The 144,179-nt window shown below is 37.4% G+C and overlaps 1 protein-coding gene and 1 pseudogene across 1 annotated transcript; both read right to left on the bottom strand.

Moving 5' to 3' along the window:
• Window positions 1–1,521: 1,521 nt before the first annotated feature.
• Window positions 1,522–6,146, bottom strand: LOC129361406 (uncharacterized; annotated as a pseudogene).
• A 48,747-nt stretch (window positions 6,147–54,893) lies between these two features.
• Window positions 54,894–139,148, bottom strand: LOC129361431 (NALCN channel auxiliary factor 1). The gene is made up of 3 exons (XM_055032271.1): window positions 137,802–139,148; window positions 62,124–62,295; window positions 54,894–60,464 (listed from the first exon to the last, which is right to left on the bottom strand). The coding sequence occupies exons 1-3, from the start codon at window positions 138,534–138,536 to the stop codon at window positions 60,163–60,165; spliced, it is 1,209 nt and encodes a 402-aa protein (XP_054888246.1). The 5' UTR covers window positions 138,537–139,148; the 3' UTR covers window positions 54,894–60,162.
• Between the last annotated feature and the right edge of the window lie 5,031 nt (window positions 139,149–144,179).

Genomic DNA, 144,179 nt, shown 5'->3' with positions numbered 1-144,179 from the left:
ATTAATTGCCTTTCAAGTACATTCAATTCCGCAAGCTCTATGGGAACAGGAGCCAAGTGGAGGTTATTGGCAGCCGCAATGGATGGCATCTTTCCTCTACTTAGATGGGTGTCACATGTGTAGCAGATCCACTCCCCCATCCTCTCTTCAGGTACAGAACAAGGGGTTGAGCACACAGCTCCACATGAACATACGTACCTGTTAGACAATCAGCTACTACACGCATATTCTTGGTATATTTATCTCTTTTACATTGCTTTACTTGATTGGGGAAAAGAGCTCTGTGACACACGGTGCAAACATATGTCGGTCCGTTTTGTATGTTCTTATAAAAGTTTTGTATTGCAGCTTTCATTTCGTCACTCATTAAAGGCTGTGGAGTTTCAAAGTGAAAGCCTACATTTCTTCTGTACTTCCTTCTGATTCGTAAAGCATGCTGTAGTGCCAAATTTGTGGAAAGTGCTTTTCTTGATAGTTTGCCTCTTCTATTGGCAGCACAGTTTTCATTATGTTTGACCCGATAACCAGGTTCACTATGATATTTCATCTTCATATATTTACGCATAATTTTTTTGTGTTGGCTTCTGAAGACTGGATTGTTTTTGAATCGATTCCTGATGTATAATTTTTTTCTGCTTCTAAAGACCGGATCATCTCTGAATCGATTCCTAATGTATGATTTTTTTCTGCTTCTAAAGGCAGGTTCATCTCTGAAACGTTTACTCATATACTCAGCCATGTGGGCTTTATGACTGGCTCTGAAGCTGTGGACAAAGTTGAATCTGTACTTAATGTAATTTATGCGTTGCTTCCGGAAAGATTCATCAGTCCTATATCTAGCTTTTAACTGATCCTTCCTCTCTGCTTGATGAAGAATGTATGTTTCTTTTAAGGCCTGTAGCTTTTTAGTCCTAAATTTTGGAGATTTGAAATATCTTTCTTTTTCAGATGAACTTTGTTTCATTTTATTTAATACATTCTCTCCTTGTTGTGTTTTGATCCTGTTCCTAATTTTTTTTCTATTGGCTTTTGGAACTTTTGACACATTTGGAACAGTTGGAATCGTTTCCTCTAATACGTTTGCAACTTTCCTAAGCCAAGGAGGCATTTTTCTTCAGAGGTGCTCTCTGGTTTGAAAATAGGTGAATTTACTTTTGTGGCTCCAGGTGAAATATTCTGAAAGGCCAGATCCTCAGAATGGTCTTCATTGTCCTGACAAAACCTACTGGCACAAACTCATAGGTGGCATTGGGGCCGCGGTTTCTAAAAAGCTTCAGCAGATGGTTGACCATGTCAGACAGGTTGCAGAAAGTCATCATCACTGCAGTTCCACTGGGGTGGGGCAGACCTGCGGAATTTCTTGAGTGTGAGTCGAAAACTCCAAATCGACCGCTTCTGTCCCTGAAAACTGCAATGCACTCAGGAGTCACCAAAAGAAAAGCATGGGTGACATTTTCCGACAGACATTCCAGTTGCAGAGCAAGAGGCAAACCCAAATGTTGAGATCCTTGAGGGCTCCCGTTACCAGCAAAAACATGACCTACCCTTAAACCAGTTGTGTACTGCATAGATGTTCCCATCTGTCAGCACATGTTCAGGCATCTCTTCAAACGTTAAGTGATTGTCACGAAATGATCCATCACGGATCAGTTGCTGTTTAACACCGACATAAAGTTGGTCTCCTTTTTCAATCACTCTGTCAAGCAACACTGTGTCAAACTGCAACCCCTCATTGTGGTACGCCAAAAATGTGAGTGCCATGCATGTGCACTGGTGATTACGGGAAAATGCAGCATACCTGTTGTCAGCCTGGGAATGTGTAGCACTTACCAACAGGACAGGTGGACTGCAGATCCCGGGTTCCAGCGCAGCAGCCTGTAACATTAAGAAAAAATAAAAGTAGATTATATTTATACAAATATTTACCTGATGATTACCTACCACCAATTATGCCTATTGTAAACATATTTTATAATTGAGTAATCAATTATAAACACATGGAACATGGAAATATTCTGTATTTTACAAAATTAATATGTAACATCAGATCACTTTTTTAGCCAGTCTGAAAAAAGTAAGAACCAAAAATTTTGAAATTATATTCAATTTAATAAATCTAAAAAGGTACAAATAAAAAAAAAACAGCATGCTCACAAAGTAAAAAACTTGAAAACACACATTTTAAATATATAAATTCACTTTGAATAGCCATTTGTAGCTTTTGTGCTCATGTGAGTCATACACAGAACCACATATGCCAACGTTCGCCACAACACATTGCACTGTTCCACCCATTTGTTGTGACTGAGACGGTAGGAAGGAGTTACCTGGCAGCTTCCATCCCGGACATGGTCCTCCAGTGGCACGGAAGAGGACTCGGGGGACGTCCATCGGGGGACCGGTCTCCGTGCCTGGCGACGAGCTGGCGTGGTGGTCTCTCTCGGTGCTCCCTCCATCTATAAATCGACAGAAGCTATTAATTTGGTGCAAAGTGAACATATACGTTTCATTAACTGAAAGTCTTTGATATATTAAAAGGTGTCACACCTGCAGCTCCACCGGATTCAGCTGGGAGGGATCAGAAATTGGACGACGCCTCGGACTCGTCTTCTAATCATAAAATAGAAGAATAATTGTTAAAACCAACTGTGGCACATTAAAATTCAAATCATAATTTTTTTTAAATTAAATAAAATACCTTCTTCCTCGTGGGAGAACATGTAGGTAACGGAGCGTCACGGCCAGACGCAGGAACGATCCGGTCCATCTCCTCCAGCAACGTTGGGCTGAACCACCGGATTCGGGGGGATGGAAGAATCCAGCAGGTCTCCTGTAAAATAACAAAAATAGCTTAAAACAGATTCATTTGTACTGAAAACACAAGATGTTTTGCTTTGAGTTGAAGAAAATCATACCTGTTGGTCAACCACCCTCCCAGTGGCGTGTGGACAGCCATCACCAACCTGGACACCGCGCGATGTCTGTAAACAAAGAAAAAGTATTTTCAGTAGCAGCAAACCCCCTGGTTCCAGGGTATACATGTATAGTCATTTCCAACAAATATTGATTTTACCTTTGTATTTCCTCAACAGAAAACATATCAATGCTATATGTGGCATTTTCTTCAGCACAACCTAAACTGTGTGAAATGACACTTTTTTCCCTTTTGGATATATTATTACACATACATGAGTTACACAAAATTCAAGTTTTGAAAAACATTTTTTCCAGTGAAACTCACAAAGGGTTTCTACCTTAACTCCTGGAGTTTACAATGGCTGGAAGCTGCTTGGGGAGTCGCTCTACCTCATCCCCTGGTGATCGGCTTCTTCCAGCTGCGCAGTGCCACCATTCCTCTCCTTGGACCACTGAGTACCTGCCTCTACCCTACCAAGGCGCCCTCTTACCTTTATTACTCAAATTAACTAAATTTCTAATAAAACTGCCATCAACATCGTCTTAATCTTTACTGCCTCTGATTGTGGCTGCAAGTTTCCCTCCTTATCTTCAAGTTAAAAAGACCAAACCTGTTTTCTTGCACATTTATTAGTACATAATGTTTCATATACAATGACCACACAGTGAGTTTCTTTACTGAAAGTTTTTTCTGGACTCATTCTATTTGACCTCCGTCCTGTCAGCGGTCAAGTTTTCATTCATAGATTAACATATCAGTGCACATTTGTTATTTTGACGAGGTATTTATATTTAGTCACATTTTTAAACTACTTACAATATCACAGTTATGTATACATTTCCATAAATTTTATATTCCTTATGGTTTCAATTGTGTTAACTAATATTTGGACGAACCAGCTTTTCGGCAAAAGTAAGCAATTTTTCCTTAGGCACCAATAAAATATATGCAATTCTAAAAAATACGTATTAATTATGAAATGTGTGTCACAGATTTCTGTCAAACCTATCAATATCTTACCGTTTTTGCCATTACGCTGGTCCCGCTTGTCACAGTTGCTCTTTTCACCATTTCTTGCACAACTTTCTCCCATTTTTTAGCAACAAAATAAAGCCCATACTTATTGTTTGGAGATTTCAAATAACAAAGGGATGTCATATTGCATTTCATATTTTACATTTGTAAGCCAATTCCCTTTCATATTCTCAAAATAGGTGGTTTTTAACATTTACATGATTTATTTTTTCTTATTTTTATTTTTTTACAAACAGACTTAATTATTTTAGCATAACTCCAGTTTTAATTTCCTCAACACAATTGAAAAACTGTTTATAATCTGCACTTTAAAGAAAAGTTCAAATGTAGACTGAGGGCGGACAAAACAGACATGTTAAAAAGTGATACACATTCATGGACTGAGTTAAACATGCTAAATTTTTGCTTAAATCAACTAAGCATGTATCTAGTACCTTTCGGCGAACCACAGTCCAGTCGAAGGGGTCCGAACGACGCGGAGCAGCCACCTCGCCAACCACAACCAGCCGGGCAGGGGACGTCTCACCGCGGGGGGAAGCCGTCCCAGGGGGGGGAGGAGCCAACATCGCAGGAGCTGGGGATTTCGGTGCACTTAACTCAAGTTGCGAGCAGACAGCAGCCTGAAGCAACTGAGAAAGGACTTCCATCCCCGGACGGTCGCTCAGGTGAACCTACGAGTTATACATTTTTATAAAATACAGTACGCCTAAACAACACTTTTACAATTATAAAAATCAATTCAACTTACGCCATCCTGCTCCACAAGGCTAGGCTGCTCAGCGGGAAGTGTTCAGTGACAGGGATGTACCGAACACCTAGAGAGAAATAAAGGAAAATTTCATTCTTAATGTCAGTCACACTAACAACGCAGTAATTTGAAATAAAGTAGATTCAAAAGGATAAGTAAGTTAATTTTTAGTCTGAACACAAATTGTACGTCACTTACTTCTCTGAGCAGCCACACGTTGAAACTCCTGCCGCAGCAGCTGTTGCACACTTTCCTCCACGCAAAGGCGTGGTGGAAAGTCCACAACAACCACCTGTAATTTCAATCCAAAAACATGAAGCAAATTAACACATGCCAAGTTTTCAGATATATTTCAACATGAATAAATGCAGTGGATTTTATACTTACATTAGCAGAGAGGTTGCAGACGGTACGCAACAAAGCCCCGAACGCCGCTCCGGCCTCGACGAAGGTCCTGCTGGCGGTCAAGTTGTTACTTGGGGCCAGAAGACAGATCACCTCGGGGGGCCGAGGCAGAACTGCATCCAGCACCTCAAGCCGCAACTCTTCCGCAGAGGCCCCGGGGGATGCAAGCACCCCTAAGGAGAAGTCGCCCTTTGGCATGGTAGAATACCCATCCACAATAGCACGCAGATGGGAATCACCAACCAAAAGAGCAAACTGAAAAAGAAAAACAAACATTTAAGTTTGCTTATAGAATTTTATCATTCAATCCAATATTTGTGTATGAGACGGACAGAAAAAGTACCTTCTTCTCCAGAGCCTCAGCAGTAGGCAGAACCAACTTGCAGCTCCGTCTGGTCACCCGGGAGGCTGGCCACGTCTGGACCCGATGGCGATGCCGTCCCACGGCCTGTTTAGAGACGTGCACTTATCAATATTAGGCTTTCATGCCTTTGAAAATGTAACAACAAAACAACAAAGATTTTATCTACGTACGTGACCCAGGAGAGGTCGATTGCACACGGGGCTCCTCCTGGCGCACCACGGGAGGCGACATCTGCAAAAGAATTAATACAAAATGTTTAGATGAATTACAAACATAACTGGATTGGGTTATTTTAATTAAATGATTCTGAACTTCTCATGAACATACCTGGTCGGGCAGGCCACCCTCCAGCAGTCGCGACGTCTAAAGACATACATAAAATTAGTAAAGCAAATGATGTTATTCAACAATAAGTTGCTAAAATGTAAAATGATAGCCATACCTTCTTCGGCGGGGACCGAGTCGGGTTCCAAGCGCTGGGTGCGAGCGGTGGTGTCCCAGGCTGTAAACACAGAAATGATTATAATCATGTTTAAAGTCAAAACTACAATAAGAACTACCGTTACACTAAAAAATTTCTGCGGTGTGTATTAATATACCTTGGCGACGACCGGCACACTCTCCAGCTTCCTCCATCTCACCTTCGCCGCCTCCGAGCGTCGTCCTCGACGTGGCATCCTGTAACACCACAGTAAAAAAGGACAACTGCGGGGGAAAGGTGTTTTTATTTACAAAGAAAAATTAAATGAAGTAATATATATGAAATTAAACAGTGTTGTAGCACTAGGTATATGTGTGTAGTGAATGTGTGAATGTTAAAATGTGATGAAACTTTTCTGAATATGTATTGATGGGTTAATAAGATGTTGTAGAGATGCAGCAGGTCGCAGTGGAAAATTTCCAAATCGCACAGTCTCGCACAATGAAAAGCTGTAATGAGAAGAAAAATACATAATTAAAAAGGTTTACAAAATAACTAATAGACATCGAACATTTTTTTTGTAAATACAAGAATTAATTTCAAACTCTTCTGAGGCATCTAAATATGATTAAGCTCTTTTCCACAAATGGTGCAAACATCATACATAATCCAACTTGTTCTAAAATCTAATAAAAAAACACAAATTAAACAAATTAATCTGTACATTTTCATATGTAAATGGAGAAAAATAAAGTTTAAATGAACCAAGTCTTTCACTGTATGAGCTCTTTAAAGTAAATTATAAAACTTGTCAAATATCAAAATTACAAACCTATGGATATACACAATATTAGCTTGGTGTGTTGTGAATTAGATTTTTCATTTGAATTTTAAAAAATTATAAAGTTATAAAGTGACTGCAGCAAGTGTTTTTTTTTCATCATTATGTAATACATTTATTTAAGGCAAAACAAAACATCTGACTTAATTTAGTCCATCAGAATCTTGAGGTTCTCCGTTGCCGAGTGACACTGCAAATCGCTGAGAAATGACAGCAACTGCTACGCTTCAGACCCTAATAAGGATAACGTTCCCAAATTGGACTAGAACCGAACAAAGTCACATATTAACCTTTTTTCGAGAACAACTAATAAATCAGGCAAAGCCTCGTGAGGGCTAGGAATAACGTGAATAAATTCAGAAAAATCTTATTCCATCAAGCTAGCAAGTACGCTATCAGAGCCACTACGAAATATTCTGCAGTAAACTTTTAAAATCAACCACCTTTGTCAACAAACACTACATCTAACAACTACAAACAGTTTATGATAATATTGTACTGGAATAAAAATTGTAAATACTATATATTATGGATAGATCACAAACACGTCTTACCTTGACCGAAGCAGACTCGGAAGCAGAAAGTTCCAGAAAGTTCCGGCGGCTTGGGAATACGTGTCAGCCAATCAGAAATTGACATTCACAGCGTGTATGACGTAAGCTTCTGCTGACCAGTCAGCTTACAAAATAACAATTTTAAAAGATGCAACACAATAACAATTGTAAACATGGCAGTCGGAATCTGCACCTTACGTCACAGGCATAGATACAAGATGTTACATGTCAACAAATCAGAGACTGACACTTTCCAGCGTGTATAGCTTATACTTCTGCTGACCACCAAGCTTCACAAAAATAAATAAATAAATAAATAAATTAATTAATTAATTAAATAAGATAAAAAAAACAATGTTTTAAGAGACATAGCCTAAAAATTACTTGTTTAGACAAAGGTAAGGTTCCCTATGATTATATTCAATCTACGTTACAGATGTAGACACAAGATATTACATATTACAGAAATCAGATATTGACATTTTCCAGCATTTATCAAATACTCTTCTTCTAACCTGGGAGAATAAATAGAAAAAATGCTTATCTTAAAAAAAGACTAATGCTAATTAAACAGCATTACCCTTGTTCTGCAAGGCAGTGCATTTGTGGGGGGACTAAAATGCTAATGTCTGTGTTGATATCTGTGCTTACCTATTTACCATATTTAAAGAAAAAGGCTAATGCTAATGCTCTACCAAGCCCTAACCTGAAAGAAAAAAACTAATTCAGAATAATGCAGGATAATCTTATTCCACTGCCTACAGCAGTGCACTACTGGGTAACAGGGAAATGCTAATGTTTGTGCTAATGTTAAAGCTCTGCCTTGCTATGCAAGGCAGAGACCTAACCTAAGAGAAAAAGATCATGCTGGATAATCTTATTGCACTGCCTACAGCAGTGCACTAGTGGGAACAGTGAAATGCTAATGTTTTTGCTAATGTTAGTGCACTGTTTTGCTGTGCAAGACAGTGCACTAACTTGAGAGGAAAAGATAATGCAAGCTAATATCATTGCAGCGACTGCGGCGCTGTATTAGCCACAGATGAATCTTAAGTCTTTTTTTTTTTTAATTTTCATTAATCTTAATTTAAAATTGTCACACTAATTCTGTGTGTAACAGTGGTTGCTTAAAATCAGTTATAAAAAGCCCAAACACAATGTCATTCTAAGGCCAGCTAAGTCCTCCTCAGTAGTAACTGACAGTTCCACCATGTTGTAGTTTTTATATTCACCTATGACCTCTTATGTAGGCACTGAGTGTTCAGCCATGTTGTAGTCATAACCTTCAGGAATTGTAGTTCTAAAGAGGAGGTCAACTGTCATGTCAGTGTGACACACAAGGAGAGACTTAATTCAAAATGCTTGAAGAAGTTAGTTTTTCTGACAGGCCTGAGAGAAATATTCAAGGTTTTATTTTGAAATTGTCATTAAGCTTAATTTAAAATTGCCATACTAATTCCATGTGTAACAATGGTTGGTTAAAATCAGTGATAAAATGCCCAAATACAATGTAATTCTAAAGGCCAGCTCATTCCTCCTCAGCAGTAACTGACAGTTCCGCCATGTTGTAGTTCTGACAATCAGCTCTGACTCTTTTGTAGGCACTGAGTTCCGCCATGTTGTAGTTCTAACCTTCAGAAATTGTAGTTCTAAAGAGGAGGTCAACTGTCATGTCAGTGTGACACACAAGGAGAGACTTAATTCTAAATGCTTGAAGAAGTTAGTTTTTCTGACAGGCCTGAGAGAAATATTCAAGGTTTTATTTTGAAATTTTCATTAAGCTTCATTTTAAATGTCCAAAATAATCCAAAGTTTAACAGTGGTTTTGTTAAAAAAAAGTCACATAATGCCCAAGAGAGCAATTACATGATATAAAAGAATCTCAGGGCTTTTATTTTGAAATTTTCATTCAGCTTAATTTAAAATTGCCACACTAATCCTGTGTGTAACAATGGTTGCTTAAAATCAGTTATAAAAAGCCCAAACACAATGTAATTCTAAAGGCCAGCTCATTCCTCCTCAGTAGTAACTGACAGTTCCACCATGTTGTAGTTCTGACAATCAGCTCTGACCTCTTCTGTAGGCACTGAGTGTTCCGCCATGTTGTAGTTCTAACCTTCAGGAATTGTAGTTCTAAAGAGCAGCTCAGTCCTCCTCAGTAGTAACTGACAGTTCCACCATGTTGTAGTTTTTATATTCACCTATGACCTCTTCTGTAGGCACTGAGTGTTCTGCCATGTTGTAGTTCTAGCCTTCAGGAATTGTAGTTCTAAAAAGGAGGTCAACTGTCATGTCAGTGTGACACACAAGGAGAGACTTAATTCTAAATGCTTGAAGAAGTTAGTTTTTCTGACAGGCCAGAGAGAAATATTCAAGGTTTTATTTAAAAATTTTCATTAAGCTTCATTTTAAATGTCCACACAAATACTGTGTGTAACAATGGTTGCTTAAAATCAGTTATAAAAAGCCCAAATAATGTAATTCTAAAGGCCAGCTCATTCCTCCTCAGCATTAACTGATAGTTCCGCCATGTTGTAGTTCTGACAATCAGCTCTGACCTCTTCTGTAGGCACTGAGTGTTCCGCCATGTTGTAGTTCTAACCTGCAGTCATTGTAGTTCTAAAGAGGTCAACAGTCATGTGTGTGAGGCAGAGACAGATTTCTATCTTTGTGAGACAGCTCAGTCAGTTATAATGGAAAAAGCAGCCCGAACAACTCCTTGCCGTTCGGAAACCATGATACGTATCGGAAAACCGTTTGAAGCGTATGAGAGAGCTATTTGTCATCTCCTATAGTCCTGCAAATCATATCTGTAGCTCATTCACAGTAATTGCAGGGATGAGAGAAAAATGGTGTGCGCTGAGGTTTGAAATTTTCCGTAAAAGTATGAAAATATATGGTGGAGAGCGTCAGTTACCCTGGAACTTGATTTTGCTCTGAAGCACCTTGACAGAAAACCGTAAGCCCTAGAAAAATTTTGAAAACATTTTACCAGAGCAGGCATTCGTATCGATATCATGTCCGAGTTTCATACCGATAGCACGATATTTGTGGGCATGGCGGCGATTTCAAAATTTATTTGGGGTCAGAAATCCACTTCATTTTTCACTCTAGCGGAGCGGCAGTTGGTGGCAGTTATGCTCTGCGTTTCGGCAGTTAGAAATTTCGCTCGTTTTTCGCTTTTTACGTCGCCGTCGTAACGACGATTCCCCATAAAAGTAATAGCTCCAATGCCGGGAACGAGCCGCACGTTTTGATACCACTTTTGTGGGTGGGCTCGCAGCGGTGCGAGCCGCATTCCGGCTGACGGAAGAAAAATAAAGAATAACTAGAAAATTCCTGAAGAAATTTAACCGGGGCCTGCCAAAGTGTGCCCGTCGATTTTGACCCAGCGTTCTGATGCTAACATTAGCATCCATGCTAAAGAAAGCTGCAATGTCATCAATAGCACATGGAGCTTCACAAGCTTGATTTACTGCATTCAGGACACTAAATATGGGTAATAAGTAAGGGAAATAGCTAATGCAAGGTAAAAGGCTAATGCTCTGACTTGCTGCGCAAGGCAGAGCCCTAAGTTGAGTGGAAAAGATCATGCAGGATAATCTTATTGCACTGCCTACGGCAGTGCACTGGTGGGGAACAGAGAAATGCTAATGTTTGTGCTAATGCTAATGCACTGTCTTGCTGCGCAAGACAGTGCCCTAACTTGAGAGGAAAAGATAATGCAAGCTAATATCATTGCAGCGCCTGCGGCGCTGCATTAGCTACGGCCGAATCTTAAGGCTTTTATTTTGAAATGTTCAGAATGTTTCATTTTAAATGGTCAATGTAATCCCATGTATAACAGTGATTTGGTTAAATCAGACATATAATGGTCAAAAGAGCACTTATTTCATGTAAAAGTTGTCAACAATTTATTTTGAATGTTTTTTAAAGTTAATATAAAATTTCTAAACTAATTCCATGTGTAACAATGGTTGGTTAAAAATAGTTAAAAAAGGCCCAAAACACAAGCAGTTCTAAAGTCCAGCTTTTTTCTCTGAGTTCTGCCATAGTTAGAACTACAGTGATGCGTTTTTGTAGTCCTAATCAGCTGGCCCCTTTGTGTTCCTTTGCCATGATAATGGATCCTCTGCCAGCTGTGAGTCAGACTGGGGGAGACATAATTCTATCAGTTTGAGGCAGCCATTTTCCCTAAAATAGGCATGAGCCAGAAAGGAATCTTAAGGCTTTTATTTTGACATTTTCAGTAAGCTTCATTTTAACTGTCCAAAATAATCCGAAGAGTAACAGTGGGTTTGTTAAAAAAAGTCACATAATCTCCAAGAGAGCAATTCCCTAATATAAAAGTATGTCAGGGCTTTTATTTTGAAATTTTAATTCAACTTCATTTAAAATTACCACGCTAATCCTGTGTGTAACAAATGATTGTTACACAACCGTTTGAAATCAGTTATAAAAAGTCCAAACACAATGTAATTCTAAAGGCCAGCTCATTCCTCCTCAGCAGTAACTGACAGTTCCGCCATGTTGTAGTTCTGACAATCAGCTCTGACCTCTTTTGTAGGCACTGAGTGTTCCGCCATGTGTAGTTCTAACCTTCAGGAATTGTAGTTCTAAAGAGCAGCTCAGTCCTCCTCAGTGGTAACTGACAGTTCCACCATGTTGTAGTTCTAACCTTCAGGAATTGTAGTTCAAAAGAGGAGGTCAACTGTCATGTCGGTGTGACACACAAGGAGAGACTTAATTATAAATGCTTGAAGAAGTTTTTCTGACAGGCCTGAGAGAAATATTCAAGGTTTTATTTAGAAATTTTCATTCAGCTTAATTTTAAATGTCCAAAATAATCCAAAGTTTAACAGTGGTTTTGTTAAAAAAGTCACCTAATGCCCAAGAGAGCAATTACGTGATATAAAAGAATCTCAGGGCTTTTATTTTGAAATTTTCATTAAGCTTAATTTGAAATTGCCACACTAATCCTGTGTGTAACAATGGTTGCTTAAAATCAGTTATAAAAGCCCAAACAATGTAATTCTAAAGGCCAGCTCATTCCTCTTCAGTATTAACTGACAGTTCCACCATGTTGTAGTTCTGACAATCAGCTCTGACCTCTTTTGTAGGCACTGAGTGTTCTGCCATGTTGTAGTTCTAACCTTCAGGAATTGTAGTTCAAAAGAGCAGCTCAGTCCTCCTCAGTAGTAACTGACAATTCCACCATGTTGTAGTTTTTATATTCACCTATGACCTCTTCTGTAGGCACTGAGTGTTCCGCCATGTTGTAGTTCTAACCTTCAGGAATTGTAGTTCTAAAGAGGAGGTCAACTGTCATGTCAGTGTGACACACAAGGAGAGACTTAATTATAAATGCTTGAAGAAGTTAGTTTTTCTGACAGGCCTGAGAGAAATATTCAAGGTTTTATTTTGAAATTTTCATTCAGCTTAATTTAAAATTTCCACACAAATACTGTGTGTAACAATGGTTGGTTAAAATCAGTGATAAAAAGCTCAAACACAATGCAATTCTAGAGGCCAGCTCATTCCTCCTCAGCAGTAACTGACAGTTCCACCATGTTGTAGTTCTGACAATCAGCTCTGACCTCTTTTGTAGGCACTGAGTGTTCCGCCATGTTGTAGTTCTAACCTTCAGGAATTGTAGTTCTAAAGAGGTCAACTGTCATGTGTGTGAGGCAGAGACAGATTTCTATCTTTGTGAGACAGCTCAGTCAGTTATAATGGAAAAAGCAGCCCGAACAACTCCTTGCCGTTCGGAAACCGTGATACGTATCGGAAAACCGTTTGAAGCATATGAGAGCTATTTTTTGTCTCCGATAGTCCTGCAAATCAAATCTGTAGCTCATTCATAGTAATTACAGCGATGATATAAAAATGGTGTGTGCTGAGGTCTGAAATTTTCCATAAAAGTATGAAAATATATGGTGGAGAGCGTCAGTTAGGCTGGAACTTGATTTTGCTCTAAAGCACCTTGACAGAAAACCGTAAGCCCTAGAAAAATTTCGAAAACATTTTACCGGAGCAGACATACGTATCGATGTCATGTCCGAGTTTCATACCGATTGCACGATATTTGTGGGCGTGGCGGCGATTTCAAAATTTATTTGGGGTCAGAAATCCACTTCATTTTTCACTCTAGCGGAGCGGCAGTTGGTGGCAGTTATGCTCTGCGTTTCGGCAGTTGGAAATTTTGCTCGTTTTTCGCTTTTTACGTCGCCGTCGTAACGCCGATTCCCCATAAAAGTAATAGCTCCAATGCCGGGAACGAGCCGCACGTTTTGATACCACTTTTGTGGGTGGGCTCGCAGCGGTGCGAGCCGCATTAACGGTAGCGGAAGAAGAAGCTATAACTAGAAAATTCCTGAAGAAATTTAACCGGGGCCTGCCAAAGTGTGCCCGTCGATTTTGACCCAGCGTTCTGATGCTAAACATTAGCATCCATGCTAAAGAAAGCTGCAATGTCATTAATACAATGTGGAGAGTCACAAGCATGACTTACTGCATTGAGTATACTAAATATGGGTAATAAGTAAGGGAAATAGCTAATACCTCATGCAAGGTAAAAGGCTAATGCTAATGATCTGCCTTGCTGCACAAGGCAGAGCCCTAACCTGAGTGGAAAAGATCATACAGGATCATCTTATTGCACTACCTATGGCAGTGCACTGGTGGGAAACAGAGAAATGCTAATGTTTGTGCTAATGCTAATGCACTGTCTTGCTGCGCAAGACAGTGCCCTAACTTGAGAGGAAGAGATAATGCAAGCTTGTATCAATGCAGCGCCTGCGGCGCTGCATAGCCACAGCCGAATCTTAAGGCTTTTATTATAAAATGTTCAGAATGTTTAATTCTAAATGGTCAATGTAATCCCATGTATAACAGTGATTTGGTTAAATCAGACATATAATGGTATAAAGAGCACTTATTTAATATAAAAATTCTCAAGGCTTTTATTTTGAAATTTTTTAAAAGTATATTTAAAATTTCCACACTAATTCTATGTGTAACAATGGTTGGTTAAAAATAGTTATAAAAGGCCCAAAACACAAGCAGCTCTAAAGTCCAGCTTTTTTCTCCGAGTTTTGCCATACTTAGAACTACAGTGATGCGTTTTTGTAGTCCTAATCAGCTGGCCCCTTTGTGTTCCATTGCCATGGTAATGGATGTTCTGCCAGCTGTGAGTCAGACAGGGGGAGACTTAATTCTATCAGTTTGAGGCAGCCATTTTCCCTAAAATAGCCATGAGCCAGAAAGGAATCTTAAGGCTTTTATTTTGAAATTTTCACTGAGATTAATTTTAAATGGCCAATCTCATCCCATGTTTAACACTGATTGGGTTAAATCAGTGATATAGTGGTCAAAAGAGCAATTACTTGATGGAAAAATTGTCAAGGCTTTTATTTTGAAATTTACATTAATCTTAATTTTAATGGTAACATTAATCCCATGTGTAACTATGGAGTTTTGAAATTAGTTCTAAAATTCCCAAAAACCAAGTACTTGTCATGGCCAGCTCATTCCTCCTCAGTAGTAACTGACAGTTCCACCATGTTGTAGTTCTGACAATCAGCTCAGACCTCTTTTGTAGGCACTGAGTGTTCTGCCATGTTGTAGTTCTGACCTTCAGGAATTGTAGTTCTAAAGAGGAGGTCAACTGTCATGTCAGTGTGACACAAAAAGAGACTTAATTCTAAATGCTTGAAGAAGTTAGTTTTTCTGACAGGCCTGAGAGAAATATTCAAGGTTTTATTTTGACATTTTCATTAAACTTAATTTAAAATTTCCACACAAATACTGTGTGTAACAATGGTTGGTTAAAATCAGTTATAAAAAGCCCAAACACAATGTAATTCTAAAGGCCAGCTCATTCCTCCTCAGTAGTAACTGACAGTTCCACCATGTTGTAGTTCTGACAATCAGCTCTGACCTCTTTGTAGGCACTGAGTGTTCCGCCATGTTGTAGTTCTAACCTTCAGGAATTGTAGTTCTAAAGAGGTCAACTGTCATGTGTGTGAGGCAGAGACAGATTTCTATCTTTGTGAGACAGCTCAGTCAGTTATAATGGAAAAAGCAGCCCGAACAACTCCTTGCCGTTCGGGAACCATGATACGTATCGGAAAACCGTTTGAAGCGTATGAGAGAGCTATTTTTTGTCTCCGATAGTCCTGCAAATCAAATCTGTAGCTCATTCACAGTAATTGCAGCGATGATATAAAAATGGTGTGCACTGAGGTCTGAAATTTTCCATAAAAGTATTAAAATACATGGTGGAGAGCGTCAGTTAGGCTGGAACTTGATTTTGCTCTAAAGTACCTTGACAGAAAACCGTAAGCCCTAGAAAAAATTTGAAAACATTTTACCGGAGCAAACATTCGTATCTATGTCATGACCGAGTTTGAGACCGATTGCACGATATTTGTGGGAGTGGCGGCGATTTCAAAATTTATTTGGGGTCAGAATCGCACTGCTTCCCACACTCTAACGAAACGTCAGTTACACTCTAGGTTTTGGCAGTTGAGCTTTTCGGTTCGGCAGTTGGAAATTTTGCTCGTTTTTCGCTTTTTACGTCGCCGTCGTAACGCCGATTCCCCATAAAAGTAATAGCTCCAATGCCGGGAACAAGCCGCACGTTTTGATACCACTTTTGTGGGTGGGCTCGCAGCGGTGCGAGCCGCATTCCGGTCTACGGAAGAATAAGTTATACTAGAAAATTCCTGAAGAAATTTAACCGGGGCCTGCCAAAGTGTGCCCGTCGATTTTGACCCAGCGTTCTGATGCTAAACATTAGCATCCATGCTAAAGAAAGCTGCAATGTCATCAATACAATGTGGGGAGTCACAAGCATGACTTACTGCATTCAGTATACTAAATGCTAATGCACTGTCTTGTATGCAAGACAGGTGCCCTAACTTGAGAGGAAAAGATAATGTAATTAATGCAGCGCCTGCGGCGCTGCAGCACGCCGAATCTTAAGGCTTTTATTTTAAAATGTTCAGAATGTTTAATTTTAAATGGTCAATGTAATCCCATGTATAACAGTGATTTGGTTAAATCAGACATATAATGGTCAAAAGAGCACTTATTTAATATAAAAATTCTCAAGGCTTTTATTTGAATTTTTTTAAAGCTTAATTTAAAATTTCCACACTAATTCCATGTGTAACAATGGTTGGTTAAAAATAGTTATAAAAGGCCCAAAACACAAGCAGCTGAAAGTCCTTTTTTCTCTGAGTTGCCATAGTTAGAACTACAGTGATGCGTTTTTGTAGTCCTAATCAGCTGGCCCCTTTGTGTTCCGTTGCCATGGTAATGGATCCTCTGCCAGCTGTGAGTCAGACAGGGGAGACTTAATTCTATCAGTTTGAGGCAGCCATTTTCCCTAAAATAGGCATGAGCCAGAAAGGAATCTTAAGGCTTTTATTTGAAATTTTCATTGAGATTAATTTTGGCCAATCTCATCCCATGTTTAACACTGATTGGGTTAAATCAGTTATATAGTGGTCAAAAGAGCAATTACTTGATGGAAAAATTGTCAAGGCTTTTTTTGAAATTTACATTAAGCTTAATTTTAATGGTAACACTAATCCCATGTGTAACTATGGAGTTTTGAAATCAGTTCTAAAATTCCCAAAAATACTGTCATGGCCAGCTGATTACTCATCAGTAGTAACTGACAGTTCTGCCATGTTGTAGTTTTTATTCACCTATGACCTCTTCTGTAGGCACTGAGAGTTCCGCCATGTTGTAGTTCTAAAGAGCAGCTCATTTCTCCTCAGTAGTAACTGACAGTTCCACCATGTTGTAGTTGTTATATTCACCTATGACCTCTTTTGTAGGCACTGAGTGTTCCGCCATGTTGTAGTTCTAACCTTCAGGAATTGTAGTTCTAAAGAGGAGGTCAACTGTCATGTCAGTGTGACACAAAAGGAGAGACTTAATTCTAAGTGCTTGAAGAAGTTAGTTTTTCTGACAGGCCTGTGAGAAATATTCAAGGTTTTATTTCTAAATTTTTATTAAGCTTAATTTAAAATTGCCAAACTAATCCTGTCTGTAACAGTGGTTGCTTACAATCAGTTATAAAAGCCCAAACACAATGTAATTCTAAAGGCCAGCTCATTCCTCCTCAGTAGTAACTGACAGTTCCGCCATGTTGTAGTTCTGACAATCAGCTCTGACCTCTTTTGTAGGCACTGAGTGTTCCGCCATGTTGTAGTTCTAACCTTCAGAAATTGTAGTTCTAAAGAAGAGGTCAACTGTCATGTCAGTGTGACACACAAGGAGAGACTTAATTCTAAATGCTTGAAGCAGTTATTTTTTCTGAAAGGCCTGAGAGAAATATTCAAGCTTTCATATTGAAATTTTCTTTAAGCTTAATTTAAAATTGCCACACTAATCCTGTGTGTAACAATGGTTGGTTAAAATCAGTTATAAAAGCCCAAACAGAATGTAATTCTAAAGGCCAGCTCATTCCTCAGTAGTAACTGACAGTTCCACCATGTTGTAGTTCTGACAATCAGCTCTGACCTCTTTTGTAGGCACTGAGCGTTCCGCCATGTTGTAGTTCTAACCTTCAGGAATTGTAGTTCTAAAGAGGTCAACAGTCATGTGTGTGAGGCAGAGACAGATTTCTATCTTTGTGAGACAGCTCAGTCAGTTATAATGGAAAAAGCAGCCCGAACAACTCCTTGCCGTTCGGAAACCGTGATACGTATCGGAAAACCGTTTGAAGCATATGAGAGAGCTATTTTTTGTCTCCGATAGTCCTGCAAATCAAATCTGTAGCTCATTCACAGTAATTACAGCGATGAGAGAAAAATGGTGTGCACTGAGGTCTGAAATTTTCCATAAAAGTATTAAAATACATGGTGGAGAGCGTCAGTTAGGCTGGAACTTGATTTTGCTCTAAAGTACCTTGACAGAAAACCGTAAGCCCTAGAAAAAATTTGAAAACATTTTACCGGAGCAGACATTCGTATCTATGTCATGACCGAGTTTGAGACCGATTGCACGATATTTGTGGGCATGGCGGCGATTTCAAAATTTATTTGGGGTCAGAAATCCACTTCATTTTTCACTCTAGCGGAGCGGCAGTTGGTGGCAGTTATGCTCTGCGTTTCGGCAGTTGGAAATTTTGCTCGTTTTTCGCTTTTTACGTCGCCGTCGTAACGCCGATTCCCCATAAAAGTAATAGCTCCAATGCCGGGAACGAGCCGCACGTTTTGATACCACTTTTGTGGGTGGGCTCGCAGCGGTGCGAGCCGCATTCCGGTCTACGGAAGAATAAGTTATAATATATAAAGAGACATTCTATTGGGTGAAGATTAATAGGTGCCTGCCTAGCAATGCATAAGGAGAGCAGTGACTGACTTGCGAAGCAAGTCAGTCACTGCTCTCCTTATGCATTGCTATGGGCAGGCCCCAAATATACTAGAAAATTCCTGAAGAAATTTAACTGGGGCCTGCCAAAGTGTGCCCGTCGATTTGGACCCAGCGTTCTGATGCTAAACATTAGCATCCATGCTAAAGAAAGCTGCAATGTCATCAATACAATGTGGAGAGTCACAAGCATGTATAGTAAATATGGGTAATAAGTAAGGGAAATAGCTAATACCTCATGCAAGGTAAAAGGCTAATGCTAATGATCTGCCTTGCTGCGCAAGGCTGAGCCCTAACCTGAGTGGAAAGGATCATGCAGGATAATCTTATTGCACTGCCTATGGCAGTGCACTGGTGGGAAACAGAGAACTGCTAATGTTTGTGCTAATGCTCATGCACTGTCTTGCTGCGCAAGACAGTGCCCTGACTTGAGAGGAAAAGATAATGCAAGCTAATATCATTGCAGCGCCTGCGGCGCTGCATTAGCCATGGCCGAATCTTAAGGCTTTTATTTTGAAATGTTCAGAATGTTTAATTTTAAATGGTCAATGTAATCCCATGTATAACAGTGATTTGGTTAAATCAGACATATAATGGTCAAAAGAGCACTTATTTCATCTAAAAATTCCCAAGGCTTTTATTTTGAATTTTTTTAAAGCTTAATTTAAAATTTCCACACTAATTCCATGTGTAACAATGGTTGGTTAAAAATAGTTATAAAAGGCCCAAAACACAAGCAGTTCTAAAGTCCAGCTTTTTCTCTGAGTTCTGCCATAGTTAGAACTACAGTGATGCGTTTTTGTAGTCCTAATCATCTGGCTTCTTTGTGTTCCGTTGCCATGGTAATGGATCCTCTGCCAGCTGTGAGTCAGACAGGGGGAGACGTAATACTATCAGTTTGAGGCAGCCATTTTCACTAAAATAGGCATGAGCCAGAAAGGAATCTTAAGGCTTTTATTTTGAAATTTTCATTGAGATTAATTTTAAATGGCCAATCTCATCCCATGTTTAACACTGATTGGGTTAAATCAGTTATATAGTGGTCAAAAGAGCAATTACTTGATGGAAAAATTGTCAAGGCTTTTTTTTGAAATTTACATTAAGCTTAATTTTAATGGTAACACTAATCCCATGTGTAACTATGGAGTTTTGAAATCAGTTCTAAAATTCCCAAAAACCAAGTACTTGTCATGGCCAGCTGATTCCTCCTCAGTAGTAACTGACAGTTCTGCCATGTTGTAGTTTTTATATTCACCTATGACATCTTCTGTAGGCACTGAGTGTTCCGCCATGTTGTAGTTCTAACCTTCAGGAATTGTAGTTCTAAAGAGGAGGTCAACTGTCATGTCAGTGTGACACACAAGGAGAGGCTTAATTCTAAGTGCTTGAAGAAGTTAGTTTTTCTGACAGGCCTGAGAGAAATATTCAAGGTTTTATTTCGAAATTTTTATCAAGCTTAATTTAAAATTGCCAAACTAATCCTGTCTGTAACAGTGGTTGCTTACAATCAGTTATAAAAGCCCAAACACAATGTAATTCTAAAGGCCATCTCATTCCTCCTCAGTAATAACTGACAGTTCCACCATGTTGTAGTTCTGACAATCAGTTCTGACTCTTTTGTAGGCACTGAGTGTTCCGCCATGTTGTAGTTCTAACCTTCAGGAATTGTAGTTCTAAAGAGGTCAACTGTCATGTCAGTGTGACACACAAGGAGAGACTTAATTCTAAATGCTTGAAGAAGTTAGTTTTTCTGACAGGCCTGAGAGAAATATTCAAGGTTTTATTTTGAAATTTTCATTAAGCTTAATTTTAAATGTCCAAAATAATCCAAAGTTTAACAGTGGTTTGTTAAAAAAGTCACATAATGCCCAAGAGAGCAATTACGTGATATAAAAGAATCTCAGGGCTTTTATTTTGAAATTTTCATTAAGCTTAATTTGAAATTGCCACACTAATCCTGTGTGTAACAATGGTTGCTTAAAATCAGTGATAAAAAGCCCAAACACAATGTAATTCTAAAGGCCAGCTCATTCCTCCTCAGTAGTAACTGACAGTTCCACCATGTTGTAGTTCTGCCAATCAGCTCTGACCTCTTTTGTAGGCACTGAGTGTTCCGCCATGTTGTAGTTCTAACCTTCAGGAATTGTAGTTCTAAAGAGGTCAACTGTCATGTGTGTGAGGCAGAGACAGATTTCTATCTTTGTGAGACAGCTCAGTCAGTTATAATGGAAAAAGCAGCCCGAACAACTCCTTGCCGTTCGGGAACCGTGATACGTATCGGAAAACCGTTTGAAGCGTTTGAGAGAGCTATTTTTTGTCTCCGATTGTCCTGCAAGTCATATCTGTAGCTCATTCATAGTAATTACAGCGATGAGAGAAAAATGGTGTGCGCTGAGGTCTGAAATTTTCCAGAAAAGTATGAAAATACATGGTGGAGAGCGTCAGTTAGGCTGGAACTTGATTTTGCTCTAAAGCACCTTGACAGAAAACCGTAAGCCCTAGAAAAATTTTGAAAACATTTTACCGGAGCAGACATTCGTATCTATGTCATGACCGAGTTTGATACCGATAGCACGATATTTGTGGGCGTGACGGCGATTTCAAAATTTATTTGGGGTCAGAAATCCACTTCATTTTTCACTCTAGCGGAGCGGCAGTTGGTGGCAGTTATGCTCTGCGTTTCGGCAGTTGGAAATTTCGCTCGTTTTTCGCTTTTTACGTCGCCGTCGTAACGCCGATTCCCATAAAAGTAATAGCTCCAATGCCGGGAACGAGCCGCACGTTTTGATACCACTTTTGGGTGGGCTCGCAGCGGTGCGACCCGCATTCCGGTCTACGGAAGAATAAGTTATAAGAATAATAATAAAGAGACATTCTATTGGGTGTAGATTAATAGGTGCCTGCCATGCAATGCATGGAGGCAGTGACTGACTTGCTACGCAAGTCAGTCACTGCTCTCCTTATGCATTGCTATGGGCAGGCCCCAATAAGACATTCTATTGGGTGAAGATTAATAGGTGCCTGCCATGCAATGCATGGAGGCAGTGACTGACTTGCTTCGCAAGTCAGTCACTGCTCTCCTTATGCATTGCTATGGGCAGGGCCCCAATAATAATAAGAGGCGTTCTATGGGTGTAGATTAATAGGTGCCTGCCATGCAATGCATGGAGGCAGTGACTGACTTGCTTCGCAAGTCAGTCACTGCTCTCCTTATGCATTGCTATGGGCAGGCCCCAACTAGAAAATTCCTGAAGAAATTTAACCGGGCCTGCCAAAGTGTGCCCCTCGATTTTGACCCAGCGTTCTGATGCTAAACATTAGCATCCATGCTAAAGAAAGCTGCAATGTCATTAATACAATGTGGAGAGTCACAAGCATGACTTACTGCATTGAGTATACTAAATATGGGTAATAAGTAAGGGAAATAGCTAATACCTCATGCAAGGTAAAAGGCTAATGCTAATGATCTGCCTTGCTGCACAAGGCAGAGCCCTAACCTGAGTGGAAAAGATCATACAGGATCATCTTATTGCACTACCTATGGCAGTGCACTGGTGGGAAACAGAGAAATGCTAATGTTTGTGCTAATGCTAATGCACTGTCTTGCTGCGCAAGACAGTGCCCTAACTTGAGAGGAAGAGATAATGCAAGCTTGTATCATTGCAGCGCCTGCGGCGCTGCATAGCCACAGCCGAATCTTAAGGCTTTTATTATAAAATGTTCAGAATGTTTAATTCTAAATGGTCAATGTAATCCCATGTATAACAGTGATTTGGTTAAATCAGACATATAATGGTATAAAGAGCACTTATTTAATATAAAAATTCTCAAGGCTTTTATTCTGAAATTTTTAAAAGTATATTTAAAATTTCCACACTAATTCTATGTGTAACAATGGTTGGTTAAAAATAGTTATAAAAGGCCCAAACACAAGCAGCTCTAAAGTCCAGCTTTTTTCTCTGAGTTTTGCCATACTTAGAACTACAGTGATGCGTTTTTGTAGTCCTAATCAGCTGGCCCCTTTGTGTTCCATTGCCATGGTAATGGATGTTCTGCCAGCTGTGAGTCAGACAGGGGGAGACTTAATTCTATCAGTTTGAGGCAGCCATTTTCCCTAAAATAGCCATGAGCCAGAAAGGAATCTTAAGGCTTTTATTTTGAAATTTTCACTGAGATTAATTTTAAATGGCCAATCTCATCCCATGTTTAACACTGATTGGGTTAAATCAGTGATATAGTGGTCAAAAGAGCAATTACTTGATGGAAAAATTGTCAAGGCTTTTATTTTGAAATTTACATTAATCTTAATTTTAATGGTAACATTAATCCCATGTGTAACTATGGAGTTTTGAAATTAGTTCTAAAATTCCCAAAAACCAAGTACTTGTCATGGCCAGCTCATTCCTCCTCAGTAGTAACTGACAGTTCCACCATGTTGTAGTTCTGACAATCAGCTCTGACCTCTTCTGTAGGCACTGAGTGTTCTGCCATGTTGTAGTTCTGACCTTCGGGAATTGTAGTTCTAAAGAGGAGGTCAACTGTCATGTCAGTGTGACACAAAAGAGACTTAATTCTAAATGCTTGAAGAAGTAGTATTTCTGACAGGCATGAGAGAAATATTCAAGGTTTTATTTTGACATTTTCATTAAACTTAATTTAAAATTTCCACACAAATACTGTGTGTAACAATGGTTGGTTAAAATCAGTTATAAAAAGCCCAAACACAATGTAATTCTAAAGGCCAGCTCATTCCTCCTCAGTAGTAACTGACAGTTCCACCATGTTGTAGTTCTGACAATCAGCTCTGACCTCTTTTGTAGGCACTGAGTGTTCCCATGTTGTAGTTCTAACCTTCAGGAATTGTAGTTCTAAAGAGGTCAACTGTCATGTGTGTGAGGCAGAGACAGATTTCTATCTTTGTGAGACAGCTCAGTCAGTTATAATGGAAAAAGCAGCCCGAACAACTCCTTGCCGTTCGGGAACCATGATACGTATCGGAAAACCGTTTGAAGCGTATGAGAGAGCTATTTTTGTCTCCGATAGTCCTGCAAATCAAATCTGTAGCTCATTCACAGTAATTGCAGCGATGATATAAAAATGGTGTGCACTGAGGTCTGAAATTTTCCATAAAAGTATTAAAATACATGGTGGAGAGCGTCAGTTAGGCTGGAACTTGATTTTGCTCTAAAGTACCTTGACAGAAAACCGTAAGCCCTAGAAAAAATTTGAAAACATTTTACCGGAGCAAACATTCGTATCTATGTCATGACCGAGTTTGAGACCGATTGCACGATATTTGTGGGAGTGGCGGCGATTTTCAAAATTTATTTGGGGTCAGAATCGCACTGCTTCCCACACTCTAACGAAACGTCAGTTACACTCTAGGTTTTGGCAGTTGAGCTTTTCGGTTTGGCAGTTGGAAATTTTGCTCGTTTTTCGCTTTTTACGTCGCCATCGTAACGCCGATTCCCCATAAAAGTAATAGCCCAATGCCGGGAACAAGCCGCACGTTTTGATACCACTTTTGTGGGTGGGCTCGCAGCGGTACGAGCCGCATTCCGGTCTACGGAAGAATAAGTTATAATAATAATAAAGAGACATTCTATTAGGTGAAGAACAATAGGTGCCTGCCATGCAATGCATGGAGGCAGTTACTGACTTGCTTCGCAAGTCAGTCACTGCTCTCCTTATGCATTGCTATGGGCAGGCCCCAATAATAAAGAGGCATTCTATTGGGTGTAGATTAATAGGTGCCTGCCATGCAATGCATGGAGGCAGTGACTGACTTGCTTCGCAAGTCAGTCACTGCTCTCCTTATGCATTGCTATGGGCAGGCCCCAATAATAAAGAGGCATTCTATTGGGTGAAGATTAATAGGTGCCTGCCATGCAATGCATGGAGGCAGTGACTGACTTGCTTCGCAAGTCAGTCACTGCTCTCCTTATGCATTGCTATGGGCAGGGCCCCAATAATAAAGAGACATTCTATTGGGTGTAGATTAATAGGTGCCTGCCATGCAATGCATGGAGGCAGTTACTGACTTGCTTTGCAAGTCAGTAACTGCTCTCCTTATGCATTGCTAGGCAGGCCCCAATGAGAAAGTGTAAATATGGTCACTAAGTCATTTCCTGAAATATTTTCTGGATATCCAGTCCACTTGTGATTACATCACAAAGGACTTTTATGTCTGATTTAAAAGTTGTTCAAAAAATTATCAGCAAAAATCCAGTTTTGTGTGATAGTATGAGGTTTATTCTGTAGTCCCCAAAAGACACACATCTGCAGAACAAATAGACTAAGAAGAGACATACAAATTTACTACAAATGCAAAAGCTCAAAACAATATACAACTCAAATTAATTTGTTTAATTTATTCTCAAAATATGCGTTAGATTTAAGTAATTATGAAGCCTAGGCGTAAATTCAAACTGGAAGACTCTTTAGCGCCACCTGCATCATCTAATCGGCACATCCCGTTAATCAACGACGACCAATCATCGCTGGACCAAGTCATGTCGCGGCCAATCACCGACCATGCCCCAGTTGATAAGGACGTCCATCCAAGGCGTCTTCCGCTTCGCTGCTGCGCTCATCCCACCCCTTCTCCACCTCCACTGTCCTGGCTCTCCAGGCATACTTCATTCACCGACCTCCACCACCACTATCGGGTAGGATGACATTCCTATCAGCATCGGGAATGCTCATCCGAGCTTATCGCAATCACAGCTCGATGTCCTAAGACTTAATTTATGCATGTCAATAAACTTTTCTAATCGCTTTCTCTCTGTGTCTGAGTCTCTCCAGATTGAAATTACTACTCATCTCAAACGTTTAAGATCACACATAGTTACTGGTAAAACTCTGGTGGCTCACTTTAAGCCTGTAATAAACATGTAAAGACTAAATTCAGACAATGAAAAAGATTTCAATTTTATACCAGACGTACTTTATCCTGGAGTTGTCTAGTTTATTGACCATTCAGAGATTCTCTTGATAAAAATTCAAGTAGAAGTTGCTCACTGGGTATATATTTACACTTTTTGTTGGCGCTGCAATCCTTTTTTCAGTGGTTTCTCCCTCCATCAGTTCTGTCATATCTGCTGGTAAATGTGAAAGTCTCCATCTGTGCACCAATATTTCTGCAGAGATGAGATGGAAAGGGATCCATCATACTGTGAAATCTATTTTTCCAGCTTTGAAAGGCTGAAATGAAACCTCTGGGCAGACAGTGAATTTATTTGCCAAGCACTCAAATGTAGTTGCTGTCCATGTAAATGAAAATGATCATTTCATTGTTGCAACTTTCATAAAAGATGTCATTTCAGTCAACCAGGAAATTGCTTTTCATCCATTGTCAAATAGTTTTTTTTTTTATGTTTTGCATAGATAATTGAAATTACTGCCTGGTTTATTTATTTTGGAATGAATGAAATGCTAAAATCATAACCCGCAACATAATTAAGGGAATCAAGGTGGTTGGGTTGGATGAGGCAAAGTTATGTCCAGGCAACAACTTTGAAAGTGAACATGAATATTTTTGGCAGTATAGTAAACCATTATTCCTTATTGCTTATTGCATTCATCTTTGTCTAGGATGTTAAACAGTAAAAAAAAAAAAAAAAATGCAAGTGTAATCCATCTTTAACATATTTTCAGATCTGTACAAAGTGTGGATATTTGGTATAAACTGACATCGTCCCATATATTTGCTTTAGTATTGATGTTTTTGGGGGCTGAGGGGATCATTGATGTTGTGTTTTTGTGCATGTATGTTCAGGACCTCAGATGAAAATAGTTAGAGAACAACTCGACTGCACATTTAGATTTACTCGAATGGTCACAGTTGCCAGGCCACCATTGCCTTAAGGTGTTTTGACTGTACAGTCATGGTATGCCTGAGTAAATGTTTGTACATAAGATTTTTGTGTTTGTTAATTTGCTAACTGAATGAGCTGTCTCCAGAGAGTTCAGTTTTTGTTCACTTTTTTTCTTTTTTAAATTGGACATACGTGAGTCACTATTGCCAGATCCAAACTTTTGGCTCACAATAAAATCAATTGGAAACTTTATTCATTCGTTGAATGTGTGAGGAATGAAGATAATAGCGATCATTATTAGTGTTTCCCACATTGTAAATAATTATGCCAGTGTGAATTGGCACATTATGTACCATGATGTTTCAGTGTTATAATCCTGTTATAGAAACCATCTGTAAACATGTTGTTTGTTTTTTAGTGAAGGTGCCCAATTTGTCATTTAAAAAATATATTGCTGTAGCTGTCATTGGAAGGCACTGAGTTCTTGCTTGTTGTTTTCTTTGCAGATTATTGATTATTGACTACCATATAATTCAGCATTGTTTTTGTTTTTGTTTTTTTAACTATAGGTAGGTATAACAGATGAGCTACCTCTGGGAGGCTAGTTCAAGTACAGAGTATATCCACAATAACTCCTCTGGCTGTCAGGTCAGAGGTCTAACATAAAGTTTACATACTTTATACTCATTTCTCTTTTTTCTCTTTCTCTGAATCATACAATGTTAAAGTCAATGTATAGCTTATTATTTGTCTGTGTTACCAAAGTTTTCTGCTTTAAATTTGTTTATGCTATGTCATGCAATGTAATAAAGCATGTCGAATAAACATCACAAGTTGATTAATCATTTACATTTTCCAATAATTCTGAGTAATTATTATCTATTTTGAATTATAAAGCGATGACAATGAGTCACTCACTTTTTGAGTCATGCTTAACTGTTAAAATTATCTTTTAAGTTTTAAGTTCAAACTTATGGTGAAACGTTCAATGGTAAATTGCACAGGCGTGAGTCATTCTCTTGCTTACTTAGTAGTTCCATTTTGAGTAGACTTAATGGTCTAAAAAAACGTAATAGTTGCCTTTACATTTGCTGCCATACGGCCGTCCTAATGGCACAAAAAAGCCTTACCTTTTAAAGCTGTATAAATATGACGGACTGGTTCGCCATAATGCAAAAGACGACATTTACAAGCTGCTATTAGAAGCTTTTGTAAGATATTTTTGATAAAAGGTTTTGTGTGGGAGGAAAGCAGATGTCCTGCTGTTATACTTTTATTGTAACAATCTAGTAGCATTTCCCTTTCCCCATTTGCTAAAACTTAATTGCAGTTTATATACAAGAGGTAACATTTTATTTTTAATTTAAATAGCCAGCTTGTATGCTTTGAATGCAGAGCAATTCTGATCACTCTTTTTTTACGTTTTGCCTTTTATTTGTGTCCAGGACTTTTAGTTCATTACCATTTTTGGTATTGGTGAATATGTGGAAGCAAACAAAATACACATAAGGCACAAAACTAGAGCATAAAGCAGCAGACGAAATGTGCATAACACAAAGTCCTCTTAAAACAAAAGCAGTAGAGCAGTCTGCAGCTCACATGTAAACTCATAAACCGCACTGAAACATTATGTTTGGCAATAGGACTTTGCAGCAAACAACAATTACAGCCACAATAAGGTAACTGAAAAAGTTCACTATTTTTTGGTGGATGAACAGTCAGGAGAAGAGACGACTGGAGGAGGAAACTGGTCTTCCTCTTCACACTGGGGGGGAAGGCAAAATATTAAAATGGGTTCACAAAATGAGTGTTTTGGTGTAAACTGAGAGGAAGAGGAGGTTCCTTAGAGGTAGGCCATCCACTGAAGTTGAGGTCAACTAAGAGCTTCTAAGCAATTTCATTGGAGATTGTTTCTTTCCAGGTGAAGATGTTGGCAGCATAGCATTGGAAGATGGAGAGGCCTGGTATTGATCCTGACCGATGACAACAGGAAGGAAATTGAAGAAGTAAGTGTTGAGGATGCAGGTGGGTTCAAAGAATCCTGGAAGAGGTTGTTTGGAAAGTAAAAAGTAACTACACAAAGATTAAACATGACAAAGACAGTGCTATGCTGAGGCCTGGTTACCACTTGAGAGCACCAAAAGGCGTCTGTCAGACGGAACTGGTTCCTCAAAATGCTCCTCCAGATCGATCATGATTGGGACCAGATGAAAGCCACACCTCCCCATCTCACCCTGCAGAAAGAACGGAGGAGGAAACACATGCACACACTTCCAGAACACAACTTCAGCGGATATTTAATGAGTGTGATGATTCATTTGATGTGGTGGAAAAAGTCAACAGAAATGTGGTTTGGAAAGAAGTAGCTTGAAGCCCTAACAAGCCAACAGTATTCAAATCACTCTTGTTGAGAGCTCAGTCTACTTGTAATTAACTACATTGCAGACTTCATGTGTCTCGTTAGTTACACATCCTGCACTGGTATTTTTGTCAACAAATGGACAGACATGTGCAACAAATATTAGTCCAGCATTTGAATCAAAGGCAGTTTTCTTGCCTGCTGTAATGTAGAAACTGTTTAAAAAAAAACAATACAAGCTATTGTTTGACAACTCCAACCAGCAACTAAATTAGCAAAAAATAAGAAATGAACTTTGATCCACTATGCTTGTTATCGCATTAAAGGTGCAATTAAATGTGTTTTTTTGTTTTGTTTTTTTATTGCTGTTTTTAAGATAAATTATGTCAAAATCAATAAGTGAATTGGAAGTAGCAGCTATCAGTAGTTGTCATAACCTCCTGCTGTGTGTCTTCCAATCATCACTTCACCGTAGTCCAAGTGAAGAAGGTCAAGGACAGCTGGAGCCCTTCCTCTGAGGCCACTCACATTGGGAGGTCCATGTCTTTGTCACTGCACATTACTATTATGCTTTTATGTTTTCTTAACAATGAAGGGATGAAGGAAATCTAACAGAATGGATGTGTAACAACTCTGCAACTACTGACCAGACGTAGTCGTATAAAATGTACGGAAAGACATCGGTGTCCCTTCGCCACCATGCTTAACAATTAGTATGAGGTGCTGATATGTTCAATGACCTGAATATGCATTTTTCATGAATATTTGCTTTAAACAGAAACCCTAAAATTGTGAAGCCTTCTGGAAAAAGAAAAAAAAAAAGATGCTTGTTCTGATATATTGCCACTGCCACTTCTAAACATTGGCCACTAAAGAATGAAAAGAAACAGGGAAAATATTGCCAAGTGATAAACACCATTTGATGCCTGCCCTGGTGGACTGTTGCTCTCTGATGTCATTACGGGAACTTCAGGGCCAATGGCTGTACGTGGCGGCCTGGAGGCAGTATGCTGGCGTAAATACCTCACAGCTGGGTGTCGTTTCCTTGGTGCTCTGGCATATTTGAATTATATGGAAATTTGTATTTATTTTTCAATGATTCATAATGTTTTATTCTCCTTTGAAAATCCTTTCCAGGAAAACATCTTTACCTAATGTGATAAATCTGATAGGACCTACAGCCCCCTTATCTGTAGGTGTGATTTCTGATATAATTTAGTTAGATTTTAAATAAAAAACCTGAGTTTATTTGTTTGCTTTTGAATATAAATGATAACTGATAAGATAAACACTTACAATAGCAACCTTGGAGTGCCCCAGGGTTTGAAAATGAGACAATAAATCACACTTTGCTTCTTTTCAATCGACTTTCCTGAAGCCACCTTTATTCAAAAACGTATTTTCAGAACAAAATAAAACACCACAATTCAATCTGGAGAGACTCAGATGGAGAAAGACAGCGATTAAAAAGGGTTATTGACATACATGAATTAAAGTTATTTGGCGCTCGGGCCCCGACTGGGGACATCTAGGTATGAATTGCAATGGATTAATTAGTTGATTCAGTTAATTCAATGAAAGTCTTTTTCGTTTCACGCTCGGATGAGCTGGTTAGGAGGTCGGTGAAGGAAGCATGCCTGAAGAGCCAGGAGAGTGGAGGTGAAGAAGGGGTGGAGATGGGTTGAGCGCAGCTCCAAAGTTGAAGACGCCATGGATGGAGATCCTTATCAATTGGGGCTTGATCGGTGATTGGCCAGGGCGTGGCTTAGTCCAGCGTTGATAGGTCGACAACGATGAGCGAGACACGCCAACTGGATGATGCCGGTGGAGCTAGAGAGTCTTCCAGTTTGAATTAGCGCCAAGGCTTCATATCACCTTCAGCCATACTGGAAATGCTTATTCTCATCATCATATTATAGATCATATTGTAGAGATGAAACAGGCCAGATGAGACAAAATGAGTTAGACATAAGATGTAGCAAATATGTTATTTTTCATACAAATAACGGAAAACCATGATAAAACAGTTTGTTTGTTTTACAGTCTGTAATTTTCAACACTGACCTTGGCTATAAGAAAGTTTTAATCATATTCTCCAACAGACGTCCCCTCAATAAAACCTCCAGTTTTATTTAGCTAATCTGATCAAAGTATTTTCCCAATCAAAATGTCTTCAACAAAGAATAGCTGTGATCAATACCACAAAATTTCCAAATGCAAGTGTTGGTAAACCAGCTCATCGCCCTGCTAGGCGACACTTTGAATGAATAATATAGTTTTAAAATATCCAGTCCCTGTTGGCAGCTATGCACATGAAATGACAGACAAAAATGGTAGTTTCAGGTGTGAACATCATCTGGCTATTGAAATCAAAAGAATGAAACAAAAAAGACTTAACTAGTTGATTTGAATACCTAAACAGTTAACTGTTTAAAAATAATTGATTACACAGTTTTTTGCTCGTGTTAATATTTAATTATGCATACATGATTTCAGCCTTTCTTGTCAAACAAATGTGCAATATAAATTATCTTGAAATTAATGCATCACAAAAAGAGACCTCTTGTTCTAAAAAGACTTTCTTTTTGAAAAAAGTTTCCTTTTCAGGTTGTGTCAAAGCTGTAAAACAGAGTTGTACAGAAAACGACATTTGCAAAACACTGACAAAGGAAATCTTACAATATTCAGACTTTATGCAAACACCATTTTAAAACGTTTCCTGCTGTTGGGACATCATGTATTGAGCTGCTAAGTCACTGAATTACATTTGAGCTCTTTATCTGAACAGTTGAGCTGGGACACTTTTAATAATGTTTAATCAGAAGAAAGCAAGTGCATTTCTTTCACACTGCTATAAGAAGGTCAATGTATAATAACAGCCTTGAAGAAAATCGAAAATTCTCAATGAAAAGAAAGTCTTCATACTGTCTCTGGGGAAATCAAGGTGTTAGCTACTGAGCGCTATCTTTTTCCTTTTTTAAACAAGTGTGAGAATCTCACAGCTACGTCATACTGGAAACACTGATCATAATGGGAATGACGCACAAGCAAGTGTATTAAAAGAATGAAAGCATCATTTGTTTTTCTAGTAAATCTTTATGCCTGTGCCCTATTTAGACTTTTTGCTTTAAGTTATTGAAATTCATTTGATACTTCAGGTTGGTGCAATCCACTTCAAGGTAATTATCTTGCTAATATTTTTTGTGTAAACTGAGAAAACATTCAGTTAATTGCATCACAATTAAGCAACTTAACAGCGGCACCTGCAGGACCACCACCGAGGCAAAGGGAAGTTTTGCAGCGTGAAGCTGTTGTGGTGCAGAAGATGATGAGCCCCTGCTGTCCTCCTTTCTGCACCATGCCAGTCTGTTACCATCAGGGAAAGAACATTTTGAAAAATTATATGAAAATATATGACATATTTATCCAACAATAATTTCAAAATGAGATGTCAGACTTTTTTGTTGGGACCTAAAAGTAGGAATTGAATGATGCTCTCAAATTCTAACACAAATCCCTGCAAGAAAATTAATATATCAGTTAAACTTGTTCACAATTTGTCATGTCACATGGACAAAGTAATGGGTTTTTATCGGGACATGATGTAATAAACCAATAAAATAGTCCATAACTGTAAATTTGGGGGAAACTTTGGATTATTGTTTACGGATAGAAATCTAAAAACTGTGGTGCACATTTGTCTTCAACCTCCCTGATTATAATTACAGATACAAGTTTCTTTGCACATTTATTTATCAGTTTTGGACATGCAGAGAGAACGTTTCAAACCATTCTTTCATAATTAACTCAGGCACAAATCTAAATGTAGCTTTGGTTGTGTGTTTTAAGGACTGTACTGCTAGAATGTGAACTTATCTCCCAGTCTTAGGTCTTTGATGACATTTAATAAGTTTTTATTTATCTGTTTTTATCAACTTTGACCTGTTTATCTATGTCACCATAAAATTAGCATCCCAAGAACAGGAGTTTCTTAGCACCATGCTTTCCTCTGATCATGATGTGTCTGGCCAAATAGGGGACCTTCTTCCAGATATTTGCTGTGTTTCCTCACAAAAAAATAAAGACTCCACAAAAAACGCACCTTATAACTTTCTTTGAACAATAATTTTCTTCAAGTCACTGTTTCAAATGAGCCAGATTGAGTTTTTGATTAATACTTGTTCCTTAGATTATAGTCCCACATTTGGATTGTGGATCTCTGCAGCTCCTACAGATTTCCCACGGGCTTATCAGCTTTTTCTCTTATTAATCCTCTCTTTGTCTGACCTGTCAGTCAGAGCCATGACTTGATAGACTTGCAGTTGTGTAATTTTCTTTATATTTATGGTTAACTAATCTGAAAGTTCTCTGGGGGACTTTTAAAGCATACAATGTTGTTTTCTAACTTACCTCTGCTTTAAACTTCTTCATCTCTTCATCCATGAAATGTCTTGTATGCTCCTTTAACTTCAAGAGACTTTTGTTCACTAACAAACCTCTGAGGTCTTCACGTTCTTCTATTTATGAATTTGGTCACTTCTTCAGATTATTTTTTCGCACTGGATATTATTTAGAGCTATCACAGAAAAGGAGACTCTTAAAAATGTTGAAAAACCATATAGAGTGTTCCCTCAACTTCTTAATTAAGTGATATTGATAGGCTTCTCTAATAACACCACAATGAAAAAGCCAACTGTGAAGTTAAAGTATATGAATGCTTTTCCAAAGCACTTTGTATTGCAAACTGGACAAGAAAAAGCAGCAATAGAGAAAATGGAGGTGAGTGGTCGGTGAATTCCCCATCCTCTTGCCTTCCTCCAACATAAAGAAGCAGAAGTGAAAACTGTAGCGAACGCTGAAAGCCAGGGAGTTGGAGTAAGAGTACATTTTAATGCACAGTACAGTAATTCCACAGAGCAGACGGGGCTCAGCAGACGCTATTATAGCTAAAAGCGTCCAACATAAGACAAGGCGTATCTTATTTTCCAAACCCTCACTTTAAAATCCATTATGCAGCTGCTATATTTCCTGTGCAGAATACAGATGTACTTGTGAGACATCAGTTAAATAAAAAAAATCACAGATGAATCCAATTTTCAGTGCTGTGATTTATTGTGTTGCAACTGAAAGTCATGTTTTTTCCAATTAAGGATTTGAATTTAAGCTCTCAGTTTAAATTAAATTAATTGACAAATGAATATATTTAGCTTTGTTTGAGAACAAAATCATGTTAATCTATACCTTTATTTTCCCAAAACATAATTGACTGAATAAAAACTTATTGACTATCTGTGAATATGCTATGTGAATAATATGAGAGTTACGCTAACCAGTATTTGATTAGATTTAGGGTCAAAAAACATGTCAGATTTAAATGAACTAATATTAGTAGTTTGGCATGGACAAAAAATCCCACTTCAATAGAAATCAAGAAAAATTTTCCCAACTCTGATAGCTTTAATTTCTTTGGATTTTCTTTTTGGTTGACCAGGTAAAGTGGCGACTATCTTCTAACTTTGGAATATTAAAGATTCATCACCATGATGCCTCAAACTATGCCATTTATGCCATATCAAAGTTTGGCACAGTGCTCTTGGGTCAACCTTTCCACTCAGTCTGCCTCTGCACTGTGCAACTTAGTTTATGTACTTGAACTAACACAGGATTGGAAAATCAGACATTTGATGAGCTTTATAAGTGCTGCAGCAGGGCGCTATGTTTCCCCACAGGCCTTCGATCTTTACTCTGAATGACCATGGTTTAAATTTTAGTCTGATTTTATGTACACTTTCAGAGGAAGTCTTGAGGAATCACTTAGAGGCTGTTGACAAAAATTACAAAACATCGAAATGCCGTCTGTGGGATGGGAGCAGAAGCAAAGCTCAATCGATCGAGGTAACATTGAAAGGAACCAAACTAAAAAAATGTAACAAGTTGAAGTTGATGTTGATCAGAAGACGGTGACAGCAAAAATATTTTGCATATTGTAGAACCTTAAATGATGGTTGAATGAATAATGGATAAGGAGAATCCTTTACTGATTATTCTTACAACAAAAATCACTTTTTCTGCTTTATGGACTCACCAATGATTTTTAAAAGATAACTCTTTTTTTAAAATTTTCAATACCTACAGACCCATTCCATAAATGAATATATTATTGAAAAGTCAATTTATTGCAATAATTTATCACCTAAGTGAAACACGTTACATAGATTGATTACACGCAGATGCATTTTTAAAAGACTACGTTTTTTAATTACAATAACTTTCCATGTAATTAATACAAAAATATATTGATGTTTAATGTTTACAAGCCAATTAATCAATCAATTAAAAGAGTGGGTTAATCAGAAAACTGATGCTAGGAATGCTCAGAGATAACATCAACTACTTTTAATCTAGCTTCAAAGTCTTGGCCAAATCCACAATCCCATCACCATCTGTCCACTGAAGTAAGTCTTGTTTACTCTGGTTCTGATTTGTGAGAAGACACCTGAATGGCAGCATCTACTTGATTTCCTTTGTGTTGAATCAGTCTAGACTGAGACCAAGTATACCTATGAGATGTCAAACTTTAAGGTTAAAAGCTGAATGTTTAAGGAGATTATGAAATTACACAAGGCAGAAAGCAGACAGCAGAAGGCACACAGAATCAATCAGTGTCAGGAGAGGTGCTCAGAGACACACCCAGTACGTTTGTGTATTTGTCAGATCAAATTTCAGATTTAACCTGGAGGTCATCTCACATTAAACATCTATTGGTGAATATTGATGCTAACAGCACTTTGTTCGCGAATGAAGACATATGTTTTCTGAAGGAGAGAGGCAAACGAAACAGAGGAGGCAAGAATAAATCGGAGAAATACTGCCTCATTCTCCAGATCAACTGTGTTTCCCTCTGGGATGCGAATGAATTGCGGCATTTAAGGGTCAATTCCAGCATGTTAATTAAAGACTGATATGATGACTTTTACCAAAGGGAGTTTACTTAAACCTAGGAAGAACATATTTTCAGATGTAGCAAACACATATAGTGGAAAACAGATAAAAATTGTCAGAGTAAAAACGGTTATTGTTAGAGGGAACTTTACATTCCAAAGTTTGCGTACACCAAATCCAATTTCAATGGTCTTCTAAAAACAAATTGACATTTTAAATGTTTTTTCTCGTGTTATTCTTTTCTGTTTTCTCGGCTTTGTTGTGATACTATCTGTGTAGACGACTCTCCCAGAAGACTCACGCTGCTGTTATTTTCAGGATGATTGGTTTTTGGAATTATGTTGGGATGTAGATTTTAGAGACATCCATCACTTTCTTTGGCAAACTTTAGTTGCTTGTTAACACAAAGAATGGGTGAAAGACAAAACAAGATAGAAAAGATAAAGATTTTTCTTTCAAGGTCTTTATTTTCTTGTAAGATGGTTTGAAAGGATAGAAAACAACAAAAATTACACAGACTCCTGCTACAGCTATCCAACACATTTGGTATGGGGGTTTGGACCAGGTCACAGCACGGTTGGTTCCTGGATTACAGTCTATGGGTCATGAGGCTGTTGGAACTGGCTGGGGCCTCTCAGTGTTTAGCTGCTGTTCTGCCTCCATGTTGAGCATGAGACTGCTGATACTCTGTATGGGTTTCCGGTGTCTGTGTGCCTGGGGCTGTTGCAGCCTGAGAAGGAGAGGGTACCTGCCCTTTTTGGCTCTTGGGATTGAGTGAAGCAAGGTAAATTTTTTCAATATTTTCACAATTCCGGGTGACAAACTTGCACACAAACCTACTCCACACACAAAGAAAAACACACACAAATCTACACAAACAATAATTTATTTATACAAAAATATGTAGCTCTTGGAGGAGTAACTGGGGAATCTGAGAGGAGTGTGAACCAATGCTATTGCCCGTTCCAGTCTGATCCGGAGGCCGACCACACAGGTCGGTAACTGGCTAGACATCAGTATTTCTCATCAGGTGCGTCTGTTCAACTAGCAGCCCATCCACCTGCTTCCTGAAATGAAGAAAAACAGAAACACGTAGTGGACTGGAGGGGATTGTCACAGACACATAATCCAAAAGGCTGGAAGTCATACAAACACTGGTTCATGTTTTATTAATGCAACCTGCCTACTTAGATGCCAGATTTGTTGAAGTCAACCAGGCATTTTCCAGATTTTCATGGAGCAAATTTGCACTGGCACATAATTTAAAATGTAATTTTATTACATTCCTACATTTCAAAAGTGACCAGTAAGAATTTGGTGGAGACAACACCGATGTAAAGATGTTAAACTTATTCCTTATTAAATTTAGTTTTGTGATATTTGGTATAAAAAGAAATTATTTCAACATAAATTATTTACCCATAATTAAGGGAGCATAAATCATCTACTTGTATGCACCAATGGAGTAAAAAGTAGCCACACAAATCTAAGCAAAAATATGGACAACAAATCTGTCTTGATGGGAATCCAAGCTCAAAAAAACACATGCATAGGTGAGGTATTGGTCTCGCCTCACCCATTTTAAAAATGTTCTGTGATTTTATACTTTTTCCATCTCCTGACTCCAAAGTCTGATCATTCGTAGACTTTTAACACCTGCGACCTCAATAAACTGACACACGCCTCCTAAACAACCAAGAATAAATGAGTCACGCATCTACTGCTTTATTATATTTCTGTTTTTTATGCTAGTATGAGTCATGCATGTAGTGGCTGCTTTATGTGCAAAATAATAACATTCTGATATTACTGTGCAGAGTTGCATATGAGAATGTAAATGGTTGTCACATCCACTGTTATTAAAGGAAGCATCTCTCATGACCTAAAGCAAACATTTAAAAACATTTACATAATTGTTCTCAAGGTTTAGTTTTGAAACTTATCTTGTTAGAGCTAAATGGATAATATTTCACAGTTTCAAAGACTTTTGTGCAAAATAGTCCAAAAGGTTGAATCTAAATGTATACTCACATGGTTGTTACAGCAAAATGAACTTGCTGTGGCCTTTTTGAGTAAAAGCCAATTTTACAGTGAGATCACACCAGCTGTTAAGCCAGACAACAGCCTGGCTTCATTATTACCTAAGTATTGATCAACATGGCCATCTTTTTGATCTCAGTTGTTGATCTGGAGAGCTTTATCAAAAAAGGTGAAAGATTACTTGCTATGCCACTGCAGGGGGTAATAAAGATAAGCATTGAAAATCTGTGACACGATTGCTGAGCCAAGGTGTCTAGTTTTATTAAACATCAATGTTCTCTCTGTGTCAGGCAGGAAGGAACTCATCAACCTTCAATTAACCTTGTGTCTCTATGACTCCTTTGCCCTGTGTGGATGAGCAAAGGCTAATTCTACACAGCAAGTCAGCTAATTAAATCAAGCATAAGCAAAAAGTTTTGACTTGACCCAAAATGTCAGAATCAGAGTTAAAAATCTTGAATTATTCCTCATTCGTACCTCGTTTACCAATCAGTTGGAGACAATCGAAAGATAAAAGCAAAAGCAGAAAGTATGACTCACCAGTTGCTTTTGCACTTATTTCACATTAAAATACAATATATCTTAGCAAACTGACACTAAACAAATTTGCTACATTATAAATATTTTAAGTGATAGAAGTGAGAAGGAAAATAATAATAATAATAATATTCTAAATTTGTCTGATTTTACTGATATTTTATACTTTATATTGTCTATATGGTTTCTAAAACACTTTTATTTTGTGATTGACTTAAGTTGGTTAGTCAAAACTTATAAGTCTTAAATTTCTAAAATATAAAAAACAACTAAATTTATCTGTCTTTAACCTTGGACGTCCTTGTAGCTTCTTTTGTCTCGTATTTTAAGTACTCTTTTCTGTTACTTTGACAGGAAATGGACCAGACATCATTACAGATGATGAAAGATCCAACAGACCTGTTTGTCTGTGCCAATGTCACACAGAGGACACACAAAAATTGGACTGATGGAAATGTCATATTAATTTTAAACCAAATTTTAAGCGAAATGGGCACTAAAGGGAACCATATTTTATTATTTCTTATCAGAAAGAGAAAAAAGCAAAATAGAAAAAAAAAATGAAATTGGAGAAATAAACCATTAAAATTTCCATTGATTTACTTTCAACACAGTACTTCAAAATCATAAAAAAGTGTCTCAAGATTAGCAGATGCTGCATATTTAAAATCATATTTTTCCAGCTATAGATAAAATCTATAAGAATAGGATTTAAAATGCTAGTAAAATTGTCAATTAATTAACATTTTGCATTAGTGTCTCGGTTCACATCTAATGTTTGGAGGAGCTTTTCACAGAAACAGTGGCTTGGGTTGTTTGAGGTGTTTTGGAAACCGGCCATGGAAGCTTAGTGCAGCCCGATGTCAGGCTTCTGTTTGCCTCCCCACACATAACAACAGCGTGGCCTTGGGGCCCCTCTGTGGCCTTTCTGATGGAAAACACAGCAGACTTTGATTAGAACTTGATAAATGATAGAGTTTCCATTTCTGGAGGGAGAAGCGTGAGTCAAAGACATTGCTTAACCGAGACAAGTGGGCGTCTGCCCACTGCAGCTTAAATGACTGAAATCCCCTGTTGACAAACTGATGTGACAGAGCTTAACCGGGGTCTCAGAACAGCCAGGAGAAGAATCAACAGGTCCAGCAGCCACTCTGCCCTGTTCATTACTCTCACACAGTTGGTGCTCTGAATCTGCAAGTGTTTTTTCTTTTTCTCATGTAAATTACATCCGACCTCTTAACAGAGAGGAAAATAACAAGATGTTCTTGTATGAAAAAAAAGTGAAGTCTTGTTATGAGGCTCAAAACTGAAAAAAACAACAACAACAAAAAAACATCTTCAAGGCACATTACATAAACATTTATCATTTATTGTGATGAGATTTGAGTAATTTAATTCTCTTTTACAGATATGTAATAATGATACATGTTGATGCAGGTTGATATTTATGAGTCATGGTGTCATGGATGTACTGGCCTTAATTCCCCCACATTCATAGAAATAATTTAAGGCTGTGAAATGAAAAAAACAGGGCTGTACTGCCAGAGTTAATCAAAAAGTGCATCAAATTGTGCTGTGTAAGGCAAATACCACATTAAATTTCTACATATCTTTTTAGGGGAAAAAGCAATTTGATTACTCATCACAGAAGGCTCACTTAATCATCTTTAAGTGATCTTTATTCAAATCTGAATAAGTTGTCACTACTCTAAGCATTGATAGTTTTTTAATCCATTTATAATGTGGGGGATAAATTTTATTTAAATATTCATTGTTCACAGTTGTGACAAACACTGATCCATTTTGGAAAGTCCTCTGAATTTGTGCTTTGTACTTCAGAGGTCCCTTTTAATAAAAACTGCTGTACTTTGCTGTTAATTGAGGATGATATTTACATTCAAGGTCTTATTTGTGTTCAATGATTTACAAGAAGAGGTAATTAGATGAAGACTACATTAAATATACAATACACATTTTTATTTGTCATAGCTGAAGATTCTCATTGACGTTGTTTAAGAACACAAAGCAGGAGGAAAAGTTGGATTCACTAGCAAAAACATAGATGGAACAAAATTATTGCCTCTGGTTTTATGTGTAATTGTCCTTAAAAAATGCTACTAACATTGCAACAGTAAAACCAATTTCTTTAATATCATTTATGCTTTCTGTCTAAGTGATGTATGAACAATTAAACTAATAGAACCAAAATGTACTTTAGCTAATCTGCTATGTTCTGAATTTGATTTTGTTCCATTACAGAATACGAAAGCTCCACTTTACAGAAGTGACAGAGTAGCTCAGTCTGTATGTGGGAATTTGAACATGTGTGCTCTTGGATTATGGCAAATAAATTCCCCCATAAGTTTGTATCATCCATTTGGGTCATCGGCTTGAATTTGAAATATTTTGATATTGATTTCAGTCAAGCGTTTAGTTTGTGAGGGACACAAAAGCTATTTGCTAAAAAAAACTGTGATCAAAGAATTCAACCCATGTACAGTTAGGGCCAGAAATATTTGGACAGTGACACAGGTTTTGTTATTTTAGCTGTTGACAAAAATATGTTCAGAAATACAATTTATATATAATGGGCTGAAAGTGCACACTCCCAGCTGCAATATGAGAGTTTCCACATCCAAATCGGAGAAAGGGTTTAGGAATCATAGCTCTGTAATGCAGAGCCTCCTCTTTTTCAAGGGACCAAAAGTAATTGGACAATGGACTCCAAAGGCTGCAAGTAACTCAAAAGGCCTTTCCCTCGTTAACCTGTAATCAAGTAAGTAGTTAAAAGGTCTGGGGTTGTTTCCAGGTGTGTGGTTTTGCATTTGGAAGCTGTTGCTGTGACCAGACAACATGCGGTCAAAGGAGCTCTCAATTGAGGTGAAGCAGAACATCCTGAGGCTGAAAAAAAGGAAAAAAATCCATCAGAGAGATGGCAGACATGGTTGGAGTAGCAAAATCAACAGTCTGGTACATTCTGAGGAAAAAGGAATTGACTAGTGAGCTTGGGAACTCAAAAAGGCCTGGGCGTCCACGGAAGACAACAGTGGTGGATGATCGCCGCATACTTTCTTTGGTGAAGAAGGACCCGTTCACAACATCAACTGAGGTCCAGAACACTCTCAGAGAAGTAGGTGTATCTGTCTCTAAGTCAACAGTAAAGAGAAGACTCCATGAAAGCAAATACAAAGGGTTCACATGTAGATGCAAACCATTCATCAATTCCAAAAATAGACAGGCCAGAGTTAAATTTGCCCAAAAACACCTCAAGAAGCCAGCCCAGTTCTGGAAAAGTATTCTATGGACAGATGAGACAAAGATCAACCTGTACCAGAATGATGGGAAGAAAAAGTTTGGAGAAGAAAGGGAACGGCACATGATCCAAGGCACACCACATCCTCTGTAAAACATGGTGGAGGCAACGTGATGGCATGGGCATGCATGGCTTTCAATGGCACTGGGTCACTTGTGTTTATTGATGACATAACAGCAGACAAGAGTAGCCGGATGAATTCTGAAGTGTACCGGGATATACTGTCAGCCCAGATTCAGCCAAATGCTGCAAAGTTGATCGGACGGCGCTTCACAGTACAGATGGATAATGACCCCAAGCATACAGCCAAAGCTACCCAGGAGTTCATGAGAGCAAAAAGGTGGAATATTCTGCAATGGCCAAGTCAATCACCAGATCTTAACCCAATTGAGCATGCATTTCACTTGCTCAAATCCAGACTTCAGACGGAAAGACCCACTAACAAGCAAGACCTGAAGGCTGCGGCTGTAAAGGCCTGGCAAAGCATTAAGAAGGAGGAAACCCAGCGTTTGGTGATGTCCATGGGTTCCAAGAGTGATGCCTCCAAGGATTCGCAACAAAATATTGAGAAAAACTTTTTTGTTTGGGTTATGTTTATATGTCCAATTACTTTTGAGCTCCTAAAATGTGGAGTGTTTGTAAACAAATGTGTACAATTCCTACATTTTCTATCACATATTTTTGTTCAACCCTTTAAATTAAACGTTACAATCTGCACTTGAATTCTGTTGTAGAGGTTTCATTTCAAATCCAATGCGGTGGCATGCAGAGCCCAACTCACAAATATTGTGTTACTGTCCAAATATTTCTGGCCCTAACTGTATATATAACTGACCTTTTAAATAAATACTTTATTCTTACATATTTTGCACAATTAAATGTGTCCTGTTATGCAAATATCACTTTTTGAATATTTTTATTCTTCCATTTGGGTCTGTATTACCTCTGGAAACAGTCCAAGCGCTTATAAGCCACCTCTCTGTTTTCTTTGAATAAGTTAATGTTTTGGAGTCTGGAAAATGAACAGCTTAAAAAAAAAAACTTCCTAGTTATTAAAGAAATGGCATAGTGTATTTTCCAGGCACATAATGCCATTTTAATCAGGTCACTACCTTCAATTGTTATAAAAAAGACTGTTTATATCAAACATTAATTTGATTTTGTAATTTGACATCTTGAAATTGGGTCTCTGTTTCTTTAAGAAGCTACTACTCTCTCCAGCCATCTTCCTTCAGCATGTCTTCACAACAGTGCTTTTCATTACGCCATTATCAAACATTCTTAGGAGACGTGCAGTTCCACTAGGCGTTTTACTAATAGCTGCTGCCACTAGTCTGGAGGAGCTGAGTGGGGGCATAATAGGAGAGAGGATTTCTCATAAAAACTCACAACAAAAAACTACATTGTATCTTGGTTTTGATCATATTGTTTTGTGGGGTATTAGTACTCCAACACAGAATGAAGGCAGGCAGAATTATACTTGTTTATTTTTTTAAAGAGGAACAGAAGGAGGCATGAAGAGAAATGACAAGAAGCAAACCAGGATAACATGATCAAGACTAAGGGACGTGAAGGAGCAGGTTATACCTGGAGCACATACATTTTGAAGGTTTTTATTATTGTCATTAATAGTGCTGTAGCTGTTGTTTACTAATATTAAAAACAATTTGAGCCATTGTTTTTGCTACTTCCTCTTCCTTCTCCTTAATCATTGATAAATACCATGCCAATGCTTCCTTCGTGCATCTTGTGACTTGCATTTGAACTTCCTCTGGTCTCCCAGCAACTGCAGTTTTAATTTGTCTTGGTTTCTCTGCACATGCTCACCGCTTATGCATACTTGCAATACACCTGATCATGGCACTGTATTTTTGTGGCAGCACTTGAAACCACAGAAGCAGCTGGAATAGGATATGCTGAAAAGCACATCTCAACTGTATTGTAAGACCAGCAGAGTGAATTAACGGGACTCTGCCAGTCCACTGTGGGCTTGGTAAGACTGCTGCCAACTCTTCTCCTTACCAATCCACAGAAGTCATAGCTGGCAACAACTTTATGCTCAACAGAAGATTTAAGCTCAGTGTAAAACCAAATCTATTCTTTATTGTCTCTTTAGGGGAAAATTTTATTTGGAATAAACAACAAAAAATGAAGACATTCATGTTTGTGAGTGAATGTCTTCACTCAACATATGATTTTCAAAGTGTAGAAAGTCTATTATTATTATTATTATTATTATTATTATTATTATTATTATTATTTATTATTATTATTATTATATAGTAGTAGTAGTAGTAGTAGTAGTAGTAGTAGTAGTAGTAGTAGTAGTAGTAGTAGTAGTAGTAGTATTTTGAAATCCAAGTAAACTAAAACCTCTAACTACAAACTACTGAATATTATTCAGTCTGTAAACTGAATGTATGTGTCTGGGGTGGAAGTATCAAATGAGTGTTAGCTCGTCAAAAACATGGACAGTACAATCAAATTATTAGTATTTTCTGGGTACTATTTCATACAAAATAATTGAGAATGTGTACTTAATGAATTTTGAGAAAATGTCTTGTAACTCGCAGAGGCCTTTATGTTTTACAAAGAAAACATGCATTATTAGTTTGTTTACTGCACCACATGCCACAGTGCAACTGTCCTGGCAAAGTGAAAGCATTTGGCAGTAGCTTGCATTTACTGACTGCGTCAAATTGATATCGGATGATGTTTACACCATAAACAAACCACTTATTGGACCAATACTGAGACGTCCTCCTCCAAACAGTTTTGGTCCTTTTCCACACCAAAGTGCAGATTCTCTGCGCACATCTACACAAACAAAGTATTTATTTTAAATTAACTAAATGCTTCAGGCATGAAAGCATTCTTATTCTTGAACTCAGCGAGGGGACTATCTATAATAAATGAATGCTGTTTAAACGGATTTCCCTGCAAATACAGATGCTGAATATTTTTAGCACAACAGTCTCTTAGCCATGGAGATGCATTTAACTCAATATTTCAGATAATGCTTTTCAATAAACGTCAGGCCTTCAATGCTCTCTGTTGTTAGGCACCCACTAAGCAAAATAGAGAACTCTCAGGTCTTTCATATGCTGCAGCAGAAGGAAATAAATTCCCAAATCAGAATTTGTTCAGTGACAATGTTCTTCTTATTCTGGTGCCATTAAATACATAAAGATGGGAATGTGCTTGTTGGGGGATGTTGCTAAGTAACATGTCGTTTCATTCCTCTCATTGGCTGAAACACCCAAATAACAAATATAATGATGTTGGGGAAAAAAAAAAAAATACTGAAATGCTATGGTTTGTTTCTATTTGTGCATTTGTTCAGCACAATCAAGAAAACATCTTTAACAAATTACAGTTTCATTTATGGCCTATATTGTGGGATTAGGTAAAACCCTTTGCAACTCAAAATATGAAGTGAGGAGATTCTGTCTGTGGCTCCTGATGACAGCATGTGAAATTGTACCCATTTATAGTTCCAACTAATGTAAGGATGTCCTTATTAATTTATGGATGTTTATGTGGTTTTGTTGCTGTTTAGATGCTTGCCTGTCGGTTTTTATGGATGATTCCTGACAGTTTATAAAATATGTGGCAGATGGCTGCACAAAACAGATGGACAGTCGAGGTTCAGCTCTGTTTCGGTGTAGAAATGCTGTCTGACCTTTCTGTGTCTGTGGAACTAAAATAACTGAGCTAATTATTATTGTCTGCTGAGATAACTACAAATGTAGAATAAATTGAGATGATGGCTTCATTCAGGTTTTTAATGTTGTCCAGGATGGCTTCAGTCAATGGTGGTCAAAGTGAGATATATATATATTTTTTTTAATACCAGGATTATACTTGAAATCTGAGGTTTGTGAGGTGACGAGGGTTGAACTACAAAGGACAGACTGACTAGCAATTCAGAAGATCTAAAATCTGCCTTGTAGGTTTTTTTTAAAGGTATTTATGAGCTTTCATGGAGGAAATGTTCAATTAATTTCAAGTAAACAAGTTACTGCCAGAGTTGACAATCAGGTGGAAAAGAGACATTTGGCAGAAAATTGGCCTTTAGAAACAAATGACAAAGTTTTGCTTTGTTGGAAACATGAAAGAACTGTGAGAAAAAATGCTATAGATCTCTTTAATAGTGGTCCACCAGTAGCTCTCACAGGGCTCTCAACAGTCCACTGTTATGGTTAATTGTGGCCAGAGAAGGGAATACACAAACTGAGCTTGGAAGTCAGCACTGATGACTTCCAATTTGCTGATAAGCTGAGCACACTGTGCAATTTGTTCACACAGCTCTTTACTGACTTTGAATGACAAAAAATAACTTGGAATTGTTTTGTCATCCATTCACTTTTGAGTTCCTCCGAGCTTCATTTTTGGATGCACCATCATTCATAGAACTGCAGAGTAACAACATTGATCAAACTCCATCTTCCAACTCCAGTTTGGTCATACGAATGTGTGCAACTTTTCACTCTGACGAAATTAACAAGATGGGACACAGAAAACGTTTCACTAATGCACATCTCCAAGAGTTTCTACAACCTAGAGATCAAACATTAATGAGTTTGTTGCCAAGAAACACTACCAAACATTCTCCTCTGTCAAAATTGTAAATTTTTTGTGACTGTTCTGTTTCTTCATTTTTACCATCAAGCATCTTCCAACAGATGTCCAGGTGAATCATTTCTGACAAGGATATGAGAACTCAATTTTTATTTACATTTTAGCAAAAACTGGCAAATTGAAAATTCATTACCTTCTTCTTAACAATAACTAGAAACGCTTTCATTGACATCACACAAAAAACAGTTTAAATTTCTAATTTAAAAAAAAAAAGCCTAAATTATTTTTATAAATAGAAATTTGGGGTGAAAAACCATCAAATCAAGGCATTTCTTGATATGAGCTGAAGAAAATTTGCTTAGGTAATTTGTTAATCAGTATTTCTTTTGGGACCTTTTAATCCAAACTCAAATTTGAACATGGAGTTAAAGAACTCCATGTCCACAGCATTTCTGTCCATCACTATCAGGCTTCATCAGACAAACCTCAGTAGTGAGATTATTATCAGTATTCCATTGCAGTTCTGGCAGAATGGGTTGCTATTCTTTCTTTCTCCGGGAATATACACAGGCTTTCTCACAGTCACAGTTGCCCTGAGACATAATATCCTTACAGCATTTGGATGTTTCACTCTTTTGACGATGCATTGCTCAAAGGAGAGAGCAGCTTCATTTCCAAAAATGACCCTGTGCATGCAAATGTGTACAAATGCATACATCTTCACACTGTGGGAGTTTTTCTGTGAACCTTTTTCAAGGAGAGTCCTTTAAGAAGCTCTTATGCCACATTAAAGCTTCAGTCCCTTTGAAGTGCTGCCATGGTGATAAGATGAACAAGGAACAACTTTGCAACTTTACACGGTATTTTATATCAATGCAGCATCTGTATGAAAATGTTGGGCAAAACTTAATGGCCACAACTTCTGAAATAGATGTTTGTTTGCTTTTTATACTTCCATGATCAACTTTTTAGTTATGGTGTTTGAATTACACTTTGTGTGTCAGATCATCTTATGTATCTAATGAGAAATGTTTCAATGTGAAATTGCTGGTTGACCTTCATTTAAAGTGGTGCTTGAAATGCTTTATTGTCCAAATTACTGCACATTCCAGCATACACATTATATTGCTGTCTAATAATGTTAAGCAATACAGTTTGTTTTGACAGCAACATGAATGGTCTCTTAAGTGGAACCATTGATTAAAAATTAAAGTAAATGGCGATTAACTTGAGCGTAGGCTGATTCTTAACAGAAATAAGTGTGTGCAAAACACAAATAAGTTGAATAGCTGTAGTAATGAATAGTTGCATCACAGCAAAGGCATTATTGCTTTATTGTGCAAATCAGAGAGTTATTGAAGCTCTTTCAGGTGATAAGGGTAAAAAAAAACACATTTAATCTTTTATTAAAGAATTTCATAAATACCACAACCAACATGGACACAAAACTTAAACTGAGTTCAAACTGAGTTCTCAATAAAGTTTCTTTGGGGTGGAGAAAATGATTCAAGAAATAAAAGAAACCATGATTGCATTTAGAAATATCTAAGAAACTCAAAATTGTGTCCCTAGTATGTGAAGGAAATCCTGCTTTTTGACTGTGATTATAAATACCAAAACGATACCAAACAACAAAATCATCCTGACGTATGAAGGTTTTTATGATTAGAGCTATTGTATGTGGTCCAAGTTGAAGTAATTTCTAAAAAGCCTTGAGAGGAAATTCTATATATTGTATGTTTTATCTCTGAGAATGTATGTCTTTTTTTTCAGTTTCCAAGAAGAAAAGAATGTACTTTAGAATGAGAATAACCTAAAACATAATGTTAAAGTTACAATCAATAATTTGAGGGGACACATTTAAAGGTCCCATTCATTGTCCAGATCTCAGTTACATAAGAAATCTATGGCATGGATTAAAACCTATCCTATCCCAGAGGAACTTTTCCAGCTCACAGCAAACTGGACCAGGCCTTGAGGAATGTTTTTAGATATTACTATAAAGAAAGAAGAAATATAATTTTTTCCACATTTATATCCAACCAACTACCATCTTGATATTAAATACCACAAGAGAAAATCATGCCGATGTTTTATATTGATGTTAATAATAAACTATTTCTTGTATGTGATGTAGCCACGGTTCAGTAGATCAGTATCAAAACTGTTCAAAATGGTTTTTATTCAGCAGCCTGCACTACATATGCAAAAATCTTAGCACAAAAATGTTGTTGCTTTGATGAACTACAAATGAAGACAAGTTGGATAAAACTGATTTTAATAGTATTGATTCTCAGCAAATCATTATGACCTTATTGCTGCACGCAGTTTTTACTAATGTTACCACTTACCATGTGTTCAGCTGCTTTCTCTTCACTCTGTCTGCTTTCTGCTGCTGCAGAATCTACACAATCCAGTTTCCATAAGTCCAGAAAAAAGTTTCACCATTTCTCTTCAGCCCAGTCATTGTGTTTAGATCATTTTAGTAAAGGGGTTCATCAGTATCTGCACAATTTTATGTGTTTTAGCCTCTCCAACTAGATTGTAGTGTGGAGTTCTTCTCATCATTGTCTGGAATGACCCACTTTGCTCAGATTTCCATGGAGGAATCTCCATCATAAACAGAAATTACAACGTTTTAGACTATGTTCTCCAAAAACAGACATGTGTTTGAAGCCTGACTTCACACATAAGGGTTGACCTTACTGATTACAATCAACAATATTACTCTGAACATTCACTTTATGACTCAAAATAAAGAATCTGCTATATCCATGTCATGACTTCTCATCTTTTTATTTTCTATTACTTTGTAACAATTATCAGTAAATTCATTCCCATGTGGAAATGCAATATATTTGACTGATGTTAACGTTGAACACATATGTAAAAATCAACATTTGTCCTTCCTCAACTTCTTTTTTCATAATATTCTCGAGAACAAAAAAATGAATCATATTTCTCCACACACCAGAAGGAAATGTGCAGTTTCGCATGACTTCTCAGGCAGATCATTCCTCATAAATCCCTTTTGCCTCCTTAGCCCTGTGTCCTGTTATAAGACTTGAATGCCGACAATAAACCCACTCAACTGCAAAACGAGGTGACGAGAATCAGAAGAAAAACAAAACAAAGCAAAGGTGTACCTGGGCTTGGCTTTCTCATTGAAACATGAAATTATTACATTAGAAGTTTGGAAGCTTTTATGCTGTGAAATGTTAAAAAGTTGAGCAACATTTTCCATACTCATCAAAACACAAATTGAAATATAAATTATAGGTTAGCTAAATTACAGATTAAAGGGAAAGGTGATTAAATTGGTTCTATAGATTTTATTTGAGAGCAATGAATTTGATATAATTTAGCAATTCCTTGAGTTATGACTCAAATTACGTCCTCTAGGTGTTAATGTTGTGACACTCACAATGTGTGACCTGTGTGTTCAATAGTAGAACCTGAGAATGATTCTCCATGATGGCATTAAAAGTCTCCTAAATTAAAATTTTCTTAAAGCCATAAGTGCATGAGCTGAGTGGAGGCTTGTCATGTCACATGTCAGAATCCTGGGCCCACGGCTTCCATTTAAAGTTGGCTGTAATTATAGAGCCATGCAGGCTGCAGTCTGACTGGATGGGCTGACAAAACATAAGACTATTAAAGAGCAGATTGCGACTTGTCTCTTCATTTTACATTTCCAAGTTTTACTTTCAAAGTTCTTCAGAAGAACTTGACACCTTTTTCTAATTAATAGTCTATATCAAATTTGAATATGGACGTAGGATCCTGACCTCCAATTCCCCCAACTGCCCACCGCTCATCTGCAGGTCACTGGGAAATTTCTCTGCTAAACACCTGTAATATCTATATTCAAACTCTACAAGGATGCATAATGCGATTCCTTATAAAATTGCTCACTAAGCCTGTTTTCTGCATTAGAAACATAATCATTATATGCAATGTCAGATGTTGACTTTGTTACATTAACACTTATGTGCTCTTGAAGTAAGAGACATTAGAGAAGTTTGCAGAAACAGGGATCAATATAAGATCCTGATGTATCCTGCCAACTCACGCTATAAACTTCAGTAAAAGTTTTACTTTCTTGGTTGCCCTGAAGCTGATTAGAAAGTGGACATTTGTCTCTAATGTCGAATAAATTTTTTGCAGACCATGCAAATGCATTGGGCCAAAAAGGAACTTTTAGTGAAGATTCAACTTGCTCTCTTTTTAGAAGTTTGATATTTATAATAGTAAAAGTTATTTAATAACTGACTCACAATATCAGCAATCTCCATTGTAGTCTAACAACAGCATCTTACATGAAGCCTCAGAAACAACTCTGCCGGGGTGGTTGGTAATTTAAAAGTGTTGTATTTGAGTGAATTACATCAGAAAGAATGACTGAGTCATATCAGTCCCAGGATAACACTGTCTTCTATGACAACACTGAAGTGATGCATGCAAAACACAGTGAAAACGAGCAATTGTTTATCTTCATTGATTTTTATAAACTTTTCAGATAACTGCATTTCATTTGAGCACTCTAACCTACATGGAAAATTGATCACTCCATAAGAGAACATCTCAGACCTTTTGACTACAACCACACTTTTGATTATTTGGTTGATATTGTTTTGTGTTTGTTAATTTCTAAAAATCTGTATTTTTCTTTCTAACAGTTTGTTGATTTTCAAACTATGCTATCAGTGGAGGAAAATTCTAGTTTCCCTGCACATGATATACATTTTCTGGAAGAAGACAGGCTTTTCTGTGACTAAAACATTCCTTTCACCGTAAGTATTAAATCTGTTCTATCCGTAGATTTACCTAACGCTACATTACATCAGAATGAGTGCAGCTGAGTTCATTGAGACGTTTTGTACTGCACCCAGGTTGAATCTGAAAGCAGAGCAGAACTCATTCAGGCACTCAAATGCCTCATTTCCTTTCATTGTTCATCACTGGTTGTTTTAAATATGGCTTGTTGATTTACCCTCAAGTGGATTACATGTAGGATGATTCATCAGTTGAAAGTGCCCACTTATATGACTGCTGTCTAACCTTCAGAGCACCTTCTTTAATCTTTCTCAGGACACTGACATTATATCTCCCCTGATTGTTGCTCATCATCATTTAGTACCTTTATGTCTGAATTATAAAGATATAGTTGGTCATTAAATTTAATGTCATCATCTTAATGCCTTTTTATTGAGAGAATACATTTAGTATATGCTCAGCAACTCATTCTGAAATCTATTATCTAATTATATACCCTTCACTTAATTTAATTAGTCAATCCCTACCTGTCTACTTGAAGCAAAAGGCATTACCTATACCAAAACAAAAATCTGATTCTTTCTAATTTGTGTAATGGTTGATTTTTATTTTATTTTATTTTTTCTTTTTATGGTTATGCAGTTTTATGCCTTTCCTGGACTTTTCTCATACTATAACCATACAGTTTACCTTAGAATTATTCATACCCCTGGCAGATTTAAGCTTTAAGTAATCTCAGTTTCACCAGCAGGCTGCATTAAGTAGAAATAGGCAATGGGGAAATTGTGTGATTTCCAGTTGCAAACTGCCATTTTATGGCACAGTTAAGTAACTATGTTACCTACAGTTGTTATGAAAATGCTAAATATGAAAAATAACTTTAAATAAATTGGACTTTGTCATTTAGCACTTTGAAATTGGGCCTTTCTTTCCATTTTTTTCCATACTGTCATGATATAATGATTGTTTTAGCAACATATGTACAATATATGCATGTATGAAACACTAGCCAACATTTCAATGTGAAAATGAAACCACTGGAAAAATTGTCAATTTTTGTGTTTTTATTATGTAAAGTACTTTCAACTGCCTTATTGCTGAAATGTGCTACACAAATAAAGTTGATTTGTCTATTGAAAAAAATCCCTATTGTTTAAGTTATGCACTTTATGCTAATGCATTTGAAATAAAGCAGCATTAAAAAAATTTTCTATTTGGAAGTGAATAAATGAACAACATTCTCCTATCTTAATTATTTCAATTTGTATTTTTAAACATGTAGGATTTACAGAAATAAGATCACAAAATTGTGTTTTTTCTCACATAACTTTATGTTGTTGAAGAAATTTTGGATTTTCTTAAGGTATTCAATTTAAAGTGCTTTAGAATATAAATATATCACATTTAATGGTGAATTTTGTCCTGCTTCTAGCATCAGTACTCAAAATGGATATCTATTCACTCGTAATAAATGACAGTATGTCCAACAACTTTCATATTTTGCTTAAAACGTAAAATAATTTACAGTTATGTTGGCCAGTGCTGAATTTTCTTTCATAAAATGTATACGTCTGACTTCCTCTGGTGGATGCTACTGTGTCCTTTCTGCTTGATCAAGTACAAGATAATGACAATTACATTAAAAGAAAATGTACATCCTCCACTGCAAACAGAAAATGACATTTGCTGTGGGCTTAAAAATTTGCATTAGCATTCCATTAATCTTTACATTCACCAGCCACAAATCCAGCCATCAGCTTCACCTCTAAAAACACATGGCCTTTTAATACCACACATCCACAGAAAGTCTGTGCTCTGAATGGCAGGTGGAATATAGATGCTGACTATTGGCGGGCTAGTCGAGGATTAGTCAGCTGAGCATTTTATCCCCCTAACAAACGGAAATAGAAATGAGGGCTTTAATCCGAGATGGAACGGTCACTAGTGAGGGGCGGATGAAAATTAAGAATATGCAATTTGTTATTGTTCTCCCGTTTTATAATCTACAGCTGCAACACAACTAGAAGTTTTCATTTAGGCCTGCTGGCAAAAATGTTCACCAATGCAAAACAGGCAAGCCATGACGGTGACCCACAATAATCTGATCCACATATGGTGACATCGTTGATGGAAAGATGGATAGATGCAGAAGCTGAATATTTAAACATCTGTGACTTCACTACTTCAAACTGAACCTGCTGAATAAATTTCGAGCTATGACATTAAATATTAAACAGATGAGTGTGTCGAACTGATCCAGCTGCCCTTGGTGGGTTTTGGTCAGCGGTTTTATAATTAATGATTGGGAAATATATCCAAACCTCATCCATAACTATGAATTTGGAATAAATGCTGACAAGATTTGTAGGTGTAAAAAAAAAAAACATTATCCATGCTGATGGTGTGATAAGGTCAGGTTAGTTAGAAACTGAGGCAGGAAAATGTCTGTGTAGCGTTCATTCATAATCTCTTAGTTACACACCCATGCCCTATTTTATCCTCTTGGACGTGTGCCCCACAACACTCGATTTTACAAGTCAACACTGCCATCTCAAGGCTTATGTTGGAACTGCATGCTCTCTGTTCAGGCCATGAAGAGGTGAGTGATGACACCAGGGGCTGCAACGTCTGACCCTTTATGCCCTACAAGGTGGCCATCACGTCACTTCAATTCAGTTGATTGAAAGAAAAAAAAATCTAATTACAGCATAATGGACATAGAAGTGAGCAATAGTGTTAAATACAAATAATATTGTTATTTTACGTGATAAAAGGCAAACTTTAGCTAGGTTTTCATGTAATTTAATGGATTTAAAGTTAGTTTGTGGCCTTACAATACATTTCAAAACCTACATGCTTTTATTTACTATTAAATTTATTATGTTTACTATTTTTTAAATCTTTTTTCTGTAAAAATCTGAAACAGTATTATTTCTCTTGATGTAAAAATGTAACATGTTCTTTGTGCTAAAACCTAAACTTAAGAATTAAAACTTCTGGCTCTATAACCATGAAACGTGTTTTGTTAAACTGTCTCGCAAGTATTGCAACACGAAGGAAATTTTATTTAATAGGAATGTAAAAACTGTAAGAACTGCAAAATGGCTCTGTGGATGATAAAGGCACAATTATTTCATGGAGATAAATATTTTTTCTAAGCAATAGGTTAACCTTTTAGAAAACCATCCTTTTTTCAAGTGGTTTAAACTGTGAGATCAATATCATGGAGAACTTCAAACATATAATTTTTTCAAGAATTTACATTATATGATCCGCACTGGACTTGTTTCACCTTTTGTAATGCATAAGGTAAGAGTCGATTGATGTTTGTGTTTTAAAGTTTTATCCATCCATCCATCCATCCATCCATCCATCCATCCATCCATCCATCCATCCATCCATCCATCCATCCATCCATCCATCCATCCATCCATCCATCCATCCACAGTCTGTCGTAGTTTTAACATCTTAAGGTTGTCATAATGAAGTGAATATGTAAATGTGTTTTTTTATTTTTCTTTGAGAAAATACGGAACACAAATGTCTTTGTTGAACATGATATTTCCGGAATGTAGTCACAAGCTGAACTGTAGTGGAGAGTTTCAGCAAGACCTTCATCTATAACTTATATCTGTATAACTTCTTGGGCTTTGTAAATAAAAAAAAATCACTTTATCAGATTATGAAGATGTTAATGTTTTGTGTTGCTGATGTAATGTGTTTTTGCACTGTGAACACTTTTTTGACATGCAGTCTCAAGGCACACCATGCAAAAGTACAAGGAAGTTAGAACAGTATCATTATGTTTGTATTTATTTTCATTAGAACACAATTTTAGTAATTGTAGCAGTAGTTTTCTTACTTTTCAAAAAGATCATGACCTGTGAGACTCTTATAAATCATTCATCTCAAAGTTGTTTGTAAAAAAATCAAAGAAGTTACTTGAACTAAAGCATCTATAATATTACAATATACTGGTAGTATAATAGTAATAATAATCATAATTGCAATGGTAGTTCTATATGCATTTGAGCCTTTTTCATCTCTAGAATAATAAACTTTTACCTTCACACACACAGAGAACCACAGTCTTTCACAAAAAGACTGTGGTGCTGAGGGTGAAATCTGTTGGTCTAACTGTGCCACACTGTCTTCAAACATCAGTGATTTAAGACGCTCAAATCAAATCAAAGAAATAACAGAAGAAAATAACAAGGTAGTAACTTAAAGAAGACATGGAGAGACATACATTGTTCAGCATACTAAGGAACACCATTACAACCACAAAAGGAAATGAGCTTCTGCATAGATCCACGGGAGAGAGAAAGGAACCGCTGTAAAGACAGAGAAAGTGAAACATTTGTGTTCATTTGAACAGGTTCACTTGAGGTGAGGGCAACGGCCAATAATAGTTTAAATATGTAGGAACAAACCACAGAAATTTAGATTATATGTGATGGAAGATGACAGAGCATCGCCTACAGCTGCTACAGACCATTTCCATGGATGAAGACTGGATTTAAATGAGCTTACACTGTTTTCTTTAAGTGTAAAGCCATATAATTTTGACAGAATTAAACATACATTGAAAGTAAGAAGTATTTGTTGCATGCATTCCTCCATGACCAACAAAGAATGACTCAAATAATTTTATTGTTTGAAGAACTCTTGCATGTAAAAATGAAAACAGTTGATATTTATGCATGAAAGGATTGGGTTGAAGGGACAACCTATAGACGGTACTCGTATCCATGCAACAACGATGAAGATGCGTAATACAAACATGCTTTCCATGTCTATGTTTAGAACTATGATGCATCTCAAGCATGCCTCTTAATATAACTGATAAAGTGAAATCATTTGCAAGAATGCAAGTGAGGCATTGTCATCCTCTCTGTGTCTGATCACTTTCCTCCTCCCACTACAGTATCTGTACCAGGCAGATCCATCCTTTCTTATTGTTTTCATGCATTTCTGAATCGAACATTCGAATGTCACATCTAAAACCGAGACAGATTAAACCAGGCAGCTGTTTTCCAATTATTTTTAGTCCCATCGTATTTGTATGTTCGTACTGAAGCTTTGCTTATTATTTATTTATATATTATAGCTGTCAAGAGAGGTGCAGAGTCTGTTCCTTTGCTCCTGTCGAACATGTCGAGCATTTTATGTGATCAGTGATTGTCCAGCCATTTTCAGTTAGTGTTTACACAGTGCAAAACACAGATGGACCCATTCCTCATTGTCAGGATGCGCAAATGATCAATGGAGGAGTCATTCTAGAAAAATTACCTTTCCACTTTTATTTTATGTACAAACACCACTTATAAAAGTTTTAGAAATTTTGTATATACAGTTCTGGAAAAAATTAAGAGTCAACTGCACTGAACGTCATTGAAAATATCATGTTTTTCCTCCAAATATCGATTTATAAACTCTGCTTAAGTTACAATATTAGTATTGTTATCTCTAAATGAATATGAACTTGTTTTCTTTGCATTAATTGAGGTCTGAAACCACTGCATGGTTTTCATTATTTGGACCATTTCTCATTTTCTGCAAATAAATACTTCATTTTTGCTTAGAATTTCAGACATGTTGTCAATAGTTCATAGAATAAAAGAACAAGGTCTATTTTACTCAGACATATTGTTCTAAAAAGTAAAATCAGAGAGACTGATGATTTTTTTCCAGAGCTGCATGTACAACTTTTTGTGTTTCAAAATGACAGTCTGTGTGGTAAGTCATATAGTCCATATCAAAAAGCTCCAATTCTTGCAAGTCACTTAAATTGGATCTCCTACTTGTACTTTTAACATTGGCAATGTAAAGTCTGTGTGATGTATCATATTCATTCCTAACTGAGTGATTCTACAAACAAAAGTGACAGTCTTTTCTTTGGATGTGAGAATTAGTATGCAGCATGTCACTAAAAACAGCGTTAACCTTGGTATTAGATGAAGCTCATTTTCCTTTCACCCAAGCCTCCGGTCATATTTACTTAATTTTGTAAGATTTTAGATTTTTTTCAGACTGGGGAGAGCAAAGAAAAAAGAGAAATTTGAGTATGGCACTACTGTAAAAACCAATGTTTGAAATGTATATTTTATGTGAGTGCAGGGCTGCAGTGCAAAATCTAACAGTATTGTAGATCCCTGCAGTCTCAAGACAACCTTTTTTTAGTAGTAGCCATCTACAACCCCAATGTGAAGATGTTTGCAATTAGCTCAGAGAAAAAGAATGACTAACAGACCTAAACTGAAAAGTAAATAAATAAAATATATACAGAGGTACAGACATAGCAGCAGCAGCACCCTTCTACCCTCAAATTAAGGGGTAAAAATCTCCCAGAGCTTAACCATCTTTGATTCCTGTATATCTAACAGTTCTTGTACTGTAGGCCTCCAGCAGCAGCGATAATATAAAAGAATAAATATATCTCTCATCTAGTTGTGGCCCCTGGCATAGCAGCATTTTGTCACTGAATGTAGACAACTTAAACCAGGATGGGTGGATGGGGAGCTTTTCATGCAAACAGGAACAGTGAAGAGTACTATGGTGCAAGGTCTGAGCAGCAAATGTAAAGATAAGCCAGTATATAAATATATATTGACATAGATGGAATAAAGATGGAAGTAAATTCACCATGTAATGTTATAACTTGATGAAATCAGATTCTGGATGGAACATTTTATATCATAAACAAACTGGAATGCAAAAATAAATGTATCCAGCAACATCTCCTTGCTATTAGCAGAAACCTGATCTTCCAGCCACGTTAATCAAAGAGACAAAATAGAAACAGAACTAAGGAAAAAGGTCAGCCCTTAAGGTCACACCATTTCTTTCTAAGCTCACACATCCCAGGCTTAATAAATAAGTAAACTGAACTGACTTTGAGCGTTCATTAACAGTGACATGCTCCTTTCTCTGCATGTGTTCTCTGCTCCTGATTCCCAATTGCAGTAAAAAAAAAGGCCTTTTGCACTAAAGTTGAATGGATTTCCGTGAAAATGAGAACGAGGCATTGTCATCCTCTCTTTCGGCAAGCAAACAGTAAAACAAGTGACTCTTAAATGTGTCTGAATGTATGAATAACAATGTTTGTTCTGTATTTCATAATAAGCCCTTTTACATAATGGAATCTGTGATGCTTAAAGTAAAGAAATGCAAACAGTGGGCATGCTACTAGATGTGATTTGGGATTAAATGTGGTTCTGACATTACAAGTGGCCTCTTCTTGCAGAGCGACCATACTCCAACTTAACTGAGGTAAACTGATTGAAACTTCCTTTGTGTTTAGAGATGAGCAAAGTCTACACATCCTGGCAGATAGCCAAGTTGTAATTTATAATTGAGAGTCGTTGTTTGCTAGTTTTGCAAAGCGATTAATATAACATCCAGTCATCTTGTTGTCCTTGAATGAAATAGGGTTTGGGATTAAAATCTCTAAGATGTTCAAGTTGAGTACTTTGTGTTTATGGCAGAGACCAATCAAGCATAAATAAAACCCTGGGCAATTTATGCCCAGGTCACCGCCCCCCTCAACATATAAAATGGAGGAACTCTTCTTTTTGTGTTCTTGAGGTGGGATAAAATGCAGTGCATCGAGCAGGAGGTGACTTTTCAATAGTGGTACCAACTCCCCCTTGACCACACGTGCACAAATCAATAGGAAACAAAAAAATCTATATTTTTGTATTTTATTATATAGATCTACCACCCTGGACAATGGCCAATATAAAAAATCATCAATAGTGCTAAGTTTTAGGGATGATTAAATGGGGTAACTACACTTGACTTAAAAAAAATTTTAAGTCAGGAGGAGGGTCAGGGATCACTGTGTGTATTCATAATTTAACTCTATTAGGTGTTAGTGCAATGCTCAGGAGGAGCACTGCAAATGTAGTCTTCACACGTTTTTCACGAGTAAAACTTGTAAAAAACTTGTGGGGTCTAAATTGGATCGTGCCAGGATTAAATACAGTGTACCAAAATAAAACTATTTTGTTCAACATTTGAAAAATAAAATAGATAATAGATACAGAAAAATGAAGGTGTCTGAATTTTAAAAAATAAAAAAGATTAATTAAAAAAACTTAACTGATCATCATTGCAAAGTGACATTTGAGATTTCACCATAAGGGAATGCCAAATTTCACTTTGACATTCCCTCAATTAAACTCTTCTCTAAACCTCATTTAGGTTTAGAGAAAATTAAGTGTCTTTAAAGTCAGCATAAGAAAATTAATGATTAGTTGAGGAAACATTTTAAATAGTATTAGAAAACTTTCCTGAGCCCAGTGTTTGGTTTTAATGAAACACAAAACAATATTTTGATACTTGTGTTATTTGGTGAATAATGTATTGCAAAACTAAGTTAGAAGAAGGCCTGTAAGCTTTTGTTAAACAAATACATTTTGATGGAAGTCAGAACCACATTAAAACCCAAGGAAATCCTAACAGGAATATGACCAAACCCCCATGGAGGAGCAGAGAAAATCAGAGGGGCTCTCCATGAAAAATCATTAGCCTTTTAAATAGACTTTTTGGCATAGCAACATCCACTCATTCTCTCTCTCTCACTCTCTTCCTCTCTCACACACACATACTTGCTGCTAATTTTTTATTTATTTTTTTTCACATTTTCTGTCTTACTTAGAGGAATCATTTTGTTCCTGAATGAGGGAACCACGAAAGAGACGGATAATGAACATTAGAGAAAGAATATGATCATGTTATTCCATAGTCAGCCAGTGCAACAGAAACCAATAATTGGAACACAGTGTAAAAAAGCGTAGAGAAACTCAGCCACGACGAAGCTGACCTTCCCTCTCAACAAAGGTTGTGGCATTGCCCCTTTTTTCTACCAAAGGGACAGCTTGAGTCCCGTAGTTTGTGGGAGATTGTTTCTTCAGTCACTTCTGTGTTGATTGATTTAAGCGTCTCTCATCTCAAAGCATCCCGTGTGTTTTTGTTTGTCATAAAGTGTTGCAGTATGTCTACAGGCACACAGCTCCAGCCGTTCGCATCAACCGTCATCGTATCTTTCCAAGCTGGTTGCCATGGTGAGGGAATCCCCCACCCCCACCGTCTGCGACCTCATATCCGCTCAGCTGCTCCATCACTCCTCGTTGGCGGGGCTCTCCTCCAGAGGCGTGAAGGTGGGGAGGCCCAGTCCTGTTGCATTGTGGGATGCAGTGAGGCTGGCAACAGTGTGTAGGAGGACCAGGACCAGCAGGCAGAGTTTGAGCCGGCTGTTACACAGTCTGCAGGCTGCCGAGGAGCTGAGGGAGGTACGATGCTGGCATGGCGGGTGAGTTCTTTTTAGGGTCCCTCTGGAACGGTTGTCCACTTTTGAATCCCACCGCACATCACAGCACTCTGCATTTGGGTCAACACCTGATGGGTATGCTTCCAGCAACCCTGGATGTTTTAGATGAGATAAAGGAGACAATTTAAAGACCTAATCAAGTTATTTTCATACAAGAAGGTGTACTACTTGTCAAAACCTTTGCAAAATAGCAGTCTGATATTGGCTTGATTTCTTATCAGGGTTTTTTTGGCAAATGGACAACTTCCCAAATCTTCTCAAAATCCAGTGTGATAGAGAGAGGAAGCATTTTTCGCCATGGAAAAAGTGCTTGTAATTGTTGTAAGGCATGTAAAGGCAGATTAATATGGAGATAAAATTCTACTAACAGTGGAAAGCCTGAATTTTCACTCTTACATTTTGATTTATCCTCACGAACACAGACTGAAGTTCATCAAAGGCTAGTGCATTCGGAGGCGAGTATCTAGATGGCAGCTAAAAAGATTTCAAACTCTGAATTTTAGCCTTACTTTGTTTATTTTAATAAAAAATACAATAAAAACACATATTCAAACCACCAAATGCAGCCAAATATGCTTATTTTCACTGATCGGATCTGATAACCTACAACTGTGTTGCTCCACATGACCTCCAGGAGGCAGCATAAGCTATGCAATAGAACCCCACAATGCCACTGTTGCACACAAGAGCAGCAGTTTTACGGTAACATGGCTTCGCATAGTGAATGAAAGCTGTCTGTGTGTGTGTGGTGATAAAGAAAACGTTTCTTACACCGCTGATTTTGTATACTGGCATTTGCCACCAATAAAACTCTTAGCACATCTGGTGGGATATTAAAATAGCAATAAGACACTAGATATGCTACAAATCTTGTTAAAGTTTTAAAGAAGTGGAGTGCTGGTCTGACACCAGGTTTTAGGTCAAGGGTTTAGATTATGGTATTTTTAAACGATTGGTTCTGGTAAAACACCCATAGCTCGTTTGTACCCTGATTGGGTAACTTCATCCCTGGTGAAACAGCCTTAATTTGCAGGGTCAGTTTTTGACTGTAACATCTATTTTCTGAGGGTCAGCTTGGAAAACTGTGTTCCAGCTGTAAATTATTTTGTTGATTGCATCTTGATTTCCTCTTAGAATCTAAGCTTTTTTCAGTCTTTATAATGAGGTTCACAGTGACAGAGATAGGCTATAGCTGCAGCAGCTTAAGGCCTGACTGTGTTGTGTGACCTGCTAAAAAACTATTTGAGTCTGAAGCAAAATAAGTATTTTATTCTGCAAGTTTTATCTGCAATCAGTTCAGTGAAGCTATGTTTCCATTTGCTTTTAACATTATTTACACAGAGGCCACGCTATTGCACATTGCACATTTTGCAGTTTTATAGTCACAATTAAACACTTCAATAAAATACATAGAACATATACAGATTTGTAAAGATTTAGTCTTTGTTTCTTTGGAGACAATGCAAGTATGAGAAGTTTTATTATGGTCATTTACAAGGAAATGGAGAGCTTTTTTCTGTGATTGTGTCCAGGGAAGTAATTATTCTGACCTTAACTGTGCAAAACATACTAACTCTAGGCTAGTACTTTGGCAAACTGCCACATAAAAACAGCCAGAGCAAGATGTAAGTCTTTTATAAAGACTGTAGTTGTATGTTTTGAGACAACAATACATTTACAAACAAATATGCACATTGGTAAAACAGACAACAGAAAAAAACTGAATTACATATGAGATAAGTCAATTTTACCTGTGCATACAAAACTTGGGCTGCCTCCATGAATGAGATCATCATTGTCAGGGAGGACAAAGGGGCAGCGCTGTTGAACCTCCAGGCAGTACTGGCCACAGGGGATTCGATTGCTGCAGTGTATCTGGGTGGTCTGGAAGTACTGAGAACACAGCCAGGGCTTATAAACCATCTAGGTGGAAGACAGAGAGGTGAGAGGATATTGATGAGTTAGGAAATGTTTTTTTGGATGATACTCACACATACATGCACACACACATGCATTTATGCCTTCGTTCATACACTGTCATGACCTTTACAGCTATTGATTCACACGAGGCTGCGCAGTTATTCTGTTGATCCTAATATCCAGTGTTTAATGAATGTGCTTGTTGCTGGGAGGTCATCAGTTTGTCAGTCAATACTGAGGTATTACCCAACATCCTCTCTGAAACACAGTATCACCAGGTGCAAGACACTGATTTCAGAAGGCTAACATCTATTTTGAGAGCCGATACAATGATCACTGAGTAAAATTTGACATAAAAAAGGACTTTCATAAAATCCTGATTTGAGAAAGCCAACAGCTACAAAACTGCAGCCTCAGACAAAATCCAGCATTTAAAAAAATACAGCACAACAATGTTTGTTTTTCTAAAAAAAAAAACCCGACATTGAAAAAAGAAAACAATGAACTGATCTAGATGCGCTATATTCTCTGTTTTGCTTTATTCACATTGGGTTGAGAGAATCTCTCTAACATGGAAGGACTGGACCTTGAACAAAGCACTTAAAGTCAGTGAGGCCAACAAATTCATCTTAGAACCATGGCAGATGTTTTTCTGAAATGGTCTTCAATAATTTCGGGATTCAGACAAAGTAGAACAGGAGTGGTTTTATTACAATGTGGACCAGCTTATAGAATAAAATGCAAATTAGACATGCAGTCAGAAATATGCAGTCTTAACCTAAGCTAACTACCCTCAAACCAGAAAGTGAGTGGTGGTAGGTGTGTATCATTTACTCTTGTCACAGCCCTGCATAGCAACAGTATGAGTGGATCAAGACTTACGTAGAGTTAAGCGCAAGGACTTTTTCCAAAACATGGGCAAAACAAGGGACCAACCCACAAAGGCTTTGTCACAAATACATTTCCCAAAAGGGGAATTCCTCCTTTAGCAACACAGGCTAAAGCCAGAGGTTGTGTATGTCATTGATTTGGTCCCAGCTGATCGTCAGTCTCTTGGGAGACAGCATAATACCCTCTCTTTTACTCCATGGAGAGGGAGTATTCCCCTGTGTGCTAGGACAGAAGGGTACATCAATTGCCAGGTTCTATATGCTGCTGCATTATTCACTTCCTGCACCTGCTCCTATAAAAATTTCAATGAAAGAAGTGGGTGCCTGTTGTCTCCAGATAATCTGTCTGTCAGAAATCTCACCTCATGCTGAAAGGCCACACTGGGAACCTTCCAGCACAGAGGGAATGCTCTAAAGGAATCAGGCTGTAGGCTGTAAGAGTTTCCTTCCCAACAGTGTACTTTAATCTGGTTGTAGTAATCTGGAAGTAGCTCAAGCTATGTCAACTGGGAAAATGTGTTGTACATGCTGCTTCACAGTTTAATCAGTGTGTTCATAAAACACATTTTGTTTGGATTGTTTCAATGGAATATTCATTATTTCTAAGGAGCGGACGGTATGACTAAAAAAATGTTTTGTATGTGTTAACATCAATAGTTATTGATTGTTTTTTTTTGTTTTTTTGTTGTGAATATCAAAAATGCTTACAAACTGAGTGAACTTTTTTCATCCCCAGTTTTCACTCCTCTGGGTTGTTTTGTTGTTTCTTTAAGCAGCTATGAGGCAAACTTTAAAGTGCTGCAGTTGTTGCTAGGTGAGTTTGAGTAAAGAGAGTGAGTTGGTCACTTTATTCCACTATTCCATCCAGACCAATGAGTAAAATGTATCAAAACGTAACATTATATATGTTATATTTTAATTTAACTCAACTTTTAGGTTCAACTGCATGAAACAAACATTTTTGGTTTTGGTAGTTAATTCAGTAAACAAACATCTGGGCTTCTTGGAGTTGTGATTCACTGTGCAACAAACATATATGGTTCAGTGCTATAAAGTAGGACACAAATAGCACATAAACCAATATTCCCCCTTTCATTTATTTTTCTTTCATGTACAAGCAAAGATTAGCTTTACAGCACGTCTGTCCGCTGCATGAATTTATAGAATTAGCAGTTTATACTAAATTGCGGCAATGTGTATCTTTTCATTATTAGCTATTTTTTGTTTTACTTTTTTTTTGGTTTTTTTTGTAGGCAGACGATTGCAACTTTTGTACCTATCGTATGTGGAAAATGCACAATATTTTAGGTTGGCTTCTTGAATACAACCATGGGTTTTACAGTAGTGCCCTCCACAGTTAAATCACATCTGGCATATGGCGGAACTGGCAAATCTACAGTAAATGCATGATGCTACAATGTCGTTAAGGTAAAGTTTGTCTGACCTTATAATATCAAGGTATACTCAGGGAAGTACACAGTGAATTTGTGCTTGGAAATAAAAACAAACGAACAAAAACAGGCCTTTTAATCCGCGCAAATAACATCAAGATGCATTAGCTTATGATCCTCTGCAAATGATGAAGAAGAGACAAATTATTTTTGGTTAGTGCCTTATTCTTAAGCATGTGATTAGGTGCTCCCCTCATTGTGTGGTATTATCATTTGCAGCAATTAACCAATAATTTTCGAGAAGTCCTCGGAGGACTGTGAGGCAAGCTGGCACCTGCTGGGAGTCATTTATAACATGCAAAACAGCACAACTGAACATAGACCCTCTGTCACATTACCATGCATTTTGCCATGTTTATCAGGCTGAATATGCACTCAGATAAAAATGTGTACGTTCATGTCACTGCTTCGGTTTTAATTACATTTTGTTTATCTTACATTCCCGAAAAATCTGAGGCAACTCAAAGTCAAACTTAGAAAAAGAGTTAAACCTATTCAACAAAAATATGACCATACCAAGAAATCAACATAGGGGTAAACACAAATACAATCACTCAATAAGCTGTAAAATAATGTCTAATGTTAGAATAAATAGTCTTTCATCCAAATGGTGACTTCACAAAGATTGAGTGCTTTTTAAGATATAACTTCGTAACACCAGCTGTACTTATTTAAAACTTTACTCTGTGGAAATATCTTCTGCATTTTGTGTTTGAAGAACTGGGATCTATTCATGGTAAGAGCTCAGAGTCTTTGTTTTGTGTGAATGACTAGGGTCAACAGTGAACAGTACAATGTCAAGTTAACCAGACCGAGAGTCAAGGAGAACTTCTCTTTAGTATTCAGTATCATTTCATTATTCAGCAAAATCTCAGGAAAACAAACTTGAGGGCATGGTGTTCATGTCAGATAGACGGAAAAACCAACACATGCCCAGGATTTGATTGAAACCCAGGATCTTCTCGCCTAAATTCACATCCATCTGAATCCGTAATTAATTTCAGATCAGTATTATTTATTCTAATGCAGTCTACATTTAATCACATAGTGTAAGTTTAGATTAAATTACAGTCCAAAACAACCTTAACAATTAACCCTCTCACAGTCTTAAGAGTCGGGGTCGTTTAGATCCTACAAGTTTTTTACTCTGCGCAGTCTGGCAGAGTAAGATTGACCCAGTGTGCGGTTCTTCCGAGTTGCTGTCTGACCGTGATATTGTCCGCGCTCCTCTAGAGTATCACACTAAAACTACGGAAGGATTAAAACAACACAGTGAATTAAACTTTAGCCCTATAGCTGAACTCTGAGGCCCTGTGATAATACTAATTCAATGTGGATTTCTGTTATTTGGACAGAAATGGGCAAGATCAAAAATGCAAATAGGCAGTTTTAATTTTCTTGGATGCTTTTTTATTTGCTTTTAGCTAAAAATGGAGGCTGCATTGGAATGCATTGAAACCCTTTTGACCAGCAGCAAAACCTTTTTGACACATAAACAAATATGTTTATACGAACAGGTTGAACATAAGGAGCAAAATCAAATTCAAATGGCAGCTCACGTCATTCATAACGTCATGCATTGCACTGTTTTGTCAGAATCATGTTTGAATAAGAAACAAAGAACCAAGCTATGGAACATCAGCTCACGCCATTCCTCAAGTCGACGCAACATAGTATGTTAACGTCATATCCAGGAGATGTTTGTAAATTTCAGCAAAATCTCAGTGTTTAGTTGTCTCTTGCAAACGTGCCATATAAAAAAGCAGACTTTGGGGAATAATGTATTTATTTCATGGGTTATCCTGTGAAAATAGGGCTCTTGTTTCATATCCTGATTTGGTTTCTCTTAGCCAATCACTAATGCCAGATTATTCCCTTTATTACACATGCAAATGTTCTTGTCTTTTTCTCCTGTTCATTCTGTACTTCCTCTTGCATAATGTGGTGAAAGTACAAAATAAATTTCTTTATATTTTTTATGGGAAGTATTTCAAAACAACAGGTAAGCATGAAGGCAGATCGAGAACAACTGAGTTCAAAAAGCATCAAAATCAAACAATGTGGAGCAGATCAGAACTGAGACAAACCTCACATTTAAACAAAGCCATAAAAATCTGGGATAAATGTCAGCTTGTGACATAAGTCTGTTTGATGTAAAGGCCTCATTTCATCTGCCAAATGGTAGCCAGGGCTTTCTGAAAAAGTAAACAACCTTTTGATCCTTAAAAAAAAAAAAAATAGGATTCATAAAAATCCTCTATTTTAATTTTCTTATTTTTTTGTAAGATGCAAAACAATGTTAATTTAACAAGTCATAGGCTTAGACATTAGTGTAAAGAGGATATTTTCTGAAGAAATGTTTTCTTACCTTGAGCCATCTCCAAATTCTTTAAAGTCCTAGTCAAGTCTTAAGTCTCTGAAGAGAAACTTATATCTGATCCAATCTGTCTGGACAGCCTGTCGGATTGCTGCAAATTATGCTTTGGATATGAGTCAATATCCTAAAGTCTAAATTAACACATGAATCTTAAACATATTTATCTTATCAACAAACATTCTAACATGTAAAATAAGTTATTTAAATGCTGTTATTTTTTTTTTACAAAGCTTCCTACTTTGTCCACTATTCAAAAGTGAACAAAGTACTTATCATCACTCAAACTAGAGATGTGTTCATACTTTTCAAATTTTCAAATTCCACAATAAATTAAACAGGATTTGCTCCTATTTTTAAAAAAACCAAAACTTTTTTTGTATAGAATAATAAAAGAATAAAATACAAGGGGTTATTTTTACCAGTTTAACTTTAAGGGATAACCATGTCATTACTACGAAGCTAACAATTTTAATTTATCATTAAGATTAACAAATATCCTAAACACACCGTATAATAAAGGAATTTGAGCATCTGTGTCAAACTTTAAGTGTGTGACTTACTGGAAATTCTTGCTTAATGGTGACATGAAAAAAAAAAATCCAAACTTAGAAGCTGCTGTTAATACATTTAGAGTCACATATTCTGAAGAGATTTCACAGAAAGCCCTTTTTAAAAAAATTCTCCACTCTGGATTAATTAGAACAATTTTGCAGAGGAAAACAAGTCAGACTATTGTATTGACTCACGCTAACATTTCTTGAGATTAGACTTTTGTTTGTTGATGTAGAAACAAAAAAGAGCAAAATTGTATAAATCTGCTAAGGACTTTTATGTCACTGTGAGAAAATGCATATTACATTTGTTTTGAGCAAAGCTAATTTACTACAGGAAACCCAAATCCTTCAGGAAGCATTTTCCTCTATGTCGAAGTCTTGTCAAACTAACTCTATGCACTGAAAGAGACATATAGAAGTGTGTATCATGGTGATGTCTGTCATTCCACCACAAAATATCTGACTTCTTCCTTGTGATTAAAAACCCTCTAAAGGAGAATTAAGATTTCTCTGTAATAAAATTGTGTTGGTACTCTAATCTGTCTCTCATATACTGCATATCAGTTTGGTTATCGGAAAGCGCCATCCTACAAAATGCTGCCACAACATACTCTTTCCCCTTGCTCTCCACAACTGTGCTCACATGTTGGTGATCTGCAGAGGTGAGCCCAGCTGGCTCCTGAATTAGATTATATCATTACAATTAGGCTAATATCATTGTAGCTGATGGAAGGCCTTATATTCTGCCCTGTACTATTGGCTTTAAGTGGCCATGGATGGCCCAGTCTTGTCATTGCCTTGTCTTCAATGTTTTATCTGGACTTGTGGCTTAAACTGCTGACAGAGAAGCAGGAAGGGCACAGAATACCAGAAGCTAATTCATTTTAAACATCAAATGTTTAAAATGACAAACATAAATCCATTGCAGCAATCTATTAAACAATTAACAAAGCTACTGAGTCTAGGAAAAAAAGTCAGGGAATTTTGGTATGGTAAAATTATGAAACAGAGTATCACTTTACAAAGGGATTGGAAATTACCTGAAGCTGTTTTTTTTTCTTTTCTAAAACCTGCCATTTGTTCTAGCTCTGTGTGAAGTTAGGAGGAACTCAGGATATCAGTTTATTATAAAACATAACCTCCTGCCACACCTTTCCATTTTTTTCATCCAGTTTTAAAAGATATCAAATCAATGAGCCTAATGCCAGCAGGAACACTTGTTTTTACTAAATCTAAGTCCTCATTAAGTCATTGTATACAATCACATAGCTATGATCTTATTATTTTCAATTAGCTACCACAATGTAGACCAGACAGAGGAATGATCAAACAACAAATTAAATGAACAAATCATAATTGGAGAAAGATTTGAAACTGAGGTGAGCATGACCCTGACGAAAAACACATTGGCTTCCACAGTGAGAAGGAAAGAGCAGTAGAAAAACGCTGTGTGGATGTGTGTGTTGAGTGGTGCAGAGGGTGGTCAGTTCAGTGAGTGTTCAATAATTGAAGATATGAGTGCTGGGATCTACCAACATCTCACAAAACTGTCTAGCAAAGCACTTTTTGTTTGCTGTCAGCATGTGAGTGAGTCATTTATTGATCAATGCTTTGCCTTGTCTTGTATTATAACAAGGCAAGAAAAGGAACCACACGAAAACTCTCAAGACTGTCTGATGATGTCCCAACGCAGACAACATATACACTTAACTTGTAAAAAGGAAGTTGATAGCTGCTAATACGCAACACAGACGTATAAATTAATTAATATCCCGAAATACCAATAAATAGCAAAAAGTAGAACAATGGAAGTAAACTATGAAAGAAGCATTTCTACAGGTACATAAGAAAAAAAAGACAATTTTGAAACGCTTCCATGGAAATTTCCAATCAAATGGGAAAAAAAGCAAAAAAAAAAGTTATAGCAAATATAGGCAGACAAAACGTCGCTCACTGACAGAAACAAACCAGTATGCATGATTAAACACTGCACAAACAAATGGATGTGATTGACCATAAAGTAAACAGAAATAACAAAAAGAGCATTTGTAATGAGTCTAGTATATTTACTACAATCCTAGCAGAGCAGGCAGCATTTAACAGTCCGATGTGCAATGTGCATTCCCTGTGTGTAGACTGAATCACTGCATGTGCTTTTAATGACTAGCCCGAGGCGCCAGTACCTGGCAAGCATAGAAGCCATGTCAACAGCAGTTATTTAGAGAAAATGTAACGTAGCTAATGATCTCAGCAATAAGAGACATGAAATAGACGTGCAGGTTCAGCCACGGTGGCTTGAGCAGCCAGCGAGAAAACATAACTTCAGCAGACTCCAAAAATATCAAGGTGCTGTGATGTAAGGTAAAACCAACAAAAAGCAAACACTAATTCAAGTCAACATGAGGTGACTATTTATTTCTATTAATGTTACAAGTGCAGGAGACCTTGCTGTTCATGACCCATGCAGAACAAAACAACTGTACAAACCATACATGACAGACATATTCAATCAACAGCAGCTTAACACCAACCCCTTTCTCTTTATATAGGCTGCTAATTTGATAAACAAAAGCCATGCTAATGTAATTACCACTCAGCAGAGATATTTACGACAGTGACATGCTAAGTGAGGCTATTAAGTTGAGTATGTATACTTCACTGAAGAGAAGAGAAGATGTCTAAGTGAAAAACAATCCACCACAAACAGCTACTTTGTCAAACCAAAATGTTTAGACTTTTCACTCTAATGTTAACTCAGCAGCAAATTCCAAAGTAGTATTTGAACCAAAAAAATTTAGCACAATTTTCAATCTACTATTTTATATCATTTACATTTTGAAAGAAGAAACACATTTGTGCAATTTTCTTTTTGTACGCAAAGGGTAATATTGAGAATGAAAAACATTAAAAGTGTCAACTCAATTGCCTAAAATACTGGATGTCTTCCAAATTGAGTTCCCACAGTCCATCAAATACTGTAAGTATAAATCCATGGAACAAAATATCCCAAAACCCGGAGAGGACATTTAAAGGTGCTTAATGAAGTGGAGTCAATGGGCACAGACACATAAGACAGCAATGGGACAAAAACAAGAAGAAACTATTAGATAATAAAAAATAGAATACTTCTAAAATTGCAAGATCTTTTCTAATGCATTATTGTCAAATAATACATTCTTTGCTGAGTGATGAAGTTTCCCTAACAGCACATTTATGCAAAGGTAGTTTAGCTTGAGTAGGAGTACTTTGTGAAACTTCTGTCTGTAGCTGTATTTTGTATCCTGAACAAAGCTATTGATGAATCCCTTATGCCATTAAGTCATTTATTTTTCCATGGAAAGGATTGCCAGCTCTCTATTTCATTTATGAATGAACTGATATATTAGTTAGAGTAGTCTCATTCTTCATCTTTCTAATAAAAAGTACCCACTGACACAGCAGATGCCCACTGTTACAGAGCATGTTCTACTCAAGTTTCTTCCTAACAAAGGGAAGAAACTCCACTGTGAGAGATTTCTGCAAAGATAAATTAAATATATTTGATCTGATTTGAGCACGGATTTTTATGGATTGTCTTATATAGTGTTGTAGTATACTCACTGTATCATATTTTGTGACCTATTAAGAAAGTAACTATCCAACCAAAACTAACTTTATCTTAGATTTGGAATATGTGAATAACTAAAATGCATACTTCTTACAAACATCTATTAAATGTAATATAGTTGCAAATAAACTGAATCGTTTTTGCAAAATTTAAAAAAATAATAATTCAGGCCAGTTTTTTAAGTCAGACATGAAATATTACAGATTAGTGTAACAGGGACTGAGGAGGGGACAATGCAGCAAGCTTTATGTGCTCTGGATGGCAAAATAGCAGCAGAACAGGGTGTTACATAAAAAATTAATGAATAGAAAATATGGATATGACAGGACATGAATTAATTATGAAACAATGAATTCCCTCCATGCATGCTGTGGTGTTCTCCTCCAAGATTGTGTTACCCTCTAACCTACTGAGGTGGTCAGCACCTGCTATCAGCATGTCTCAAGTCTGGAGTGTCATTGTACTCCCACCACACTTTGAAAACACTTATCTAGTTTTTTCTAGCACTTTGAATATAGTGTGTTTTTTTTTATTGTTATATGACTTCCTACCCAGTAAGCCCTTCTTTCATTGATTGTACAGAAAAAAGAGGAAAGAAAGAGGCCAGAAGTGCCTTTACTGCCTAGTTACATGTTCAGTCAGAGTGGATTTGGTGCCTTCCATAATATCATTGTCCATTTTATTTGTATTTAGGAAAAACATACTTTAAGGCTTGCATCCTTTTTGCCACTTAACAAAACTAACCAATTTAGAAAATACAGTTTCTGCTGTATATTGTTTGACAATTTACCAAAAAAGAAAGGAAGATAATTGTTTAAGTTATTGCCTTTCATTGTGAAAGGTACATAAATATCAATTAAAAAAAAATCATTACACACGGTGGAGAACACGTACTGTCAATGGACAACTTTTTTATTGAATAAGATTGAAATAGAAAGTGGTGAAGTCAGGCAGAAAGAATTATAGATATGAGCATGAAAAAAGATGAACATTAAAGACAACATTTTCTACGAGGGGAGCATCCATATGCACCCAGCATTTGCCCAAAAGCTCATTCTGTTCATCAGTCAAGGTCATCTGAGTGTAATTTATCGGCATTGTCATGCTGACACTTACTCTTGTAATTAATTTGACAAAGATAATTATCAGCAAGATGGACCTTGTGTGAGTGATGAATCAACACCCACTGCAGTAACAGGCTGCTGTGGGACCATACATGCAGAAGAAAGTTCTTCAACTGTCTGTTCCTGTGGTTTATTTATGAAGGTTCTCTGCTTGTGTCGGATCCCACCACTACACACAGTTATTGCACCTCTTAAATAATGTAAGCAGTCCAAACAACCAAATGTTGGCTATTAGAGCTCTGTGTGACATTAAAAGTTGTCTCTTGTCACAGTGCAGCAATCTCACAACCTGATATCCATCCCACCCTCTGCACCTCCCTTACCCTGTTGCATCCCTCTGCAGTGTGCTCTACAGCATCTGGATGAAAAATGACTTCAAAGAGAGGGCTGGTGCTCGGTTTCCAGCTGGGGCAGAACATGTATACACACTCACCTTCAGATTTCTTACAGTATTTCACTAAGTTAGTAAGGTCAGAACGCCTTTTGTCTTCAGAACTATCTGAATTTGTTGTGGTTATAGATCAAAATACTGATTTTGGTGCATGTCATCACTTAACTGCTGTAGATTTGTTGGCTGCACATTAATCTCTAGTTCTCCTCTTGGGTTGAGCTCTGCTTACTGTGAAGGCCTTTGCATCACAGTGAATCCATTGACAGCTTCATGTTTACGTTCACCACTGCCATCCTGGATGGCAGTGGTGAACGTCTAAGTGAAAATCATGCTATCATGTTGTTTGTTCCATATTCTCACCATGCTACCTAGATTATTGAGTTCACTCTTCCGACTTGACAACATTTTAGCCAACCTATTGCAGTTACATTTTCAATCAATTACCTGGTCTTATCTAACATCAGACACACCCAGTGTGGTCTTCTGCCGTTGTAGCCCATCCACTTTAAGGCTCGATATGTTATGTGTCCAGAGATGGCCCACATATCTTGTTCAGTCTGCTTGTTTTCCTGTGAAACCTGACAGCAATGGAGTGTTTTTGTTAACACACCTGCCACTCATTGGATATTTCTTATTTTCAGACCATACTTTGAATTGTCTAAAAACAGTCGAGTATGGAAAATGCATTGGATGATATTTTTTAAATACTGAGATTGCTCTCTGAACCACAAACAACCATGATTGCTTTGAAAATCAGCAAGTCATCTTCACCATGTCAAGGTGCCAAAATGCATTGGGTTCCTGCCAGGTGATTGGCAGAGCTTTGGATTAAGTCACAGGTTTACCTAAGAAATTGACAAAGAATAGAAATAATGAGTATTTTTGTGTGTAAATTAATCGAATCAATGTTTAAATTGGTCATAGATATATAGGTTAGACCTTTGATAACTTTATAAATTTCTTTGACAAGGAAGAAAAAGACCCAAAGGAAATATACAAGGACTGAATTGAACTCAGAAAACATATAAATATAGAATATTTCTTGTGGCCTTGACATGGTGCAAAGTTTATAAACTATAGATAAAATGCATCTGAGCACCTTTTACACTTCTAACCCATCCCAGCCCTCTCTGCTCCAACAAAAACTGACCAGGATCCATGTGAACCCTTGTCTTCAGCTACCTCACCGACAGACAGCAGGGTGAAGGACATCAAGTCTGACACTTTGATCAGCAGCACAGAAGTACCGTAGGGAACCAAGCTCCCCTTACTCCTCTTCATCTTATACACCTTAGACTTCTGTAATCACTCTGAGTTATATCTCATTCACTGGACTAGACACACAGCATATATGACCTGTATAGAAAGGCCCAAAGAAAACTAAACTTCCTGAGGAGGCTGCTTTGCTACATCTGTGGATGTCCTACCAGTCTGCAGTAGCCGGTGCCCTCTTCTACATTGTGGTGTGCAGGGGGAACAGCATATCAAGGAAAGACAGACCCAAGTTGGAAACTGATCCGGAGGATCGGCCCTGTTGTCAGCGTGAAGCTGGGAACTCTGGTGACAGTGGTAGAGCAACAACACTTAATAAACTGCTGACTACAATGGAAAAAAGTCAGTACAATACAAGGAGACATGCAACCCTGAGCAATGTGCAGTGATTGATGACTGAGATCCATCACTGTGTAAGTATTCATTGGAAGGAATTACTATAATTGCCATTATATGGGCTGCTGGGCAAAATTGAAACCCATGAGATGCTACATTATGTCTATAGACAGTCACTGATTTAGTCAATGATACTGATAAGCTAGCTTTGGGTAATAAGGAGCTGTCGGCTTCAGGAACCGGAATAGCTACTGACTGGTCATTACCATGTCATTAGCATGCCAAAGATGGCAACCAGCACCCTGAGATTACTAACCTATTTATTGAGGTACTGTCCATGCCACAGGCTTAGCTAGATTAGCTACTGAAGAGGTGACTCTTTTCTGAACAACCTGAAAATATATATGACTCATTACTACCAGCAAACTATTTACCTAATTTATTTAATTTCAAGCTCACAAACAGCATACACACTTACTTATTAAAATATGACAAAAAAATAAATAAATATATCAAAAAAACATAGTCACATATTACATTTGTTAGGGCACACTATGAATAGAACAGGTTTAATTTACTACTTCAGAAAGTCCTATTGACACATTTAGTTTTGGTACACTTGTATTTGTCATGTTACTTTTTTGTTTTGTCGATGATAATTTAGTTAGTTTGTTTTTGTGTGTGTGTGTGTGTGCCATAAAAGAAGACATATTAATTAGAAGCTTCAATCAGTGAGAAAACCTGCCAAAATGTGGGCTCATTCTTGTCCTTAATACATGCATTCATATATCTAAAAAAATGAGAGTATCATGAAGAAGCTTAATATTTTTTGCAATTGTCAAAGACACTAACGTTTTGGATTTACTTGCTAGTAAGCCACAATCTTTAAAATTACAATAAGTTAAAGGTTTAAAATGACACTATACACCAGTTTCACTTTATAAAACAAATAACAAAAGATATAGAATTTTTTTCACACTATTCGTTTTTTTTATAGATGTACTTCTGATGCAAAACCTATTCTCATCTGAATCCAGATATTCTAATAATTTCCATGGCCGCCTGGGTTTGGAATCAAGCATGTGGACTGCCTTTACAAGCATTCGGTACCAGATAGGATGACACATGTTCAATATGTCCAGTCATAAAATTTTATCAAGAATAAACATTCCAATATCAGTTCTTTGTGATATTTTACCACAGGGTAACAGTCACAGCGCCAGATTGCCCCTAGGGGGTGCTGTAGCTCCCGTAACGTCAAACACAGAACTGCCAAAACCGCCCCAAGAAAATTAAAATATATTTTTTTCTTTCTATGTGATGAAATTTACTACAAACTTTAACTGCAATAATATTTAAGATCAAATTTGACAATAATTTCTAAATAAACAGTCAGTTAGGAATAAAAAACAAAAGCAGTAATAAAAAAAAAAAGCCAACGAGAAATGACGATGAGCCTATGACCTCATTTCACATCCTGTAAACAAGTGGGTGGTAGGACTGCATGGTGATCATACAGGCAGAAAGTGCCAGGCAAAATCATCAATCTAATCTCTTTGAGCCTCAACAGAGATGTTCCAGAAAAAGTTATCAAAAACACCTTCTGCTTTTGTTGCATCATTATGCAGTCAGTGAGGAAAACGAGAGAGTAGAGCTCTGCCAGGTTAATAACATGCTGCAAAGCACATATGTAGCATTAACAACACTTAGGAGTTCCTAAAATAATATGCATAATTTTTAGTGCTACACGTCGATTCAGTGTCTGTGACAGGTTAAGTTCATCAAGGAGCTATAAATTCATATTCCTTTTGACTTATTGGTAAAAATTTACCTGACGAGCAGCAGCAGGGACATTTAACCCTTGACCTGGCAAAAAAAAAATAATTTCCAAGACCTTGGATCAAACACAAAGCAAAACTTTGGATGTTGTAGTGAACCTCTGGAAGGATTTATAAGCCAGGCCTTCCTGTCCAAAAACAGGTTTTACAGACTAAATTATGTAAAAACGATCAAATATTTCAATAAACACACTTTCAAAGGGATTGAAGCTGATTCAACTGCAGGTGTCGGGCTGCAGCTTTTCCTGTGGAATGGAGTGGGACCTCACCCAAGTTCATGTGAATATAATGGAAAGTGACCAAATACTTTTAACAAAATAGTATACTTGACATATCACTCCAATTGATGAACAATTATATCAAAAAGCAAATTTTGATAACATTTTAAGCAAGGCTTTTAACACAATACCATTGTTGGAATCATGCAAACTATCAGTCCAAATGAAAAAAAAAAACTTTAGATATTGCTGCCTAGGGTGCATATGTGACAGCAAAAACAAGAAGTGGCATCTCTGATAGGACACAACAATACATAAAAAGGACAAAGACACACGATTAAACTCAATTTCTCATTATTCAACTGATGTTTATGATTTACTTATTTAATTATAGGATGAAAGAAGTGATAACTGAGAAGTGATTGTTAATGAAGGTTTTGTCTGGGCTGGTCAGATCACAGTCAGCTGTGAACCTAAGAACAGCGGCTAAAGTACATCACAAAGACATGGATAGTGTGCAGAAGCCAGCTGGCTCCACATGAGTTAGCTAAAGTGACAGACAGCACAGGGTGAGCTGACTCAAAGTCGCCAACATATTAGGTAATCCTGTTCTAATCTTGTAGGGCAAATTAGGCCTAATTTTCATATTGGTTGTTTAAAAAAATTACGCAATTTTATTTAATTACACAATTTATTATGAATGGGCAAATAGTCACAGATACTCATATTTGTGTCCATGCTTACATGTAAAAATGAAGTGTTTCCAATGCCTCTGCTCTGTTTTCTCACAGTTTGGTGTGAAAACTGGTGTTTTCAAGTACTTTTCTGCTAAAGTGTATCTGCACATACTTGACAAAGAGTTATTATGTAGAAACAATGACATTACTGCAGATGTTGCCTTTGTCCACTATTGCTGAATCTGAATATGACCATTTTCTAAGGAAGTGTTATTTTTTTGTCTAGCATGTTGAAGTCTGATCTAAGAACAACTGAAAAAACCCAATAGATAGATCTTTGAAGTCCGACAAACAACCTCAAAGAACGTTTTAGTAAAAACCTGCAAAATAGAAGATAACCTAAATCATGATGCAGCTCTGAATTCCTTTACAAGGTCTACTGCAAAGACCAAAATGTAATAAAGAAATTCCACATTAGATAGTTACTTTGTAAGACACTCTTCAGTAAAACGAATAAAGAACGGTACCAATTTACCAAGTTAAATTGGTACTGCATACCAATTTATCTTGGTATGCAGTATATATGAGTTGACAGTACAAGATTGTAATATTGAGGGTTGGGGGGTTTAGTTTCATATCACATAGTCGTATCATAAAGGCAAAAATATGGACCAATGCATGGTCCAAAAGTATAAAGTGAAGCACATTATTTGAAGATGAAATATACTTTATACACATGTTAGGATATGAAAGATAAAATGGGATCTTTCACAATGCAAAGTCTGAGAGAAAGATGCAGAATAAAAAGGAATATTCCAGTGCTTTAAGGTCAAAACCAGAGACTGCTTGACCTCTTGTCACATGAACGAAGAGAGATTGGCTTAGGGGAAACTCACAGAATTTAGAACCACATGGGGGAGAGATAATTCAACCCAGGTCTGACTGATTGAAACAGACAAGGAGGGACTAGAGGAAGGTGACAGAAACAAGAACAGCCAAAAGGTGTGTTACAAATGTTACAGTTGAATAACTAATTTATAGAGCGAATGAGTTCAACTGACTTACACTTGTTCAAAACATTACAGATTAAAGTCAAGCCAATGTATAATATATCCTAAATGAGGTTGTCTGCATTAAAATAAAATGTTCTGCATTATAATAATTGTAGGAATAAATGATGATAATGAGGATGATGACTTAACAAATCAACTAGTATGAAAATAATCTAGAATCTGACTGTATATACTAACAGTATATACGTTTTTACTATAATAAACATCACTTAAAAGTCAGGTACACATGCGGTGACGCATACATAGAGAAAACCTTTTCACTTTTTCATTTTCTAATGGATTCAAAATGATCAAGTCTAATCAAGAACCTCGGTGAGTTTCTTTCATAGGATTTAGTCCTTAGTAAAAGAAAACCTAAATAAGTTAAAATTGGATTCAGCAAGTGAATCTTGAAAGTAAACTATATGCCAGTATTACTCAGGAAAGATCTGACCAGTGCATCTCGAGATATTAGTGTATGTTAACATGGAAAAGTCCATGCATGCTGCAGCTAAAGCTAACCATAGAGTTTGGACTCTTAAAACTTTATTCCAAGAGTTTAAACAATCAATAATCCGGTAAGGTCAAGCTTGTCTCTTTTATGAATGTTTTCATAAAAGAGACCTTTTACAATCTTTTACAAAAAATAGCATTGAAATTTTTGAAAATGCCCTGTTTTTTTGAAGCTAATAGCAACTAAGCTAAATGTGGCTAAGGGCTACAAATTCCTAAATTAATTTACAACTAATTGGCCTCACCAACAAGACCTTTCAAGACAATCTTTAAGCATACATGTTGATTCTGAACTGTGATATTAATATTGATCATTCTGTGGTTAATTTCCTGCTTAGTCATTACATATTTCTGGTAAATATGCATATAAAGAACTTACACTGAACTAATTGGCTATTTTCTCGATGATCTAGGTGCCCCTTCTTAGTAATTTTCTTAAAGATTACTAATTGTATTAAGAATTGCATTAAGCAATTATTGCAGTTATTCACAACCAAAACTAGACAACCTACTAACATGTATGATGAAGTGCAGTGACTCTGAGTGTGACCTATGCATTAACCTCTCGGCTATACATTTGTGGTTGCTGTACTTTATTACAGGAAGCCCCTTTTATTCAAGAATATGAACAAACTATCTATGAGGTCATGTTTGTGTGTGCAGCAGTAAAAAGGTCATGCCATTACAGTGAATCTTGCAGCTGCTGAAAAGTGGAGGTCTATCCATTTGCTCTTCCCCCGGCTCCTCCTTGGTTTCTGCTTCTTTCATGTGGTATTTTATCACAGACACATGGACAGAAAAGTGGGCCAGCACCAGCCAGTGTTTGAAATGCAGGACAAAATTAGAAAGCAATGGCAGAATCAGATGGGGTCACAACGTCTGGGCCATGCCTGAGCTGTAGCTGCCTTGCTGCTCCCAATTAGTCAAAAAAAAAAAAAAAAAAAAAACATAAAAAAGTGGAAGGGGAAGGGGAAGTCTGTGTCTGATATATTCAACAAGGCCAATGTCCGCCCCTATGCTTCTAACTGTCAGAGGAAGAAAGAAAGACGAAAAACAGGAGAGAAATGCAAACATTAGAGGAGAAGCAAGGACAGGCTGGAGACAAATTGGCCAGTCCCCCAACCTACCCACCTCTTTCTCTCTCTGTTTCTTTCTCTCTCTTGTCTCTCTTTTTTGTTGTGTGCAAAACTGCAGATAGATTGCAGATTCTGATGTTCCCATTTATGTCGTAATGATTGGGTTAGGATGCAGCTTGTGTTCTGTGATGTTGCAAGTCAAAATAAAGCATGATGACACAGTAGCACAAGCATCCGTACCTACTGACGCATGTGCCGCATGACAATGTGTTTATGTGTCATTTATTCAAAGTCAAATATATTGAGGCGGATTTTAATAGAAATTAAGATTTTTTCATTTAAAAATTAATGTACAGAAGTACTTCATGAATGCAATAAAAAAATCTGATTCTCGGAGACAGAAGGGAGCTGGGGAGTGGTGGAAGCTGAGGTTTTGCAAAAAGACACACATACAAAGTGAAGCGGTGTTTTCTGCTTGTCATGGCATGTCTTATAATCACGGGTGGCTAATGCTTCAAATTCCAGGATGAGCATCCTTGTAGTAAACACCTATACCATATCAATCTTTCATTGGGGCCAATTACTTGGTTGTGTACTTAATAATCTGATTACTGCTGCCAGAATAATCTACAGCTCTGCATGAAGATAACGTGAATTTGTACAAGCAGAAGAACATGGAGCTGAGTTAAGCACAGCAGCCCCCTCACAGCTTTGAGGCCAACTGCAGGGGGACAAGCATTGTGTTTATACAGAATTTTAATAAGAGCTTACAGAACAATATCATGATCAAGTTAAACATTCAAAGTACTGGAATGTAACTACTTAAAAACATTCCACATGTGTCTGCAGAGATATTGTCAGAAAACATTAAACCTTTTAGCACGGTGAAAATTATGTACAAATCTTAAAATCTTAATATTGCAAAGAAGTATTGCTGCTCCTCAAATGTTTTGAACTTTTTCACATTGCAACAGTCTTGGAAAAATCAACACAAAGTACCATATAACCATGAAGTGTAGGAAAAATTGTAAATGGTTTACTTTTGCAAACAATAATTTCAAAAGTGTCAACCTTAAATAATTGCTGATTGCTGCTGCCAGAATAATCTACAGCTCTGCATGAAGATAACGTGAATTTGTACAAGCAGAAGAGCATGGAGCCGAGTTCCCCACATCAGTTACTCACTTACTAAATTCGGCTCACCTGTGTGTAATTTGACCTTATCATCAACAAAGTTGAAGGCCTCAGAGTTGCTTTTCACAAACATTAATCAAACAGTATCATGAAGTCCAACAAAGACATGTCAGGGACAAAAAAAAAAAAAAGGGTCGAAGTAGAGTTAGATTATAAAACAACATCCAAAGCTTTTGACATCTAGCAGAGGCCTGTTCAATCCATCATCCAGAAATAGAAAGAGTACTATACAACCACAGTACATGTAAACTGACAGGCTGTGCAAGGAGAATGGAAACATCAAAGAGGCCAATGGAGGATCTGAAGATATCCATAGCAGTGGTTAGGCTGATTTAAGACAATAATTGTTAATTATGCATTCTTCAAATCTCCCCTTCAGGAGGGATTGGAAAGTTGGACACGCAAGTAGGAAGATGGGTGGAGCTACATACAGGGTAATCCAACATCAAAGGCTTGGGACTTGGTCCCCCTGAATGTAATGTTCAGGCAGCAATTACATATATTATTTTAATTATGCAATAAATTAATTTTTTGGGAGTTTCAGCTGTTTTGAAAAGTGGGAAACACCAAATGCATACAAGTGCTCACCAAACTTTTCATATTAAAATTATATGATGGGTTGGAACATACGACAAATAAAAGACACTTGAAGCAAATAAGTAAATTCACAAAACACTTTAAATTTACAGTGAGAAGTTTCTCAAGCCTAATTGGCCGCAAGGAATCTTTACATTTGAAAATCATTATAGAAATGGCAACATTTGACAGAAGTGCACTGTCATTTCCTCTTCTAATTTCCTGTGGCTCATTATATTGTGTGGAGGAACTGAGGTTACGACATTTTGTCATTGGCTTTAAGATCCAATAGTTTAGTTGCAAACACTTGTTCATACGTTTCATCTGCCAAATATTTCTAAAATCCCATCTCTGATTAGAAGGATGCACAGCAGTTATTATTTTGGGATATCAGAATATTTTCAAAGGAAGCTGTTTTTCTAAAAAACTATTTCATCATGTGTTGCTTTCGCTTTTGTGACCCCTTCCTGATTAGTCTCTACCAAACCAAGAGAAAAGGCATAGGCAGTAATCAGCATCTTTGATATATTTCTAGCACAGAACATTAGAAGACAACATGGTGTGGCTTTAATTAAATGTCAATTGTTCTTTGCCTGTAGTGTTTCTCAGATTCTCATTAGGGAGGCTAGTAAGGAGTGCACTGCAGCAGTTCACCCTAAAAGTAATTAAAGCTAAAATTTGCTTTTTAACAAAATGTGCTTAGGTAATAGGTTTTTCATCTTGTCTTTTTTATACCATGATTTTTTTGTGAAGAATATATTTCTCTGAGCAGAATTGATGTTGAACTACTGGTGAAGAAAAAATTGTACCTTTGATCTTAACTTTGAGATTTGCTCCTAAAATTATGTCCAACTTTTAGGAATACAATTTCATCTGCCAAACTGGTGCAAGTTTTGGTTAGCACCAATACATTCTGTTCTATTGCTGTAAGCGCCACTGGTTTTGGCAAACAGACCCAAAAAAATGTCTCGATACCAACTCTTCAGTAAATCAGAGGAAACTATCACTTCTCACAGGAGCTGGAGATGTATTTCTAGGAGAACCACCAACAAATCAAAATGCTGTGAATACTCATATCTAAAACATTGCTTAATATAAATACTAAACTTGGGAACAGGGATAGGAGCCAGCGCCTATAGGAGTAGCCAATGGGCCCCACAGGTTGAAGCAGAAAAGCGCATCTAATTAGAGCCAAAAAAATTGAATTTTCTTCCTAATTTTTCCACCTACAAAATCTTTGCATTATGCCAGAATTATGCATAAGTTTCACCACTGTATTTAGACATTTACAGCAATCAGTTTGAAGCTTCACACCTTGTCACATTTTGTGATTTATCTATTGATTTGTTGTCTACATCACCTTGGTGATCATTTGAGAAAACTTAGATGAAATGTTGTGCAGACTTTGATTTAAGCTTTAAGTTACCTTGTAAACATTTTCTCATTTGAAAGGTCCTTATGAGTAGCTCACCAGAAGGACCAGAAAAAAAAAAAACTCAATGCTGTTTTGAAAGCTTTTGACAAAATTAATTTATGATTAGTTTGATAAAGTGGTGAAATTAAATGTCTGAAAAGAATCTGTGTTGCAGTCTCAAAAATGTACTTACTTATGGATTTGCACCTTCTTCATTCGTAACTCTTTGAGCACCAGTCCAAGTAAACAGTGATTAGCTAGAAAAATAGTTACCTGAAGTTCTTGTCAATGTCCATTTTTATAAGTTCATAATGGTACTTTCTGAGGTTGACAAGGTTTAGCATACTTGCACTGATCTGCAGCCATGAAATCCAAACAACACTGCACTGTATATTCGGACTCCTTGCCGTCACAACTGAAGGGCATACTAAAATTATTTATTTTTCACTTCATAAAACCAATACTTTTTGAGTTTTTTTTTTTTTTTCATAAAATGTAAGTATACTGAAATCATGTTTAGATGTTACAGCAGAAATATGAAACCAGAATGACAGTAAAACCTTTCTAAGGTGTGGTCCAACAAGCCATCCCTGTCCATATTCAATATTTATTTGAACAAGAACATGGTTAATTCCATTGGGCCATGATGACAAATGGACCATCTAAGAGTACTGTTGGTTAGAAGAGAACTAGCCTCGGGGCCCAGCTCACCACCGCTTGGGGGAGTTGATATATGAGAGGATTAGAGGAGAGCAGAATGGATGAGAGCACCTTTGGGGCAGCAGCAGTTTCCCATAATAGTAACACTGCAATACTCTTGATCACCATGCTTTGTGGAAAGCACAGGTCAATAAACATAACCGAGTTCTACATAAATGTGGTGTGAAAAGAATATTGACAGACATGTGTGTTTGTCTGAGTTGAATGTCACAGGGTCAGTTACTGTAATTTACCCATTTTCCACTCTGTCGCCTCCACTGTGGAGGAGAGAGGACCAGGGAACTCCTTCTGCACTGCGCTGCACTATCCAAATGTGATGTATGCAACAACACCTGAACCAGCACTCCAGCCTCATCAAGTATATGTCCTCTTCAGCTCTAATCACTGTCACCCACTCATAAATGACCTGCTTAATGAGGAAATTTTTCACCAACAGTCTGCTGTGATGAAAGTACAACACTCTTTGTTTCTGCACACAGTAATGAGAGATACCCAATCCGTTCAATAATTTCTGAGAGCTGATTTCTCAGTGCATTTCTGGGACTGCTCATAGACATTGGTGCTCGTCGTCCTTTTGCATAAATCTTCTAAAAGGATGAGCAAAGCTGTGATATGATTACAGCACCAGCAAGTACAATTCAGATTTACCGTTTGCGTTTGCAGGAGGAGGGCGGTGATGGTCTGATTCAGTCAACGGACGCAATGAAATAAACATGTCTACCTGTCCCTCTGTGCTGCTCGACTAAATGCATGAGTAGCTCTCAGCACTAAGCTCATTCATATCCTCAGAATTCATACATATTTAAACAGGTCTGAATACTGCTCACTGTCATTGGAAGGACAGTAATTTTAACTAACACTGCTCAGACTAGAATTGTGCATTTGTCTGGCTATTTTTAGCAGAGGTTTTGAAAGGCAAAACAGCTGACCGGCATGAGCAGAAACAGACCTAAAATAAATGCCTATGGTGACGAAGAAAAATACGGTGCACTTCTGCGACAAGATCACTATTTCTGGAAAATATTGGAGGGTCAAAGCAAAGAATATTAAACAGAGATTCACCAAATGGAACAATACTTGTATTACAAAAGCAGAAATGTACAAAAAGAAAAAACAAACGACATATGTAAAAAATTTTGTTCATATTTGGTTTCTAACTTCATTTATAAAGTCCTACACATGGCTCCGCACCGAAAGTCCAAATGATTTATAAACTTAACTCACACTTGATTTGTATGTCGACATGTCATTCGTCATTATGTTTTTTTTGATGTCTTACCTGAAAAGAGACAAATCTTTTTTCTAACCCAAATGGATCTCAAGATTTTTTGGTTGGATTTTACAAGTTTATATTGTTTTATATTGTGTTTTTTTTCTTCCATGCCTGATTATGATTTGTTACACATAAATTCAGGGTGTCAGAAATCAAAATTGAGTTTTGAAAAATCTGTGATTGGTGTTAATTTACTCCAGAACTAACTGGCATACATAATACAGCATTCATTAGCACCTTCTCAAACGTGAGTTGGTCCTCAAGCCAAAATTACATTAAACGTTTTTTTGTGTAACTTTAAATATCATGCAGGTTTCAGGGATCTCAAACAGTTTTTAAAATAACAAGGATAAGTTGTAAGAATATTGTGAACATTATATTGTTTAAGTACACATCTGAATATTTACATCTGAGCTGCATCATAAATCGTCTTATTTCATCACAATTTTAGCTGGAAATAATGTTCAAATTAAAACCAAAAATATACAATGTATGCAATGTTCGTTTTTATTTTAATTTCACAGTGGCACATTGTCTCAAAGCTCCATTCCTCAGCACCTTAGACACAAACAAGAGACACACAGATCTTCACTTTGAAAGAAAAAAAATCAAACCTGTTTACAGGAGTGGCTACCGTGTGTCAAAAAGCTATTGGCTCCAAATTAATCTGTGTTCAAGTTCAGCTTATTACAAGTTAGATGTGCACAAATCTGTTTTTAGAAATGCTGTGTTTGCTTTGTCGATTCAATACAGTAGCTTTAACGGGACACTGAAAGCTGATTAAAGTGAGGTGTTGTTCTGAAAAAGTGATGAATTATACCTATCAAACAGACAAAGTAATTGCTTAAAGGTCACTCACCTTCTACAGATGAAGTAAATTCACATGGAAATATGTGAAATATCATACCAAAAGACTTTAGGGTACCACAGAAGAAGAACCATTACTGTAATGCATTGTTCTCACATCAGCTGCTTCTGTTACCAGTCTGTAATGTAAAGTGGACAAAGCGTGTCCTTAGACGACAACCACTGCCCACTGCAGGCGGTCTCATGCCAGTTTGTTCACAATTAATTCAAGTTATTGTGTTTCCCATAGTAACAGATGGTAACCTGTCCTTTTTGACGTTATGTTTTGCATATGATCTGATATGTGCAGTATGTTCAAGTGGGCCTCGATATTTGTGAATGTCTATGTAAATCCCCATTTGTGTGGGTGGAAGAGGAGGTGTCAAGCACAGTGAGGTATCCAGAAAAAAGATTGTTCTGTTCTTGTAGATGTGTGTGGGAGGACACAGTGGAGTGGACAGGGTCATCTCATACTGTGGACACTCCAGGATTTAAGGAATAACTAGTTTTGATTTCAACTTAATTGCAAATTTTGAGAATGTGAGCTCAAGTAGTAGATTGAGGAGAGAATAGGGCTATTTCAGTGTTTTCAAGAATATGTAATCGTATGTGTAACATTAAATTAATGACATGATTGCAAGACCTGATGGGATTCTCTACAATACTTATATTTCTTAAAATATAAGACTATGAAAGCTTTTCAGAAATGTTTCTTACATATACTGTAGTGGATATTCAAGATTTATTTCAACATTTACAGGAGTTATCTGACTGCATTGTGTTAATTATCAACTAGATTCTGAAGCCAGAATTTCTTTCGGTGCCAACTCTAAACAAGTAAGACACTGATTGCAGATAGCAGTCCCACAAACCCCATAAATCCAAAGTATAATCATTATTGTTATATTTTAGAGACGCATAGCCTTGATATCAGCCACTGATTCTGAAACATTTTAGGCACTCTTTTAAATAGTTTTTTTTTTCTTTTTTTCATTGAAACACAAATTCAGTCAACCATCATTGCAATAGACAGCTTTATTAGTGTGGGAGGAGCTAAAGTCATTTGAATGTGTTTGCCCCGATCGCTAACCAATTCCAAGCATAAAATTTAATGTTTAAATGTTTCTCTGTTTATTTCTCCAGGTATGAAAAGGCTGGGTCTCTGAGAATGCAGGTTGCTGTCTCCTCAGGTGGTCTGATATCCTCCATAGTGCACAGTTACATAACACAACAAATCCTAGATGTGCATTACCAAACAGGTAACCCATGGAAAGCCGTGTGATCCGTATGCGACTGGCACATCCCATCTCACTTCTGTCTGCCTACTGTAACTGGCAGTTCTAACCTGAAAGTCTTCTGAACAGCATTAACACCAGCTGGCTCACGTCTCTTATCTTACCACACAGTCATCTTAATCCTGTTAACCACTCTGATTTCTCACAACTGTATATCTCTCTATATTTTGTAGATTAAGATACAGTGCAGTGCGTTTTGAGTCGCTTTTTTTGACCTTACAACCACTGAAGAATTTTTAACATAGTCAAAAACAAAGTTGTGGATAAAAATCTTAAAAGTGTGGTGTGTGACGTTGAACTTAACCCCTTTTTACTATGGCAGTCCGAAATAAAGTCCACTGCAAGTGAAGAGCTTCAGAGATCCACAGCTTAAGGCAAATAAACTGAGCACAACCAAAAACTTGTACCCATATACTTAACAACTGAATTAAAAAAAAGTTATAGTGACTTAAAGTTCAAACATAATGTTTCTGTGAGTAATGTTTCTGTGAGTTAAGCCCTTTAGGGGTCAAAGCTATCATGGGGAAGAAGGTACTGAGGTCAGATTAGACCAAAATTCATCTGTGTATCATGTGTGACAAAAACCTAGCAACGCACAACTTCAAGCACATCACCTCCAAGAAGATTTAAGGTTCCTGGCAGCATTATGCTTTGGGGATGCTTTGCTGCATCAGGAGAATTGGAAACTGATCAGAGATGGGTCCTAAATCCTGAAGGAAAATCTGTAAGAGGCTGTAAAACACTTGAGAATGACTAAGAGTTTCACTTACAATGACCCTGAGCAGAACCAGAGCTAAATCTTGAAATCATTTACTACTTTGCATTAGTCCACCACATAAAATATGTGTGTGTGTGTGTGTGTGGGGGGGTGTGTGTGTGTGTGTGTGTGTGTGTGTGTGGGTGTGTGGTGTGGTGTGTGTTGTGTGTGTGTGTGTGTGTGTGTGTGTGTGTGTGTGTGTGTGTGTGTGTGTGTGTGTGCATGTGTGTGTAGGATCAATGCTGCGGTGTGATTCTCTGTTCAGCTTGATGAATATTTACTTTATGTATATTTTCAGAAGCACTTGAGTGCTCTTATTCCCATCTACACAAATGACACAAGGATGAAAAATATCTGTACTGACAGGGCAAATAAGGTTGCTTCTCTCTGATTCACTATTGGTTTGGTAATAAGACTTTTGTCTGGCAACTTACAGCTATGGCTTGATGTCTCTATTATCTAAATAAGGTCCCCTGACTCCTCACTCGACTAAATGTCATCAGCATGTGCATGCATTTGTGCGAACCACTCATAAGTGGCTTCTGCCTCCAAGCCTCGAAGGCAAGGTTCCTGTTGTAATATATTAAATAAAGATGAGCGCCCCAGGCTTTTCTTGCCTGCGTCCCTTACTAAGGTATCCTCTCTTTATGCTTTTGATCAGTGATGAATGTTTTATTGTGGCTTGACTTGTGTTGATGCAAACTCAAGGAATTCATTTGTAAATCAAATGATAGATGGAAAATTATAACATCCCAGACAGACAGCAACCTTCTGTCAGAGCTCTCTTATACTGTCCTATTGAAGCACTATACAAATCTGCTTTAGAAAAGTGGAAACTGATTAGTATCAGCAAGCCTCAGCCTTATTTTCAACACTCTGTTCATGATTATGCCCGTCAAATGTAGCCAGCGAACCCTGCCACATACATTATGATTTGACTTTTACCGCAAGGATGGGTAGGAAGAAAAAGTTGAAAAAAATGTTATGTAACTTAAAACTAAGTCCTGTGTTTCATTTTCATTTTCTCAGTTGCTTTGGTACATTTCTCAGATCAAAATCGAAATTCTCAAAACTGCTTGTTCCTTCTTCAAATCATTATGAAATTCACAGTCAGCTGATAAAATAAGTTTAGAAAATCAGCTTTGGTCTAAGTGCTCTATGTTTTTCTTAAAGATAATTTAGATTTGATAATTCAGATTGTGTTTGTATTGTAAAAATAATTCTCGTTTTACTTTTTTTTTTTTTACATTTTAGATCGCCTCACTGCTGTCAACAGGTCAGTCACAACACACACTGAATCCTAGAAACATGAAATATAAGGAAGTTTGTTTGGTATATGCTCTGTGTCTTCACAGGATCAATCGTGTGGTCTTCCCCTCATTTTTAATGGGGCTGAAATCCAGTAATTGCAGCAGAACATGTCTTTCATGTTAAGTTGCACTTTGAATTTGCTGAAAAGACCGTTATGCTGCAATAAAAAAGTGGTTTGAACGTTACGTTTCAGATGCCACGAGAGAAAAAAGGATACTGATTACCGAAAATCATAGGGGCAGTTTTAGGCAGAGTAATGGTGAGGATCAGTATGAGGTCAGAGTACATAATTGAGCTGCTAAATAATGCTCTAAAATGAGGCCTGGTCTTCTGTGAAGTATAAAATATGAAGACACATGGCATAAAATGCAGAAAAATTCTGAGTGCACAAGTGTTATGTGTTGTATTAGTTCACATATTTTGTCCATTCATACAAACACATTTTACATCAACAAAAATGCCATGTGTGAGTACTAGCATTAGATGTTTGAAATTTAAGTGGTGTAATTGTTGAGTTGGTGTCTTACTGGAAGCAACCACTTGAACATTTTTCAAATGTATACACCATGCCATTTGAAGTGAAAAATGTTTCTTTTCTCTGAATGGTTTTGTGTGGATCTGATTGGTTGAGCAGATTAACTTATCTGCCTTTTCAAAAAGTTTCTGGAGGGGAACTGTGGTTTAATTAATTTCTACACTGTTCAGAACAATCCAGAGTGTTTTGTGGGGTGCTACCAATTCATTTGTTATGGACATGAACAATAGAAAATGTGCCGCTGATCCTCTGAGCCCAACAGTTTGCGACATCTCCAGAAGTAATGGGTGCTGAGCCACATCGAATAAATGGGGTTCATATCAAAATGTTCTGAAGTACAATATAAAAATTATTTAAAAAACACTTTGCATTGTTCTCTACAGGGGATAACCTGTGACCTGAACTCAACAAATGGTAAAATCCAACGGGTTCTTCAACATGCAGCCTGAACATCGCTAGGATTGACATCATTCTCAGATCTGAGGTCTGACGTAACTGCTGCACAACATACAGTCTGTGAATCAGCACATAAGCACTGTGACTGCACCGGGTGCATAAACATCCTGGCCACAAATCAGAGCACAACTTGGCAGTGACACAAGTCTATGGCTGTAAACTCTCATTCAACATTCATTCAGTATTCTAGAGAGTTGTAACCTAAAACTGGAATCATCGCTGTTCAAGGTGCCATCAACATCATGATTAACATACGTACTGTATACTGACAAATCAGGCAGCTAGTTTCACAAATAGAGCCATTAAATCAATGAATCCTTCAAATACTGTCGGTGCACAGTAATCACTTGTTTTGTACGTGTTTGCTTGCGTGTCTGCACCTGCTTTATCCATTGACGTTTTCGGAGTGTGCGGGAGGATAATGAGACTGATGCTCTGAAGAATGAGGGAGAGGCAGAGACACGTACAGAGACCAAGAGGGAGGGAGAGAGTGAAATGAAGGGTTAGCTCTCACAGAATGCACAATGGAACAAGCAATGAGACAGGAATGTCAATAGACCCTGTCAGCAGTGCTTGGAATATCAAAACCTGCTCCCAGTATAAAGACACAGTAGGACAGTCTCAGCCTTGAGGTGATGGTGGCTGCTATATGATCATGCGTGTGCTTCAGTACTGTGTTAGTTTGTTACAGCCAGTGTCTGCAGGTCAGAAGCAACAAACATCACCAGAAATGTTTCCACACACAAAAATACACAAAAAGGTCAACTTACAATTTCCTTGTCATGAAAAATGTAACAGAACCAACTGCAGAACTGACTGTGTCATGTAACTCATTGCATTCAGGATTTATGGTGGCAAATGCACATTCTCACAAACACGTGCATACATGCATGTGTGGTGCTTGTATAATGACTCAGTAAGAAAGACAGATGGTGACTCACATCCCACTTTGGATTGCCAGCACTACATTTCCCATGAGGCCACTCATAACGCCTGCTGTCAGAGACAATGTTCTTCCTGTTTTCTGTGATTGGAGTGAAGCCTTTTGGGAGGAGGTCGGGTGCCTGAGCAAAAGAGCGTGACCAGTGGAAATACGTCATGAAACAGACTCATGACGTTCGTTCATTTTGCTGGAGTCCAGGATGTATTTCCAAAATGAAATGTCTGATTCACAATTCTGTGCCTGCCTGGTCTTGTTTTTATCATCTCTATTTTAAATACTAAATGTAATCAACATCTAAAATAATAACAACAACTGACAACAAATTAAATCAGCCTGGGTTTATATATTTTTAGCAATGTGAGTAAGCATTTTTATGTTATTCAGCACCTAAAGTTGGTCTGGTGTGATACACGTCTTGAATTGTAAACAAAGTGATTGTTGCCGGCCTCATCCACAAATCACACAGTCCTAATTCTAGGCCTTGCAGAATAAAGACTGCTTTGACAGATAAAATTGTTTACTATTATATGATATTGCATTGTTCACAGAAATAATTCCTTATTTCAATCCTTACATCTTACAGGTGAAGATTGAGATACTAGGCTGCACAACAAAGCCAAGTTAATAAACTATGAAAACATTTAGGAAGTTGAAGTCCATAACTGTTTTGGCTTTTGTGATAAAAAATAGCAACTGTCCTCTATTGAGAGTGAATGTGTCTTGAAGCCCCTTCCTCTGCAACACACTACACTATAAAGGGAAATATACTCCCTCCACCATGCTCCTGGTCTGCCCCGCGGTTTCCTCCGGGTAGGACCTGCTTGGAAAACCTCCAAACGACATCTGAGGCATCCTGCTTGGATGGCTGAATCAACTAAACTAGTGTTTTTCTATGACAAGGAACAGCAGCTCTACTATGAGTTCACCCAGAGGATGAAACTGCTCACCCTATTATATCTGAGGACTGAGCCCAGACAAAATGAGGAGAAATACAATTTCAGCCAATTGTATCCAGGATCTTGTTCTTTCGCTCATGATCATGATGTCTCCTACAGGTCAGAGTTTAAACATAAACTGATGGGTAAATTGAAAGCTTTGCTCTTTGGTATTTCTCTTTCCTCACCTTGACAGATCAAAGCAAGTTCCGCATTACCACAAATGAGACCCCAATCTCTCTACGCACCCACAGTTCTATGCTGTCATTGATTATAAACAACACACCAACCTGAACTCATTCACTCACAGGTAGCAATGACTCCTGGGGGAAGTAAAGCACCAATTTCTGAGTGTAAATATATGACCTCTCTCTTAGTGAAGCTGATATGTGATGGCATCATGTGGATTCTCTGTTCAGCTTGATGAATATTAATTAAACTGAATGAAAATAATATGCACATATCTCATTTTTTTTATTTAAAAAATGACAGGTGAAAATAAATTATGATGGATTTATTTGATAACATCTATCAAAATGACAGACAACAAAAAGTCTGATGTAACCATTGGTGGGTTTGTGCCTTAGAGGCACAAAACGTGGAAAAAAATGTCATCTTTAAACATTTTGTATCTCTTTAAATGTAATGTCAACATTTGATGAAATTATACTTTGCGTGGCCTTTTTGATTTGCTTCAAACCAGCAGATGGAAAAATGCCTAATTTGCATTTTCTGTTTCGCAACGTTTTTAAAGTTCACTCAAGATTCGCAGGACAATTGGATGGTAAACATATCTACAGATTGTGACATTGCCTGTGACTCTAATGCTTTAATTGCCCAGCACTGTCTTGCAAAAGAGATTTTTAATTTCAGTGGAATTTGCTTAATGACAAAAAGATTAAATAAAATAAACATCTCACTCATCGTGCTCTAAAACAAATAATTCAAATGAAACAAACAGGTAGTTAGCTGGTGATATACTAGTGAAGGTGTTCCTTGTCAAACCTGTTGCTTCGACCAGCAAAGAGCCTCAGTTTCTTTTTAAGACTTAAAGTGAAAGAATTAAGATCCCTATAGATTAGAGATAGAGATTCCTGCCTTTATACATTAAGAGCTGACCTATGGCAGTCAGATACTGGGAGAACTGGCAAAGATATTATGTCTAATCCCATAACAGAAAATCACCCGGCCTTTAGGAGAAACAGGCTGCACAGTAATAGGCAGTCAAAGCGTCTCTGAATATCTTGACAAAATTAGTAATACTGCAGCTACATAGCTACAAAAGGAGAAGATAAAAAGGTGCAGGTTTGTTCCATGTACAGGTTTATGTAACATGTTTGGCTGTTTTCCAGGTGATTTAGGACAGGAAGACAGGAAGGCAGAACAGGAAGCAGTCATAGATCACCAGAGTACAGCAAGTACAGTGGCTTCCATGACAACTTCAAGTTTATATCCACTACATACACAGCAATTGTGACTCACATTTTTTTTAAATAAAACTTGTTTAGAGTATAATTTGTTTTCTTTTTTGTCAACAAAATATTAACATAAAAAACAGACAAATACAAAAAATGGTTTTGAATAATATGTTTTAAACCAACCTGATCTCACGTTAAAATAAACTACTATCTAAAGCTGCAGGAAAGACGTTTTATATGTGAAGATAACATGTGAAGACGTTTCATAAAAATGTCTTCACATATTTGTCAAGATAATATTGTTTTAAATATTATCTGAGACAGATAATCTGTGAAAAAAAAAATGCTCCTTTGCCTTCACACTCTTATCCTACAGCCATCTGCAGAAATGTACCGCTCCCGGTCAGAAACAACCAATTAGAGCCAGGAGGAAGATCTTAGTACTGTCAATCATCTCGTGTATGCACTGCAGCTGTGCTAATGGCAGAGAGACAACTTAACATTGCAGAAATACTGTTTTTGTGCATTGTCATCAGGGAGACTATACATATTATGGATGCAGTGCACATTCATGATTTGCTGCTAAACTGTGGGGAACAGAAGAGAAAAACATATATATATATATATATATATATATATATATATATATATATATATATTATTCTTTTTTTTGGTTTGAGATCAGCACATGAAGTTTTAATTTTTATAAAATATTTCAGCCTTTCTTAGTTCGCTTCTTATTAAGGTTGTTCATGACTTTTAAGGTCAAGCAGTAATCAGGTCTCGCAGTAGCCAGACCTGATTATTCACTGTCCAAAAAACAAGTAGTTAATCACATTTGATTCGCTAATGAACAATCTTAAAATTACCGTTTCACATTGGCCCAAGTGGATTTGAATAACTTTGTCCTTGGATAAATGAAATTGTCAATATAAAATAGACTTCCATCTACTCAAACTACCTGAGTCTGATAATAGTTTGTTGGGTGATCTGAAAAAACACAGTGACAAAATCTAAAAACAGAACACCTTCTGCATCACTGCGATAGTACGATGACAACAAAGATGGATATTTTTCTGATTCTATGATCTTTCAAGATTTTTATAGTGCCCTCAAATACTTATACTTTATATCAAATGCAAAATTAACAAGTATTGCAAAACTTAATTTAAATTTCTTAACAAATGTGTGCCTCTCACAGACACAGTTGCAAAAAAATATTGTGAAGCAGAGGCATATAAAACTTAGATATGTCTTAAAACAGAGGTGCTCAAGTGCAGTCCTACAGAACTACCACTCTGAAACTTTTAGATGCATTCGTTTTGTAACACACCTGGATTATGTGAATGGCTTGTTGCAGGCCTCTGCAGAGCTGCGCTATACTGCTAGGGAGAGAAGTCAGCCTTTTGACTCAGGCGCATCGGAGCAGGGATGTATCTAAAAGTTGCAGGTACTGGACTTGTGCTAAAGAACACATATCCAACATAGAGGTGTATAAATTAATTTTAGATAGAGACATGATACTCTTTGCATTGTTTACAATCAAACTCTGATGGAGATCAGAGAAGCAAACTCTGATCCACCTAAAAGCCTCGGTCTCGGTTTGGTTGAAGATAACTCTCATGAAGTTCAAATGACCGGAGACCGGTCCGAAGGCAGAATGGACTACAGCACAGTGCATTCTGGGTAAGAAATTACTTGTGGTCATTTACCAGTGACAAAAAAAAATCCTACAACTGCTAAAATCTGACAATACTTCATATTTGTTCATATTTTGTGAAGTTGTGCTCATGTCTTTGCAGAAATTTTTGTGTCATTTTTTTTCATTGGTTCTTGGTGCAGCGAAAAATAAGGCGAGCGGGATGACAGCTTTTTCAATGAGCGTGGTTTGTTTAACACAGTGCAGTGCAAAACCAAACTGCACCAGCTGGAAGTATAACAAATGTTGGAATTTTGGGAACCAATTCAACTGAGTCTCCTGGACTCTCAGGTGTGAAAACACATTAATATGCCTAAGCTCCAAAGGCAAGTTGTTCAATATGCTGTTTGAAAATAAAATAAGACAATACAACAACTATCCAAAACCTGAAAAGACCATCATGAAACTGGGACAAGAACACAGTAAAACTGGTAATGACAACAATCTCACAATATACCCACCAAAATCTGGTCTATATATACTGAGAGAAATAAATGTATGCAGGTAAGGCAATGTGACTTGGAGGCAAACAGAGCCATGAGCAGCAGGACTAACATTGCAAAAATAAAGAAAGAAAGCATAATTTAAAGACCACACCCTTAGAAAAAATGATCCAAAAAACATTAACAAAACAATAAACAAAAATTCAATAAACTTTAGGATCTTAGATTCAGATATTCCAGAGATAAAAAAAAATCAAGAATAAATACTCTGGCTGTTAACTTCAGGCCCATAGGGCGCTATTAAAAACTATGATTCTGCAGTGGAAATGCTATCTGAGGTCAAGAGCACAATGAGTAAACATGATGCCTCCACAAATGCAAATTAAAGCTCTATTCAACATGGCCAAAAAATATAAATAAAAGTTGAGCTTAAATGGATGAGGGATGAAGGTGAGGTTGGATTTAGATTAAATATCACCAGATGAAAGGATTCTTCCTGTCTCTGTGGGTAAAAGCAATTAGAAACAGCAGACCACAGTTACACCTCAAGTAAAAAATCCATCATTTCCCCTTAAAAATAGATTGTGAAAAGTACACAGACACAGATGGCTAAACTGCTCAAAGAAGAACGCATCTTCACCCAAGTGCACACAGGTGTTCTAAAGAGTATCTGATTGAATTTACGGCAGCCTAAGCCCAGTGAGCAGAGACCAAATAGCATCCGTACCGTGTGTTTAGAGGCCCCATAGGACCATTAAATCAGCCCAGAGTGGATCAGGAAATCATTGCTATAGTGACGGGGAAAAGAAGAAGCCTGATTTACGCTGTCCTTACCTCACGCTGTAAACACATTGTGTCCAGTCACTCACACAGACACACATATGGGTTATTTCTGCTTTTCCTCCACTTAGCCATTTAATATTGGGGGTTTGATGGTGTGAGGCTGGCCTCTGTTCAGTTCAAAGCACAGGAAGTCGGTCAAGGCTCTGCAGATGAGAGAAACAGTCTCCTGGTAGGGCTCTGCACTAGATGCAGGCCAAAACTCTGTTGAACTCTCAACGCATTGTGCGCTGTATTTTATGATTTTATTGATGCTTTAAGTGACCAGGATCAGGAAAGAGTACTGCTAAAGCTAAAGCAAACATTTATTTTACACACCAGACAAAGGCCATCGAAATGTTGCTTAATCTTTCTCCAGCTTGGTTGTTTAAAATAAAATAATGCATTGTTTTTCTTTTATAAGGTTTTTTCTTTATGCATTAGAATGTTAATGACAGATAAGCAATTTAATTTTAAATAAAAAAAAATATATATATATATATATATATATTATATATATATATATATATATATATATATATATATATATATAATATATATATATATATATATTATTACTGTAATGAGTGTGACATCCAAAATAAAATGAACAACAGGGCAAAAAACAAAGTCCACTCTGGTGATCTGTAAACTCACTTTATTTTTCAAAATATATCCCAATAAATTGGAAAAATTACTCTGAAGTTTAGTACTTATTTAATCTATGGTCAACCCAGATCTGATTACACCTGAATCACCTCACAGCATTTTTCAGGGAGGGAGATACAGGGACAGAAGCAAGAGGTGAGAGCTCTTCAGAGCGCTGCATCTAATGGACACGAGGAGATGTTAAGTTGGAGGTGAGAAATAACTGCTGCAATGCGGGCAAGTGAAGAAGTGGTTTAGCAGGGAGGAGCAAATGTCAGGCCTCTGAGTGCTTTGCTGAAGGAGAACATCAATCCACAGTCTACTTAGTTCATCTCTGCCTTCAGACTAACAGTCCCAACACTCAGGGCAGGAAGGACATAATCGGGCCCTGCAACATTGACACTGCTGTGCAGCTGAATAACTCATTTTCACCAAACATGCAATTACTTTCTGTTCTGGCCTTTATCCACCCTCCTTTTTGTGCAGGTAATATCAAATCTACTAAGCTTCACTAATGTAGCAAAGGGTTATCGGGCTAATTATCTCTCTCGGTGTGTCATATTGAAAATGAGAACACCTGTGCATACTTTTTTATTTTTTCTTTGCCTTTAACTTTTCTGCTGCAGTGCCTGTTTGAATGCAGCCCTCCATCCTTACTGAACTGCAGCATTAATATCCGTCCCAGAAATGACGGTCTTTGCACCAAAGAAATGACTGCAAAACGTGACACAAAGTGTGAAAAGTTCACCTCAGCTGTCCAATACGACGCGCCTGAAACAGGATTTATTACCAGCATGACTCACATGTGATATGTAACACATTGGCCTCATTTCCATTCCTCTGAGTAGTTTGTGTACATTCTTATGCTATTCCCTCTGTGCTGTTTAGTTTGCCTCCCATTGGAGTGTTGACAGACACTGGATGCTCCATGCTGTGGAGATGCAGAGAGCGTGGGAGTTGATGGCCAGGATTATGTGAAGAGGCGCAGTGAAACTCTACTTTCTCAGCATTAAGGGAAATACATATATTCTCCATCAAGCAAAGGCAAATCTTATACAATATTACTTCAGATAGCTTTAAAATGTGTATCCTTAAAATTAATAAAGAAGTTTAAAAGTTCAAAAGTGAGGAACATAATGTTAATGTCATTTAGAATTTTCCTGTGGACTTCAAAATGTTATTCAAACTTTATTTTGTAGTCACTTCCACAAACTTTAGCTTTAGAGTTGAGTTTATGCTAAAACATCTGGGAAACTCCCAAACTTACTGCTTTACCTACACACACACACACACACACACACACACACACACACACATATATATATATATATATATATATAGCACTTTTTAAATTTTGCTTCGTCTCCCGATCTTCAGATGGAAGATGAAGATGTCCTCTTGTTTGCCTCCTTTGGTCTCCATCTGCTGTTAATATAGTTTCTGCTTTCATCTTTTTTTAGACAGAACTGACAAATGAAAGAGATGGACATATGTTGTGGTCTCTATTCAGATGGCCTTTAGAGTTCTAGTCTTTTGTGATAGCAATGTGACCTCCTTGTAAATATTGATATAAACTGGATTTTTATGTCGAAGAAACATATTTTTAGTTTTGTGTAAGAAGACATTTTCTTCTAAATGTTATTTTAATTCCTATTTCAAACTTTAATAAGCAATATACTTGTATTATCAACTGTTTTTGACCGTGTAATAATCAGTCAAAAGGGATTTAATGTTACCTTTTCACACACATTCTCACTTGGATCTGTAATAGTGTTTGGGCCATCAAAGGAATTTTCATAAAAGAAATTATCAGCTTGTAAATATCTGCTTTATGGTTGCAGCAGGAAAAAAGCAAGACATGCAAAAAAGTTTTGAGTTCTAACCACTTCATAGTTTTAAACAATCAGTTTTCTAACTTCCTATTCTGGCTTGCTATGCCACAGTGCTAACACTATTTTGTACATAAACAAATACAATAAGTCAGATAATATTTTTTCACCTCAAGTGACAGTCCAAAGCAAACAAGTTCCCTCAGAGAAATTAAAATGACTGGCTTCATTTCATTGTTCATAACAGACAATCATTGATTAGAGTATCAGTTCTGTTAAAGTATTGATCAAAGCTTACATAAAATGCATTGCACTGCAACACTGTTGACATTTTAGGACATAAATGCAACTACGAAGGTCACTTTGCGTTTTGAACAAGCACTATACATTACCCAAAAATTTCTGTTCCTAAAGAAACATGATTTAGAGTCCTTCTCAGCAATACTGAAAGAAAGTACCTTGTCTAAGGCATCGCCAGAACACACACATTTTTCACTTTCTTAACTGCATTATCAGTTATCAATAGTCATTATGGAGACAAGCCTGTCTTGGCCTATAGATGTTATGTGTGTGCCAGATGTCAGAAGTCATGATTGCTACAGCACTGGGTGGGAGAGGGCCAGAGCCATTACTCTGCCAAAATTACCACTGCAAATAGCAACAATGTTTTCTTCAATATCTGAAATGTTTTCACGTTCCCAAATTTATACCTACCTATGTGACAAAAATGCTTACAACACTGCATGTATATGTATTTTATAGTTCATCACACATATCAATGAGTCAACTAACATTCAAAAATTAAAAAAGCAATGTTAAATAGTTTGCATCTTCTTACAGTTTTTGTGGTTTACATGCTGCAAGGAGGAGATCGCCTCAGGTGTTAAACCTCAGAAGCTTTCTTAGCTAGAAGATAAGATCAGATTTCATACAGTAAAGCAGATGTAAGACAACAACTGACAGGAGACAAACTTTACCAGTGACAATGGCTCAACTCTGGACTGTGACATCTGTTTTGGCTTCAGTTCACATCAAACCGAACACAGAGGATCTCGATGGAAGACAGTTGTTAAAGACTGATAGTTTGGCTGTAGTGATCATAATATTTTTTGTGATTTGTGCATATTCTGTCAAGAAATGAGTTTTACTTTCTTACAGGCACAGGTGAGTGAGAGAGTGGCCTACTGACTATTGATTATTTTGTCAGATGATTTGTTTAGAGTACAGTATTATGTTTCACTGACGAGGGTTTTTCATTCTAAGTAAGTAACATTAAGCACCGGATTTAGTTCTTGCTGTTTTTAGAAACTTTCACTCCTACACTCCTGATTTCAACCTGCTATGACTCAGGACTACTAATTGTCTTCATGGCATGAAGGAACCCTCAGGGGTATCAGAAAATAACTTTGAGTGATAACGCACGTTCAGTCTTTTTTTTTTTTTCTTCACCCAGCCCTTTAATTCCAAGTGTGTAATGTGATCACCTATACAGTATGTATTTATGCTGAAGGTATATGTGAATGCTCGTGTGCAAATTCTTCAGTTATCTTTACAAAGAACATTTGAACTAAAGTCAAAACACTGAAACACTTGGCATGCTTCTGAAACATTAAGTGCACTGATGCTTTTCTTTTCTTATCTTTTTGGCTCAAATTAATTTCAGAGGATGCAATTTCACTAAAGAATAAAAACTGTTAGATTAAAAATGTTACTAAAGCTAAAGTTTAATCAGTGATACTTTTATAACAAATATATGTAAGATTATGGTTTCATGGTTAATGTCAAATTGTCATCACATAAGACATTTTCAATAATGTCAACTTTGTATTAAAAGTGTCATGATTTTCCAAATGACACTTTATGACAACAGTCATAAATATTCATGAAGACTTACCCATGTTCGTGACAGGTGTTATGTCATGTTTATGATTGTGTCATGACAGTCTTATTCACAACTCGTCAAATAAACACAAAAATATGCACTTACGTAAATATATTTATACCTCAAATATGAAATATCAATGTGGTTGAATATAATTATGCTTTTGTGTTAACAACTGAAGGGAAAAAGCTATTTTATAATATTTCCTTAAAGTCACGTACAATTTCTGACCCTTTTTTGTCAGGATTTAGTTCATATTTGAAGTCATTTCTGCCAACACAAAACTCATGCTGAACTGTGATTAATATGAGTCATCATTAAGAGAGCAGTATCTTTTTGTAGACCCAGAGTGACATTTTCACACCCAAACACTTTTGGAAGAGTCACATTCTCATATCTGTCTTAACATGCCTAAAATAGATGCAATACTTTGTTTCAAAGAAGCTTCTGTTTCAAAATCTGTTTTACTAGGCTTGCTTTTGCTCATACACACAGAAACAGTATACATTTCACTGTCTTCTCAGCCTCTTTACCCAGCAGCCTGAGGTAACTTTTAACATTTCCATGGTTTCTCTCAGTGGAAGTCAACGCCTCCCACTGTTTTCCTCAGAACTGCCCGTCTGTCCTTGATTATCCTTTCACCATGTTCTAACTTTCTCTTTTCCTGGGTCTTGAGGCCATGTTGTTTAGTAAAAGACAAAAAGCTAAGGCTTTACTAGAAAAAAAGATGATGTAAGCCAGAGACATGGTAGTGAGTAAACTTAAAATTTATCCCGTAAGATGTGGGGTAGAATATAGAAAACCTGACACTGGATCTGAGAAACATCATCCTTTAAATAAGCCAAATTTTCAGCTAAAAGGTCTTCATGGGTCACTTGGTCAGTGGTAAAGCACTATGTCTCAAGTGTCTCAAGTGCCTTGAGACATTTGTTATAAATTGATGCTGTATAAATAAACTAAATTAAATTTCAATCTATGTGTCAAACTGTAATATATATATGTATAGTCAGCAAAAACTTAGATACAAACTGTTTTTTGGAAGAATCTTCTGGTTGCAAAGTGTCTTAAGGTTAGCTTAAAATATTAGGTTGATGCTAATATGTCTGAAACGTTCACACAGAACAACAGATAATGATGAGAGAATGGAGTGTTTAGCACCTGAGTGATTCATAAGACAAAGTGGACGAAACACTGACTCACGTGCACACAATACGTCCCTCAAAATTGTGAGACGAAAATGAAAGTAATTGAACTGCAATGAGTGAAAAAGCAGTCAATGTTCATACAAGAAGATCAGACCCAATAAAACAAACATGTTCTGCTATAAGTAATGTTCAGAATCAAACTCAGCACACTCCCTTCCTGCAAACCACCCATCCTCCTTTAACCCACTGCTTCCTTCTTAAAACCTAAAAAGCAGATAGGTCTGCTATGATTTTAGTTGTCACTGTTTTTTGTAAATTTCGTGAACAGTTGAACAAACTAATTTTAGTTTTGACATCATTTTGAGTCAAAAAATGACTTTCTGAGACATTTTGAGTTTCATGTTTCCAATTTCTGGTGTGGTGTATGTTTTATTCCTGCAACTGGGAAGAAAAAAAAAATTGGTCAACTGTTTTCTCAAATTATATCTGACATAGCAATGTAAGAAATAGTCAATAGGGCAATGCTGCATAGCTAGATTTGAAGGAAGCACCGCAAAAGAAAACAATACTTATTGGGATGAAACTACCAACAGATCCCTGGATAAGGCAAGTTTTCTTTTTACATGAAGGCACTGATTTATTTCGCAGTCCAGCTGGGACTTGTGATGGGCAATTAGATGTCTTTTCATTGAAATATAGTCATAAACCTCTAAGTGTGCAAAGATTTTGTCTCCCAGTAAAACCTTGCACATCATTGCTATAAAGATTATTATTCTTCCCTTAGGGCATGTGTCAGTCTCAAGTAATGATCAATAAGACTCCCTCCCTCTCTTTCTTTCTCTCTCTCATTAAGATTTAAGATTTGTGTATCACACACAAGATTCCCACTTATTTTTATGTCAAAATATAATATTTTTTTCCATGTTCACACTTTATGAAATATATTTCTACAGAGCCGAACTTTAAGTATAGAATCTGCAAAAACAACAATAAGTTTTGATGCAGCAGAAGACAAACCAGTGAATATGAAGATACTACTGCAGATGGATAAACAAAGACAAATGGGCAAACAGGTAATCCATTCTTGTAGCTGATTGGATGGATGGATGGATGGATGGATGGATGGATGGATGGATGGATGGATGGATGGATGGATGGATGGATGGATGGATGGATGGATGGATGGATGGATGGATGGATGGATGGATGGATGGATGGATGGATGGATGGATGGATGGATGGATGGATGGATGGATGGATGGATGGATGGATGGATGGATGGATTGGAAGCATTGGTAAACCAAAAGACACATGGATGGATGAGAAGATAATGGAATCAAGTGAGGAAGTAAAAATATTATTTTCGCCCCACAATTTTTTCCAATCTTTAATTAAATCAAGTCTCAAGTCACTACATCATCCTACACAGTGTTTTGTCAACCAAAAAAGTTAAGGTAGTACTGCCATTTTATAAAGATTTACTGTTTTCAACCCAATTAGCAATTCTTAGCATATTGGCTTGTCTTTGCTGTTTGAAACTTTGTCCATCTGCATATGAATAATGCTTCAAAATCCACTTTAACCCTCTCAGGCTCAAATTACTTGAAAAGATTGTTTAAGTTGTTGCAAATCTGCAACCCCTGCCTGGAGAGGGTTATAAAGAAAATCTTAAGAAATTACAGACTGAATCAAAATAAAAATCCCTTGCATAGTGTACTTTCTATGTAGAGAAATTGAAGCCATCCTGGGCTGCACAACGAGCAGCTTGACATAGATCAATCCTTTGCTATTTTGGTAACCTTGTGTACTTTAGCAGACACAGATACCAAAATAGCACAATCAACTGCATTGGGTTTCACTACACTCAGGCCTTTTCTTCTAAAACCACTTCCCCTTGGTTTGTCAAACTTTGAAAAAAAGTCCCAGTATTGTATTTGTTGTGAATTAGAGGCCATCGGAAATGGGCTTGTAGAGTAAGTGATGACTGTGCCAGCCGCAATGACACCAAGGAGCCCAGAGCTACTGAACACTCGCTCAGAACATAGCACAGTCTCTAATTAACTAATAAAATATTAACCACCTATTCATTTTCCCCTTATTCTGTCTGCCTCTGTCTACTCTTTGCTCTCCGTTTTTCTTATTACCCATCCTCTCTACTCCCATTTTTTAAAAACCTGCCATATGCTCTTACATACAGTGGAGACAGTCAATCTTCTGTAAAACATGGTAAAGTCCATGACCAGGTAATACAGCCATTTTCTATATCAATTCAGCATTAGAAATTTAGGGGTTATTAAAGAATAAGGAGCATATTGCACAAAGAAAAAATGACAGGCCGTTCTTAGAAAATCTAACAAAATATACACACTTTTCCTTTTGTTATAAGTCAACTATAATACAAATTCAACCCACATAATAGGTGTGAATGTCAGCATTCATTGTGTGTGGGCTTGTGGCTTTTCGCTATATGTTCACAAGGGACTTTTCACAAGGCAGAAAACAAAAACATATAAGGAAAACAATGAAAATACCATGAAACAGACATGCACAGTTCACAGTACACAAAGAATCCCATACTGTCCCCCCCACCAATACACACACACACACTTTGAGCGACAGCCCCTCGGTCCATGTGCTGCTGTGATATTGGCAGCTCGGCTCGGTGCCCATCAATAAAGCTCTGGAACAGGCCAGAGGGCCAAGGCCCCCATGCTGTTCTCCCAGGTGCCTGATCTATATTAAGGTGGGTTGCAGACCAGCTAAGCCATCAGGGGGTGCACAGCGAGAGCACATAAGGCAGCTTGAACATTCGTTGGCTACCTCCTGCCATGACTCTTTTAAAGGAAGACACTTATTAGCCAAACAGAGAAAACGAGCAAGGAGGTTGAAATGCTCAGTTTCAAACTGCGTTAGTTTGGTAAAGGGGCTGCAGAAGAAACCTAAAAGAAACCGTGACTTTTTATTTATCAGTTAGTGTGTTTGTGGAGGTGATATCTTGATGGGACAACCAAATGGTCTGAAGATTCATCATTTTACAGTGGTGTGTCATTTGTATTCTAGATTAACTTTTTTATTCCAAGTCTAAGTGAAGTCCCAAGTCCTTGAGAGGCCATGCCATCTTTAAGTCCTTAAGGGGAAAGTCAGTCCTTAAGTCTTTGACAAGTCAGGAATTTGAGGGAGATGCCAAGTCTTAGTTCTTTGAGGTGCACGTCAAATATCAAGTCTTTCAGACACATTTCATGTCTTAGTTCTTTAAGGTGCTAGTTAAGCTTTAAGGTTTGAAGATGCAGAGTGTTAAGCCTTTGAGATGCAAATTAAGCGTTAAGTATTTGAGGTGGAAAAATGTAGAAAATATGACTATATAGGAAGTATATAGTTTACATCATAAGAGAAATAACACTCTTAATTGATATGTGTTAACTTCTAATTTCAGCTGTATGAGCTTTGAGTTATCTTTTACAAAACATGCTCTTTAATGCAAACAGAGGGCTAATTTCTGCTCATGGTACTTTTCATTTTGGGTTATCTGAACCTCAGTATGGTAAATATGCAAGACAAAAGGGTAGGGATGACAAAAAAAAAATAAAAAATAGAAAAACAAAACATTCCCTCCAGGCACATTATGTGGAAAAAGCAGATTTTTTCTTTTGTAGGTTTGGAAACATAATAAGCTGTCAACAAACCAATTCAAAAGCCCGAGCATTGTGCGCACAGCCAGATAACTTAAGTTGTGCTGCATTTATTGTGTAGTAATTACAGTTTATTTTATTTTATAATGCTAAATCAGAAAAAAACACATACAGTTTTATGTTTTTAAGATGTGTTTGTTTCTAAGCAGCTAAGAAAGTTCATAACAGGTGAAGCAGTGAAGAGGGGTTTCTACTTATTGATTTTGGCAGACATCATTAGAAAAGTCTCTGGGGAAAAGAAGTCACTTTGTGGATATATATAATAACACCTTTCATGAGTAATAAAACATACTGAATTATAATGACTAAATATGGTAAATCAGTACTAAGGAACAATTGCAGTACACAATATTGATTGTGGATCAATGACTTTTTTGTAATGGGTTCATATGGTTTCCACCCCTTCATCCATTCAAACATCCAGATATACATACATACTTCAAGCAATCTTGTCACTTTGTGATGTCACTAACAGCCAAAACTTACATTGTGATTACTAATTAGAACTCCACTAGTTTTTTGTAGTACTAACACGTACAATTATACATCTACTCTATTAATTCTGGTGAAACAACTATGGTTAGTTTATAGCTTGATTTGATGGCTACTACAACCAAAAATGCTCAAAATGTTCAAAGTTATTGGACATGCTGTGATATTTTAGAAAGTGGCCCTGCTTTAATCTCAATGTGAGATCTGTTTGTTGTGGTTGAAGAGGAATAAATAATTTTTCAAGGCACTGCAAATCCCCAGTGCTACCCAAAATGCATTTAGTAAGTGATTTTACTATTTCAACAGTTTATATGCCGTTTTATGTAAAAGATGCGTAATATTTTGAATTTCTTTGAAAATAAACAAATACTGATGTTAAAGTCAAAGTTATTTCATTTGTGTTTAACAATAATGCAACCTTTCTACCAGCCACCAGTCTTCAGCTAGGTTCAGACTTTTTTTTGTGTTTTTTTCCAAGCACACATGGAAGCTACAAAATCTACCTTTCATCACAAAAGACTGATAGAATCAGTTGTCAGAGGGGCCATATCGGACCAGGACAAAACATACACAGGTGCACTGGTGACTCCCTCTTGTGCAACCCAGCTGCCACAGAGACACTTACAGTGGCAAACCTCTGACAGATAAAGGGAACCCTTCCAGTAGCAGGTGTTCTGTCCAAGTCCAGCTGTGCAAATCTGAGCTTTTATTAAAAATGTAAGGTGAGGTTGTGTAAAAATAAAGTTTCTAATCTAACAAGTACAGCATAACTTGTCTGAAAACACAAAAAGCTACTTTGGTAATTGGGTGAAGCAGCACTTGGATTTTGCATGCGATACTAATCACTGTTTATCAAGCTCAGTCAACATATTCAAACTGTGTGACCTGTATCTTATGTCAGTACATATTAAATATAACAAGCATTTTCCTTGATCACTTTTTTTTGTTCAAAATTGTCTAACTTTAACTTTAGTTCCTCTTTTTTGTTTTAAAAAAATAGTGTTAGTATTTCAGATCACAAAATAAAGAGTAGTGAAAAGAACAGTCAAAGAAGACAAGGTTGCATTTTATTAAACCATATTTGAGGCAGGCTAATATTTATCTGTTAAATCAAATACTCATTTAGAGTTAAATAATAGCGAAATAAAGGGGTAAATTCAAACATACAACCAAGTCTGGAATCAAACATTAAAAATATCATACACTACTTATTACTGACTTGTTTAAAATGTTACAAAGTCACTTTGTATTTCATCTTTCTGATAATACAAATTGCTGTTATTGTTTACAATTATTTTCATTAGCAGTTTAATCTATTGCAAGCATTGCCTCAGGCTGGAGATTTCCACTGATCTCCAAAAATCACACCGATAAACAAACACACACATTAAACTCATTTTAATAATATTCAAATTAGTTTTCCCAAAACACTTCTGTTATTAATCAGTAGCTTGCCATTGACCCAAGAGACACTCCAGGACTCATATTGCAGTAACTAAGATCAGCACTGAAACGGATTTGACTAAAACATCTTGGACAAGTCTGCAGGTGTGTAGTACATCAGTAAGTCACCTCTGGGCCCTCTGTGTTGAGGACCAGAGTGTCCTGCAGGAATTATTAATGCAGTGCTTTGGTTCAAAAATGTATTGCCTGTCAGCATAATCCTGTGAGAATTTAAAGAGTCTGCAAAACAAAACTGCAATGGCGTATTCTAACCTTGCACAATGCATCTATAAAATACATTACATAGTGCTGCTGCCCACTGCTTCTCACATACGCATAGCAGCAAACTGATCACCACATGAGGCTGAGATGATTATATAGTTTGACATTGACTATTGCAAAAATTATTTTTTCCCTAATGCCTATTCATTTGGAAACAGGGTAGATTACTTACAGCTGCACCAACACATGCAGTTTGCACAGTAACAAGTACGCAAGTTCATTCAGATACTGGCAAATTATAGATTCTAAATAATCCAGAATGTGGTAATATAAAGCAATCCTCAAAGTCATGGGAGACCCAGGTAAGGCAAACAGATGATACCATACACACTTGGGACTCCCAGGCATGATTTGAATCCATTAAAACGAACATAAAGGAACTAAAGGTGTATACGGTACTATATGATCAAATAATAATATATACTGCTCAAAAAAATAAAGGGAACACTCAAACAACACAATATAACTCCAAGTAAATCAAACTTCTGTGAAATCAAACTGTCCACTTAGAAAGCAACACTGATTGACAATCAATAACTCCTGCTGTTGTGCAAATGGAATAGACAACAGGTGGAAATTATTTTCATACTTATTTCATTCATTCAGATCTAGGATGTGTTATTTGAGTGTTTCCTTTATGTTTTTGAGCAGTGTATTTATGTTTTTTCTTTTTCACGGCTGTATGATAGCACACATTTCCATTACAAAAACAGTTGCCAATTTATATATTTATTCCTTTTAAGGTAAATTTCAAGAAGACTGGGAATTCCTTGAAGTTAAATTTATCACTTTTGATGGGTTCTACTATAACCTTTGAAAGACCTTCCCTAGGGTAGCAGAGATTGAACTTTAACTCCACAGGCAGCAACAACGTAAAGTGCTGTGTAGCAGCGACAGCGAAAATACATTACCTCCACTTTACTCTTGTATCCTTCCACTAGAAACAGTCATATGTTCCTGCACAGTGGTATATATATATATATATATAATATATATATATATATATATATATATATATATATATATATATATATATATATATATATATATATATATATATATATATATATATATATATATATATATAGGTAAATGCACTTTGCCGTTGCTGAAATAATGATTCCATCTTGAATGCATTAATATTTATTAATTAAACTTAAACTTAAGTAGTTCATTTATAGACAACATTACAAATGACAGAGTAAAATTACAAAAAGCCCTAAAGAAACAAAAGGTATTTAAGTATTTCTGTCTACTTTGTTTCATTTGTTTTACTGGCATTTCCACAGCTTCCCTTGGCTGCATGCATTTCAATCAGAAAGTAGTCAGACCCTTTAACCTTTTCCACTTTTTTGTGTTGCAGATTACTCTAAATATGAGTATTTATTCTTATCTACAAAGACTATTCCATAATGAAAAGATAGCTACAGGTTCACAGAAAGAAGTTCACTTTTTTTATGCTAATTATGTCATAAAAAGTTAACATCACTGTTTCTATAGTTTTGATATATAACTATATATCACATATAGTTATATAATATAATTATGGATCATATAAGCTGCACCACTGCAGCATCCATTGCAAATTAGATTTGATAAACATTTGTCAGTGTTTTTCATATAAACATCACAGCTGTCAGTAAAGGTGACTGCAGATGCTCAAGTGTTTAAAAGTGTTTTGCTGCTGCAACAAAAGCACCACTTTAAAAGTGAGGAGATTAGTCAAATACTGTAGCCATAGCTGTCATTGTCTTATCTCTGCTTTAAAGGAGCCCTTTCTTCTCCTTATTGCCCTTTACCACAGGAGACCACTATTGTTTCATTTCCTTACAAAATTCTGGTCCATTACACAACAAAGCCAGAAAGCAAGTTTGTGAGAGAAGCATTAAATAGCAAGTAGTAAACAGGTCTGTGTTTGTTTTTCACTAAGCAGGTCGAGTCATGTAAAGGTAAGCTGCTTTGCAGCTAAAAGGTGGGATGCAGCCTTGACAGACGCAGGGATGGAGCTTGACCATGCAGCCCGATGTTTTTGTTGTTCTCTTGCTTTGTTGTACTTCATGTCTGTTGGATGGACTTCAGAATGACACAGTCACTCTCTGTGGCGATGGAGCTTGTAAGGGTTAGGTTTTTTTTGTTTTTTTTTACTTGGTCACACACCTCATATACTTCAAGCCTCACTCTTATTGGCCCAGGATACTACTGGCTTCTGTGTGGATTTATAAAGGACTACATGTAGCTCGAGAGAGGTAAGTCTTTGAGTTTCTACAATGTTATGAGAAACTTATCTAGAACTGCATATTTGGGAAGTAGAAAGAAAACAATTAAGGTTGCGTTTTCTTGATTCACCAGCTCTAAAGGGGGAGTGATAGAGATAGATAAATCAGGATACCATCGAAAAGTTCATTTCTTTTAAGAATTGGGTACAAAAAGAGGAACTCATATGATTTATTTACAGTTTTTTGTTCACTTTGATCATTTTCTTATAGCTAATGAAGAACACAGTTTCTTAAGAAAATATTGCTTGTGCTTTAAAATAGGCTTTTGTAAATATTGACCCACCATATTGTCCTATGAACCATTTAGTCCATTCAAAATTACACTTAGAGAGCATTTTCCAACTCTTCAAAGGTTCTCAAAGATGCTTTACATGAAAAATAAAAAAAATAGATAGCTAGTTTTCAAGTTGAACATAATTCTGAGATGCTTTAGCTGTGATCAGCATTAGTCATCAGTTACCTCAGTGTTTAGACTAATAACATGGCGAATGTGACTAGAACTGCTCTCGGCTCATAAGTGAAATCATTCCCACTTTCAGTCCAACTTTCAAAACAAACAGAAAGCTTGAACATTTTAAAGACTGAATAACTTAGACTGTGCCTGAGTACAATCGTTTGTACTCTGACTCACTCCTATCACTTGTTCTGTTTTTTGTTTTTTTTTTCCTAAAGCTTGCACAACAAATAATGTGGAAAAAATTGTTGCCCTGTGTAGTCACAGGAATGCTCACGGTGTGCAAACAGTGTTCAGAGATGGGTCAAAGAATCCAGGGCAGCAGAATACGTTATTTACTGCCAATGAACACCCAGCCGATTAGGCGCCTCAGGAAACAAAAGCATGGGCAGAACTTGCAATGCAAAGGATTGCATTTGTTGTGGTTTCCTCTCAGTAAAACAAATGACACCACATTTTACACTCGATACCAGCCCATTTCCTGTTACCATAGCAACCTAACTCTTCCCCTCTCCATTGCTATTCTCCAAATCTTTCCACCTCCTCTTTATTATTCATCCAGCCTTACTTCATCATAAATCACATAAAAGATGCCTGAAAAGAATGTGTTATTTAACAGAAATGCGGTGGACAGAGGTTTGTTTAACTTCATTTTACGAGTCAAGACAAAGATATGATTTAATCCCTAAATGTGTGACCACGCGTTGGTATTAAAAATTCAAGGGAAGATTACGTTTGCAGATATGAAACTCGATGGCAGCACAACAGCAAACGGGGAAAGGAAATCAGGAAACGTGAGCAATGAATCCCTCAAACTGTGAACTTAAGCTTTTAAAGTCTGCCTTTCTCCCTCCCTTCTCTCTCACACACACAATGGGTACTGAAGACTTTGGGCTGTGGATGTGTTGCTGGTGTCTTCACAGTGACACTGGTGCTGAGTTACAGTGCTAATGAGAACTTTAATGTCACCCACACACAGAATCCTCGCAGACAGATTAGAGCTGTGATTACACTGAGCCCCGAGAACACACAGGAACACAGCTATAATACACAGAGACACGCAACACACACATTCCCTAATCGCAGTCACGCACATCAACAAATAAGCACAAATGGGGTTGAAGTTTCACAAGTAAAAGCTGGTAATAGCATCCGGGGCTCCACCAGTGATCTTCCGCTTTCTGTTCTTGGATGGTGCTTCTGTTGCCACATCAAGCTAGAGAGAAGCAAAGATAGACAGATCTAGATAGAAGATTGCAGGAAGACAGAGCAGAAGTCGAAGGATTCAGAAAGCTGGACATTCAGATCTACTGCATCACCTTAGTATCATAAAATCGTCACCAATCAGTTTAAACATTTTAGTTGTAAGTCTCATTTGGACAGTGCCTTGCTCTGGGATTTTGTCCTAGGCTAATCAGAAAAGAAATCTGGTATCTTTTTGTTTGTTTCACAGAGCCAAGATATTTTGAGCCACATTTGGGTGAGAGAAACATTTCTAATTGTATTTATTGATTTACATATTAATCTATTCAACATGCTTACTAAATGCTCTACAGATGATAGAGACAACTTGACTTGTTACCAATACAGTTTTAAAAGCCAACATCTGTGGATACAATATTGCACAGGGAAAGGATAACTTTCACATTTCTGGGGTCTTAAATAATACTGCAAAATAATTACAGCTATTGGAGGAACATAAGCTGCAATTCAGACAGCGTCTTTTATCAGAGCGGATCTGAACATGATCTTGCCAAACCAGCTCATGTAACAAGATAATAACTCAACTGTTAACTACTGTCTTCCTTCTGGTTCTGAACTATCAGCAGCTGAAGACATCACAGCAGTCCAAGCATCAACTGGTGCTCCATTTCACTATTGGTGAAATCGAGCGCTTTGGTAAAAAGATGTGAAAACACGTTAATATTACAGACTTAAACTCTCATGTACAGCGACGTTTACTTTCTCTGATCTGACACAACAGCAAAAATGAAAAGCTCCATCAAAAACAGCAGCATGTTGGAGTGTTGATGCAGTTTTTTGTTATGTTGTTTTCAGTGTTGAAAATGATTTAAATGTCAAATGCATTTTGTAAAATACATGTAGTTTACATAATTCATGTCATTTTTTGGCCATCTACTTCTTTTTATTGTACTTTTGTTCTATGTTTAACATAAAATTTATAACATGACACTGAGAGAACATGAGATGGAAAAGTGTGTATGATCAGGGAAGTGATACCTTGGTGGTATGACTCTGACAGAGTGAGTTGGAAATTAAAATAAATATTATCACGGTATCATTATCTCATGTAAATAATGTCACCCTCATCAGCCTGTTTTAATCAGTCATCCCTCTTGTCTTAGCAAACTCATGATTCAAAGTTCCCACGTTATACCTGTGCACTGTTAAGAATCAGACACCCATTGACCCCATTTCTTTATGTCCATTTTCTCTACATGACTTTTCAGTCTTTCCGTGATGTTTGTGCCTGACATCCAGTATTCTGTGCCTGCTGTCAAATGGGGAAAAATACATACATATGGAAATGTTGTCCTGATAAACAACTTTTGTTATCAGGACAAAAAAATGTTTATTATGCCTACATGTAGGCATGGAGTAGAATGATATTCTCAGGGTATAGCTCAGTAAAATACAAGAATGGTGCTATATTATGGTGTCGAGACAACATTAAAAAAAAGAAAAAACACACAAAGAGCATCAAGTAACCAGTGTTCTGCAAAAATGATGGAACTTATTGATAATTATAATTATTAAGGTCATCAATAACATTTATTGTGATGCATCCACTTAAGCTTTTTTTTTATTCTTCTAAATTTAGCATTTATGTTTAAAGAAACATATTAGATATGCCATATTAATTAGCTTTCAGTAGTTTTTTCAACTGTATGGTAGTTTCTAAACAAAGTTATCTTAATAAGAGAGATTTATTTTCAATACTGTGTCCACCCAAATTTAGTTAGATCTTGATATAGATGCAAATAGCAAAGTTTGTCTTTTGTTTGAGAAAACTCTTTCAGCCAGCTGACTGACAGACTGAAGCAACAGGTTAGGACATGTTCCCTTTAATAAAAGGGATGACAGTAGGGATTATTTGAAACAGTAACTTTTTAAAACCTTTGTACCAAGTTACTGTTCAGTGTCTAGTATCATTTGATTTTCTCATCACAAAGTCAAACTCTGCACTTCACACACAAAAACATTGCGAACCCTAAATTCTTTCTGTCAAGTATTGTGCAGGAATCAGAGCAAACTGCAGACAGGACAATCAGAAATTTAATAAAGAAATGACTGTGCCGCAGAACACAGTATAAGGTGGATCCTGACAAGGTTACTGGGGAGCAGAAGGGCATACATGCAGAAGGTTTAATCAAGGGAATGTGGAACAGCTGGAGGGAAAGCACAGCCGAAGCACAAATGAGAAGATAGGAAACAGCTGTGCTGAGAGACAGGCTGAGGTAAGGTTCAGGAGCAGAAGAAAACCCACAGTTTTCCGATTACAAGCTACTTTTAAATGTCCAAGTCAAAATTACCTATTGTATGACGCTGACAGCTGCGACAGACTGGTGACCTGTCCTGGATGTACCCCGCCTCTCGCTATAAAGTATTTGCTTTCCATTCCATTATGTACAGGCCATTATGTACAGGCTTTTGTGACACTTTTCTTGTGCTAGGTCTCAGGTAAAAAGTAGGACAGATTCAAAGTTTGTTCAAACAGTCTGGCTACTGAGCAGGGTTGGTTCACTATAGTAACTTGACCCTGGGCAATGACTACCTGGCTATCTGAAACCGAAAACCTAGATTAAGCAGAAAACTACCCATGAACTTGCTCTGAGTTAGCATTTACTGCACTCTCTGAAACATGGCCCAGAAGTGAGCATTATTGTCAGTTACAGCTAAAAGCATTATCAGCATGCAAAGCATGAGTGACACTTTAAATATAAGTCAACCAAATATTACTAACAAGCAAAAAAAGAAAAATAAAATTGAAAATTTATTATAACAGTACTTTGACTTTTTACTATTTGTACCTTATGCCAAAGAAAGTCAAAAGATTTTAAAAAGATCAAGAACAATTATGAACAGAAAATATAAAAATTGCCTCTTCTACAAAAACAAAATTTTTTGTTTTAGGCAACCATTCAACTTTCTAAAAAGCAATTTCCTGCTTATTCTTTGTTTTATTATGGAAGTTAAATAATTACCGTTACAATTAGCTTTAAAATGGTTTGGCAGTGCTTGTCTTAATTGCAAAGAGCAATAGAATAGAGTAGAACAAAATGTTGTTTTTGTCCCTCAGTGGTATTTTAGTGTTTTTCAGAAACTGTGAGAGAAATTTGTGAGATTTTTTCTGCTCTCCAGAGAGCATAACCTTGCAGCAGTGGAAGCTTCTGTAAGAGCACTAAAAGAGAGCTCTGGATGGGTGCTGCTGTAAATCCTGCCATAAAGAGAAAGGATAGGAGACAGTTTTATCCAGCTAAGAGCCTGCACAGAGGGATTATGGGTTACAGCAAGACAGCGAGAGAAGTAGGAGGTGACGAATAGGGGCACCATGTATGTGATGGGCAAGCACCTTGATAAAAATGAAGGCTGGAGAGGAAATGGGTCACAGAAAGAAAAGGATAATAGCTGGAAGAAAATCTCAGTGAACTGCTAAGGTCAAATTCTATAGGACTGCGGAGGAAACCTTCAGTGACACACCAACATGGCCTCCCATGTGGAGAAATGCACCGCTCTTCTGAACACAGCTTAATTTTTTAACGCAATATTTCAAGAGACTTTCTAAGGTCTAAATTTCAAAAACAGAGAAAGTGTTTTGATATCTGCACTCAAAGGGAAGTGCAACACAGATGAGAATTTGAATACAGCAGTTATAAGAGAAGTTACCAAAAGCTCCACAATAGCGCCAGAGGAGCAACACAGCTCAGGTGGGAAATATGTTGAAAGGACACCATGCATGCAGTTATGTACCTCAGAAAAAAATTTTGTTTGCACTTTTCCACATCATGAAACACAGCTAACATGTAGAAGAAAATAAACCTTTTGGCCAATAAGCAATGCACGATGCATGTTAGCAGGACCAAACTGTAGAAATGGCTTCAGTCCCCGATTTATTGGGCACCCCCAAAAAAAATTTTTTCATTTCTTTTTCTTCAGCAAATGCTTGTTTTGCAATCATTGTACTTTATATAAAAATATTGTATTTTCAATATCAAATATTCAAGCATTGGAACATTATGAAGTACATAAGTACATTATGTAGTAGATTTCTCTGGAAACAAAATGGAGCTACTGGCCAAAGGATGTTTTGAACCTACCAGGTTTTAATGCATACGCGGTGATATAAAGGACTATTTAATAATGTTATGTAATTTACATTAGAAAAGGAATTTTTGTTTACACTAAAGTCACATTCAGTCATTCACATTCATAAACACATCATTCTTAGGCAACTTGGGGTTATGTGCCTTGCAAAACCTGACAGGAGGAAGCTGAAATCAAAAGAAATCAAACCTACAGCCTTCCTATCACAGAGCCACAGTGGTCTTCATTACACAGTAGCTATCAAGCACCATGAACCTATGGCAATCCTGAAAAAAAAAAACCTGCAGAAGACTTGAAAACTGAAGATTAACCTTCAATAATGAAACTTGACAGACAACATAGGCATGCTTCAGTTTTGATCACCTTCATAGCCATGGAGGTGGTACTTTAGCCAGACATTTAAAAAATAGAAAGAAAACAACTTTTCCAAGGTAATTTGTTGATGTAAAAGAGTTCAATCATAGGTTATAGTTATGTATCTTTACCGCAACAGCCAGGAATGATTTTCTGTGTTGCTCTGGTTAGCATTATAGCAGTCTGAGTCTGTTGCTTAACGAGCTCCTATAACTGTAAATGCACTCCCACTTCCCACTAATTATGCATAATGTTTTTTGTTGGTCTTTCAGATAAGATACCAATAAAATGTGTGGGGCCATCAGAGATGGGAATCCTTGTCCATATCATGTCCTTTGGAAAAGTCTTGGACAAAATCTGGATGTAGTTGACAGTGTTACTCTAACAAAAACTAAAACAACTGACACAAGAAGAGAATCATCCATGTCCAGCAGGAAGTTTGACAAAGCAAAAGAGAAGAGGGACATTTATGAATGTGACAAAGAAAAATCTGAGAAAAGGGTATCACAGTTGAAGTTGAAGAAGAATCCCAAATAATGACGATGATGACTATGGACAACAGGGAATCATAATAATCTATCCATCCAACCATACCATGTATACAAAGACTCAGCTTCAAAAAAGGTGATGAGGTTAGGCTGATACTCTTCAGGTCCTGCTCCCCTTTATTGCTCCAATGTATTGCTTTGTTCCTTTTTCATGTTCTATCTGTACCCATCAATACACTCCTCTCTGCTGCTCTGTTGACAATTAGATTTGCTCTGTTAGAGTTGAGGCAGTGGAGATGATTAAAAAGCTTCAACCTACACACAAAAAATGTCAAATTGCCCAGCCAAACTTTGGTCCCCAGGGTCTGTATTGTGTACTGGTCAAGACTTGTTAATTGTGATGAGGTTGCTAGGTGCTACTGGAGATACATTGTGAATAATCAGCCTCTTTGGTTTAATAAAGAGGGCTGTGAGGAGGAGGAAGTGCACTCATTTGCATCAGTTCCAATAGAGGTGTAATTGTGTAAGATGGCATGAATTTACATCTGAGGGTTTTCAAAAACCAAAGAAAATTTTAACAGTTTGATGGTTTATCTATTTAACATTTATAGTTTTCAATCAACCTAAAAAGTGTTGCATTTGAAAAAGACTTTGACTAACTAATAAATGGTTTTGCACTGCTTTAAAATGCTGTTATCCATGTTATAATAGCTCCTTAATTTTCAATTTGCACTAAGCTGGGATTTGATCTGCTTAATAACAATAACAACTAAAATAGAGAATTTTGTCCTGAATGAACAATCCTAATATTGGCTAATGATCGTCCTCCAGCAAGGTAGTTAATCATCATGGTGGTCTATTTTAAACCTAACTGCTGAAAATCAAAAGTGTAGTTTTAATGTCAAAATATTTCTTTAAACTTTCTTTTCCAGTCACAATAAATCAGTCAATTAAACCAGCAGGCTTCCACAATGGAAGAAGGTGGAAATACTCGCTCATTCTCTGAGAGAAAAAAAAAAAAAAACACCACAGCCTGATTAAAATGGAAAGGATTATGTCAAACCAGGTGCTCAAATCAATTGTTTGTACAAAATCCTGAAAAAATACAGTGTGTCAGGGGCATGTCAGAGCTGTTTGACACAGGCCCATCACTTAGCACACATCACCGGATATTTTCTCTAATCTAACCGTTCATTAGTCATTCTGTCGTTCTCTAAAACCCCTCTGTGTTTGGTTCACTCATGAGACTCCTCCCATATGTGCCAGTGATGATACAGTGTACAAGAAATCTGTCCATGCTACTGCACAGAAAAAAGTTTGTAGAAATGATAATGCATGTGTCTGTCGTCTCTGTTCTGCAATGCTTGCCTTCGAATCAGGACATGCTGTGAGCGACTGATGATGATGATGACTCAGTAATGTGAGAATGTCACCACAGTCTGAGAGCTGTGACTGGTCTCATCCTTCCTGCTGAGGCTCCAGCTTTCTCAGCACACACTCAACATTGTTGGTATAGGTTGGTTTATCTTGTTCTTTTGTCTTCTCTAGAGACTCATTTCAAGAGTCTCATCTGTGAAGAAAGGAGCATTGATGGAATAGTGTTCCTTGTCAATCCAAAGTATCTCCAAGCTGCATGCAAATCAGGGTTGACACCGACTCTGCTGGAAGTGGAGGAAATGGGACAGTTTTAGGAATAATTTAAGTATGGTATTAGTAGTATAGTTTTAGAAACCACTGCTATGGCCTCATGATTAAATTACTAAGCAGGGGCGCCTTACGGGGGGACCTTGACCGACAGGGGGCCCTTCACAGAATTATTATTATATATATATATTTTTTTTTTTTTTACAGAAATAGAAAAAAATCAGAGCCTGTCAATTACTGTCATTGTGTTTTTAAAATTGTTTTTATCAGTAAAAATTAAATGTTACCCCTCCCAGACCAAAAAGCATATTTGTACTGAACCCCCATTGATCTGGATGTAAAGAGGGTTCCTGCTTAGCCAAGAACGACTGTAGCAGCTGCTATGCTGCCTAGAAAAATGATAACGTAAAGTTTAAAAGAAAAGAGAGATAAGAGAGAGAAAAAGACAATAGTGTCGATTTATAACCTAGTTTATAACCCAGTGCTCTCTAGAAACAACCACTCAGAGGCAGGAGGTGTATTTTAGTGTTGTCAATCACTTTCTCATGTGGCTGCTCATCCTCCCTGTGCTATGCTGCAGCTAGCTTACCACAGAGCTATGCAGATTCAAACTGTGAATGCTCATTTTAGTCAACAGAGCTACCAATGACGACAGACGAACAGTTTTCCTGTAACAATAAGTTGTTTCTCCACCATTAGCACATTTATCGGTGAGTGAATGAGGTTGATTAATAACACTAAAACCCTCCTCCTGGTTATGAAAGCAAGGCAGTTGCAAGCCTTTAAAATTGTGACACTTTATATGGGTCAGAAACAAATATTAACCATTTTTATGAAAAATAAAATGAACATTTTCATTGAGTTGTAAAATCAACAGCAAAATATTGAAAATTTTACACAACTTTGTGTTCTAACAGGGTGTCCATATTTTTGTAAGATACTTGATTAAATATTTGTGTGGACATTTGTATAATTATGGCCTCATTTGAAACAGAAAATTCAGAATAGATTCTATTGTGTTGACTTTGCCCTTTGTTTTAAGATTAATTGAAATCATTTTTGTTCCTTCAGGACTAAATTTGCCATTTTTAGTTTAGGAACTAGAAATGACACTGTCAGAGTCAATCTGGGTATTGTTCACTTTTGAGTAGAGATGGACTAATTGTTTTGTGCATAATGTATACTGAGAACTAATAACAATTCAGAAGATTAATTAGATAACACATATTTCTGAATTAGGGATATCACAAAGCTAGCTAAAGAGTGAAGCCATGCTAGTGCTTTCGAATGAGATCTTTGTTCAATTAATCTTTTCTTATCAGAACGGATCTCCAAAACTAATGACACTATAGATACTAGGACAGGTTCTTATATTTCAATGAAAACACCTCAAGCCTTTTTGATGTTGCACATTTTATATTTGTATATTCACTATTGTTGAAGCATATATTGAAGCATATATTTTCAACCCTCATGTTTATATTCCCAGTCAAAACCGAATAAATGGAAAATCATACATCCCTTTAAAAAAGTGAAAGAGTCTAGTCGATGCCATCTGTGCGTGACAAAAGCAACTGAAATAAGCAGAAAAGGACAGAAACATGGGTGCACAAAAGGTGTGACTTGCCTGTCTGCTTAGAAAAATTCAGGCCCTTGAGTCAATTTTGTTGATGACCTCTGCTGCAGGCTTTTACTTTTACTGCCCCTGGGCAGAGAAAAGAAAAAATGCTTTAATGCTTTTAAAGTGTTGTGTTTTTAAATGCTTGCACTCTTAAAAATACAGAGTTTCCACACTGGATACAGATTTTTAAGCGCTAGTGTCAGCCTCCTTTCGAGGTTCATCTACAGTTCTATGACCGCTACTGTGGAAAATAACTGATCTATGAGATTGAATTCATAAAAACATCTGAAAAAAATCAAATGAAACTATCAAAATGAATTTTCACAGAGATAAAATACCTTGTCGTTCCATTTTCAGTATTTTAAATCCACTATAAAATCGTACTGACATGATATGAAATATCACACATATAAGCCTGTGTTACAGATAGCTCGCACAGGGCTGCTTCAATGAAGTTCTGCTGAAATGGAATCCATTTATATCAATGACTCATTCCATTGAAAAGCAAATTTTGCTGCCTTTCAAATAAACAATCAGGTTTGCAGATCACTGTCACATTCACACACGAGGACTGAATAAACATGCGCATCGCAATACAAAAGGGAACTTTGCTCGGCTGTCGTGGCTGCACCTTTCAGGTGGCTTGTGTTTCAAAATAAGGCTCCTAACATCTGTTGATCAAACTCGTCAGTTGTTACATATGCGCTGTCAGCTGAGGGTGAATGAGTTAATAGCAGACTGATGCATTTTATTTAACACTGCTCAGTGCATTTTGTGGGGGTTTAAAAAGTAATTTTCACACTCTAACCAGTTCTCCTTCCACATTTGTCACAGACAATAACAAATCCCACACACATCTATTCATTAAGAGATAGAGTTGGAACAAATGGAATAAGGCTCTTCTTTGTCTGTATAACAAATGAAATTGTGTTGCACAATAAAATGCAAGTAATTGGACAGTTTTTGTGGATATCACTTCAGCACAAAGTTGAGACATCTCAATGGAGGAGTGTATAGGAAGGGACACAGACAAGCTAAATGGGTTAGCACAAGCATTCTTTCAAATTAAGGGCCTGGAGAGGATATTATGCAAAATAAACTAAATAACAGCTGGACATGTGCTTGTTGATTTGATCTACTCTTCAGGGCTGTGAAGAAGAAAACTGCATGGTCTTTGTGAGCTATGTGGATGACTAACAGAAGATGACGAGGAAGAGTTTCCATGGGAGTGCTGTTCTTTCCCAAAAGGCACATTCCCTCATCTCCTGTATGGGGAGGAGATGAAGGAAACAAACATTCATACCTCACAAGAAGAGGAGCATTTTTGGCTGCATAAAATGCATTTAAAAGCCTCCTAAATAAATCTAAGCAAGGAAGACAAACATGCTTGACATCTATTCAGCCCATTCTACTTGCCTAGTGGAGACACATTGAGTTCATGCTACTCCTTGACATTTTTCATGGTTTACCACACTGTAACTTTGGATATTCTCCAGTGAACTTTCCACATCCAGACCCTGAATAATTTTACTATTCTTAGCAAAACAGCTCAAACTCAGTCAAGTCGGATGGAAAACATCTGTGAACATCAGTATCAATTTCTGGCAGAGATTCCAATTTGATTTGGGTTTGCCCTTTGATTTGGCTTTCTAAAAAAAATTATATCCCTTCATCTACAATTCCATTATTGATCTGGTTGTAAGTTAGGTTTCTTGTCCTGATGTATGGTTGAGCTTTTGTCCCATTTGTAGGTCTTTAGCAGCCTCTGATGTATTTTTTGTTTTTTCAGGACTGCTCTTTAGCGTCATCTGTGTTGTACATACTTCAAGTAACTCCTGTATATGTGAAAGATTAGCATTCAGACAGCATGACGCTACCACCATGATGCTTTGTTGTGGCCCGGATAAGGAAATGCATTTTTTTCTCCTCACATAAGCTACATTTTGCCATGCATTCTCTTTAGATGCTTAGAGTGTGAAGTTGATGATTTGCATTTCTTTTTTCCCTCAAATTTTTGTTGAGATCTTTCTGATACTATGCTCTGAATTGGTATACTTAATTATTCTTTTTAGCTAATCTTACAGAAATTTGGAGGTGACTTTTTAAAGCCAGTCTTTTAGCACATTCACAAGTCTTTATCACTAAATCCTAAGTCATTACTACCTCCTATATGCGTTTGCTGAGAAAAGCAATTAAAATTTTATTTTTACAGTATTGTCTTGGAATGAAAGAAGGTTTAACTTTCTAATGCAATATTTAGCTATCTTTATCAGACTGCAGGAGAGCCATGCTAATGATCATTATTAAAGTAAAAATCATCTCATCTAGCAAACTGTACTTAGAGGGTTTTTTTGTCCAGTTGAGACATATTGTTTTTCTGCAGTTGCACATAAGGTGACATTGTGCAATGTATTTTGCTGTATATGAGCTGTCACACAAACACCACAGAGTAACACAAGTGCCAGGTGAGAAGCTCATTGTAGGCTATATTTCAGAGCTACTTTGCATACACAAGGTGCTGTCTGTGGCGTTAATTTAGGATAACAGCCAATCCTTCTCTAATTAGTGGCACTATGGTTTCCTCCCATCTTCTGATTACTGATGAAGCTTTTTCTCAACTGCTGCACTCAAATGTTCTTAACCTGACCACTGTCACATTGTTTCCTCTGTGTTTGTCATGCTAAACTGAATGTCAGAATATAAAGGGGATTTTGGCCAAGAATCAAATTACATGGCTTTAAAGTATCCATAGTATCCTGTCCACAGTGCAATGTTGCCGTTTTTTGATGCCACAAAAAATATCACAATCTATAAATATATAAAATATATATATATATATATATATAAAATTCCCTTCTCACCCACCACGGGTGGTTCTTATCCTCTGAGCTCGGGTCCTCTACCAGAGGCCTGGGAGCTTGAGGGTTCTGCGCAGTATCTTGGCTGTGCCAAGGACTGCACATTTCTGGACTGAGATGTCTGATGTTGTTCCTGGGATCTGTTGTAGCCACTGCTCCAGTTTGGGGGTTACTGCCCGAGGGCCCCGATGACCACAGGCACCACTGTGGTCTTCACCTTCCAGGCCCTCTCCAGTTCTTCCCTGAGGCCCTGGTATTTCTCCAGTTTCTCGTGCTCCTTTTTCCTGATGTTGCAATCACTTGGTATTGCTACATCTACCACAACGGCTTTCCTCTGATGTTTATCCACTACGACAATGTCTGGTTGGTTCGCCATTACCATTTTGTCTGTCTGGATCTGGAAGTCCCACAGGATCTTAGCTCTGGCGTTCTCCACCACCTTTGGGGGTGTTTCCCACTTTGATCTCGGGGTTTCCAGTCCATATTCTGCACAGATGTTTCTGTACACTATGCCTGCCACTTGGTTATGTCGCTCCATGTACGCTTTCCCTGCCAGTATCTTGCACCCTGCTGTGATGTGCTGGACTGTCTCAGGGGCCTCCTTGCACAACCTACACCTTGGGTCTTGTCTGGTGTGGTAGATCTGGGCCTCTATTGCTCTGGTGTTTAGGGCCTGTTCCTGGGCGGCCAGGATGAGGGCCTCTGTGCTGTCCTTGAGTCCAGCTTTTTCCAGCCATTGGTAGGATTTACTGATATCAGCCACTTGGGTTATTTGCTGGTGGTACATCCCATGTAGGGGCTTGTCCTCCCATGATGGTATCTCTGGCACCTCAACCTCCGTTCCCTGTTGTCTGAGACATTCACTGAGCACATTGTCTGTTGAGGCTTTGTCCCTGATGTATTTATGGATCTTAGTTGTTTCGTCCTGGACAGTGGTTCTCACACTCACTAGTCCTCTGCCTCCGTCCTTGCGGCTCGTGTACAGTCTCAGGGTGCTGGATTTGGGATGGAACCCTCCATGCATGGTTAGTAGCTTTCTAGTCTTAATATCTGTGGCTTTCATCTCCTCCTTTGGCCAGCTGATTATTCCAGCAGGGTATCTGATTACTGGCAGGGCATAGCTGTTTATCGCACGGATTTTGTTCTTGCCATTGAGCTGGCTTCTCAGGACTTGCCTTATTCGTTGGAGGTATTTAGCTGTGGCTCCTTTCCTTGTGGCCTCATCGAGGTTGCCATTTGCTTGTGGTATACCTAGGTACTTGTAACTGTCCTCTATGTCTGCTATTGTTCCTTGTGGGAGTGAGACTCCTTCTGTGTGGATCACCTTCCCCCTCTTTGTGATCAGCCGACCACATTTCTCTAGTCCGAATGACATTCCAATGTCAGTGCTGTAGATCCTGGTGGTGTGGATCAGTGAGTCGATGTCTCGCTCACTCTTGGCATACAGCTTGATGTCATCCATGTAGAGGAGGTGACTGATGTTGGCCCCATTTTTGAGTCGGTATCCATAGCCAGTCTTGTTGATAATTTGGCTGAGGGGGTTCAGGCCTATGCAGAACAGTAGCGGGGACAGGGCATCTCCTTGGTATATGCCACATTTGATGGACACTTGTGCAAGTGGTTTGCAGTTGGCTTCAAGGGTGGTTTTCCACAGCCTCATCGAGTTTGCAATGAAGGCTCTCAGATCCTGTTGATGTTATACATCTCTAGGCATTCAATGATCCAAGTATGCGGCATTGAGTCATAGGCTTTCTTGTAATCGATCCAAGCCATGCACAGGTTGGTGTGTCGGGTTTTGCAGTCTCGGGCAACTGTGCGGTCTACGAGGAGTTGGTGTTTGGCTCCTCTGGTATTTACACCGATACCCTTCTGTGCCGTGCTCATGTGTTTATCCATGTGTTTGCTTATCTTGGCCGCTATGATGCCTGACATGAGCTTCCAGTTGTGGAGAGCAGGTTATTGGTCGGTAGTTGGGTGGGACTGGACCCTTTGATGGATCCTTCTGGATTAGGATTGTCCGCCCTTCAGTTAACCATTCAGGGTGAGTCCCACTTTGTAGCAGCTGGTTCATTTGGGCTGCCAGTCGCTCATGGAGAGCAGTGAGTTTCTTTAGCCAGTAGGCATGGATCATGTCAGGCCCTGGTGCTGTCCAGTTTTTCATACCTGAGACTCTTTCTTGAACATCTGTCACAGTGATGGTTACCGGGGCTTGCTCAGGGAGGTTGCTGTGGTCCTCTCGTAGAGAGATCAGCCACTGTGCATTGCTGTTGTGGGACGCCTCCCTTTCCCATATGCCTTTCCAGTATTGTTCAGTCTCCAGCCTTGGTGGGTCTGCTCTGTTGTTATTACCCTGCCATTGAGAGTACACCTTAGCTGGTTGAGTGGAGAAGAGCCGGTTAATCCTTCTGGATTCATTCTCCCTTGTGTATCTCTTTAGGCGGCTGGCCAAGGCTTGGAGCCTCTGTTTGGCAGTCTCGAGTGCTTCAGGTATGGGCATCTGGCTGTACTTTCTGGGTACTGGTCTTTTCATTGTACCCTTGTGGAGCTCTGACAGTTGGCTCACTTCCCTCCTTGTTACCTTGATTTTAGCCTCTAACCGTCTTTTCCATGGTGGGTATTGGGTCTCATGGTTGCTCTTATAGCCAAGTATCTCAAGGATCACTGATGCTGAGTTGTAGATCAGCTCATTGGTTTCTGTTATGGTGTTGGTAGGGATCGTTCTCAATGCTGCATTCACATTCTCAATGAGACTTTCTGATGGTACTTCACTCAGCCGTTGTAATTGGCGCCGGGGAGGCCTGGTTGTCATTCGGGTCATGATTCTCTCTCTCAGGTCAGCAGCTGTCTCGTTCAGCTCTGTTTCGCTCATTGGGGCCGGTTTCGCTCATTGGGGGTGGGGTGGGGGTTAGTTAAGTCCCACAGTCCTGACAGGGTTCCTCCCTTTTGCCGTAGCATTTGTGTTGTATCTCGTCAATCTCAAGTTGTGATAGCAGTTGCCGTTTGCGGATGTTGGAACACTGAGCTACTAGTTGTTTAGCGCTTAGTGTTGACTGGGGATGTCGAAGTAACCATTCCTTCCCCAGTCTTTGCATGTAACCTCTCTCACTAGGGTTACTTGAGTAGTAGCATTCCAACAGATCCACATTTTCATCTCTCGCCCATTTCCGTCTTGTTCCAGTAGCCCATTTGTCATCAAGGTGCTCTGGTTCCCCAACACCTGACGCAGACCTTGTTTGGCCGGGCGACGTCTGAGCCGGCATGTTATGCAACTTAGTATCTCTCATGGTATGAGGTAGGCAGTAGCTTGAAGGGTCTTGCCTAAGGACCCAGACTGGATTCGAACCCTGCCCTCTCGGGTGATATACTGATGCCTTATGTATTGAGCTATCCAGTCAGCTCGGCATATATATATATATATATATATATATATATATATATATATATATATATATATATATATATATATCAGCTTGGCATATATATATATATATATATATATATATATATATATATATATATATATATATATATATATATATATATATATATATATATATATATATATATATATATATATATATATATATATATATATATATATATATATATATATATATATGCTTGTTATATTTAAGGGTAAACTGACTAGCTGTAAAGAACATTTCAAATCTCTAGGAGTGCCATAAACTGAATTGATAATAAAAAGAAGAGCAGTCCATGAACTTTGCTTTCAGTTTCTAATATCCTGCATGCTGATGTGAGTAAATATTTATTGAGTCACAGTTACATTGATTCTGTGGCACCAGCATGTGTGAGATGTATAAAGTGTATGAGAGAAGTAAATAAATTAGCAGGTATGTTTTAATTAATAGCCAGATAAAAACAAGGTATTCTATAAATAGACCCAGAATATGGTTGAGAAATAATCTAGACTTTCAATAGTTCAAAAAGGTTCAAGAAAGGTTTGCTTGTTGTTGTTTTTTTTTGTCACTTTATGAAGCAATCTTCACTAACAGCGACACAAAAATGACTAGTAATGATGGGATAAAAAAGCATCTTTTTTTTAATGTACAAAAGTTCAAGCTGTGGCAATAGCTATGGGGAAATGATGCTGAATTACATCATATGTTCTTGTGTGGACAATTTAGCACTCAGGGGCAACAAAGATACAAAAACTGCATTGCCGTTCTGCTGAAAAATTTATTTATTCTTCTCTTTTTAATGTTTTCTTCTTCTGCTCTTCTGACTAGTTAGAATTTAAATCTGTCGCCCCAAAAAGACTGCAATGACAATTTCATATTGCTCCATGGAATTAGAAAATCAGCAGGGGACATTTAACCAGGAATGGTAACTCCATTATGGTCTGCATAAAATGAGCAGCACAGGAGAAAGGAGGATCTTTCTTTGATTATTATTTTTATTTATTTTTTTTTGTAAAGATCCACCTTAAATCAGTTGCAAGACCTGTCAGAGCAATAATAATGACCTGTGTACCAGAACCAATGTTCCCCTACATATAACAGCTTGTAACTGTTGCAAACACATAGAGATGAGGAAAAAAAGAGATAGAAACAGAAGCAGAAACATGAGAATGGAGACTTTGCATTTGAAGTTGTTGAATGGTATGTTGCATCTGAAAGATGAAAGTCTAAAAGTAGAAATAAGAAGCATTTTGGTAGAACAGCAGAATTTTTTCAAAAGGAAAAATTATTTCAGTAAACGCCTTTGGGAAGAAGGAAGCACTGAACCATAAAGTTGTAATTAGCAACAACAGCAACTCAAACTTTTTCTATTTTTTTTAACAAAATATAATTTATATTTACATTGGCTGTTTACGTATTATAGTAAGGTTCCTTATTTCAATATCCTTTGCTTTGTTGGATTTTGTTTTGAAGAAATAAAACCTACAGAAGAAATTTAAAAGATAATCACATATGATGTTTAATTTTTACAGTTTTAAGAAAGTATAGGTCCTTCCTAAATTACAAAAACAAATCTATTGACCAAACAAAAACTGTAATACGTGTTTGTAATATAAAAAATGTTGAACTCTTTTAAAATTTCTCAATTAGAAGTAGCCTAGAGTCATATTTTTGTTAAACATTGAGTCGAACTTTAGCTGCCGCAGTTGAATGTTGCCAGTTCCAAAAGTATAGCTTGTTACAACCACGTCACACACTCCTGCGTTTGGGTATAAAACACATTTCACTCAAACAAAAGCACCTCTAGTGAGTCAGGAGTTGGAATTGTAAGCTTGACAAGCAGTCATCTTTTCTCTGATTTGCATGCGTGACTCATTTGCAGTGTGGACACAGAGTGCAACGGGTCTCCTTTGCGCTGACTGCTGGCGGCAGTATCGTGCAGGATGACCATTTCAGACTCACTGCAGAAGATACTCACAGCTCCTCACTTGCTTAGTTCGAAACCGAGCTGCATCAGAACAATCAATGCTTCACTTTTGTACAAAACAATGGTTGCTCTGTTTTCAAAATGTAATATTGTTTAATGTGTTTTGATTCAGTTTGAATTGTTGAAAAGTAAATTTTTTCCCTACACATGATCGAGCTCCTCAGTGTCTCTTTATATCGCCCACTTCATTAAAATTTTTCTAAATTTGTCAGAGATCGTCATTTCTCAAAGCAAAACATCTTATTTTTGAAATTAAAAATAACGTGTCAAAAGTTAGCTACAAATTTGTAGCAGAATTATAGCAGTAAAAATAATCTTGTTATTGCTATCAGCTTTTTGCATGTTTACTTTGGTATTTTAATAATTAATTTTGGTGATGAGATTGTGATGAGATGCAAGTCTTTGAGGTCTTCCTAGCCATTGACTTAATCTTTAGCTTCCTGCAGAGACTCAAGCCAGGATTCTGGATGAGATGCTCCAAAAAGTTAATAGTACTTTATGTAAGTAAAATCAGTATTTTAATAACATGTTAAATAAATCATGCATGCAGTAAATTATTATTGTATTTTATTGCACTTTTGGAATGTGTTTTTCAAATAACAAATGGAGCAAACCCTTTGATGATTTATTTGTGGCACTTCTGAATTGTCGTAAATTGGTTATTTAGAATATATAAATAATGCAGGTTGATTTTCATTTCTATGCAGTTTCTTCTACTGAAATCTAACATCAGTACATGTTCTACCTTGGTAAACATGGTAGGACATGTTTATCAAGGTAGCCACTACATGTGGTCAAAAAGTAAAATTTTGGCTTAATATTACAGCAGTACCTTCTTCTGCATGTTTGTGTTGTCCCCTCCTGCCTCCTTTCTGGTGTTTAAGTCAAATGGAAAACTGTACTGTGCTGAACAATAGTTTTCTTCTTGCAGTTCTCCCAATAAAGTCCAGTTAATCTGTAACAATCACAATTCTCTAATGTATTTTTCACATGATTTTTATACATCTGCTGTTTCATCAGAGTATAGGCTTCTGTTTTTCTTGTCTAATTATTCTCCATTCCTGGCCTGCTAACTCAGGCGAATGGTCACGTCTTGGTTGATCTTTCGTTTTGCCAGAATCTTTTGATTTTTGGATGAGGGACTAAACACTGCTCCATGAAAAGTCCTGAGCTTTCTTTAAACTTCTCCACAGTGATAACCCTGATCAGTTTGCTGTTTCCTGACTTTTGTTAATAGAACAGCTGTGTCTTTTTCGCACCTTTTAAATTGCTTTTTGATATTTAAAACATGAAAATAGATTCATTTTGATCTCTCTTTATTCAGGTTTGTCCATTGAGTTTGAAATGCATTAACATAAAATCTTCCTAATGTACCTTTACATGTGCAGGAACATCACACACACAAAGATCCCCTTACACTTTGTTTCCTGCAGGTCCAGACCTGAATGTCCCTTCCGGTGTAATTTAATTTGCACTCCCATAATTCTCTGCTTCTCTGGTGGCTGTGTCTCCAGGGCTCCGTCTCAACATGTTGATCGCCTTCTTCCCTTCATCAGTGAGTGTTCCTCTCTTGCTTTCACATCCTCTCCCATCAGTGTCAGCTTGGAGAAACCACATCGCACTTACACACACACACACACACACACACACACACACACACCCCACACACACACACACACACACACACACACACACACACACACACACACACACACACAGTATTTCTCTCTCTTCATCATCCCCATCTATATGAGGAGGACAATCCTTCCTTCAAGACTTACGGTTTATCTTTCATGCTACCTTTCTAGAATTGTGCGTGTCGAGCCTTTTCTTCTGCTGGAGTGATTGATAATGATCTAAGTTAAGCTTATTTCCTTCCCATCAACTGCAGGCTTGACCGCAAAGATTTCTCTGTGTGCACTTGTAAAATAATTTTTCAAATCCTCCGTGAATTAAATAAACTTTCACCATTTGCACACTAGTATTTGTCTGAATGCTCATTTAACTTAGCTGTGTGGGATTATGTGTTAACTTCACACTATACAGCTGAGACTGTCGCTTATTTTGGTCTGCGGTCATTATGCTTTGGCAAACAGCAACAACACATGATGGCACTGTAAAGATTTGGAGATCAAGTTCAACAAATGCAAAGGTTAAAAAGAAGAACTGCTTGGATCTAAGCAAAGTCAAACCTTGGAATGGCCCAGCCAAAGTTCAAACACACAACCAATTAAGAATCGGAGAAAAACTAAAGAAGTCACTCTCACATACGTACGCTCTCCAAGATTGAGCTATTTGACTAGGAAGATTGGCAAAAGTTTCATATGTGCAAAGCCAGAAAAGAAAAACTGCAACAACCTTGAGAACATAATTTACTAGATTTCACCCAAAAGCACATCAACTCTATTTTCTAAAAAGGTGAAAGTTTATTTCAGTTCACACAGAGAAATCTTTGTGGTCTGAATTCAGAAAACACTGCTGAACATAGCAGCAGTGTTAGATCCAGATGAGACTACAGACAAGACAAATGAACTCTTTTTAAAATCAAAAACAATTCAACTTCAGCATCTGAAGTGATTGTAAAAGAGTACACAGTTTTGTTTAGCTTTTTTCGAAGCAAGGAAAATGCACTTTTACAAAAATACAGAACCTGTTTTCAGAAAGAGAATGGGGAAATACTGCAACAGGCTGTCCAGGGTGACCCTGCCTCTCGCCTGGAACGTAGCTGGAGATCGGCACCACCACCTCCCGACCCCATTAGGGATAAGGGTGAACAGAAAAAAAATAATGAAAAAGCACAACTATTTTGCTATTTAGATTTTTTGAATTTATTTTTCTGTTGCTACTTTGCAACAAAGAAGCTAAAACTAAAGTACTATAAATACAGTTGGTAGCTTTAAAATGGGTTTTTTAAAGTGAGTTATGTAATAGGGCAGAGATAAATAACTTCATAAGTTCATCCCGTTTCTGTTAAGCGAAATCTACAGTATGTGAATATTAACATTCATAATGTTTTAAATAAAATAAATAAATAAATAATGTAATGATGATACAAATTTGATTAAGCCACTTTCTCCTGAGTCTTTTATTTCATCAAACTGACCCAACCAATTATTGTTAGCTTTAGTCTCTCCAAAAATATTCATCAAGTGTAGACATCATCGCAGCTGAAGTCCATTTAATAAGTCAGATTTAATAATAGTCTTTGAATTCACTCTTAATTATAGCATCCCAACAAATTTTGTATCCAAATTGTTCTTTGCAATTGTTGCACACATTGCTTTGCAGCTGCAATTTGACATATTGTGGGGCTCAAGTGGCAAAATAAAATGGGGCCAAACAATGCCACACTTTTCAGATTTTTATTCGCAAAAGAAATGTGAAAACATTTACTGCCTTCCTTTCACTTCACGCACTGTTTTGTATAGGTGTGTCACTTAAAATCCCTACATTAAAGTTGATGTTTGCAATGTCACAAAACCTGAAAAATAATCCAAGAAGAATGAATGCTTTTGTAAGACAGTAGAAAGCGCTTTCATACACATGTGCTAAAGGCTCCAGGGACCATGCAATGTGGCACAGATGACAGGCTGTCTGGCCAGCAGTAATATGAAGATCTGTGTGTGCTGCACACTTCAAAGCTTGTCGCTGGTTGGATATTCGTGACCTCGGGGTACCAGTGGCCTCAGAAGGAAGAAATTCAACAAACAGCCACAAGCAACCTGTCAGTGGACAAATAGACAGCAAAGTTTGTGCACACTTCAAGTTATCACTCTTTACTTGTGAAGGATCTTGAAAAGATACTTTTGGCCCTGGAAGATTTTAGTGGCTTTATAAGGTCATTTCCCTTTAAATCCTTTTTGTATTGCTATTTTTTTTTTTGCCATGTTGTAAATTAAAGTTTGTGATATGTGTTTCAGTTTATCCCTTTTTTCAGATACCATTTTCCAGTTTCAATCATCACCAGTCTTTCTAAAATTTCAAGCTGTCATTCTTCCATCTCAGCTTTCTAAACCACTTGTGGTCCCCTGAGCATCAGACTAATTACTTCAAAGCTTATTCTTAAGAAACATTATCCAGTATGCAGTCTTTCTCTCAGAGCTATTAATACAAAAGTTATAGTTTTATTCCTACTTTCAGAGAGTCAGTTGTTCATTTGCATACAAAAACCTTGGATCAGTTGCAAGGATCAAAAGGCTCATCAAGGATAAATGCGGCAGGAACTCGTAGCTGGAACTGCAACTTAAAGAAATACCAATTTAATTTCATCTATAGCATCTGGATTTGAATGGGTACATGACTAAAGTCTTTGTTTAGTAAATCCAAAATTGCTCATAAATATTAGAGTCAAGAAATATAATCTTTTTCAATCAAGAGATTTATTTTTCAATAAAAATGGGCATTATTTATCTTTATTTGTATTTGTGCATACTGTATTGTTCTGCTTGGACTTTATTAAAGAACAAGATTTGGAACTGAAAGGTTTACAGTCACCACCTATACATGAGTGTTGACAATCATTCACATATGGATGTGTTTAATGACATGAAAAGTCTTGCCAAAGCACAAACATCCCTGGAAATGATTCACTGTTTAATTTATAACTATGAGCTTAACTATTTCTAGAACAGACATTAGGTCTCCATATTTCTTTGAGAAACTACAAAATGAATTATCTAAAAACAGAATACAGCACAACTGCAACAGTAGAAAGGCTACTACAATTTGCATAAATGGGAAAACTGAAAAATAAGATTTGTTTTATCATTTCAAGATGCCTACATTCACTTTGGATCAGCTGCAAAGATCTTCTGCTCAGTTGGAAGAAAGTTTCAACAGGACGATTATTAGTCATGCAACCTTTTGTTGAATAAAAGTCACAAGAAGTGCATAACAAATATTTAAAACGAACGTTCAAATGAGACAAAAAATTATTTTTGCCAACTTGTTAATGGCTGTAAGTGGTGAACATTGTGTCTATGAGGACAGTCAAATTGGTCAGAATTTATTTGGGTGTATTGATTAAGTTAAACACAGATAAATCCAGGAAGAAAACTAGTTAGAGGCAACAAAATATTTGAGATTACGGGCGTGGTTAATGTTCCACTAGGACAACAACCCTAAACACACCACCAGAGCTGCAACAGGCTAGTTTAGCTTGTAGGACATAAATGTGTTAAAATGGGCCAGTCAAAGTCTAGGCCTTAATCTAATTGAGGATTTGTGGAAAGACCTGAAAATTGAATTTCACAGTTTAACTGAGCTTCAGCTACTGTACAAAATAGAACAGGGAAAAAAATATCGAGATGTGCAAAACTAACAGAGAAAATCCAGAACACTTGAATATGTAGCTGCAGTAAATAGAGGTCCAACAGAGTTTTCAATCAAAATGGGCTGAACAGAAATGCACAACACACTTTTCAAAATGTTCAATATTTCCATTATCTGTCCTATCTTTTCCACTTCAGAATTATCCACTAAATTTTATTGATCCTTTTGCTAAAAGTCAATGAAGATGTGCAGAAGCAGACCGCATTGAAGCAGAACCTTTCAAATACTCAGTAGATTTATTTTCTACAGGTATCTTTGATCTTCTGAAGGAAGCAGATTTAAAAAATTACAAGTCATGCTTATCTCGTTAAGATATTAAATAACTAAATGGCAATTAAAAAGTTTCCAATATTAAGAAATAGGAAAGCATTAGAGATAAAATGAGTAGTCATTGCAGTTCTAATAAGGTTGTAATTAAGAAGCAGCCTTGTCAGTGTTTCATGTTTACAAATTAAAACTCAATTTTTTTAAAAAACATTTCAACTAAACAATGAGAAAATGTCTGATTCCTTGAAATGTTACTGTCAGAATAAAAATAAAGTGCAATGCTAAAGCAATTTAAACTTTTTTCACATTTCGCTCCATTAAATTCACAAACTTTATATTATCCTTTAATGGCATTTAATGTATGAGTCAACACAAAGTAGTGCATAATGGTAAAATGGAATAAATAATATTTACAGTTTTTCATATTTCTTTTGCATATAATACAAAAGCTGAATTGCTCTGTATTCAGCTCCATTTGTCTTACCATCAATCTGAAAACCATAGCTGTCCCAACCCCCCCCCCAAAAACAGCATCATAGAATTATGCTGCCACCACAGTGGGAATTATGTCACTGGGTCAATATTATTTTTCTACCACACGTATTGTATGTAAACCATTAAGTTACATTTTAACCTCACCTGACCAGATCAACCTCTTCATTTTGTCCCCTACATAGCATTTTGCAAATTAGAGTCCAAGATTGTAAAAGGATAAAATGTAGAAAAGTTTATCCGAAACAAATATTTTATGCACATTCCCAAATGCTGCATTTCAAGCTGAACCTTTTCATGCATCAAATATGCTTCTGAGCACTATTACACACAAATGTTAGTGTTGCCTGAACATAAATCTTTTTTATTCACCCTATTGCTTTTTCAGTCAGTTTATGTTGCTAAAAAACTTTATATTGCATCACCTCTTGCATCATATAGTGACAGTACATGAATACAGCATACAAATGTGTCTGTTGCTATTTAATTTCCTCTTGGTATTACAAACCTCTCAACAATGTTTCATATGCGAAAAACGTATTTTCCACGGGGAGAAGGTTTTAGAAGAAAGTTACAGAGGATATGAGAGTGAAAACCCATAACTGATCCTTCAAGCAGCCTCGTGTCTTTGTATTGTCCAACAGAATGGTCTTTGAAGAAGCAGTAGCTTCTGGAGGAGGCCTGCAGGCCTGGGGAGTCAGACTCCTACAAAGGTCACATGTACACTGAAATAGATTAACAATTCAGACTGAAATAAAGGGGCTAAAGTCTAATGTAGCTCAGCCTAACTCTTATTGTGTAAGCAATTAAGCTGCAGTCCAATATCAGACTACTTGTTATATGACATAATGCTAATTTGTATTTATGGATATGATTAAAATACATTCTAATGCAAATAATTTGCATTTAAAACTGCATGTACACATGAGCACACAGCCATATTTACATGCTATGGTTCAAAATAAGCTAAGAAATCTCTTCTGTAGCGACCTGATTTATTTGTTAAAACATATCTAACTCAGATTGTCAACATTCAGAGCCAGACAGACTTTCCATTTGAACTCCAAACCAGTTTTTAAGTTTTAAATCATTTAAGCTTTTGGCTACAAAATGCCAGGTTGTTCCTCAGTTGAATTTATTTCCAACCCAAACTGTTCAACATTAGAAATGGGCATACACAATACAATATAGCATATAACTGTAAGCCTAGCTAAGCACTTAATGCAGTCTAATGATGCACATCATTATGTTGCACCGCTAGGCCGGGTGGCTTTTTAGCTCTACCAGAAAACTTGTCTTCATTTGAATTCTTTGTTCACAATTTAAATACCAGTTATTACGAAACGTATGTATTAAAGATGCCCTCCAGACATGTGGTGATTATTGAAAAATATTTATATGCTTAACACTTTTATCCATTTAATCATTAAATATTAAAATCCAGGATCTCATTTAACCAAAACCAAATACAGAAAACGAAAATGACGCATAGAAATTAGTGATCTGCTCTTGTAATGAGACCACTTTACTTTGATACTCCTAAATAAATCTACTGCAACCAATTGCCTTCAAAACATACATAATGTAATAAATAGTTTCCAGCTGAGTAATTAAATCTAGCGGTTCTGTGAAATGGCACAGAGGGTTGTTAGATAATATTAGTGAACAAACAGAATCACAAACAGTAAGAAACCCAGCAAATAGGTCACTAATAAAGTGGTGAATAAGTTTAAAGCAGGAGTGAGGTTATAAGACAAAAAAGACAAGTCACAGATCACTGGCCAATTCACTGTTTTAAAATGGAAAAATATGTTAAAACTGCAAACCTTCTAAGTCATAGTTTTCCATCTAAAATAGCACACTTCGCTTGGAAAGCAGTAATCAGATAAGAAGCAAAGTGATCCATGGTAAATTCTGCAAAGATCCACACTAAGGCAAAAGAATCTGTTGACAGGATCATTATAAGCTGTGCTCGCCATAAATCTGGCCTTCATAGGACAGTGGCAATAAGAAAGTCCCTGCTGTACAAAAGCCATAAGATGATGTTTGCAGTTTTCCAAAAGTGACAGAAGACACAGCAAACACATGAATGTAGGTGAGCTGAGTCAATATGTCAACATGAATGCATGTGTGGCAGAAAATTTAAACTTCACATCCCCTTGTACACCATAGACTCACCATAAAACATGGCTATGCAACATGTAGAATGGTTTGCCTTATGTCAGCAGTTCAAAGCCAGTGGGAAGATTGAAAAAGTTAAATATGGAGCAATAATGGAAGGCTACCTATATGAGGCTGCAAAAGCAATGACAATTGTATTCAACAGGCTCAACGGGACAGCGACTCTGAAGATGCAGACCTAGAATGAAATGATTTGAATCAAAGCTCATTTGTGTGTGAGAGTTTAGCTCCTGTCAAAATTATGTCGAATCATGTTGTGTTTGTTGAGAAATTCCCTATCTGAAAATGCATTCAGATTTCTCTACAAAAAATAAAAAAGGGAAAAAAAAAACTGTTAAGTGTCAGTTTATGTTGTTTTGTTATATGACAAACAACATAAAACAGACTGAAATTTGACGTTCTAAGGCGTCAAAATGGTTGACAAATAGAGAAAATGTTCACTTTGTGGAATATTTTTTGCAAGGCAGTGAATCCAGTCCTGGGTGATTAAACAAAAACAAAAACACGTGAAATCTTATGGAGAACTCTTCTAAAGTTATTTCAATATGTTACACATTGTTACATACATCAGTGTTATTATCTACATTGCTGTCAAACTACCTGCTGTGTGCCCACAGTTTGAAATAATAACTTTTCCTTCAGAAACCCCTTTGCAGCATTTTGTTTCAGCACCATGGACAGTTACAACAGGACTGTGAGAACAAAGGCAAGTCTCTGCAACCATGCAGCTCAAAACAAACAAAAATAGTCTCAACTGTTATTCAGCTGATGCACCTCGTTTCTCCTCGACAGCAGGCAGACTGAGCTCAAACATCAAACGTGACACAAATGTGGGATCCATCTTTATCGCCTGATGTGTGCTGTTAATTGCGAAAGCAAGCATGGTGCACGACTGCAATGATTGTACTGCTGCTGCTGCTGCTGGAACAACAGGTAAACTGGGGGAAGTGCAAATCCTGGATTAGATGCAGAAATCACAGAAGTGCTATTAGAAATATTAAAGCGGTGGCCCCTGTCTCTCTCTCTGCTTATCTGCTTGAGATGTGACAGAATCTGAGTCCACATGCCAGACATTAGCTGTAAGGTATGCCAACAGTTATAATAAATAAATGTACATATACATAATACTGTAATATAAACGAGACATAAAGAAACACATAAAAGAGTATTTGCAGCCTTAAATGCTTACTTCCTCCAGTATCTTCCGGTATGTGCTGCAGCCATGCAGTCTGATGACCTATAGGTACCTTGAACTTTTGAGCATTAATGCACACGTAACAAATATGCCAAGCGGTTACCATGACGACCGTGACCTCCCTATCCCATTTTTCCTCTTAGGTGCACGTGCGGGGTGTGCGTGCGTCCTACCTTGCACTCATCCATGCACGTCCTGACTGAGTACGCGTCCGTCTCGTACTTCTGAACCAGCAGCTCAAACTCCCTGTAGTTCTCCTCCGCCTGCCGATCCAGACGCTGATAAGCCCGGACACACTCCGCGCACCCCAGCAGATCCACTCCCATGGCCGTATCCAGGGAGCAATTCAAAACGTCCGGACTCGTAAACCCGTAAAACAAATCCAAAAGTGAGTAGGAATTACAAAAAGAAAGGTACAAATCGCTCAGATTCACGTACGCCGACTGTGTCCCCTCTTCGTCTTCGCTGGAGAGGCCCAGGCACACTGTCAGAGCGTCCGTGAAAGTGAAGCAGTCTCTGGACACGCTGTCCGGGTGACAGGTGTCCATCCGCCACAGAGGTTTGGTAGAATTCCCTATAAAAATAACATCTTGCTCTCTGGCGAGGCGGCGGGGGTCGGGTGATTTTGGGACGTGTTGTGGTTGGGGGGAGTTTGGCTTCTTCTCGCCCGCGTCCGAGATAGCGTGCCCCTCGTCCGACCGCTTGTCGCGAGTCCGCGTCAGCTTGGCCTCGGCGCAGAACCACAGGTGATCAGAAAGCAGGACGGTGATGAAGAGCAGAGAGGCCAGCGACTGTCGCCATCTCTGGGCCCGCTCCGGCTCCGTGAATGGCTTCTCGTTCTCTCGGGGTGCAGACCAGTATTTTAAGCATTCGTTATGCTGCCGACGCATCCAAACACCCCTGGTCATATTTTAGGAGAGTGCTGCCCTGGGCCGACTCCACCGCGGGGGCTCCTCTGCCACAATACTCATTGACTTGTCGGGCGACGGGCTCCGGTTGGTTCTCCTCTGCAGCGGTAGGAGGGGGGTTCCGAGCCTCCGCCGGTCCAGGGCGCTCCTGCTATCGCGCCCCGCAGCAAGTCGGTGCTATTCCGAACCAATTACCGTGCCCGCTCAGATTAAGCTTCGCGCTGCCGCATCCCGGTTCTCCATGGCTCTCCGGGGGGGAACGGCGTCCTTTTTGACCGCATACCCCCACCTCTTCCCTGACGTCCCCTCTCCGGGCTTGTTCGCTTATCAGCGGGGCGCGCAAGGGAGACCAGCTGTTGCGAGCCTCTCTGGTGCTGATGCTGCGCGTCTGCCACCGCTCGATCCGCAGATTCACTTAAAGAAGAGCCAGCAGCCCCCTCGACACAGGTAGATGGGTTTCTCGGAAAGCCTCGAATCGGTTCTCCCGGTGGCCACTGTCATCTTGGACCTCGGTTAAGTTGCCGCCATGTTCGTCTTGAAACACTTTTTCGGAGAGCTGAGTCTGTTTGCGTCATCTCCATCGTTGTGATAGCTCCATCGTTGCGCAGTGGCAGAGCAGCTTTTTACCTGTATGCGCACCACACAAGCGCAGAGGCTGAGGGAGAGACCGCAGACACCGAAAGGTGGCAAACGCCGTTTTTTGGCAACACGCTGCTATATTTAGTTTGGTATTTCAATGTTTGGACAAGGCAAGAACAAGCACACACTTATGACGAGATCTTGCTCTTTGCTGCAGGGTGCACGCAAATCCATTTATAACACTGCAGTTAAAAGATTACTTTTGATACATATCGAGACACACTGGGACATCAGGTACTTTGGGAAAGCATGAGTGATTTCGTCCTTGACTTGAAAAGTATATGTCAAACTCAGGGTGTCAATATATTGGCCTTGGAAACATATCAGATAAGTGGCGTCACCGTGGGTGGTGATGGGGGGGAGGGCCATGTAGAGGTGGTGCCTAACCCTCCAGATTACCTGCTACCTCCCCAAAGAGTTCTTTATAATGTGCACACTTATTTTTATTTTTGTTTTGTTTTTTTATATTAATTTACAACTGTATTTACAAATGTATTCAAATTATTATATATATATTTTTACTTTTTTTATTTAAGCTTTTGACTTTAGTTAATAACTAACAGAATTACTAAAAAGTATTTTAACTTCAATCAAGAGGCAAATCTCATATAGAAGATGGAAGCAGAGGGGAGATTTCAAAGAATGTATTTGTTTACTTTTGATAAATGTGTGTTATTCATACTACTAAAAATGCTCAAAGTTCTGTGTTATGGCCAATATAATAAGGGGGGCACCATTAAGAGCTTCAGGAGCTACAACACACTGATATATGCAGGACAAGGGCTTCATTTCTTGCAAATTGTCATTTGTCTGTGGAGTCAAAAGACGACATCAGAAGCACCCTCCCTGAGGCTAATGAGAGAACAGAGTGAAATTTGGCTCAAAGGTCCAAAAACCTCTTGAGTGAAAAGTCAAATATCCATTTCATTTGAAAATCAAGGTCCTGTTGTCTGGAAGAAGAGTAAGAAGATGCACAGAATCCAAAATACACAAGTTCCTGTGTGAGCTTTTCACAGTTAGTGAGGCCAAAGAAAGAATGAGAAAAAGTTTAAGGAAAATGTGAGGTGCCATAGCTGTATGCATCTTATTTTTTTTAACAACTGATCACTGTCAGTTCTTGATTGCAGGTTTGGCAAAAAAATAAGCGTTTTGCTCCATGTCATTGAGCTGATCTGAGTAGATAACATAAATATCAGATGATTAAAAAAAGTTATTGGAGGCAGCTGACAAACTGAATGGGTATAAACTATTCTTTTCAAACAAGTTTTTTTACAGTTAGTGAGGCCAGACAAAGAAAGTTACAACTTTTGTAAAACAGGACAGAGAATAAATTTAGGATATAAATGCTTTTCCGTTCTCCAATTTATTTTATTCACTGTATCGCCACACTTTCAAAAAACTGACTCCTGAGTCCTCCAGCTTGCATGGGAAACATCTGGTGGAGTCCAACCCCACTCCGAAGAATCTTAGTTTAGCCAAATATTACTCACAAACTTCTTTAAAAAATAATAGCTGTACTTGACAGACTTCCAGCACCACTGATATATCACCTATTACTGTGGAAGCTTGGGGTTAACCCGGCTGTCTCTAAAAAATGCAGCTGGATTTGTATTGTATTTTGCAATATTATCTGGCTAGCTATATATGTTATTTCCCTGAGAATCCATAACAAGAATCTATGAAGGAGAGAGGTTGGGGGGTTTGTCTTCCTTCAGTGGCACACCATTACCAGTCCATAAAGGGTGACATTGACAAAGTTGTCTAAAGACATTGAAAATACAGAAAAGATTTAGCCTACCATGTGCACAGTCTTTGGACTGTGCAACGAAAACGACAAAGAGGAGGAATAGACAGGGAAAACAGTGCGTGCTCATGGAGGAAATGCAAACTCCATGTAGAAATACGGCAGCATGGACTTGAACCTGAAGTCCATGCTTGTGTTGTATTATATTCAAACCAGCTAAAGTTGGTGAAAGAGATCATGTCCACAACCAAGATGTTACACAGAGGTTCAGCTTGATTGACTTTGTGCTTGTGGACGTTTACCTGTGTTCAGAACTGAAAATAAAGATGCCGCTAAGAATGCTCCAATGCTCATTCAGCACTCTTCCTCGCATATGTTATGTCACTGCAGAATGCTGTGATTATTTCTCATAGGAAATGATGTCCTACTTTGACAGAAATTGTCTATTTTTCCTTTAACGGCACAGTTGCACAGCTAATACTTTGTATTTGACCCTGAATGTGACTTTTTTTGTGTGTGCTGATATTCAGATGTGTGGATCAGTGGATTTGTCTGTTGGGAAATATAGAGATAGACTGGATTATCATAAAATAATTTCCATATCTTTTGACTTATATCAGATCCTGCCAGCGGTAGGCGTGCACAACATATGGAGAGTTGTCAGCTTCACACATACACACGCTCGTTCAGTGTTTTCTACCTGTTATGTGTGTGTGTGGGAAACACACGTTGTGCAACAGCAAGAAAGAGAGAGCAAGCAGAGAGACGGAAAGGGTAGAGGAAGGGGTGGGGGGTTGCATCTGTGAGATGAATGCAGATAGCGAGCCCTTAAATCTCGAGCCATCACAAGAACAGTAGGGGCTGGCAGACATGACTCATCCACTATCCATGCAATGTGTGTGTTCTCTCTGATGCAGCATGTGTACAATTGATTATCCTGTGTCACTACAGTGCTGCTCCTATTGTTACATAAAACGATCATTTGCACAGTTTAGTATCCTTTTTTGTAGGCAATGTTTGCATTTGTTTTTACAGAATTGTGTGATTTGTTAAAAAAAACACCTTTAAAAGTCAGACATGAATTATGAGTCTATGTAATTGTCACTAAAGTCAAAAATGATCAAATAAACAGCTTGTGCATTCTTAGTACCCACTTAGAGGTTTTTGATGTAGTTGAAACAATAAAACATACACAATCTGTCTTGATTTTGCAATTCATACATAAATTGAAACTGATACAGTACTGATGCTTCAGCAAAAGAGACATTTGCATTTCCCTGAGACTTTTAAACACTTTGATCTTTTCTTTCTTTCAATTTTACTACATTCCCAAAAGCTTTCCAGCTTGGGGAAAAGCGTAGAGGTGGTTGCGAGTCTGGATCCAGTAGTTTTACAAATAGAGCAAGAAAAAGGAAAAATCATCTTAGTCTCGATATGTTCACTTCTCAAATTATTCATCTACTTACTAAAATTGTCATGAAAAAGAAAATCAATGTAATTTTTTTTCTTCTAAATCTTCCTTGACCTTATTTGTCACGGGGTTGTAGAACTATGAGTAAACAAATTAATAATTATGATTGTTCTCACTGCTTTTATCACTTTCAACACATTTTTATGATGATACTTTTCTGATGTTTAGCCCATTTTTTGGTTGTTTGGAGCCAAAATCAGAAATGGAACATAAATTTAACTAATTGAACAACCCTTACAATTCATTACATTTTCTCAACGTTGCCCATTCCTTTCCTACTGCCACCATCTGAAACATTCCTTCTCAAATCTCCTTGACCCTGATTTGACTGTTTTTTTCTCTTCTAATTAAAATCTTTAGGCCATCTTTCTTTTTCCTCCCTCATTCTCTCTCTCCTTGTTTGGCCTTCATCGGTCTGGCATCGAAGAGGAGGAGAAAAAAAAGACGGCCACATCACTCCCTGATTGGCTAGAAGAGACACACACCCTCAGCCCAAACTCATTGCCCTGCCTTGGATGTTGAAAACTGGCAATGAAAGTCTGAAATAAGATCCACTGAAGAATATTGATCTGACTTAATTATTTTGATCATCATGTAAGCCTAAAGCCCTCCCAGTATTTTTTTCATCAAGTTTTGTCATTTAAAACTGAACATGTCACCATGTTGTCAACAGCGATCCAAGATGGATCACTTGCTCCTCTCCTGGTTCTCTAGTTTCGTCCAAATATGTGGATGTTTGTAATTATATTGCTGTCTCAAGCTGATTTTTCTCCTTTTTGAGCTGTCTATAATTTGGTTCATGTGGAATTTCTGTCAAGATTTTAGATGCACGTGAAACTCCCCACTCCCTTTGTGCTACCTCTCCTCAGATGAGGCACTTTTATTCTCTCTCGGATCAATTAGCACACCAGATTGCCATTAAAATAATAATAATAATAAAAGCTCTAAAATCTTTGAGTGGTACATCATGACAGATTTATATTCCCATCAAGATTTTGAATTCCTGACTTATTATATATTCCCACTCTTCTTTCTGGATATCTGTATTCATCCAGACTGCAGCTTCAAAGAAAATACCTGTCAGAAAGGTAATACAGCTTACACACTTATAAGAAGCATAAGGAAATCTACAGAATACAAAAACCGGGTCAAAAGTAATTTGTGTAGAAACATCTTTCAACACTAGGAGTTTATTATTAATATTTTAAGTTTAATAATAGATTAAGAGCAGTAGAAAAGACAAATAGATAAAGTTTGATTCAAAGACTTCAATTGGTGTAATTTGACTTTAGATCAGGAATCTATGCGGGTCTTGACGGATCTCGTGTTCTGTCTATGAATTGCCACTGTGAACCAAATGTGAGAGAGGAATATTGTAAACATTTATTAATTTTCCTGCAAAATAATCCCCACAAAAAAAACTCCTGTTCCTCCTTGTAAAACTATTAACTTGATCCCTTTATTTTATTTATTTATTTATATTTTGTTTTTTATCCACTCCTACCTTCACCTCATTTTCAGATTTTTGATAAGATTATTATTCTATGATTATTTTGTAATTCTTTCAGATCGGGCACAATAAAGTGCCTTCAGAAACTATTTCTGCATTAGTCCACATTGCTGTTCATGTTACTATTTCTCCAAAGGTTGTTTTTTTTTTTTGCAAAGTTTGTTTGAATTGAAATTTATCATTTTTTTTACTGCATAGAAGATGGCAGCCATCTGGAATGGTTTAACTTTTCAACCTGTTTTATACTCATATGAGCCCCTTTTTCACGACATATTTTAT

This window comes from Poeciliopsis prolifica, unplaced genomic scaffold (assembly GCF_027474105.1).
Source record: "Poeciliopsis prolifica strain line A6 unplaced genomic scaffold, Auburn_PproV2 SCAFFOLD007, whole genome shotgun sequence".
NCBI lineage: Eukaryota > Metazoa > Chordata > Actinopteri > Cyprinodontiformes > Poeciliidae > Poeciliopsis > Poeciliopsis prolifica.
The sequence above is the reverse complement of the archived record's forward strand: the minus strand, read 5'-3'. Positions and strand labels throughout refer to the sequence as shown.

Bases quoted from the DNA above. Each gene is read 5' to 3' on its own strand.
- LOC129361431 (XM_055032271.1), bottom strand. From the start codon at position 138,536: ATGACCAGGGGTGTTTGGATGCGTCGGCAGCATAACGAATGCTTAAAA. The intron at 62,296-137,801 runs GTAGGACGCACG...TCTTCCACCTAG, and splicing joins CGTGCATGGATGAGTGCAAG to ATGGTTTATAAGCCCTGGCT. The intron at 60,465-62,123 runs GTAAAATTGACT...TAAAACATCCAG, and splicing joins CCCAAGTTTTGTATGCACAG to GGTTGCTGGAAGCATACCCA.